General features: G+C 34.5%; 2 protein-coding genes across 3 annotated transcripts; both read left to right on the forward strand.

Annotated features, from left to right (window-relative positions):
- The first annotated feature begins 40,262 nt into the window (after window positions 1-40,262).
- VWDE (von Willebrand factor D and EGF domains) lies at window positions 40,263-108,188 on the forward strand. Of its 2 annotated transcripts, XM_069462075.1 has the most exons (29): window positions 40,263-40,471; window positions 43,213-43,397; window positions 47,977-48,208; window positions 59,282-59,347; window positions 64,089-64,336; window positions 64,902-64,991; window positions 67,048-67,192; window positions 70,215-70,432; window positions 70,678-70,751; window positions 72,305-72,575; window positions 76,233-76,441; window positions 76,585-77,555; window positions 79,632-79,768; window positions 81,064-81,219; window positions 81,358-81,462; window positions 83,021-83,135; window positions 84,971-85,221; window positions 86,148-86,367; window positions 90,567-90,707; window positions 95,336-95,431; window positions 95,514-95,609; window positions 96,636-96,731; window positions 97,297-97,392; window positions 98,650-98,745; window positions 101,848-101,943; window positions 102,038-102,133; window positions 102,897-102,992; window positions 105,183-105,286; window positions 107,874-108,188. In XM_069462075.1, the coding sequence occupies exons 1-29, from the start codon at window positions 40,414-40,416 to the stop codon at window positions 107,886-107,888; spliced, it is 4,779 nt and encodes a 1,592-aa protein (XP_069318176.1). In that variant the 5' UTR covers window positions 40,263-40,413; the 3' UTR covers window positions 107,889-108,188. The 2 variants fall into 2 exon arrangements, with proteins under 2 accessions (XP_069318176.1, XP_069318177.1); XM_069462076.1 differs by lacking the exons at window positions 70,678-70,751; window positions 72,305-72,575.
- A 13,164-nt stretch (window positions 108,189-121,352) lies between these two features.
- LOC138377247 (large ribosomal subunit protein eL34-like) lies at window positions 121,353-121,781 on the forward strand. Its single transcript, XM_069462058.1, has one exon. It carries the CDS (start codon window positions 121,386-121,388, stop codon window positions 121,737-121,739), a length of 354 nt encoding a protein of 117 aa, XP_069318159.1. The 5' UTR covers window positions 121,353-121,385; the 3' UTR covers window positions 121,740-121,781.
- The last annotated feature ends 22,398 nt before the right edge of the window (window positions 121,782-144,179 follow it).

The raw sequence follows: 144,179 nt of genomic DNA on the forward strand, positions 1-144,179 counted from the left end.
GGAAGAAAGAGAAAAAAACTACATTGGTCCACCAAATGAAGTCTTAGTATTTTTTTCTTATTTCTAAAATACAGCTGGTACTACAGTACTAGATGCTTAAATGTACCGCTTAAATGGATTACCATCACAATATTTTTAAGTTCTAGAAAAAGAAATATACTATCCATCCAACATCAAAATTATTGCCTCACATGTCATGGAGGTGAGACATGGGTAGAAATTACCAGAGAGAGAGGGAGAGTCAGCACACAAAACACAAGTAAGTCCATTGAATCCGGAGCAAGGGAAAATATATTTTGCATTGGTCCTCCTCTTCATCGTTTCTTTTTGCAGTAGAGAATTCTCCTGAATGATTGTTGGAACTTAGAATTACTCAAGATTATTATAACTGAATGGCCAGAGGGATACGCTGCCATTATGTCCTTTACCACGAAGAACTGCTGACTTCCATAAGGAATAGTAAATGTCATATTTGTCATGAAGGCAGCAAAATAAGAAATAAAGAAGCAAAAGAATGTTATCACCATTCTTAATGCATTTATATGCGCTTCCGTGCTGGCACTTCTAAAACCACGAGATCCATTTCGCATCCGATGAGTGTGCTTGTAAAGAGAGATGAATAACATAAAAGTGCACATCACAAATATGGCTAGAGGAAATATTAATGCCAAGTTCACAAGAAGCACTTCGCTAATTTTCTTTACCTTGGTTTTCGTCTTCTTTAGCGTGGTGTTTCTGAGGGCATCCTCGTTCCCATTTCTAGGGTAATCTACCTCGATACATACGGCTGCAATGCACACAGAGGCCAGCAGGCTTCCCAGAAGCAGCCAAGTTATTACCTTTGCGATCCTGAATTTCAGCCAAAGAAAATAGGATTGAGTGAAGCACGAAATCTTGAGGCAGTAAAATACTGAAAGGCAGGTGGCAAAGCAGACACTGATAGAACTAAAAAACATCCAAAGGAACATCATTGCTGCACCATAAATTTTTACTGTATAAAAAATTGGAAAGAACACAGAAAAAAAGCTCTGTACTATTAATACCATCTGCAGACCAAATCTAGACATTCCTATACACATTAAGAGGATTTGCATTGGCATTAGCTTTCTGCTTTTCATCAGTTCATTACAGTTTATAATTACAAGAAATCCATTTACTGTAATCCCTGTGAAGAACTCTGCAGACATGATGATAGCATGAAGCATAGCTGAGAAAAAGGAGATCATGTTTCCTCTGAAAAATCTTAGCTTTCCCTTGTGGATGGTCTTAAATACCTTCTCCGGAAGATCTTGCAAATAGGGACACGCAGCCCTGAGAAATCTGATCTGCCAATTCCTGGATCATAGGTAATGTCTTATACTAGCTTTCTCCCTAAGGAAAAAAATCAGAGAGACTACTTTTTGAATCTGGTGCTCTTCAAATGAAACTGTGGGAATGCAAATCCAAAGATTTGAATGATGGTTAGGTCTTCCAATTACATCCCAGGAAAAATTGCTCTGTTGACACTATTCCATTCTCATTCGTATTGACACTATTCCATTCTCATTCTTACTCCATTTTTTAAGAAACCCGATTATAAGTATGTTTCATTTAGATTATTGCTATTTTGTTTTTGTCATTTATTTTACCTGATGCCAAATGCATGCTCCAGACAGATACTTCCTTCCTATTATTGTCACAAATATTCAATCTCAGATATAGCTCTTTCCTTCTTATAATTCCAAGACACTTTAATAAAGTTTCCCCTCCTCATTCTCTTACCCTGCCAAAGACGATTTCTTCTCCAGACTTGAAACTCAGTTCCTGGGATATAACTTTTGTATAAGAATCCTCCTTTCTGCTAAATATATCGTGTTTTCACAGCTTTCTTGGTGGAATGTTGACCTTAGGATTATTAGCAAACCAGAGTTATAAAAGTAGTTCATAATTAATCCACATGCTGATATCTTATGCTCTTGTTGAAGAACATGATTTCAAAAGGTAGATGGTATGCAAACTTTTAACTACCAGCATTGGGCATAATTACCATGTTAAAATGAGTTTCCTCCCTTTATTACAAAGAAGTGTTCACATAACCTTGCTGAACTTCAGTTATATCAGATGTAAAATGTAAATAAACCATTGCAACGTCATAGAATGAGATACGTTGCTCAAAGTGTTCAGGTCCCTGGCTGGGTCATACTAAGCACTCAACAAATATTAGCTACTATTAATATTACTGTATGTCTGTCCTCATCCTGTGATTATCACATCAGGAAAATAATGATTCTATAAAGAATTATTTTCAACAAGAAAGCTTAAATAAGATTGTAAGAATATTGAAGATAAAAAAAATCAAAGAACTGGATTTGCCACCCACTTTCCACACCAATCATGGTTTTTAGTGCACCCCAGGGTCCTCCATGGAATGTGCATCTCCAAATGTCAATGGCTACCTGTGTAGCTTTCCCTTGCCAGCTTCATCATTTCCCTACTCGTCTCCTACACATCACAGCTATCCAAAATGGAGCAAGATTGATCCCATCTATATCTCTTGGTTTTATGACCCACGTATCAATTTTGCCTCTGTTTTTTTTGTATTGGTCTTTCCTGTCTATAAACTATGACTTTGCCAAAGCAAATGGTATTTGCCTTGCCCCCTGGCCTCCTGAAGGCATTCCCAATTCTAGGCACACGATGAAGAAACTTCATCTCAATTCCAGACTCTAGACCAGTGTCATGACCGTGGACCTGAAGGAGAGATAAATGAGATCTAGACAGTTTACAGTTTAGTGTCCCTAAGTCACCTCTCTGAGACTAGGTTATAGGTATTAAATATTTGCATTTAAAAGGATCCAATAACTGACTTCTCAAATAATGTAAACCTATACAGAATTCTGGTTCTTAGTTAAAATAAAAATTCAATCAATCTCAGTCTTCCATTTTTCAAAAATTCTGTTTTCATGAATGTGTTTTACCCAATAAACTTGCTGAGTTAAAGGTACTTGAACAAATGAGGGACAGCAATTTGGCATATACATAGCCAGCCAGATGATATGTACATGCCAAATTATTAATTGTGCAATATTAGACTAAAAATCTTGGAATGTATACAGACTATTGGGGTAATTTTCTTTATCATGACAGATGTCCATTGCTTTTTTGCCTATACTGTTATAAGCCAGTTTTAAAAAGAAATATTAATATACCCCAAGTATTTCCTATTCTAGTACAGCAATGGGGACCACTTTATATTTCAAATATCTTCATCATAGTAAGCAGTATTTGGTAGACAACAATCAATATATTATCTTCTTCATTCTCCATTATTTCTTTTCTATGGTGTTTTCTCTCAATTTTCCATGGTAAACTAGGGTAATAAAAGGCAAACAGATCAACATATAGAAACTCTTCTTAGCAAAAAAAAAAAAAAAAAGAAAGAAAGAAAGAAACTTAACACATTGATTGTAATCAACATGAATCTTTTCTGAAAATTATACTTTTTTAAAAAAGCTATTGTTAAAATTGCATTTTTATAACAGCTACTCCAGAATGTATACATGCTATGAATATAATTTTTAAGCAGTTCCTTTTGAATTTTATTTCTTAGATAAATATATAATTTATAACCTAGAATTTATCCCCTTTGAGTGCCCAAATGCTTCAAACCACCCTGCATTTGTCATATTCATGCAGGTGAAGCTGGCTATATGGACTGTGGGCTAAATGATTCTGCTATGAGATTTGAATTTCAGAATGAAATCCTGCATTCCAGCTCTCATTTGCTTTTCTAAATATACCATTTAATTGAAGAAAAAGTTTGACTTTTCCAAGAACTATTCAAAAAAATATAATGAACATTAAGCTACAATTTAATCAGTTTGTATTTGCATTTGTGATTTTCCTGTTGTACGTGCACTGTTTTGCATTTGCCCTTATTGAATCTCATTTTGGAAGGAGAGTTTTAGTGAAGAGCTCTTTCTCGGGTGTAGGAAAAGTCAATCGTGAGTAAAACAGTCTTGAAGTTACTAATTCCTCGGCTTGTTTGAGGTTTGGGAAAGGCAGTGGCCAAATGGAAAGAGATGATTTTCAAATTAAGCAATGTTTGAAAGTTCTGAAAATTAATAGATTTCTTTTTGAAGGAAAATAATATCTACCGGAGGCACTTAATAATTATAGTTCATTAAACTAATTTCAATTTAGTCACCTTCCAATCAATACATATCTTTCATTTAAATGCTCACATGAACTGGCATACCCCCAGTGGAGAGAGAGAGTGTGTGTGCATGTGTGTGTGTTTGCTTTGAACAATGTGGTAACAGAGTCTTCTGATTCTAAGGTGATATTCATAAATTAGTTGGAAAATTAGGATATACTCTAAATACTGATATTATGACCAGGTGTTTCCCATGCACAACGAGTTGCCCATTTGGTTCTTACTAGTTATAACTGCACCAAGATTTGAATTTTTTAAACAATTTCTACTGCACACCATTGGTTAGTCTAAGTATTTTAGGACTAAAAAAAAAAATTGAAGCTGTTTCCATGCTTTCAGTTAAAAATATTTTTGTTTGCAATTTTTTCACTTACCCTGGCTTTGCTATTGAAGTTTTGCAGAGGGAATGGGCTTTACAGACTGAATTCTTTATTGGTCCAAATTAATCCACTGGATTAGTTTAATTCCTTAAAAAACACTCAAAATACTTTAGTCTTCTGTAAGGAACTGACTCAAAATTTCACTTACATTCTGTCTTGTTATTATGTGATCATAGGAAATGAAAAGAGGAATCTGTATGGTTTTAAAAGATACCTTGTTCACACATTGGCAGCATTTGGTTCACTGTCTCTTTTCTGAGTTCACACTCCAGTCACTGAAGAAACAGTGTTTTGAAGTCCATACATATATCTTCAGGTCTTTTTAAGTTCAGTGTAGCTTTTCTTTTATTTTGAGTTTATTTCAGTATTCTAATAGGTTGTTTCTGTAGATTTTTGAGCTTGCAGACAAAGTTTTTTTATTAGTCCCTGAGTTCTCTCCCCAAGCATCTATCTAGAATAATACAAAGTATCAGGTGGGTGAAGAAGAATCCAAATATGGTGATCGTCAGATTGATAATCCAAGCTGTCAAAATTACTTCCATACAACTTAAATTGTACTCATGGGGTCATTCTCTGAAAAAAAAAAAAGCAAGCATAAAATTTAAATCATAAAAATTAAGAGGATAACTATTTGACAATAATTTGTCAGTTCATTTGCCATAATATTAGCAAATATTTTATTCTTTTTTTTCTTAAATCTTTTTTTGGTATTTATCTTTTGTTATTTCAAAATATTAAGGGGTACAAATGTTTTGTTACATGGATACACTGTATAATGTTGAAGTCAGAGCTCTCAGTGTGCCCATCACCTGGATAGTGTTCCAATGTCCTTTATGTCTCTTTGTGCTTATGTGTACCCATAATTTAGCTCTCACTTGTTAGTGAGAACATGTGGTGTTTACTTTTCCATTCCTTAGGTACTTCACTTAGGATAATGGATGCCAGCTTCATCCAAGTTGCTGCAAAAGACATTATTTCGTTCCTTTTTATGGCTGAGTAGTACTCCATGGTATGTATATAAGTGTGTGTGTGTGTATGTGTGTGTGTTTACACATACATATAAAAAACACATTTTCTTTATACACTTATGAATTGATGGGCACTTACATTGATACCATATCTTCGCAATTATGAATTGTGCTGTGATAAACACTTGAGTGGAGGTGTCTTTTTCATAAAATGATTTATTTTTTTTCAGGTAGATCCCCAGTACTGAAATTGCTGGATTGAATGGTAGGTCTACTTTTAATTCTTTGAGGAATCTCTATACTGTTTCCCATAGGGGTTGTACTAGTTTGCAGTCCCACCAACTGTACGTAAGCATTCCTTTCTCTCTGCATCCATGCCAGCATTTGTGGGGTTTTTTTTTTTTTCCCACTTATTTATTTATTTATTTTGAGACAGAGTCTCACTCTGTTGCCTGGGCTAGAGTGCTGTGGCGTCAGCCCCGCTCACAGCAACTACAAACTCCTGGGCTCAAGCAATCCTTCTGCCTCAGCCTCCCGAGTAGCTGGGACTACAGGCATGCGCCACCATGCCCGGCTAATTTTTTTCTATATAGATTTTTAGCTGTCCAAATCATTTCTTTCTATTTTTAGTAGAGACGAGGTCTCGCTCTTGCTCAGGCTGGTCTCGAGCTCCTGACCTCGAGCAAGCCTACCTCCTCGGCCTCCCAGAGTGCTAGGCTTACAGGCGTGAGCTGCCGCGCTCGGCCTTTCACTTTTTTATAATGGTCATTTTGACAAGGATAAGGTGATATCTCATTGTGATTTTAATTTGCATTTCCCTGATGATTAGTGATGTTGAGCATTTTTTCATATTTTTTTTGGCCATTTCTCTATCTTCTTTTGAAAAAATTCTCTTCATGTCTTTTGCCCATATTTTGATGGGATTATTTGTTTTTTCCTTGCTGATTTGAGTTCTTTGTAGACTTTGGATATTAGTCCTTTGTTGGATGTAGTTTGCGAATATTTTCTCCCATTCTGTAAATTGCCTGTTTACTCTATTGATTATTTCTTTTGCTGTACAGAAGCCTTTTAATTTAATCAAATCCCAGTTAATTATTTTTGCTGTTGCTGTATTTTCCTCTGGTGTCTTAGTCATGAATTCTTTGCCTAGGCCAATGTCTAAAAGAGTTTTTCCTACACTTTCTTCTAGAATTGTTATGGTTTCATGTCTTATATTTAAGTCTTTAATCCATCTTTAATTAATTTTTATACATGGAAAAAGATATCTATTCAAGACATTGTTCTACACATTTACTATCATTTAATTCTTACTGCAAAATTATGGAATCATTTCATTTGACGAAGATAGTGAAGTGCAGATAAAGAACCTTGAGGATGGTGTAAATAAAGATTTGAATACAGGTGCCCGACTCCATCCAGAGTCCCCATTTTTGACTAAAATACTACGGTAAATGTATATAAAATACTACAGTATATGTGTGTAAAATCAATGAGAATTACAGTTTAATCATAATATTCCTTTGCTTCCCTGTATACAGAAATAGGAAAAAAATAAATTTAATGTATTTGTCTAGGAAAATATCCATAAAGTGATGAAACTGTAGAATATTGGCCTTATATCATTAGTGTATCAGACTGCACCTAGATGCCATGGGACTGAGGCAGCAAACAGCAAATAAAACCTGATAGTATTTAATAAATATTATTGATTGACTGTTCTATGGAAAATGAGACACAGCTAAGTTCATATGAAAGTTATAAACTTCTAGGACTCATACAAATCTTAATGTTAGAAGGAGTCAGGTTCTGCCATAACCATCTCCATTTTATAGGGAAAGACATTTTGGAATCTTAAAGGTTAAGTGACTTACTCAAGATTATGTAAGTAAATACTGGCTGAACTTGTGTAAGCCACTTTAATTTTCTGGGGTTAGATTTCCCTCTAGGTGAAATAAATGTATAGGAAAAAAAAACAGATGAAAATCTAGACTTTTGATTTTTAGCAACATTTTCAGACTCATCTTCTGCTAAAACCTTGAAGTAGTTGGGCTGCCTTTTCATAAGCTATGTCTCATTCAGGAGAGGTAAAATAGGATTTCATGATTCAGTATCACTATATTGGATTAATCTCCTTCTTATGTGCCAACTCTATTTTCAACTCCCTCAACTCAAGCTAATAGCATAATGTTCACTGTAATCCTACTTTGAAGCCCTTACTATTTGCAAATTATTTGGACCTCAGGCAATTAGTGACTGATGGGGTAGAGAAAAGCTCAGTTTCTCTAAGAGGCTATAAAAGTAAGGTCTTCAATACTTCTATCACTAAAAATTCACCTTTATTATTCCTTTAGACAGTTTAAACCAAGAGAAAGTTAAGAATGCCATACTTTTAAAAATAATAACAAACATGCAAAATATAAATTAGGTGCTATAAACTGGTTGATTATGACAGATACATATCTAAGATAATATAACAGAGGCAAATTTTGGGGAGGGGGCGTTGAAAGTTCTAAAAATTTTTTCACTGCAACTGAGTAAATGCTAAATAACAACTGAAGCAAGCAACAGAAGAAAGGCTTAGTCCAGAGTCAGGGAAAAACTATTCAGAATGCTGTACTAATAAAAGTACAACATGGATTCTATTGCACCTCCAACCTGAAATAGCCCACCTCCAAATGTATAACATTCCTTAGTGTAATCATGTAATCAGGAAAAGTAACTGATAACAGAAAATATGGTAATAGCATAATGGCATAAATGTATCCCCCCAAATTGAGACTTACTATAAAATAACAAGTAAATGGGTAGAATCAAATGGTACATTTGCTACTAAAATAATGAGTACAAAGAATTCATTTAAATTCTTTAAATTTTCTAGTATTTGTAGAAGAAAGAGTTATTTTCTATTACAGAGACAGGAAACTAGTCTTGAGATGTTAGGTGACTCACCTAAATTTGACCAAAGACTTCATAATGGGAGCAGAAATAAGTAAGTTTTGATCTACATATTCACACAGGTGGGTACTTTTTAATGCACTAAGTCACATTTCCTTCATAATTGAGCCTTTTCATATACTGAAATACAAAAATAATACAATTCCAAATTATGGGTCAGAACACACTTAAGAACAATCTGTTTAAAAAATCATGGAAGGCTGGTATTAGTTCAATTTGAAAACCAAATTGTTTCAATAAGTTTAAATAAACATACAATGTTGAAATATTTTGGTAACTATCTGTCCCTTCTTCAGAGGTTATTTTCAATATCTATTTTTTCAGTATCCATTCTATAGATAAGGTGACCAAATTCCAACATAAGATTCTGTTTAACCTTTGTATTTCTAGGGGCACTTCTGACTCAAAATGATAAGAGGAACATACAGCAGTTTGTTGGAGAAGGATATGTTCATTACTATTTTCCTGGTCTTTCCAAAGATAACTTCTTAGAATAAAAGATTTGTAGCAGCTAGAAACCAATCATCAATGAATAAAAACTCCACCACCACCGTTTATCTTCTTCAGCTTGTGTACTATAGTTTGGGCTGTCCTTAAGGCAAGATCAATTTCTGTTCTTTGTCTTTGAGAAATCTCAAAACTTAAACAAAGTGTGTTTTTCCTCATCTGAAAACTAGCTGATGCTATCTTGAGGAAAAAAATTATAGAAAACAGAAAGCTCCTTGTCCAATATTGGTGATACTGACATTTCAGAGCTCTTGATGAATTGAAGTGGTGATAAACGAAACTTTTGGAAGTTCATGTGATGATCCACCCACAAGTGGAGAAAAAGAAATACAGCCCTTTCTTTATTTACATACAGATGTGGTCAGGTAGGTCTTCTGTGTTAAATCAGAGGGGAAAAATTTAACAAGTTATGCTCACAGTGGTGTGTATAAATTGAACTTTTTCTCAAAAAGTATCCACATATAAAGTGCCAACACTTCTAGGAGACATTTCTTCAGACTTAAAAATATAAAGCTAGTATATTTATGATTGTGACATATAAAAACTAGTAAATAAAGTAGAAATTTTTTCCTTTTATAATGCATGCATGGTATATTTGTGTGTGTGTGTGTGTGTAGCAAATTATGTGTACTTAGTACCATTCTGCTGATTCTGCCACTTGGAAATATAATATGGATTCTAGGACATAGACTCTGATTGACTTGAAATTATGATGACTAGGTTTCTAGAACTGTTTTTTTTCATTTGGGTTAGATTCAGGTTGCATGTTTTAAATATATATATTCTGATTCTCTAACAGTTTGTGATCACTGGCAGTAGAATAAAATGAGGAAAAATCCTGAGAAGCCTTCCTCCTGTGGAACCACAAATCTGAGATCCTGGATTCCAAAAAGAGACTCTCTTCCCATGCCAGTGATGGAGTGAATTTCCTTCTAAGGACTAATTCTAACTTCCTTTTCAGAAAACTATACTTATGGCCAGTTAAAACAGTCAAATGAAAATCTTGGGAGGGGGCAGTGAAGTCATATATATGTCATATGATGTATGCATGAATAGAAACTGAGTGAGATGAATATCTTATATGCACACAAAACTCATTTTAGAAATCTGTTTTGGATTTTTTTTTAAAAATTGCAAATATAATCTTGTTTTTCTGTGAACTTTGTTCAAGGACTCTTTTCTGTCTGGAACAGGAACTCTTTTCTTTCTGGTACAGGGACTCTTTTCTATCTGGTATTTTGAAACATCCCATACTAAGAACTTACTGAATTAAGCCATCTGTGTATCTTCTACTTAATCCCGGCATGGATTTATGAATAAGTTACAAAGAGGTTATGAAATCCCTAGCCATTTCAAGTGGTTTTAATCAGTCCTCTCACATAGCAGAGTTCAGAGAATTTTACAATATTAAGATCATAAATTGTTCAACATGATAAAAGGAAATATATACTTTTTCCCCAATAAAATCACTTTTAATAGTTTCTGCTTAGTTGAAATGTATAGATATTTACATTTACAATGACCATTCAAACTTAAAAACTATCTTGAAATCACTGCTGTTAGTGTTAAACATCTAAGACTTTCTGTTATTCTCTTGTAGCTGTTTTAGTGTTTCATGAAATGAATATTTTTAGGACTTAAAATGTGGGCAATAGCTTTTTAAAAATCTCTGATTTTTAAATTTCAAGTGAATTATACCTTTTCTTGAAAATGGGCAATTGATGAGCAAAACGACCTGTTAAGAATGGTATTACTAGCACAGAAGGAACTAGAAGACCCAGTAGGCTATTCTGTTGTTCATAAACAAGAGGATTAGTTTATCCTTGTGTTTGAATTCCGAATATTAAAATTTAATTGCAAAAATTATGATAATGGAGGTATCAATAAAATGTGTATTTTTATTTTCCTAAGAAACTATATTACAATTCTGGATCCTATACCAAACTATTTAGAAGCCAAATATAATCTCATGGAAAAAAAAATTAGGAGGATGTCTTACACATTTAGTAATAGCAAACAAAGCAAAACAAAAACAACAACAAAAAATATGAAGAGTGGTACCCTCCTCATTTAGGGAAATTAAAACACAACACAGGAAATTTTCTGCATTAAAATGAATTTCTAGAAATCATATCTTGAAAGATGAAATGCTGACTATATGTATTGATGGTTTCTCAATTATCAGTTTTTAACAAGGTAAACATCAGTGGATACCAACAATTAATATGCCAAAAAGGAATGAAAAGCATATTATAAGGGCTTTTTAGGAAGTAACAGATAGTGATGGAATGTTTAGTGGAAAAAAATGAGGATGGGCTATATTTATGAAACCTCCTTTCTAGCACACAACATACACACCACAAGAAACAAAAAGCAGTGCTTATTTGTTATTTTTTAAAATAGCTTATTATATTAAACTTTTGAAAAAGCAATGAACTACTTTGGGACTCCCTTTTATTTACTTTGAACAGAAATTGCAATCCTTGTTACACAATTATTTGGAGCTAAAAAAAATATAGCTTTAGATTTTAGTAATTTTCAGAACTACTGAGTGAAAGATTTCTGTTAGATCTTCATTTAGGTGTTATCTGTGATACATGACTTGTTTCCAGTGAAGGAAGAATGACATCTATCTTAATAAAACAAATAATAGCTACACATAAAATTAACTTACCAATATGAAAATTCCTTTGGAGGCAAACCCTCACATGTGGTCTTCAACAACTTTCTTAGATCCTAGTCTTTCACTTTCTTACATTCCAGCTGACAGTGATGTCAATTAGATACTGAGGCTTTGTGGGTCACAGTCTATTTTGAGAATCTGACAGACACTATGAACTACTTTTCTTTAAAAGTGTTTTTTTCTCTGAACAAAATTATGGATATAATTTCAGAGCTTTCATAGAATATAAGGTTGATTCGTGAACCCCAGATTAAGATCCTTGTCCTAAGGAAATAATGATATATATGTGGGGAGGTCAAATAGCTAAATTTTAAAACAACTGGGATTTTGACATGTTGGGCATGGCGATAAAAAGATCCTTGGTTATTTATCTATGGGATTTACCTTTTTAAAAATTACCAATGATAAAGGTCATTGCAAATCTGAGCCAAAATCAATGATAGGTCAATGCAAAACTCCTTTGGTCAGAACTGCATTTACTTATTTTCTTGGTTTATTTTAATTTCAAATAAATTTGTGACTCTAATTAATTTAGTGTTGAATGAGATGTGATTATAACATTTTCTTTGGTGAATTAAAAAAAGCCTATGCGGTGGCTCACGCCTGTAATCCTAGCACTCTGGGAGGCTGAGGCGGGTGGATCGCTCAAGGTCAGGAGTTCGAGACCAGCCAGAGCAAGAGCGAGACCCCGTCTCTACTAAAAATAGAAAGAAAGTATCTGGCCAACTAAAATATATATAGAAAAAATTAGCCGGGCATGGTGGCGCATGCCTGTAGTCCCAGCTACTCGGGAGGCTGAGGCAGTAGGATTGTTTAAGCCCAGGAGTTTGAGGTTGCTGTGAGCTAGGCTGATGCCATGGCACTCACTCTAGCCAGGGCAACAAAGCGACACTCTGTCTCAAAAAAAAAAAAAAAAAAAAAAAGCCTATGCTTTAAAAAGAAATCAGCCGTCAATGTCAAGACTGGTTTCTATAGAATATTTTCTCAACTCAATTTTTCCATAAGAAATCATCCAGATCCAATTATGCCCACTATTTGATTAGGAAAAAAACAGCTTTTTGGTGTCATATAATATGGGTTCAGAACATCTAAACAAAAATCTGAATGCCTATTGTGCATCTTTGTAAATATTCTCATTTTCATTTTCTACATATTTTATAAAACTTTATAATTAAAATACTTTTTAGAATGGTTGAAAGTGCTTGAATAACATATTTATAAAGATAAAATAGTGCACTACGGTTTCCAATTCCATTAATCGAATCTTTATTTTGTTGTAGAGGTAGTTTGTATATACAGAATGGCACATATTTACATGGAGGAGGGGTTGTAGTTCCTGCTGTGTCTGCTTACACATTAAATCATCGTACTGTAGGTAAATGCAGGTTTTGTTCTATGTAAATAAGTGAGATGACCGGTCTTTTTACTAATCCATATTTACATGTATTATCTGGATTTTTACTGTTGACAGTGAATCTAGTTAATAGCCGTAGTGCTTTATGGAAATGTACATAGAAAAGTTAAAAACATCATATAAACATAAGGGAACATTATTATAGATGAGTTAACTATTAGTTTTTGCCTTTATAATGTAAACAAATGATTACAATTTCAAACCATTATTGAATTTATTTATTCAATTCACTGAAATAATCTTTGGTATGAAAAGAGACCTACTCAGCTGGGCAAATATTCATGGAGCTACATGGATGCTTCGGCCACACAGCTCTTTCCATGTCCATGAAGAGTTACCAATTGTGGGTGAGAGAGACATTTCAGAGGACTAGCTTTTACTCTACAGGCAGAGGTGAATATACTAGGAAGCTAATAAAGCACAAGTTCCAGGGCCTCTTACTACTAATGGACATTTTCTTCCAAGTCCTTGCAAGGGGCCTTAGAAACGCCTGTGAGTATATGCTTTTGTAACATTCATAAAAATAAAGTATTTTGTGTGAAATCAGTTAAGACTGTTCTCCTCACTTTTCCTTCTTTCTACTTTGCTCATGGTAAGTATACTATAGGGATTGGAGTGACAGCAGTCCTGGCTAAAAGGAAGCTGAGTTGGGGATACATTGAAATTGAGTGTAAAATGATATAATCGTGCGGGTCGCAGTCTCTTCCATGGGTATGACATCATTGCTAGCTGTCTCTGTGTAGGAATGGCTTTCCACCATCCACGATGCCAGTTTGACTGGTGTCAGGTCACAAGGACGTCAGCACCTGAGTCAGAGGCATTTCACTCTGCAAACATGTCCAACAGTATCAGACCCTAGAAGCGTTTGTGTAATGGCGAAAAAATTGGTCTTGAAATATACATACTCAGAAGCTAGTTTCTGGAAATTTATCCAAATCCTACAGCTTATAATTGAAGGAAAAAACAGTCTTAAAAATTTGCATGATAGCTCTAGTGATGAGCCATGAAGCTGAAAGAAATTTGGTATTTGTCAGCTTTTAAAAATATGTAATATGTTGTGATTTTTCTCTTTCCAAATAATGTTCACTTTTGTGTCTGATTTTGTATGCACAATTTTATATTATTTTTTAAAATGAGGTCCCAGATAATAGAACCTTTAGGCCTCATGAAACCTGACTCTGCCCTTACTTGAGAATTTTACAAAGAAGCATCCTAGTTGGCGAGTATTCAGCAAAGAAGAAGCTGTCCAACAACCTTTTTCTTATGGCTTTCTAACTTCATTCCTGATGCTGTCACCAAAATCAGCCTACAGGAGATTAGGTTTCTTTCTTTCTTTAAATCTTTACTCTCCCCCTGGCAAAATATGCATCAAAATTATTACAGTCAGTCATTTTTGTGTGGTAGGATTATTGGTGGGTTTAAAAATAAACATTCTTTTAACATTCCTTATATTAATTTTCTACATTTAAAAGTATTGCTTTTATTAAAAAAATAAAGTTATTATTTTAAAGAACTTGGCTCAAATATGGTCAGGGTGAAAATTATCTTTGTTTCTATTAGCACAGTTCAAATTTACATTATCGAGTATTTACTACATGCCAGAGCCTAGAATTATCTGCACAATTAATTTATTACAATTTTAGTTTTAAAAATGTATGAAAAAACAAGAGGAAAGTAAACAGAAATCATACGACATATGCTAAATATTCAAGCTTACAGAGCATCTTTTCTGAGGGATACACAATCTATTCCTGGTCAATTATCTTGCATCTCTTACCTGTCTGAGCTGTCTGTGGAGAGACATTCAATTGATGACCTCTGGAATCTTCCCCTCCCCAGTTCCTTCCTTGGCCATTCCTTGTCCACACGGGCCTCTGTGGCAATCAGTGAGGGATGACTGGGGTAAAGGCTCATCTCTGGGGGAGTGCTGCAGACCTCACATTGCTCCAAAACAGCAACAACCTTCCAGACACAAAATAACAAGCTCCTGATTCTATCTCTTTTTCTTGTTTTCTCAGTTTACACACATAATGGTATTTTCTCACAGGTAGATAATTCCCATTCACATCTAGAAAGAACACTTCACTTTCATAACTGCTGTAGAAAGATTCCTTGAAGAGAGAGCTTGCTTCGCTTTGCTCTTTGTGGGGGAGAGGATTTGGTAAGGCGGAGTTAGGATCAAACTGAATTGCAGAGGCCTCCCTTGCCTGGATTTCAAGCTTTTAGGAAGAGCAGTTTTGCTATAGGAAGAGGGAAACTCCAGAAAGAAGAAGAATGTGCAGAGCTGAGTCTTTGAGGGAAAACAGGAAGGAGTTAGGAGATGAAGGAAGGATCCAAAGTGACTAGAAAGAATCTCTGAGTTATTTATTATGAAATGTGCACTATAGGCTTCCTCTGTTTGTGCCTGTGTTAAGAAAAATCTGTGGCATAATGCAAGGGTCTTGAAGCAGAAACCAGAGGACAGCAGGGAGCTGACATCCTGCTTATGCGTAGTAACAATCTGGAGAATTAATGAGGGAAGAAAATGAACAAATACATGGAATATTTTAATAAAACTGCAAGGAATTACACAGAGACCTAAGTAGAGTGCAATGATGGCTGTTTCATTGTAGAATGGACATGAGATGTATGGCCAACAATTCAAAAGTTTGAGGCTCTTTGTGTTGTTTGCTTGTGTGTATCTTTGACAAGTAATTTTAATTTTCCAAATCCCTGTTTTCTCATCTGTAAAATGAGGTTCTTAATTTGGAATAACTTTCCTAGATAGGGTTTTTTGGTGAGAAGTTTTAATAAATGGTATGAAAGTGCATTATTAGAATACTTGAACTCGTATATACATGGCCACTCTAGTCTATAATTACAAAATAAGGTGATACTTTTTTTCTTTTGTGAGGAGGGGTGTTCAGTTGCCTTTTTTTAATTTTTTTTTTATTTTTTTGGTTGAGACAGAATCTTACTCTGTCACCCTGGGTAAAATGCAGTGGTGTCATTGTAGCTCACTGCAACCTCCAACTTCTGGGCTCTAAGCAACCCTTCTGCCTCAGCATCCTGGGTAGCTGGGACTACAGGCACATGCTGCAATGCCTGGCTAGGTTTTTTTTTTTTTTTTTCCTTTCTTTTTGGTAGAATCAGGGTCTTGCTCTTGCTCAGGCTAGTCTCTAACTCCTGAGCTCAAGCAATTCTCCTCCCAGAGTGCTAGGATTACAGGCGTGAGCCACCGAGCCCGGCCATACTTAGTTATACTACATTTACTCTAGCACTAAATCCCTCTAGTTCAAGTAATAGAAACTGGTCCAAAGCACGCTCCTAGCTTTTTCAGTGATCTGAGCTGTTACCTCATATGTAATCCAGAGCAACAACCACAGCTATTCTTCAGAGACCACAGTTGATACCCTCACAGATCTTAGTATGGGGAAGACACCGTGTGCTCCTATTTCCCCCAGCACAACTAAAAATAGCCTGTCACTTTTAACACCTAGAATTTGTTGAAGTGTTGCATTAAAACAGAAGCACAACTTAGAGGCCCGGTTCTACCTTGCCTCAGTGCTTCAGAGACAGACTCTCTGCCTAGCTCTTGACCATTCTCCACAAGGTAGAAGTCAGTTTATCCATAACTGAAGTCTCCCAGCATTCTCTCACCTCACAGTCTGGACCCAATTTCCTCCTGTTTCCAAGGAGAAGGCAAATATTTACCTCCAGAGGCCAAAGCCTTGCTTATTTCCCAATACACACTTACACTTAAATCCTTCCTGGGTTTCTTAAAAGAAACACATGCATTTCTTTCAGGTGGGTATTTCTACCACCACCACAAGGAAGAATCTGGCCCTGTGGCCCAGAGAACACTGCCAAAGTATTTGGGGATACATTTAGCTAAGTCTAGCTTATGTGCATACACACACACACACACACACACACACACACGCACACACACAATTATTAATGCAGCACACACATTCCAAGCTGAATTATATGCTGTTTCAAGTCTAGTCCTTCTCCTGCTTACTATTTTTCCTCCAGTCTGGGCTGAGGGAAGGTGGTTCCTGATATATTATGAGAAAAATGCATAGCTAAGGATATCTCCCAGGAGAAAAATGATCATTGTCAGCATATGGGCTGCTCTTGCACTTGATTTAGCACTTGTCTCTTGGTCTGAAACATCTGCTTTGGGGTATTTCACTGCAGTATGATTCCCCAGGAACAATGAGGAAGTAATAACTCCTACTAAAAGGCTCTAACATAGAAATCCTTCCTAGAATAAACATGAAACACTGCCTGAAACACACTGCCTCTCTCCCAGGGGGCTAAAATCTGCCATTGATTTCTCCAAAAGGCAGTTTTTCCAGAGACTGAAAAAAAAAAAAAAAAAGATTAAGTGCCATTGTTGTATATTACATGACCATTAGTGGCTATCATTTAAAAAGGTAAGAGATAAAATAGTATAATATGTATTTAATACATATAAGAAAGACGTTATTCAACTTAATGTGTATCTTAGAGTTTGAATAATTGTGCCTTGTGAGCATATCATCAACAGATGTTTAAAAGTCAAATCTGTTGGCATTTTGGGTGCATATGTAGTAAGCAATATACAGTATATTCAAATTTGTTTCTATTAGCTTATTAGCATGCATTGTTCTTAAACGTGCCTAGGCTAAAATCTAAGTAAAAAAACTTTAAGCCCAGAAGAATTACGATGTATAATTTTTTTCTTTGAAAATAGTCAGAAATTTTACTTCCAACTGTACTGGCCAATGGCTTAGTAGGGTTTTCTGCTTATAATAATCTTTTAAGCCATTTTAAACACAATATAATCAAGTTACAACAATATTCACACTAATAACCAAAGCACAACCATTACATTACAAAACTTTGAAGTAGCTCTTTTTTTTTTTTTTTTTTTTTGAGACAGAGTCTCCCTCTGTTGCCCCAGCTAGAGAGTGCAGTGGTATCATTTTAGCTCACTACAAACCCAAACTCCTGGGCTCAAGTGATCCTCCTGCCTCAGCCAGAAATGTCTCTAAAATCTAAAATCTTTTTCCTACTGTAACATTTAATTTTATTGGAGAAGTTTATAAATATTCTGGCGTACTAAATGTAAGAAAGAAAGACAGTATATGAGCTCTTTTAGTAAAACAGAATGAGAAACAGCTCAGATCTTTCCATTATAAAAATGTTTATAGATTCTTCTATTAAAATAATGGCAATTAAGACTTTGCTTATAGTATTTTTTATTGTATCATAGTGTTCTAAAACATAAACTGAGGTTCTTTGACTCTCCTCTCATTGAGAGGTGGATGTCTGTGTTCTAGCCTTTGAATTTAGGCAGATTTATGATTATTTCCAGCAGTAGAATACAGTAAAAGTAATACTTTGTGATTTCAGAAAAAGCCATTCTGCTTCTTCACAATTCTCTTGAGATGCTTGCTCTGAGTAAACCAGCCACCAAGTAAGAAGTCTACCTACTCTGAGTCTACCATGTTCAAAAAAGAACATAACGAAAACATTTTTTTTAATTAAAAAAGAAGCTGGGTGCAATGGTGCATGCCTGTACTCCCAGCTACCCAGGAGGCTGATGCGGGAGGATCCCTTGAGCCCAGGAGTTCAAGTTCAACCTGGGCAACATAGCAAAACTCCCATTTCTACTAAAATAAAAATACTGTATACAAAGTTGATTTATGCTGAGAGATCAAGTATGATGTAAAAAAATAAGATGTTAAATAGGAGGTGAATAAAAACAGAATATGCTAATAGTGGTTGCGTCTGGCTATTGGGACTATTGGTCACATTTTTCGGCTTTTAATATTATATTGGACTTTCCAAAACATTTTTTAAAAGTGTGTATTGACATCATTATCAAAACAAAATAAGCTATAAAGACAGGAAAAATAGATCATATAATTCTAAGTAAAATTAAATCTTAATATTATGTTGTTATTTTAAAATGTTTTCTCTTGCTTTCTCCAAGTATATAAATTTTGATGAAAAAGAGGAAAAAATTTAGAAGTCCCAGGGATAGACTAATTAAGTTTGTTGTTTCTACGTAAAGGATAGAAAGAAATTAAAATTATTTATTGAAACATTAGCTTCTTTGTGAGTCCTGTTGGCCAAATGAAATATTTTAAAGTGAATGAGGGATTGTTTGACCTATAAGTAATATAATTGTAAAAGGTATTTTATAGCATCTAAGAATTAAAAGTATGGGAACATAAGCCATATGGCATAAAATAAATCAGGGTAGGTCTTATAAGGACCAGATGTCAGATCTATAAGTTAATGTGCTTTGCCTTTTTTTTTTTTTTTTTGCAAAATAAAAAGTTGCTTGTTTTATTTCAGACTCCCCTCCCCATTGTTTGTTGTTGCTCCACATTCTGGAAACCACTGATCTAATATGGAAACTTTTTCTTTTGGAAGAATGCACTACGTGGTGGACCATGGAGTTAGAGTATCAAGTAACACTTCTGACATGGATGGTAACAGAGTGACAGATATCACTAGTATTAACAATATCTACAGTAACTAGCAATAATTAATTGTTAGCCTTTTCCAATTGCTTGCTCTCTGCAGGTGTTGCTTTGAGTACTTTACCTGATTAACCTCATTTAACAACCACTCTAGGAGGTTTTACAGTATGAAAGTGCCTCCACAGATATCTATTTTTAAAAACTTATCTGACTGTGATCCATAATAAGAAATACATTTTACGACACAACCCAAACACACACATACACACTGTAAGAAAACCATTTTCTATTCTTTTTCATTTTTTTAAAAGATACTGGTTGTGAGCTAGCAGATGTTATCCTTTCCCCTCACCACTACCATCATCTGTTGAATATAAATTCTAAATCACTTTACATAACCTAATTTGGTATCCACAACAACCTTTTGATGTACCTGCTGTTACTACCATTTTACAAATGTACCTCAGAGAACTAATTTAAATCACACGCTAGCACTTACTAGCTAATACCCAGAGTCAGGATTTAGACCCAGATCTGTCAGTTTCAAAACACTGGCTCTCCCACCCTGCATTGTAAAGCCATGGCAAACATGACATGTGTCTACAAGGTCGGGACTTCAGGTGACAGCGTAGCTTGCTGTGTATTGTTCCTGTGATTCAGCCAGATTTATTAGGTAGAATGCATGGTAGCACCAACCAGAATTGTGTATGTGTGTGTATAGTATGGCTAAAACATAATATTATAAATAGATTAATTACTTAGATATTGTATATGTTATGAATATATGGTCTTCATATATTCATATGTTGGGATCACAGGTTTTTTGGATTTAAACTTCACTTAAAATTAAAGTTATAGCCCACAATATATAGGTTTTAGAGCAAAATACAGGCTACACACAAAAGATATATACAATATATAACAAATTAATTTACAATATTACATACCCTATAATATTAGTGGATCACAATACTATTATATGCCCTCTAATATGCTTTGTCTTTTAAAAAAATATTTGCCGCTGTGAATTGACACATACAAATGTACATACATAAACACAAACCTATTTTCTTCTTATTCAGTCTAATTTTAATGTTCTCGAACTTTATTAAATTTTTTCAGGTATAATTTATTTTTATTTTATGACAATACAAATACAATAATGTCATTAAATAATGAAATAAAATTATGACTATTCAAATTGTATATGTAAACCAGTGAAAGATAATATTACTGCATTAGGTATTTCTTAGTAAAATATTTGACAATGTTAAGGCATATATTAGAAACAAGAGTCTAATGCTGATTTAATAAAATAAAATAATGTTTCTACTTTGTTCTTTCAAAAACATAAAAAGGAAAAATTCTTGCAAGAATGTTTTTGCTGTTGTTGCTATGGCTGTTGCTTTTAATGTTGGTGCTATGTTATTACAGAGCCTCAATACAGCTTCAAGTATGAAAGGAGTTGGAAGAAATATATGAAATAATTTCATAGATCATAAAATTTCCCAAATTCATAGGATCCCAGGAGCCCATAATTTCAATAAATATTTATTGACTGAATAACTGATTAAAACTGATTATTTGACAAACAGGTATCCAATATGCAGCAATTATTACTGTGGCAGATGTAAACAAGTTTTTATTTGATTTTTAATAGCATAAAATGTCTCTCTTTAGACGAAAGAAATGCTCATCACCATCTTATTACCGTTATCCTAAAACTCCATCCTTATTTGTGAACTTCACATTTATGTTTATGATTTGGTAGGAGGGCTCAGGATAAAAAAATAAGTATCAAGATTCTTTATAGACTGCACCTATAATGGAAATAAATCAAAAGTAACAATATGTCTACTTGTGACCTGATTGTCAATAAATTTACTTCCTTGAATTATTAACAAGTAGCTTTGGTGATGATCAGGGAAACCAATTTGCTGGTGAGTACATGTGGTGCTTGTTTTTCCATTCTTGGGATACTTTACTTAATAGAATGGGTTCCAACTCTCTCCAGAAGAACAAAAGGGATTCTATATCACTGTTATTTCTTATAGCTGAGTAATACTCCACCTGAACTTTTGTACCCCCATAATAAGCTGAAATAAAAAAAAATGGATCCAGTAGATGAGAGAATTTGTTATAAACTTTTTAACGCAGCGGAAGGCTTTCAGTAAATATTATTTTATGGAGAACTCCAAACATAAAAAGAATAAAAGCAATTCAAACCCCCCGCTCCCCCCCCCCAAAAAACATGTAGCTTTGGCAACACCAATTTGGCAAACTTTTAAACAACTGAGTTGTTAATCAATTAGAAACAGGACCTGATTTTTGGTATAATAATTTTGTGAAACATACCTGGATGAAGAGTAGCTTCTTCCTTTTGGTGTTGGGAAAAGACCTTAGAAATATGGGGAAAAGACTGACCTTTAGGAACTAAGTGGGACAACTGCCTTGAATATGACATTTATTTGGATTATGCATAAAAGACCCAACTCAAAACTTTGGCTTTCCAAGTAAACTATAAACTAAAGTGCAGGGTGTCCTGATGTAGTTGAAGACAGGGTGAAGGAGGGATCTATTACATTGTTTTTGTCACCAGCAAATCTGAAGGAGAGCCTGGATCACAAAAAATAAGTTGCTTCCAGTGAAAGGAGTATAAGATTATGGAAATAGGCTACTGATGCCACCTGTACCTTCTTTTCTGATTGCATCGAAATTTTATATATATATGTATGTGTGTGTGTGTGTGTGTGTGTATATATATATATATATATATGGATACATCTGGATATACATTCCTGTATGCCAATGTTCATTCATTGCAGCATTATTCACATTAGCCAAAAGGTGGGAACAATTCAAGTGTCCCTCTACAGATGAATGGATAAACAAAATGTGGTATACTATACATTAATGGAATCTTATTCAATAAAAGGATTGAATGTCTTAGACATGCTACAACATGTATGAACTTTAAAAATAGTATGCTAGAAAGTAGTTTGGAGATACTTAAAAGAACCAAAAGTAGACCTACCATTTGATCCAGCAATCCCATTACTGGGTATCTACCCAAGGGAAAAAAAAGACATTCTATAAGAAAGATCCCTGCACTCAAATGTTTATAGCAGCACAATTCGCAATTGCAAAGATGTGGAAACAACCTAAATGCCCATCATTACATGAGTGGATTAATAAAATGTGATATATGTATGCCATGGAGTACCACTCAGCCATAAAAAGTGGTAAGCTAATACCTCTTGTATTAGCCTGGATGGAACTGGAAACCATTCTTTTAAGTGAAGTATCATAAGAATGGAAAAACAAACCCTCCACGTGTTCACCATTATATTGGTACTAATCGATCAACACTTACATGCACATATGGAAATACCATTCATCAGAAATCAAGCAGGTGGGAGCGAGGAGAAGGGGAAGGTAAATTCACACCTAATGGGTACAATGCACACTATCTGGGTGGTGGACACACTTATAACTTTGACTCAAATGGTACAAAAGCAATTTATGTAACCAAAATGTTTGTACCCTCTAATATCCTGAAATTAAAAAAAAAGAAATTCACCCCCCAAGAAAGAAAAATAAAGAAAATATTATGCTAAGTGAAATAAGCCAGACCCAAAGGAATAAATATATGATACCCCTTATATGAAATATCTAGTAGAAACAAATTTATACAGATAGAAAGATGATAAATGAATAACGATATGCCTATAGTTGCTATAATAATATATATATGATTATGCTTTTAATTAGTATTTTCCTAATAACTAAAAATGCTGAGTATCTTTTCATGTGCTTATTAGCCATTTATATATCTTGTTTGGAGCAATGTTTATTCAAGTCTTGTGCTCATTTTTTTAATTAGATTGTCTTTTGTTAATTGAGTTGTAGTAGTTTTCTGTATGTTTGAATATTAAAATCATCATATATATGATTTCAAAATACATTTTCCCATTCTGTAGGTTGTCTTTTCATTTTCTTGATAATATCCATTGGGTCGCAAAGTTTTTAATTTTGATGAAATTCAACTTATCTCTTTTTATTATTGTTGGAACTTGTATTTTTGGTATCGTATATAAGAATCCATTGTCAAATAAAAGTTCATGAATATTTACTCTTACATTTTCTTCTAAGACTTTCATAAATTTTACTCTTATATTGAGATCATTAATCCATTTTGAGTTAATTTTTGCACATGGTCTGAGGTAGGGGTCCAACCTCATTCCTTTGTATGTGGAAATCCAATTGCCTAGTGCCATTTATTGATTATTCTTCCCCTTTTGAATGAACTTGTACTCTGAATTCTATTTCATTGGTCTAGATGTCAATCCTTATGCCACTGCCACCCTACTTTTATTGTATTTGTAATAAAATCAGTGTTTTAGTCAATTCAGGCTGCTATCTCAAAAATACCATAGCCGGAAACTACAGAAATTTGTTTCTCAGAGTTCCAGAGGTTGGAAAGTCCAAGATCAAGGTCCAGCATTGTTGGGTTCTGATGAGGGACCTCTTCCTGATTTACTGATGGTCATCCTGTTGCTATATCGTCATATGGTAAATGGAGAGTGAGCTATAGTCTCTTTCACTTCTTATAAGAAGACCTCATCTAAATCTAACTACCCTCCAAAGGCCCCACTTTTTAATGTCATACCATTGAAGGTTAGGGTTTGAACATAACCATTTGGGGGGGAGGGGCACAAACAATCAGGAAGTGTGAGCCTTCCAACTTTGCTTGCCTTTTTCAAGGGTGTTTTGGCTGTTCAGAGCCACTTGTGATTCATACAAATTTGAGAATCAGCTTTTCTATTTCTGCAAAAAGGCTGTTGAAATTTTGGTAGGGATTTTATTGACTCAGTAGATCACTTTGTGTAGTGTTGATGTTTTAACAATATTAAGTCTTCCTACCCATGAAAATGGAATGTCTTTCCATTTCTTTAGCTCTTCTTTAATTTGTTTCAACAATGGTTTGTAGTTTTCAGTGTACAAGGTTTGCATGCTTTGGTTAAATTTATTTCCTAGGTATGTATTCTATTTTTTAAATGCTGTTGTAAGTGAAATTGCTTTATTAATTTCCTTTTTGCATTATTCACTGCAGGTATTATAGAAAAATCAACTGATTTTTGTGTATTGATATTGTTCGACATTGCTGAATACATTTCTAAGTTCTAATAGCTTTCTTGTTAATTCTTTTGGATTTTCTGTATACAAGATCATGTAATCTGCAAAAGAGACAGTTTTATTTCATTCTTTCCAATTTGGATGGCTTTTCTTGTCTAATGGTACTGGCTAAAAAGATACTGATAAGATATTGAATAACAGTAGTGAAAGCAGACGTAACTTATCTAGTTCCTGATCTTTTTTTTTTTTTTTTTGAGACAGAGTTTCACTCTGTTTTCCGGGCTAGAGTGCCATGGCATCAGCCTAGTTCACAGCAACCTCAAACTCTGGGGCTCAAGCGATTCTACTGCCTCAGCCTCCCAAATAGCTGGGACTACTGCCATGTGCCACCATGCCCGGCTAATTTTTTCTCTATATATAGTTTTTAGCTGTCCAAATAATTTCTTTCTATTTTTAGTAAAGACAGGGTCTTGCTCAGGCTGGTCTCGAACTCCTGACCTCAAGCGATCCTCCCACCTTGGCCTCCCAGAGTGCTTAGGATTACAGGCGTGAGCCACCGCGCCTGGCCTCTAGTTCCAGATCTTAAGGAGAAAGCTTTCAGTCTTTCCCCACTAAGCATGACATTAATTTTGTTTTGTTTTTTAAATATAGCTTTTATCACATTCATGGGAATATTAATTTTTATCACTTTCCAGAAATTTACTTGGAAATATTAATACAATTAAAAATAAAAATACTTTGTCGTCCCTGATTGTATATGATTTCCACAGAGTCAAAAGGACCATTCCTCAGGATAAACTGTAAAATATCTGTGTGGCAGCACTTTTGAGGGAGGGAGCTATCAAAAACTGATATTAACTTGGTTATAAGAAAAAGAATGTTGATTAGATTGTGATATGGCCACATTATAGAATATTTTGTATCTATTAAAAATAATAATTAATATGTATACATATAGACCTGGAGGAATATACAGGGTCTGTTTTAAGGTAGAAAAATATTTTCTGCAAATTAAGACAACACAGGTTCATTTTTTTAAAAAACAAACCCAAAACACCCCAAATGCTGTGTGTGTGCACATGTCCACATGAGCATGGTCTTTCTACGAGTGTGTATAAGTATGGAGAAGGATACCTGCCATGTGGTAATACTTGGCTGCCTAGAAAATAGGAAGCCGAAAAGCCTTTGATCATTTTGTTATTTTTAAAAGATTATCCTGTATTATGATACAAATACTTTATAGGATGTATACAAATAACATATCCTGGGTAATAATATGTAATGAATAGTTAATATTTATTACAAATTCATTGATAAATATTTCAGGAAAAATGTGGAATGAGTAACAGATACTTCAGAAATAGCCAGAGAGGGAGGTTCTTTTCCAAAAACAAATTTAACCAACTTCATAGTTTTTCTCAGTGACAAGAAAAGATGTAGAGACCAACATAACAGCCTCCACATAAAACAGGCTGGAAGGAATGAGACAGTGAGGTTTTGTAGGGTACCGTGGGGATCCTGAGTAATTAAGACAGTAACACTCGTTTCAAGGAGATCTCAGTTTAATAGATTGTGTTCTCTTCTCCTTGCTTAGTATTTTTTGGAAAACGAAAGCCTGTGTAGCTGCTATTCATGTAAAAGCCAAAATATAAGTTAGAATATGTCATTTTAACCTCTGTGATCAATTATATCTAGGCACGGACCATTTCTCCCCTAATATTAGGAGTTTGCTGCCACCTTTGGATAAAAATAGAGTATTACAGTTTGCACCAAGACACTCAAATATTATTACTATTAATGATAATAAATGCTCTGATGGTTGTATCTGAGTTACAGACACATGACTCAAAAGTCTGTTGAGATTTCCCTATGGGATTTTGGAATGTGCTACCTTGATTGTGTTTATCATAAAAAGCTGATTTAAGGAGGGAAAACAGCTAGGTAAAAGATTTTTTTCTTGGATTGAACAAAGGCACAGATAGGAGTGATGTAGTCCAAGCCAAGATTCATGAGGCCACCAAAATGTGGAAGATACAATGAAAGCATTCCTGCTAGAGTCTCGGAAGGGAGTGAGGCTCTGTAGGCACCTTGAGTTTGGCTCAGTAATATTGATCTCTAATTTCTGGCCTCCAGATCTGTAACAGAGTAAATTGCTATTGGTTAAAAAAAAAAAAAGAGAGAGAGAGAAATTAAAACTTCCTAAAGTTTATGAAAAGATTAGTCTTACACATCAAAAGCTTAATGACTATGGCAATCTGGCCAAAGACCTGGAGAAAGAATTGGAAAGCACTGCTCCTTTCTGTTAAAAGCAGATTTCCTCCCATGGGAAAACCCTGAAGGAAGTTGCTTGGCTCTATCAATTGAGATAAAGCTCAATGACCTAGAAGGGTCATTGACTGAGAAAGCTCAATGAACCCTGTGAATGTTCCACTTCAATGAGCCACAGAAAGAAAATGGCAAAAACAGGCAAAAATTGGCTGAATCAGAGTTTAAAATTCAATATTTGCCAAGTAGGCCTTTTTCACCTACTATTCCACCTGCAGCCCAGGGCAGGGGCCAGAGACGGTTAGGGTATCCCCTGCATGCTCAGCACTGCAGGGAAGAGAGAAGGGAGCTGGAAGGGCTCCAGGACACAGGGTGATATGCAGGTGTGATTCAGGTTTTATAGCAGCCACTCCCACGACATCCACAGGCAGAGCAAGACATCTCATGTGTTTTCTCTTTTTAAGGTGATTTGCTAGTGGATAACAAAGTCTGTTTTTGGTAAATAATTTTGAGGCCCAGAAAAAACCACTTTTAAAATAAATAGGAAGATTTTTGCAAAAGCATATATTTTCAGTAAGCCTTAATACATTAGTAAACACAGATAAAATATGGATACTATATTGTTATTTGATAACTTAGGTGGAAAAACAACTATGGCCTTAGGTAGTGTGGTGACATGACATTTCATTCCATAAGTCGTTTGCTACCTTTAGGGAATATCTGTATAGGCAAACTTATCTGGCTTATTGTAGTAAAATGGATTCCTGAGGAAACAATTGTGTTTATATTAAAATAATTTGTTCATAATCAAAACCAGGTAAACTTTAAAAATCGTATTGTTATGTAGACTTGTTATAAATTATCCAAAGAATTGGGAAAAACAGATCTGGATTATTTAGACCGAACTTGTATTTTTCTTTACACGTTGGCCAAAAACTCTTCACATCACTTCGTTCTAGATAAAATTGGCACTGAATTTATACTAAAATGAAAAGGCTGAAAGAAGTGAGACAACAAGGCGTTATAGGTAACCCTGTGGATATTGAATAATTAAGACAGAAAAACATTCATTTCAAGGAGTTGCCAGTTTAATAGATTGTGTTGTCTTCTCCTTAACTGATATTTCTGGAAAACATAAGCTTTTGCAGTTGCTATTCACGTAAAGACCAAAATATAAATTAGGATATGTCATTTTAACTTCTGTGGTCAATCATATCTATGTACAGACCATTTTCCTTCTCATTTTAGGAGCTTTCTGCCACTTATGGGTAAGAATAGAGTATTACAATTTTGGATAGTTCAGTGTAGTTCACTACTATTTATTATCACTATAAAACATTGAATTAGGCACTGGGTAATCAAATATGAGTGGCTTATAGTATTGTGGTTAAGATAAAGAGATAAGATTTCAGCAACATTGGATAAAAAATGTACTAAGACAAGCGTAGAATTCCATTTTCATGATGCGGAATTGTGAAGCAGGAAGTATAGGAAGTGGAGGCTAAAGAGTTCGGTACAGCCCAGGTAGTGGCCAAATGTAGATTATGAGTGATATAACATGAGTTAAGTCTTGGTCCTGGTGGGGGCATTTGTGGATTATATGAATGTGAAGATCAGGTAAAAGGTCAGAACTGGTGATACACATGTATTGAGTTGGTGGGTAAGAGTAATAAACTTGAGAGTGAATGGAACATATAGTAATATAAGGACAAAGTTTGAGATCAGTGGGCCAATGAGAGGAGTTAAGAGCACCATGGAGAAACTAAGGAAGCTTATCTTCACTTCTTAATTATTATATCTATGTCACAGAACTCTTTTAAAAATCGATGAAAAACATATGGTTTCTAGTTTCGCAGCAACAAAGCAAATACTGATTAAAGAAAAAGGCAACTTAAAAATAGTACAAAAACTTTGCAGTATTTTATTTGCAATGGCCCCCCCCCCCCCCCCCCCCCCGCCATGCCACCTGGCTCAGTAGTGGTCTTAAAGATGGCAGCCTACATTCCCAGTGTGAAACCTTGTCTCCTGGTTCTGGAACAAGCAGAGCAGGCCTTATCCTAAAAAAATAAATATTATTATTGTGTCTGTCAGTTTTGTTATGCTTTGGAGCTTCCTGAAGGACAAGCATAAGGCATTCACCTTTATTTTGTGTAACTCAGAACTCTCTTAGGGGGAAAAAAATGGCTGAGCAGAGGACATTTCTCAGAAACATTGTAAATCAAATGAACAGTCTGATGCCATCTGGGGCAGGAGATTTCAACCGATGCAAATAATAGACACTCTGAAAACCTGGGAGGAAATCTGTGAAGAGCTTCTTTGGGAAATTGGGGCATTGAAAAGTGCCAGTGTATACAGAGAAATGTAGAAAGCTGCATGCATTCCCAGGGTAGAATTATGTTCAGACAAGACCTGAGAAGATCCTGTTACCAAACCCACAAGGGGGATGGCAATTGCTTGCCACACAGAAAGCCAATTACTGAGACAACGTGGATTGCCAAGGAAGGAAGGCAATTTATTACAGATGATGTCACTTGGGAGATGGAAGCAATGCCTCAAATCCATCTCCCCAACCAGCTGAGGGTAGGGGTTTTTATAAGGGCTTCAGGAAGGTGGCTACATATATTGGGGCAGGTTGTACTGAAAGCAATGCCTGCAGGAAGGCTAATTCAGAAGTCACAAGTTAGTGATGGATGGTGGATCTTGGCATTGTTATCCTGTGAAGAGTCTGCCATATGGGAGACAGCTCGAAAAGTTAGTTGAACAGAAAGATTATAATGTTCTGGTCATTGAGCCCTACTGGCCTGGGAATCCAGAGCATAGGAAAGCTACAGGGAAAACATATACCTGTCAGGGGTGTCAAATTGTGTTTGTTCATGGAGCTGATTACAACTCTAAGCTTTTACCTCTGGCTGATATTTAATCTTAGTGCAAGCAGGAAGTAAGGGATAAAGGAGAGTTGAGAAGGCCTGGGTGAGGGATAGCTCCAGCACAGAATCAGCAAAGCCTGGAAGAATTTTTCCCCTTCCCTTTTTACTTTCTCCTTTCTTGTTTTGTCCCCTGTACCTTTCTTTTCTTTTATTTCTTTTCTCTTCTCTTTTCTTTTCCTTCCTTTTTCTTTCTTTCTTTCTCTCTCTCTCTTTCTTTCTCTTTCTTTTCTTTCTTTCTCCATCTTTCTTCCTCTCTTTTTCTTCTTCTCTCTCCCTCTCTCTTTCTCCAGGCTTTCAAGGAAATCTCTTCAAAACACTAGCTAACTACAAGCAAAACCAATAGAGACTTCTGAGGTGACAATCTAGAATGTACAAAAATAGTATAAGGTGTTCATAGAACTGTAAATTAGTACAGCCTCTATGGAAAACAGAGATTCTTCAAAGAACTAAAAGTAGACCTACCATTTGAACCAGAAATTCCATTACTGGGTATATACCCAAAGGAAAAGAAGCCATTTTATCAAAAAGAATCTTACACCTGAATGTATATTGCAACACAATTCACAATTGCAAAGCTATAGAATCAACCTAAGTGCCCTTTAACTAATTAGTGGATCTATATACCATGGGGTGCTACTTAGCCATAAAAAGGAATGAAATAATGTCTTTTGCAGCAACTTGGATGGCACTAGAGACCATAATCCTAAATGAAGTATCTCAGGAATGGAAAAACGAATATCACATGTTCTCACTTATAAGTGGGAACAAAATAATGAGTATATATGGCCATGTACTAATATCAGACAAAATACATTTAGAACAAAAAAATTATAATATACAAAGGACATTATGTATTGATTAACATGTCAATCCATCCAAAAGAAATTTGATATTGGAGTGTGTTGAAATAGAATGGTGGTGATAGTTACTAAATTAAGGGAATGGAAAGATGATGAATTTAGCAATATGAGAAAAGTCATTCAAAATCTACATAAATAACCCAAGATGTTTCAGATCCAAGGACAGAGACACTGCATACCAGATGCTCAAGTCCTCAACAAACCTAACTAGGCAGGTCACTAACAAGGGGGTAAAAAAGTGTGTTTGTTTTTTATTTTTTTTAATTGACTTTATTTTACTTCAAAATTATATGCAGTATTATTGCTTCACTTGAAACATTCTACAGCTCTTTGTTTTTTATGTCTATATCTACTATTCAAGGTTTTATTTTTTTATTTATTTCAGGATATTATGGGAGTACAAACATTTTGGTTACATGTTATGACTTCGCCTCACACAAGCCAGCAAAAAAGTGTGTTTAGATTTCATGATGTCAGAGTTGGAAATCAGCTTTTTAAAAGGATCAATGGGGTAAGAGAGACTTTGAAAATTTGAGAGAATACTGGTTCCATAACTTTTCAAACTTGGTTTAGTAAATACTTTGCTTAGAAAGAACTGTAACATGGAGTGCTTTCCTTATAAGCAGTGTGGTCACAAGGAGATATGACAAGAAAGTGGAGGGAGCATTCAATAAAGAGTTTGAAATTTAATGGGCTCAGTTATAATATGGGGTTATAGAGGACATAGAAAATTGCTGACAAGGAAGAGGACAGATTAGTGAGAGGAACACAAAGCCAATTGAAATTGGGGTGGGAGTGACTGAAGCATTATTGAGTATTGCTAATATTTTGCTCATGGAATTAGCTGACTTCTTAACTTTGTCTTGAATATTGTCACTTGGCATTCAGCTTTCATTTCCATTTCCTCTTAGTCTGCTTTCCTGTATCACAGCAGCTGAAAAATTAAACACTTTGCTTCCATGATCCGCTCTAGGTAACTTTCCAGATGCAAATTTGATTGCCACCATTTGACTCCTGTGTGATTTGGGAGGCACCTGTGAAGCAGTCCCCATCTTGCTACTGCTTTTATGTCTTTTCTTCAGGCAGAAAAGAATATGAAGAAGTAGTTTTCTGTAGCAGTGCTCCAGTCCAGTCCCCAGTCTTCAGTTTCATGTGTGTCTAGGAACATCTCAGTAAGGTGATGGCCAGATTCTGGTCCTATTTTCTTTTTTTTTTTTTTTTTTTTTTTTTTTTTTTTTTTTTTTTGAGACAGAGTCTCACTCTGTTGCCCAGGCTAGAGTGAGTGCCGTGGCGTCAGCCTAGCTCACAGCAACCTCAAACTCCTGGGCTTAAGCGATCCTCCTGTCTCAGCCTCCCGAGTAGCTGGGACTACAGGCATGCACCACCATGCCCGGCTAATTTTTTCTATATATATATTTTTAGCTGTCCATATAATTTCTTTCTATTTTTAGTAGAGGTGGGGTCTCGCTCTTGCTCAGGCTGGTCTCGAACTCCTGAGCTCAAACGATCCGCCCACCTCGGCCTCCCAGAGTGCTAGGATTACAGGCGTGAGCCACCGCGCCCGGCCTGGTCCTATTTTCTATTCAGCAATGTTGCAGCCATTGAGAACAGTGTTGGTGGCTGCGGGGCCATTGAAAGCTTCCTCATGTTCCTGACAAGGACAGAGGAAGGAGCTTCCATATCAGGTCAGATATTTGTGTTCTGAGATTCCTGGGACCCAGACTAGAGTCTTTTTCTCGGCCCTCGTAATGATTTCACAAGTGTCCAATTCCTCTACTAAATACCTTTCCATTTCTACTTATAACATCACAATGTTGTCTGTTTCCTGCAAGCACCTTAACTAATGCAGCTTTCTGACTATTTTTAAGTGACTCATGTATTATCTCTGCTTCAGCTACAGTACCCAAAAAATCATGGCCTGAAAAAATATTTATTGAAACATAAAATACAATAAATGTTAATATTTCAATTTCTTTAAAAAAAAAGTAATGCAATTAAGAGAGGCAAAAACTCAACTGTCTTTCCAATTTGGTACTTATGCTAGTGTATTGTTTTTAGAGATTGCCATTATAAACAAGTCAGCTGATTTATTAAAACAAACTGTTCGCTATTTGAAATTGAGGTTTAAAGAGATCCATTTTAAAAAAAAGATTTTTTCTGTCAAGTTCTCCTGGAAATCTTGTTTACATCCTGCTTCTATGTAGCGAGCTATACCTTTGATTTTAAGAAATGAAACCTGAACATAATAATTTGTGGTGTTTTGAAACCTTTCTTCATTTAATTCAGACAACGTCCTCTATCATCTACAAAATTCTTTCATTATAGTTTGTGAGTGGTATACGACTGGCTGGAGTTGAAACTACCATTCAGTAGAAACAACTTGTGGTTTTAAGAAATGATGGACAGGAAACTCAGTTCCCTGAAGCAAGACTAGGAATTTTCTTGGTAGTAAAGGAGAAGAAAGAGGTCTTTTCGAAGGCTTCATTTTATTCAAAGCCTGTGATTAAAGCAGTTGCTCAACATGACAATTTACAAGAAGACGCATGTTTCCTCAACATGAAATTTTTTTGCAGTCTGATTTTATAGTAAATTGTATTTATCTCTTTCCTTATTTTGAGGTGTAGTTCCTTTGTCATCCAGATTAAGTGTCAGAATATTAAGGGTGAAACTGAGATATATAATGTTTCACTAGCACCTGGCAGATAGGCTCCTATATGATTTGATTGCACATGTTCAGTGTTAACATATGTGGAGAGCTACAATTTCATCCCATCCTTCCTTGGAAACTTTCACAGAAACTTATGCTGTCATTTTTTTCTTGATTGAAAATAATAAATTTCAATAAACAATTCTGACTTACATAATAATTTTTGAAGATATTTACAGATCCAGAAAGACAAAATACATAAATGTGCATAGTCACACTTAACCAATGAAGCTAATTAGACTTGTATTTGTCTCCCTACCTCATATAAAGATTTTAATTACAAGCTAAAATTTAATAATAATTATTACTACCTAAAATATAAGAACATCCACAAATTTAATTAAACACATTAAAGTTTTTGGTTTTTGTTTTACTGTTCTAAACAGTATTTGAAGTCTGAAAGGGTTGCTGTTAGGTAAATGAAGGAAAACAGCTGAAAATTTCAGCAATTTGGGGAATATTTTCAGGTGCAAGATTCATAAGACTTTGAGTACCTGAGTACCTTTTAGAGATTAACTTCAAAGTTTGTCATTTCAGTTTTACACAGAGATTTTACTTTAGTTCATCTAATATCAAATAGGATGCATTGCCATTTTTGAGGTAGTCAGTTTTTTTCAAATAAAAATAATGGCTTAAAGTATTCTAAAGTTGTTGCTAATGCAATTTCAAAATTAAATCATGGAAAAAATAAGACACCTACTTTTTTAATCAAACTGTTTCTGGAGAATTTTTATTTTGGAGAAGAATGAAAACAGGCCAAGAACACATCTATGATACTCAAATTTCCTTTTTAAAACAATTTTGTTGGAAAACACTATGGCAGTTTCTTAAAAAAAAAACAAAAAATTAAGCAGAGTCTTGTCATATGACCCAGCTACTCCACTTCTAGAACCCTACCCAAAATAATGAACATACATGTCCACATAAAGACTTGCATTGAAATGTTTATATAAGCATTATTCATAATAACCAAAAAATGGGAGCAATCCAAACTGTTCCTCAGATGATGAATAGATAAACAAAATGTGGTCTATCCATACAATGGAATATCATTTATCAATAAAAAATAATAAAGTACAAATAAATATACAACATGAACAATCTCAAAAAGTGAAAGAAGCCACTCAGAAAAGTACATGTACGGTTCCACTTATATGAATATCCAAAAAAGAGAACCATATAGAGACAGAAAGTAGATTATCTGTTGCCTATGATTAGAAGTTGGAATGGGGAGTGGTTATAAATTGGCATGAGGTTTCATTTTAGAGTGATGGAAATGTCCTAAAATTAGATTGTGGTGATATTTGTACAGCTCTGTAAATATACTAAAATTCACTAACTTGTACACTAAAAACAGGTGAATTTTATTTTATGTAAACTACATCTCAATAAAGTTGTTTTAAAAATCGAGATTATATTATCTAAAATATCTAGCTCATTTCGAATAAGGGTGGGTGTTTGACACAACAGGATAAAAACTAAATTTACTAACATCTATTAGATTGTTTTGTAGTTCTAACTACCCATTTCCAGTTAAAAACTATCCATTATATTATAAGTTATAATTACAAGGCTCAAAATGCTTTGTGATTTAGAAAGGGATGGATACATAAATCATATAAACAGAAACAGAAATGTCACATAGTTTTACCACCTGCTACAACATTTTATTTAAGGCTTCTAGAAGAGTCTATATAATATTCAAATATAGCCATGACACTTAGTAGCCAGACACTGTAATTTCAAAGGCATTTTATAATGTATATTTCAGATGCAAACAATATTCCTTGATGTATATAGATGGCTGTTGAAAGGGAAAATACACATCTTTTCCAACTCCAAAGGTATTCCAGTCTCATTTTTAAATTATATTATGGAAAACACTAAGTTGAAAGTAGTTAATGTCTTTATTAAAATAATCATTTTAAAATTTGTTTTTATTGTATAAAAATTCCAGAAATAAAACTTTTTAAAATTAATTTCTTAGTCTTCTGCAAAATATTTGGTACCATTGGATTTATTTTTCCACAATCAAATGCTCAAATTTTATGATAAAAGAGTCTCCTGCAATCATATAGTACAATTCTCTAATTTGCTGGTGAGAAAACAATGCATTAAAGACTGCTATTAATTCTTTTTTCTGATAAATGAAATTAGTTTTCTACTTTTGGGATGGCTATATACTAGTACATCACTAGTCTGTGGTAGATAGCCAAGGTTTTGAAAGCCCAGGTGTGGTAGACTGAATAATGACCCCCATCCCCTAATACGTCAAGGTCCTAATCCCAGGAATTTGTGAATATGTTATTTTATATTGTAAAGAGACCTTGTAAATGTGATTAAGTTAAGGATCTGGAGATGGGGAGCTTATCCTGGATTATCTAGATGAGCTCTGTATAAACCCAAGTGTCTTTATAAGAAGAATACAGGCGGATCAGAGTCAGAGACTTAAGAACTGAAGCGGAAGTCAGAGAGGAGAGAAGATGCTACACTGAAATATTATTCAGCCTTAAAAAAGAAGGAAATCCTGTTATTTGTGACTACATGGATGAATCTAGAGGACATTATGCTTAGTGAAATAAGCCAGAAATAGAAGGAAAATACTGCTTCATCTTACTTACATGTGGAATCTAATTTGTAGAATTCATACAAGTGAAGAGTAGAATGGTGGTTGCCAGGGGCTGGGGAGGGAGTAACGGGGAGATGTTGGTCAAGGGTAAAAAGTATCAGTTATGCAGAATGAATAAGTTCTGGGATCTAATGTACAACATAGTGACTATAGTTAATAATATTGTATTGTATGCTTGAAATTTGCTAAGAAAATAGATCTTAAGTATGCTCCCCACAAAAAAGATTAACGATGTGAGGTGATAGATTTGTTAATTAGCTTGATTGTATAATCTTTTCACAGTTTTTGTGTTTATCAAAACATCATATATATACCTTAAAAATATACAATTTTTACTTGTCAATTATATCTCAATAAAGTTGAGGAAGAAAAGAAAAATAAATAAAAGCAGAAAATAAATGAGAGATAATCAACAACTTCAAAAAAAATTAAAAAAGAAACTGATTTTATACTTCTGACTTCCAGACATGTAAGATAATAAAATTATATAAACAGGTCAAAAAATCGTGTTGTTTTAAGCCACAAAATTTATAGTAACTAGTTAAAATGGCACTTGGAATCTAACACAGTGTTTGAAAACTAAGAACCACTGTCTAGGATAGTAAATGCATTGTGAATACTTATTTTTTTACCCAAGTCAATTGGGATGTTTCTGGTGAATTGATATTTTTTCAAAGTACGATAAGCAAAATTAGAGTGGGAGCTTCACTCCTCCTTCTAATATGAACATTGTCTAGGCTTTATTCCTTAAAATACTTACTAACCTTAGATTCATTCATCCCAGGGATATAGAGGCGAACAAAAAAGCCTTGAACAGACCTTACATTCTAGTAGAAAAAAGAGACAATAGGCAAGGATATGGATTAAATATTTAGTTTGTTTTAAGTTCGACATAGGAAATAAGTGGTGTAATGCTAGAGAGTGACCTAGGGTAAGGAGCCAATTTAAACAGGGTATTCGGGAGATGAGATTCAGCTGAGACCTGTAGGATTAGCAATCAACCCTGCCTGGTTAATGCTTGCCTGTTTTTAGGAACTTTCACAAGGCTGCTGAGTTGAAGCATAGCACATGTGGAGAGCTGAGGAGGGAGAGTGGCAGTGGGAGAGAAGACATGCATTTGAGTTTGCAGAGGTCGGCAGGGGCCAGGTGTGTAGGTAATAGTACTTGTATTTTCACCCATTACTGATGGGAGGCCAGTGAGAGATTTCAGGGCAGAGACATGGTGTGATTTAAATTTGAGAGCTCACCATGGCTGTTGTATGGCAGAGATACAGATTGGATGGGGCCTGATTAAAGCACAGGGACCAAGTACATGCAGGGATCCATGTGAGCCATGGGGATGGCTTGGACTTGCAGGGTGGCAGAGATGATACAGAGCAATAGATAATTTTGAGGTCTCTTTGGACTCCTTGTTCACGCACGGATTGAATGCAGAGGTGTAGCAATGAACGAGAGAGAAGGGAGGAAGTGTCACACCTTCTTCCCAGTTTGTGATGAAGAACACTGAATAGTGCCATTTTCCAGAACAGGGAAGACTAAAAAAGGAACCATGTTTAGAGGGGCTCTCTAGGGACAACTCAATAAAAGATCTGTTGTAATTCTTTTTCTTTTAAAAATTATAACTTTTTGTAATTCTAGATGTATATGAAGTAGATATATCATGGGTAAAACATTTTTTTATAATGTAGATTTTAGGACATGTTATTTCTCATCTCACCTTTGTTTTGGGCTTCTGTCTTTTCTCTCAGCCTATCAGTTTTCACTGCTTGGCCACACCAATAACCAAATACGGTAAGTCCTCACTTAATGTAGGTTCTTGGAAAGTGACTTTAAGCAAAATGACAAAATGAAACCAATTTTACCACAGGCTAATTACTATGAACAAGAATTAAGTTCTTATGGCATGTTTCTGTCACAAAAACATCACCAACTTCTAAATAAAGACCAGAACACTTCTAATATTGAACATTGAAATAAATGTGAGCTACGCATACATTTAAGAGAGATTAATAAAAACAAGTAAGATAATTATTTACCAACTTATTCCAGTTCAGGTTGGGTGAGTGGCCGGAGCCTCTCCCAGCAGCTCAGGGCTCTAGGTAGGAACCCACCCTGGTCAGGACTCTATCCCATCGAAGAATGCACTCACACACACTCCCACACTCACCGAGACTGGGACTATGTAGACACACCAACTTGAACATGCACATCTTTGGGATGTTGGAGGAAGCTGGAGTACCTCTTTAATCTGCATGCAGACATGGGGAGAATGTGCCAACTCCACACCCAGTGGCCCCAGCCAGGAATCAATTTTTTTTCTCATCAAAATTATGAATAAAAAACATTGAACAAAATGACCTGATGTACATCTTAGCTGCTGCTTCTGAGTGTACTTGTGTTCAGCCCAAGCAAACCATAAAAGCAATCTTACCAATTTTACATTTCTGGGCAAGGGCTCACTCATTTGGTAAAACATACATGGGATAAGGAATCCACACATTACATAAATACGTTTTTCTGTAAAGGTACTCCAAATTGTGCAGCACACAGTGTTAGAGTAATGTGAGAAATGGTGCACTTTTACATAGTAAGATATAAGAAAACGCATAATTAAGTAGAATTTCACTCTTGTTTTAATGACAGAAAACTATTATATTCATTCTTAATAGCTACTCTGGACCGGACACTATTCTGAGTGCTCTCTCTCTACCCCCTACCTTCTGCTCCTCTCCCACGGGATTACACATACTTTGATTCTTAAACTGTATGGGGTAAATATTATCATATCCATTGTACAGAAAAATGAAGAGGAGTTGAATGTGATGTTCAAGGTTACATAGCCGGTAATTAGGTAGCAGATCTAGGATTAGAGTGCAGGTGTCCTTAACCCAGGGTTTGTGCACTTAATAACTGTGTCTTTCTTCCCCCTGAATTTTTTTTTCCACTCAAACAAGCCCATTATAATTTTGGAAATGAACCTGGCAAGAGCTATTTCCTTTTCCCAGAAAATCGTTTGAAATTTTGGGCTGATAGGCTTTTCTTTCCATTTAAGCTGTTGAATTTACTAGCTCTTGGCTTTATTTCTTCTTCCCTCAGACATTCTTATTATTTTTCTCTCAGTGATATTTCCTACATTTTACAAGTACCATCAAGTATCTATAATTAAGATAACATTCATCCATCATTTTTCTTCTTTTCAAAAACAAACAAAAAAAAAGGAATCTTATACCAATCTGTGGTTAACCTCATTAGATATGTGTTAAACACCATTTTTTATTGCTTTTGTTTTTCACACATTTCTGTAACTAATAATTAGTACGTTCTTGTGGATCCAAGCTACAGACACTTGAAAAAAATTCTTAAATTGCTTTTAGTTTTTTCCATTTTAACTCACTTATATGGAGAAAAATTGGGATTTGGTACAAGTCTTTTGTAAACTCAGGTAAAGGCTTCGTGAGGGCCAAGTCCCAGGTGATGGATAGGGGGACTCAAGGGCTGAGACGGCCAGAGAAAAACTAGGACAGTGAGGTTTCATTTCGATACATAAAAAGATGTAGAATCGTTGAGAAAAGGACCCTCTGCCTCTTTAGAGGCAACCACATCTCTGAAGACAACTCCATGGATTGGAAACCATCCCCAGGGCAACCTTGAGAGTCGTGCGGCCACGTGCTGAAGGATCTTGGGTCACCACTGGGTCACCAATGGGTCACCAATGGACAGCTGAGAGTGCTCTGGGCATCATCAGCGAGAGCATCTTCTGAGAAGCATGCTCGGCTTCCAGAGCAAACTAGCACCCCCAGATTATGCGGTTAGGAATCGAACTGCAATTATAGTCAGGGTATTGCCCCTTTCAACAGATCATTGAAAGGCTTCTTTAATTGAAGGTCCAGCTCAGCAGTTTCTAGGATTACCAAGTTTTTGTAAAGCATCTGTTAAGACAGTAAGACTCTGCGTGCCAAACTACATGCCAGGAGCTTGACCCCTGGCTGTGTGACTGCCGGTGACATCCAGGGTGATGTAGCCACAGCCAGGACGCGCTGAGCGCACCGCGGTCTCCCAGGACAGGTAGGGCGTGGCCTTCAGGCCGGCGGGCAGCCAAAGCTGGGAGGGAGGAGTCGCAGAGGGGCACCGCGAAGGTTCGCGTCTCCGTTTGTGGAAAAAACTGGCTGCGCCCCAGAGCAAGGACGTGTAGCTTCACTGAAGACCGAGCAGGAACAGACTCAGAAAATCCAGAGAGCGCGGGGCTGAGGGCTGCGGTGGCCCCATCCCCTCGGCACCGGCGGCCGGGGCTCTGCGACGCCTTCGGTCCCATCCGCGGCAGCAGCGATGCCCGGCGGAGCCTGGGCGCTGGCGGTGGCGCTGATGCTCCTGGCCCCGGGGCAAGGTCGGCGAGGTAGGGCGCTGGCGGGTGGGGGCGCAGGGACCCGGTCTGGGCCATAGGGTTAGAGGGCTGACTTCTCGGATGACGAGCGGAGCGTCCCTGTGCGTCTTTATGGCCACATCTGATGTTTGCCCCTCACCCACCTCTGCTGCGTCCCGCCGCTGCCTTTGAAATGGTCATTTTACATCCTGGGGCTCTTCAATTTTGCGCACAGGCCGTCGTGCCTGCTCTCCTTCTCTAAGACCCCTGGTTGGTTCTGGGTTCTGTTTTTGTTTGTTTGTTTCCTGCTGATATCCTGCTCTTTAAGGTCCTTTTAATTTACTACAAGAAACTTTCGCTGGATCTGCCAGGTATCCTAGCAAGGGGATCTAAATGATCAGAAAAGAGTTCAGTTCCAAACTGCAAGATTTCTACGTCCTCCCCCAGCCCCGGAAATAATTAATTGGTGAATATTTTAGCCCTACAATAGATCACTACGTTTTGTGTACTGCATTATATTTTTGTATATCTGTTAGAATCAGTTTTGCTACTGTAAAAGAGATTCCTATGGAGAGAACACTCCCCTTCCACTTTTTAAATCCACAACAAAGAAAACTTACTTCAAAATACAGTGAAGTTTACAAAACAACGCTCATTAGCCCTTCTGCTTGTTTTTGTGTTCATACAGATAGGAATATTAAATGAAAGTTGTCTTGCTTTTATATTGCAAGTTTTCTTATGCTTTTCAGAAATAAATCTGATCTGTGGCAGCTTGAAAAAATTATGTATCAATACAACGTTTTATGGATAATGGTTCAGAGTATAGTTTTGTCTTATTGTCTTGTTGATCTTAATCCGTTTTACTAGTGTAAGTTTGCTTTGGAAAAAAGGAAGGACAAGCAATCTCCCATGTAAAAATTTAAAAAAGTGTATTAAAACTTAATTTATTGGTTATTTCCTGAAATGATAAACGTGGACAAGGCATCATTTATCTGTGCCTTCTTTGGTTTACTTACAGTTTCAAGTAGGTCTTTATGATGAACTTTAAAAATACTATAATGACATGTTACATATTCATTCATTACTGTTAGATAAATTTTTACAGAAAAGAATTGAGGAATTGATTTTGGTTTAGAAACTCTTCTGTAATTTAAAATTATATAATAAATCTTTGAGAGGTTTTTTAGTTAGATAAGTTTTTTTCACAGTGAAACTTAATAATGATTGAATTGTTTCTTTAATATTTCTATTTCATAGATGCCACCTTTATTATAGTGTTTTCCTTCAACAAATATAACATATAGTATTTGGAGATTTTCTACCTACTGTGTCAACAAGATTCCCTGGTATCCAAATAAGGACAGTTCCTTGTGGTACTTATTATTTCAGTAACTTGGGAGCAGAGAGAGGCACCTCAAACAAGAGCTGTATTTCTGGGATAATTCTGTTTTTATTGCCTACTCTTCTCTCCTCTTTTAATACTGAAAAGAGGACATTTCTGTTCTGCCTCTGTGGATTTGAAAGAGAAAGTATCTCCCAGGCCAAAAGACTGCTCAGAAAAGTTTCCCTAAAAATCAAAACAAAACAAAATAATTTACAGAATTCGTCCTTTGTCGATGGTCTTTTCTCATTTTTCTTTCAGAACTGCTACCCTCTACCCCATTCCTTTTCCTGTGCTTAGTAGATAAAGAGGAACTTCCAATATCTTAGCTAAAAGAAGGGAGGAAAAGCAGGAGGGATCCAGGGAGGGAGGGAGGAAGGAACGAACAAAGGAAAGTTTAAAAACTTTTTATTCTTTCCTGCATCAAGAATGCAGAAAACTTCAGAATGAGGGCGCTTTAGGAAAAGTAGATTGACATTAAAAGATTAGTTCAATTCATTGCATTCCAGGATCTGGCAGAGATACACTGTTCTGGCTACTTTGTGGGAAAGTAATGTTAGGTAGGGATCAAATCTGCAGGTGGTGGGTGTAGGCCAGGAAGGTGGTTCCTAGCGGCAGAGAAACCGGGACCAATCAGGGGAAAGGACCACAGGAAAACGCAGAACACCTGATAATCATTTGGTAATCGTGTGGTATCCCACACTTCCTGTAAGCCCTCCCCCAGACCCGGCCAATAAAAAGAAACCACCTGGGAGTCCTTAAGTCTTTCTCCACTCGTGGAGACTGATCCGTTCCTCTCTCTGGAATGTATTTTCACTTTGGGTAGCTTCCTTTTTTACTTTCACTTTATATAGTTTTTTTCTTTTCTGTAATAAACTTTGTGTGGGATTGCTTTGTATTTGTGATCACTCAGTCATGGGCTCAACTTGGTACCTGTACTCACTCTTGACACTGGGAACCGAGAACCAGAGAATATGGACGTAGACCTAACAGTGGAGGGTCGGTAATGGCATTCAGATCTGGAGGCCCAGGGAAAAGGGAATCCTTGTAGGGCCTGTGACTGGAGATGGTCAGAATACACAAATCCTGACACAAGAGCAACCACTTCTATTGGTTGATCAAATTAAATGAAAATAAAGTTGTTAAAGCTTATGTACCTCAAAAACGCATTCTGAAGAGTGTTGATTTGTTTATTGTATTTATAAATGCAAGTTAAGTCACCTTTGACTTACTAAGAGACTCTGACATTTCAGATGGTCTCTATGTGCAATAGTGGGTTTATTTGCTTTATTTTTGTTTTTGGAAACAATTCTAATTGAAGACTGAACTAAGTCAACTAACAAAACACATTATATAAAATCACTTGTCTTTCTTTCCTTCCTAGCTCAGGAGTGCTCTCCCGGGGGACACCAGTTTCTTCGGAGTCCGTATAGAAATGTCCATTTTGACTCACTGCACCTCCAGCAGTCAGCTGTTCAAGAGCTGATATGTGACCATTCCCTCTCCCCCGGATGGTATCGATTTCTCATCTTTGACAGACCTGCTGAGATGCCAACCAAATGTGTTGAGGTATTTCAACTCCTTAAGAACTACATGTACTTTTCCTTATTTTTAAAATACAAATATTGAATCTTCTTACAACCAATTTATTTCTCATGCTGAAATATTATTTTAATTTTGTATCAGATTGAGTTAATCCAAAGGAGTTTTCCTATGTTACCTCATCTAATAACAGTAATAACAGTAATAAAGTTATGCTCCATGCAGTCCACGAGTGACTTTACCTACAATAACATATATAATTTTCACAAGTCTAGGGTACTATTTGTCATCATTATTTCCATCAAACAATGCAGGAAACATGCACAGTTCTCCTAGAGTCACTCAGTTTGCTGGTCAAAGAGTCAAGTTTTGAACACAGGTAGTAATTCTCCAGGGCTTAGGTGCTTAACTACACATAGCCTGCAACCAGTAAAATGCTGTTTATGTCAATTGCTGCCTGACACTGCCATTCTTAACTGATGGCTGGAAACCTATAGGCTCAGCACCTCCTATTCCAAGACTAAAGAGAACTCAGCTTGGCGGAGAAATCTCCAAGTGTTTCCTGGTCCCAACCTGGAGACTGCATCTGCAGAAAATTCAGTACCATGGAGCTATGTGGTCTCATTCCATGGAAGCTTCCTCTTCAAACCCACAATTGTGCAGACAACATACCGTGTTTTTCTTTATAGTTGTGAATACACAAGCATGTGTCTTTCAAACACATCACATTTAATTTTGTTTACTTTTGAACTTTTATACATGAAATCAAATAGGATGTATTTTTCTGCAACTTAACTTTTCACAAAGTTTACTCTCCTGACCCACAAGATATGATAACGATTCTTATCATGGCAATGCCTTGTTTAGTGAACTAGTCCAAGTGGCTTCTTTCACTCAGGGAGCTTTGATGAATACATTGGCTTTCAAAATGCTCCAAAGAATAAGCACATAAAGATGGCCAGGCGCGATGGCTCATGCCTGTAATCCTAGGTGGCCAAGGCAGGAGGATCGCTTGAGCTCAGGAATTCAAGACCAGCCTGAGTAAGAGCAAGACCCCATCTCCCCTAAAAATAGAAAGATTAGCTGAGCAGTGTGGTGTGCACCTGTAGTCCCATCCCAGCTACTTGGGAAGCTGAGGCAAGGAGTTGGGAAGCTTGAGCCCAGGAGTTTGAAGTTGCAGTGAGCAACAGCACTGTGCAGTGCTATGATGTGATGCAGTGATGACAGCACTGCACTCTAGCCCGGATGACAGAGTGAGACTCTGTTTCAAAAAAAAAGAATAAGCAAAAGAAGAGTAAATGCAAGACATGGTTTCTTGGGTATTCCTCGGCTAGCTTGCATTCCTTTTCTAGATACTCCTTGAATTTCTATTGAGAATTTACTTACCCTTAGCATGATTTTCCAATGCAAGTTCCACCAATTCATTCACAGTCTCCATTGAGCTGATGATACTGTCATTCAATAGACATTATCTCTACTTATGACACTTTTGACCAGTTAGCCTTTAAATTCAACTCCTGTTACTGCTACCACATTTTTATTGACATCAGCTTAAAATGAGACTAAGTCTCAATCTGTCCAAAGACGAAGTGCATCAACTCAGCATCCTAAGTTATAGGAACAAAATGGTAAGGGAGGGTTTTAACCTAACATTTATTTTGCAACTGATATTATACATTCCCTACACTGGTGGACATTATCACCTATGTAAACTCACTAGATCTCTCAGTGATGCTAGTGTTACCTCATTATGAAGAAGTGGATGTACACATTGAGTTTGTATCACATGACCAACGTCACGTACCTGGGGTGAGGCAGCACCATATGCACTGTCTTCTATAGCATGAAGCCTTCTCCATGTGTCTCAGCTGACTTGTTTCCCGAGTGAGTTCTGGCACAAGCAGTGTTCAGTTGTGACAGGTGGCTAATACAGGCACTAAATAGGTCCATTTTGTGCTTGCCAAATTACTAAAGGTATTTATCATCATGCACACTTTTACTCTAGATAACCATACACTGTGTTGGGTGTGATTTTGTTCTTTAAAGTGATTTCGTTTTAACCTAGAGGACAGGCAGCTACTATTGACCCCTGGAGTGAGACCATATCATGTAAAATTATATCTTGCTTTCCCTATTGTTGTCCACATTTTATGAATTTTGCAGAAACGGGAATTATTTTCCTCTTAGGCAATAATGTAAAAAGACGTCAGGAAAGACATTCAAATTTTGACAATGTTTAATTTTAATTTATGGCTCTGTGGTTAAATCTTATTTTCTCTTTTTTATTTGCTTATTTGGCACTTTTGTGACATTTCATTGGTAAGAAACTAAAAAAAAAATCAGAATTTAAAAGTGAAGTTCAAGAAAATTGGAGCAAATTCACTACATCTTTAAATATTTGTGTTCCGTTCCTTTGACTAAATTAGTTATAATTGATTCTAGAACCTCACACAAACGCAAAGGGGAAATGGTTTCCGTGGCTGTTTTCTGGGAGATCAGCTAGCATATGACCATGCTGTGCTGTGGTGTTCTCAGGCCTCACCCTCGCATTCCCTTCTTGAACCAAGACTTTAAAGCATTCAACTGGGAAGTCAATAGAATTTTTTTTCTCTATAGTATAATACATGTCTGTTTAAATAAATTTCTATTTGTGATGTTTAAAGTAATACATGTGCATTACAGAAAACTTAGAAAACAAAGAACAGAAATGGGACATTTATTCGCAATCCATCCACACAGTCATAACTACCATTAACATTTGCTATTGTTTCCTCTTACTTGTATTGTTTTGTAAGGTTCACTCTATATGTTCAGTTGCATAACATACTTTTTTTCAGTTACAGTTATAGCATTAGCATGTTCCTATGTTATTATAAATTCTTTCATAGAATTCTTGAAAATAATATTCTGTCATAAGTGTGTGCTATATTTAAATCATTGCCATACGTGTGCACATTCAGGATTTTGCTATAAGTAATTTTTCAATTATCAAATGTACATAAAATTATTGTTTTAACTTTAGTCTGTTTAGTAAGATTGATTTTTTATAAAATTAAAATTAGTGAAGTTTAATGTCTTTTTGAGGTTTTGACAATATAATTAAGTTGTTTATTTAAAACATAATGATAATTTGTAATTCCAATAGCAGCAGATAAAAATACCTTTTCAAAATTAAATATTCTTATGTATTCATTAGGCATCTGTATTTCTTTTATGAATTATGTGTTTGTATACTTTGTCCATTTGTAGTCTTAGAGGTTTTTTTTTTTTTTTTTTGAGACAGAGTGTCACTCTGTTACCCAGGCTAGAGTGCTGTGGCATCAGTCTAGCTCACAACAACCTCAAACTCCTGGGCTCAAGCAATCCTCCTGCCTCAGCCTCCCAAGTAGCTGGGACTACAGGCATGTGCCACCATGCCCGGCTAATTTTTTCTATATATATTTTTAGTTGTCCATATAATTTCTTTCTATTTTTAGTAGAGACGGTGTCGCTCTTGCTCAGGCTGGTCTCAAACTCTTGAGCTCAAACAATCCACCCGCCTCAGCCTCCCAGAGTGCTAGGATTACAGGCATGAGCCACCACGCCTGGCCAGTTTTAGAGTTTTTAAATGGATAATATTCCATGGTTAAAATAAAATAAAAAATATAATAATATGACAATAAATAACATGGGAAATATATTAGTTAGAAGTAATTTTCTCCTTATTTAACTTTTATTTATTTTATATTTTTAAAATTAATCCTATCTATCAATCTTTTCTCTATGATTTTTCCTTTGCTTTTAAGCATGAAAATAATATTGGGAATTATAATCTGGTTAACAATTATTGAACTATTGCTATGTGGAAGTTGCATTATATACATTATTTTATTTGTATCTCACTGTAGGACCTTGACATGGGTACCACTATTCACCTAACACAAAAGAAAAGAATTTTGAGTGCCTTACCCAGGGTCATGCATTTAGTATGTGCTTGGTTCTTACCAAATTATATATAGCTTCTCCTTATTTTTCCTGGATTAATTTTCTATTTAACTCTATTTTTCATCTGGAAATGACTTTGATAATTGGCTTCAAATAAGGCTTTAACTTTATTTTTTCCAAATTGCTAAACAATTATTCCATTGCCAGATTTTGAACAATCCTTTCTTTTTTCCTGATTTTTGTTGCCTCCTGAACTATGCATTAACTTCTTATATATACTATTTCTAGCAATTGTGCAAGAAATTTCTCAGATCAGTTTGTCTTTGTACTCTATGTTAAGATGAGGTCAGATCGACTTATTTTGTCTTAGAATGTATCATCTATTTTAGCAAATTATCCAAGACTGAATTTCTCTTCTTTACAGTGCGAATGTAACAAGTGGAATACAGGTATTTACATTGAATATATTATAATATATAAATAACGAGGTGTCTACCCTTAAAATTAGTATTCCTTACAATTACTTTTTCTTACATAGTTCAGGTTCAAGTTATTAGATTTTTTAGAAATGATGGATAATTTAATATTTTAAAGGCTGTTTAGAAGAAAACACAAAGTTGATATATCTACCATGTGTGAAAATACATTGGATTTTCAACTTTTGTTTTCTCTGATGCAAAAGGTGAACCACTGTGGAACTCAGGCCCCCATCTGGCTCTCTCTGAGGGATTCAGAAACACTGCCGCCTCCTGGGGAGATCAAGCAACTGACAGCTTGTGCCACTTGGCAGTTTTTGTTCAGCACTAGAAAGGACTGCTGTCTCTTTCAAATTCCGTTGTCTGTAAGAAACTGTGGGGAATTTTTTGTGTACTTCCTACAACCCACTCAAGGATGCATGGGCTATTGTGCAGAAGGTAAGAAAACATCAATAATACACATGAACTGCTAATTATGAAACTGTGTGTTCATGTGTTTGTACTATCCTCTGGACAGGTTGTATTGAGCTAATGCAAATCTCAGTAAGAGACTTGGTCTACCATTATTGCTAGATTGAAGCTAAATTTCTGTCTTAAATTGGCCAGATTTGTTTAGAATTCTTTGCCAAGATCTTAAAATCCTCAATGAACCTAATGATTGTGTGTTAAAAATTCTTTTGTTTCCTCAAGCCCTTTCACCCTTTAATTAAGGAATGAAGAATGGTGAGTAAAAATTATCATGAAAATATGTACTTTATATCATTTAATCTTTCATTAACCAACATTTATTGAATGTGTATCTTGTGTCAGGAATTATTTTAGGCCTTGGTGTTACAGTGATGAGCAAGACAAAAAGAGAGAAATCAAGGACAATATCTAGGGTTTTTGCTTGAGCAACTCAGATGGGAAAGACTAGGGTACAAACACATCACTGTGGGGAGACGGGGGATTCAAGGGCTTTGTTTTGGTATCTAAGAGGGGACATGACATATGCAGACAGAGAATACACATCAGCTTCATGAGCATGACGCTGACCATGGTGTTGACTGGGGATGTTGTGGAATAAAGATCTTTGCTGGGAGCTCCTGTAACACTCCATCATAGAGCTTCCCACAGATAATTAATAAAAAGTTTTTGTTTTCTTTTCCTCTGTACTCAACTATGACTATGAACTCTTTGAAAACAATGTGCCCTTTATATCAGGGTCTCATGACCTGGTGTCCTGAACAAAATAGGGATTCACCAAATGCATATCTGGCCACTCGTTTAGTGGAAGGAGTAGCCCAACTCCTCCGATGCAAGAAGCTCAAAACTACATAATGACAATTTTTGCTTCGACTGTTAAGATAATAGTGAAGCTAATAAATGGGGAATTTATCTTATAGGTTTGGGAGAAGGGTGAGTGTGCTCATGTGTGACCAGTTATGGAAGGAAAACAACCCCCAATGTATTAATATTATCTGGGCTCAACCATATATGTATAGGAGACTGAAAAATGCTGGGAGATAGTGCTGTAGACCAGTGTTATCAAAGTAGCAAACACTTGATCCATCAAACAATAATTATTTGGGTAACACTTATGATGAACATTTTTGTCCTGAGGTTGTTAGGTTTTCCAAACTGGCAAACCCTGAATAACACAGATACAGCAAAACAAGTAATATAATTTACTTGGGTATTATGGTAATTAAAATGAAACATTGTCTTGGATTTTAATAACCAAATATATATAAAATAAATATCCAATCTTAAAAAACATTTTGCTCATCATAGCTATGGAATTTGAACCAGTAATGTTACAACAGTTAATTCCTTTAAGTTTCTAGCTTTCTTACCTCTTGAAAATTTGTCCTGATGCCAGCAAAAAAACTTAAGTTTTCTCTTATGGTTAATTATTTCTTTGAAAATGTAAAAGAACTTTAATATTTGGGGGAGTTTGTGACACATTCTTTTTCCTTAACAACAATGACAAGCACCCCATAATATTTCCAAATGACTTCTAAAGTTGATGTAAATATAGCATCATTGGCTAAAATCTCTAAGCAAATAAGACATTATTGTCTACATGACAACAGAGACTGAAAGATAATGTTCTCAACATATCATTTTATTATTTCATTGTTTTTGGAATATATACTACATTTATGAAAAATAAAATTGTTTAGATTTGCTTTATCATTCATTGCAAGGCAGTAATTGTATCTTTAAAAAAATGATTTAAAGTTATTGTTTACTAAGATGGAAGTAAACTTATACAATTTATTAATTTGAACAAATATTTATCGGCATTATTTCAGAAGTATAATAATCCACTGATTATTTCACACATGTGTGCTGCTGGAGGCATTCCTTTTTTCCAGCCAACAGGGCAAGTCCTTCTAGAGGAATGAACAAAACAAATGTGATCCCTGCCCTCATGGCACAGAATTTTCATGCAATTACAAATTGCAATTAATGGTATTAATAAAAAGATTAAAAATTGCTGTAGAAGAGAACACCGGAGGTGAGGAAAGGATGTCATTAGTAATGAGGTGCCACCATAAGGAGCCTCTTCTGACAAAAGGGCATTGATGCTGAGAGCTGGAGGGTAAACAGCCCTTGGTCAAAGAGTGAGGGGAAATGGCAGCAGCAGCAGGTGACAGGCCCTAAGGCAATACGTGTACGTTGTGCCTACAGGAGTGAAAGCAGGACAGAAATATTGGATCTCAATGTGTGAGAGAGAGCATTATGGGACATGAGTATGGAAGGGCAATGAGCCTGATCATTTAGAGAGTTCTGCATTTTATCCTCTGTGCATTGAGAAGACTATGGAGAATTATCCTGAGGGAATGAGCTGGTAAATCTTCACAGTCCTCACAGCCTGTTTATTAAGAAAGGGCAGCATCTGCTCAGTTTGGTAGAGCTAGTGCCATTCATTGGGAAGGAGAAAGTCTGAAGAGGTTCATCAGCCTCATTAGGTAGCCAAGATGAGATATTTTGAAAAAATTAAAAAATATTTTTCAGTACTCTTATCATAAAAAATAGTTAATTTTTGTAAAACTTCCTGTAATACTACCAAAATGTTTGTGGAAAATTCTGTTTCATGGAAACACCAATGATTTACCTACGTTAGTTTAAGAAACACTGACAACTATTAAAAATGAAAACAAAACTTTCACACCAGAGAATACCGTAAAATACAAATAGTCACTTCAACAGAGATGTTATTGTTTACATTGAATTTTAAAAGTAATATCTAAAATTTGCATTTTATGACGCTCCTTCAAAATTTAAAATATATTTCTTGCTTTGTTAATGTCACTACTACCCACTCATTTTCTCAACCTTGAATGTTCAAAATTACCTCTTTTATTCTCCACATTCAAATCCTCCACATATTTAGGGATAGGGAATTTCTGGGAGACAGTTGTTATTTTTTATTCTTAATGTATAAGTTATTAAGCAGACTTATTGTCTTCTCTGATTTACCAATAAAAGCTTGCCTGGAAATACCATTTAGAACTTGAATTAGACTGTATAGATAGCAAACAAAAATGACTGTCACTTAACCTACTTCAGAGTTTCTTTTTCTTACTTACCAAGTATCTGGAGCAGGTATTCACTGCTGATGGTGATTTGGCCACTTTACAATGTCAGGCTGAAGTCTCTGTGATTTGCTAATCTTTTCCTTCATGTTGACAGGATGAAGATCCAATTTTAGCCTTTTTATCTGCATTTTAGACAGGATAAAAAAGAAAGCTCAAAAGGTGAAGGAAGGCTTGTGCTAACTGAAACTTACTCCCTTTTAAAGGGCTTATTTGGAAACAGCCTTATCACAACTACTTTAGAAGCATTTTCAGGCTCGTCTCTATCTTCAAAGGCAGTCTGTCAAATGTCGCTTTTTACTTGGACATATTGCTGCCTCCAGCCAATATATCTTATCTTAGAAGCTGTATATTTACTTTAAAAATCACCAACAGTAAAAATTAGAGAATAGGATTTCACTTTAACAGTATATTCTCATGAAGATTTTTTATTATAATTCATATATGTACATTTACATAATTTATTTATCTGTAGAGATTTTGAAAAGCCAAATAAGAAAAGAAACATTAATTCATGATCATACTTAAAATCAAAGCCATTCTAACAAAAATATGTATATATTGGGAATGTTGTATCTTAAGGAGAATCCATGGAAATATATATATTTTTTACATTTTCTGTATTTCTAGTTCACAGTTTAGTTAGGTCCTTATAGTACATATGAGGTGGCATTGTGTTCATTAAAAGTAGGCTATTAAAGGTTAAAAATGTATATGATAACCTCTAAAGCACTCACTAAAATAAAACAAAACATTATAGCTTATCAACCAAAAAGGGTCATAAAATGGAATCTTAAAATATGATCATTTTTTTAAATGCAGGAAAAGATGAAAAATGGGACAAAGCGCTGATAGGATAAATAGAAAACAGCAACATGGTAGATTTAAACCTAACAATATGAACAATCACATGAAATATATATGATTTAAACACCCCAATTGAAAGGGAGAAATTGTCAAATTGGATCAAAAAGCAAGACTCATAGGCTGCTCATAGAAAAAACTTACTTCAAATATAAAGAAAAATTAGTTCAAAAATATAAAGCTAGAATAAGATTTACCTAGATAACATTAATGGCAGGAAATGTAAATTGGCTGTATTAATATTAGACTAAGTAGACTAGAGGGCAAAGATTATTGCCAGGAAAAACAAGGATCATTTCCTAATAATAAAATGTTTAATTTAACAAGAGAACATAATTCTAAATGATTATGCACCTAATAACAGATTCAAAATACATGAAGTATCTACATTTATTATTAGAGATTAACACCCATCTGTCAATAATTGATTGAACATGTAGAAACAAAAACAGCAAAAATGGATACTAGAACACTTTACCAACCAACTTGATCTAAATGACATGTAGAGAACACATCACAAAACAATAGTAGCATAGACATTCTTTACAAGTGCATCTGAAACATTTACCGTGATAAACCACATTCTGGGCTGTAAATTAAGAAAATTAGAATATTTGATAAAAATTGAAGTTGATTAAAATTAAAACTCACTAAACATCTATACTGGAAAATAAGAGAGGTCACAGATTAAAGACCTCAGTTTGTACATTTGGAGACTAGAAAAAGAAGCACACATGAGCCTCAGAGTAAGAAGATGAAAGGAAATAATTATCAGAATAGAAATAAATGAAATAGAACATACTAAAATAACAGAGAAAATTCAATAAAATCAAAAACTTGTTCTTTGAGAAATTCAATGATATTGATAATTCTCTACCCAGTCTGATCAGTAAAAAAGAGACAAGACAGAAATTACCAATATCAAGAATAAAAGTGGTGATACAACTACAGATTCTATAGATATTATAAGAACGAAAAAGAATTGTTATCAACAATTCTATGCCAATACACTTGCCAACTTAGATGAATTAGACAAACTTCTTAAGACACACAGACAACAAAAGCTCACTGAAAAATAAACAGATAACCTCACTGGCCCTATAGCTATTAAAGGAATTATATTTCTAGTTAAAATCCATCTCACAAAGAAAACCCCAGGCCAGATGGCTTCAGTTGGGAATTCTTTCAAATATTTAAGGAGGATATATTACTAATTTTACATGAATTATTCTGGAAAAATGAAGAGGAAGGATTACTTCTAAACTTCTGTTCGTTCAGCGCTACTCTAAAACTAAAAGCAGAGATAGACATTAAAAGAAAAGGAAACTATGAGATAATATCTCATGAATATGAATGCAGATGACATGATCATCTTTAAAATATCCTATGGAATCTACAAAATAGCTACTGGAGCTATTGAGTTTAGCAATGTTGAAGGAAAAAAAGACAAACATAAAAATCATTTATATTTCTTTGTACTAGCAATGAACAATCAGAAATTTTATCTAAAAATATCTAGTACCAATTGGTGTCGTTCCCAGATTTGTATTTAGGTGATGATCAGGGAAACCAATTTTCTGGTGAGTACATGTGATGCTTGTTTTTCCATTCTTGGGATACTTCACTTAATATAATGGGTTCCAACTCTCTCCAGGAGAACCATAGAGATGTCGTATCTTCATCATTCCTTATAGCTGAGTAATATTCCATGGTATACATATACCACAGTTTACTAATCCAATCATGTATTGATGGGCATTTGGGTTGTTTCCACATCTTTGCTATTGTGAATTGTGCTGCTATAAACATTCGGGTACATGTGTCTTTGTTACAGAATGACCTTTTTTCCTTTGGGTATATGCCCAGTAATGGGATTGCTGGGTCAAATGGCAGGTCTACTTGAATCTGTTTAAGATACCTCCATAATGCTTTCCACAGGGGTTGCACTAGTTTGCAGTCCCACCAGCAGTGTATGAGTGTTCCTATCTCTCCACATCGACGCCAACATGTGTTGTTTTGGGTTTTTTTGATAAAGGCCATTCTCACTGGGGTTAAGTGATATCTCATTGTGGTTTTGATTTGCATTTCCCTGATGATTAGAGATGTTGAACACTTTTTCATATGTTTGTTAGCCATTTTTATATCTTCTTTTGAAAAATTTCTATTCATGTCCTTTGCCCACTTTTTGATAGGGTTGCTTGATTTTTTCTTGCTGATTTTCCTGAGTTCTAAATAGATTCTTGTTATCAGTCCTTTATCTGATGTGTAGTATGCAAAAATTTTTTCCCATTCTGTAGGTGGTCTGTTTATTCTCTGGACTGTTTCTTTGGCTGTGCAGAAGCTTTTTAATTTAATCATGTCCCATTCATTTATTTTTGTTGCTGCTGTGATTGCCTTGGGGGTCTTCTTCATAAATTCTTTGCCTAGGCCAATGTCTGTAAGAGTCTTTCCTACATTTTCTTCTAGAATTCTGATTGTATCACGCCTAAGGTTTAAGTCTGTTATCCACCGTGATTTGATTTTTGTGAGAGGTGAAAGCTGTGGGTCCTGTTTCAGTCTTCTACAAGTGGCTAACCAATTCTCCCAGCACCATTTATTGAATAGAGATTCTTGTCCCCAGAGTATATTCTTTCCCGCTTTGTCAAAAATTAGGTGACTATATGAGGATGGTTCTATATTTGGATTTTCTGTTGTGTTCCACTGGTCTGTGTCCCTGCACTTGTGCCAATACCAGGCTGTTTTAAGAACCACGGCCTTGTAGTATTGTTTGAGGTCTGGCAAATTAATACCTCCCATTTTGTTTTTGTTGCTTAAAATTGCTTTTGCTATACGGGGTCTTCTTTGATTCCATACAAAGTGTATAATTATTTTCTCTATGTCTGTAAAGAATGATGTTGGTAATTTAATAGGGATTGCATTGAATCTGTAGATAAAAAGAAATTGCCAGTTCTTGGCCTCGTTTCAGCCCTGCTATTTAAGTTACTATGTGGTTTAGGGTAAATTATTTAAATTCTTTCAATGGAATAGAAATGGTGGTACAACTACAATGAGGCTATATTGCACATTTAAATTCTTAATTTAGAAAAGCAACTTAAAGGAAATATAGAGGCATGATTTTGTTTCATTTCTATTTGACTTAGTTTGTTTTCAGTGTATTTAAGATGAGTTGAGACTAAACATATATATTTCAAATATGGTAGTTTGCTCCACATTTGAGGCAAGGTAGATGAGAACCCCTTGCTTATTGGTTTCCTCTCTCAGACTTATTTTTCATGTTCTAGAAAATAAAGTGCATAAAATTGTGGAAATATGAAGTTCATTAGATCGGGAGGGGTGTATTTGTAAGGAACAAAATAAAAGTTCTGGTGAATTACAAAAAAATAAAAATAAAAAAAAAAATCTAGTACCAAAAATATAAGACACTTAGTAATACCTATGGCAAAATATGTGTAAGACCTATACAGTGAAAGCTACAAAACTTTGCTGAAAAAAATTATAGAAATCTAAGATAATGGAGAGATAAACCATGTTCATGAATCAAAAGACACAATATTAATATGTCAGTTCTCGTCAAATTAATCTGTAGTTCCAAAATAGTCCTATGAATATCCCAAGACTATCTCATGGAAATTGACAGATTCATTATAAAATTCATCTAGAAATACAAACTACTTATACCCAAAACAACTATTACAAGGAAAAAGAGTTTGACCACTTATTCTACCTGTCTTCAAACTTATTCTAAAGTTACAAGAATGTGGACAATGAGGTATTTGCACCAGGATACACAAAAAGATCAATGGAAAAGAATAGAGTCCAGAGGTAGACCAAGACACATATACTTAGCTGATTTTCAACTCAAGAACAGATCTTATTCTATGGAAAAAGGATTATGTTTTCAGCAAATTGGATATCTTTTTTTTTTTTTTTTGTTTGAGACAGAGTCTCGCTGTGTTGCCCGGGCTAGAGTGAGTGCCGTGGCGTCAGCCTAGCTCACAGCAACCTCAAACTCCTGGGCTTAAGCGACCCTACTGCCTCAGCCTCCCGAGTAGCTGGGACCACAGGCATGTGCTACCACGCCTGGCTAATTTTTTCTATATATATATTTTTAGTTGGCCAGATAATTTCTTTCTATTTTTAGTAGAGACGGGGTTTCGCTCTTGCTCAGGCTGGCCTTGAACTCCTGACCTTGAACAATCCACCCGCCTCGGCCTCCCAGAGTGCTAGAATTACAGGCGTGAGCCACCACGCCCTGCCCAAATTGGATATCTATGTGCAAAAAAAAAAAAAGAACTTTGATTCATATCTCTCATCAAAATATACACAAAAAATCAAAACAACCTCACAGTAATCAAAGACTCACATCTCAAATACAAAACCTAAAAATTTAAAGCTTCCAGAGAATATTTTCGCTTTTAGGTGAAAATATTTGTGTCTTAGGTTAGACAAATATTTTAAACATATAACACCAAAATTATGATATATTAAAAAATACAACTTGAACTTCTTCAAAATTATGAACTTTTATGCTTCTGATCTTTGAAACACACTAAAGAAAATGAAAAGAAAAGCCATAGATAGCTTAGGATTAGTTCATACATCTAATGAAGAATTGGATTCAAAATATATAAGTAACTCTCAGAACTCAATAAGAAAACAACTTCATAATAAGATTTGAACAGACACTTCTCCAAAGACATAATGGTACATCACGTTAGAATATAATTTGGCAATCTCTTAGAAAGTAAACATATACTTCTCATATGACTCAACCATTTTATTCTTTGATATTTACAAAGAGAAATGAATGCATATGTCAATAAAAAGTTTTCTACGTGTATGTTCAAAGGAACTATATTCAAAATAGCCAAAACTAAAAACAACCTACATGTCTATCAACAAGTTAACAAGTTATGATAAGCCCATACAATGAAATACTACTTCCCAATAAAAAAAAAAAACATTGATAGACCCAAAACATGGATGAATCTCAAACATTTATGTGGAATGAAATTAGACAAAAAATACATACCGTACAATTACATTTCCATAAATTTCTGTAAAATGTAATCTAAACCTAGTAACAGGGCAGATGAGTTGCTGCCTGTGAATGTGGAGGAGTGGCAGGTGGATGGACTACAAAATGACACAGGGAAACTTGTAGAGGTGATGGAAATGTTATTTTGACTGTGGTTATAGTTTAGTGGGTGTATTCATATATCAAAACATCATAAATTGTACTTCAAATATGTCCAGTCAATTATACCTCAATAAAGCTATTAAGAAAGTGAGAATACATTGATGTCTCTCCAATTACAGGTTTTTGCTCCATCCTCTTCCTCTTCTCCATATCCTTCACTTGTTTTCTCTGCTTAGACATCTTATGAATCTTTACTGCTTTGTAATGCAGATCAAGCATCTCTTCTTTACAGCTTTCCTTGTGTTAACTCAAGCTTAGCTGTGCAACCCAGCAGTGCTCCACTACTGAAGTGTTGTGCATCTCGCATGCTTTGAAATTAGTTTTCTACTTGTTTGCTTCCTTTCTTGTCAAGTGCTACTTTATGATAGTTTAATGATTGCCATATGTTTGAATCAGGAAGAAACAAAACAGTTTGGAGCCAAAATGGCTTGTTCTTTCTTTGCTAACAGTTTCTAGGGATTCTTAATTGTTTAATCCTGGGATTAAATCTTTTAGACAGGGTGCTGACTGCATTTCTATAAAAGCAACCTGGAAAAAGAAATAGTAGAAAGAACAAAAGACTAGAAGAATCTTCAAGTAAAGATGAGACACAATTTTATGGAGTGCTTGGGCAGGAGAGTAGTGTATTTTCGCCCCATGTTTTGTAGACATACTACATTCTAATATATCAATGAATTACCAAGGAACTGGCACCAAAACCAACTATTATATAAATTTCTGGAGATTATAATGTGTTTCATTTTTATTTTTTAAATAGACTTTATTTTTAGAACAGTTTTAGTTTCACAGCAAAATTGAGCAGAAGGTACAGAGATTTCCCATATGTCCCCTAACCCCACACATGCATACTCCGCCTATTATCAACATTCCCCACCATAATGGTACATTTGTTACAACTGCTGAATCTGCACTGACACATCATTATCACTCATAGTCCATAGTTTACATCAGGGTATGCTCTTGGTGTTGTACATTCTATGGATTTGGAAAAATTTCTAATAGCATGTGTTCACCATTACAGTAGCATACAGAGTAGTTTCACTGCCCTACAAATCCTCTGCATTCAGCCTATTCATCACTCCACTCCTCCCAAGCCCTGGAAACCAAGGATCTTTTCGCTGTCTCCATAGTTTTGCCTTTTCCTGAATTTCATATAGCTGGAATCATTTAGTATGTAGCCTCTTCAGATTGGCTTCTTTCACTTAATAATATTCATTGAAGTTTCCTCCTTCTCTTTTCATGGCTTGATAGCTCATTTCTTTTTAGCACTGAATGATATTTCACGTTGTCTGGATGTACCATGGTTTATTTATCCATTCACCTACAGAAGGACACCTTGATTGCTTCCAAATTTTGGCAATTGTGATAAAGCTGTTATAAACAACATTCAGGTTTTTTTTTGTGGAAATAAGTTTTCAACTCCTTTGGGTAAATACTAAGGAGCATGATTTCTGTATTATATCATAAGAGTATGTTTAGTTTTATGAAGAACTACCAAAATGTCTTCCAAAATGGCTATACCATTTTGCATTCCCACCAGCAATGAATGAAAGCTCCTGTTGCTCCATATTCTTGCCAGTGTTTGATAATATCAGTGTGTTTTATTATTTAGTATTGTAGATTCAAATCTAGAAAACAAGATATGAAAGCTAAGAGTATTTTGAAATATAATCCCTTATCATCTCTATCTGATCTCATTATTAAAAGGAAAAAAGTGTATTATGAAAAGAAATAAAGAGGACAGCTAAGAAAAGTCTTATTTTGTATTAAAACATACTTCTCCAAGTAATTGTCATCTTTGATATATGTAGATTTATAACTTGATGTCCAGTTGAATAAATATACAATCCTTACCTTTTGCAGCTATTCCTGATGTAAAATTACACCCATGTGGCCCAGATGAAATTGAAATGGGAGGGGACTGTGTCCGTAAGTATATTTTGTTTTTTAATCATGTATTTATAAACTAGCAATTTCAACAGGTATTTATGTTCTGTGGCTTTAGATGTTGAATTATGCTAATATTTGACATGGCCACAGTCTGGTAGTTATCAAAAATAAAAATAAATTTATTGTGCCTTTAGGAAATAGTCCTAGAGTTGGCAGAGGTATGGAGAGTTGGGAAAATATGTGTGTATATTGATTGAATCTTTCATGGGAAAATTTGGCAGTTCATCTCGGCATTCTTAGAAATCCACATATATTTGCACCTAGCAATTCTGCTTTCAAAAATCTATCTTGGAGAACTATTTTGGGAAGTATGCAAGAACAATATTTATAACATGATTTTTCTAATAATGTGAAAAAAGAAAAAAACTTCAAATATCCAATAACTTCTAATTGATTCAATACTTATGTAAATAATGGCAAAATATTTTGCAAATAGCTTTATAATGTAGAAGTACATTCATTGACATTAGTAGATATTCATGATATATAGAAGCTAAGAAATCAGATTGTACAATATAATCTCATTTTTATAGGAATCATTGCATTTGGGCCAAATAAATCTTGATAGATAAACATCAATAATGTTAAGGTGGTCAAAATTTTTCTCTTCCTTTCAATTTATATTTTTTTTGTTTAATGTCTTAAGTTTATTTCACATATTAAGAAATCCCCCTACTGTAATATTCCTTAAAATAGATCAATTGAAATAGATAGTCTAACTGATAAAATGTATGTCATCTACCTACAGGACTGACAGAAATTAAAATTATTTATTGAAATGTCGGCCTTTTCATGGGGTCTGTTAGCCAAATCTGATATTCTAAAATGAAAGAGAGACTGTTGACATATAATTAATATAATTGATTAGAGTGTTTCATATGGTGAAATAGCTATAATGACATAAAATAAATCAGGATAGGTCATATTATGTTCAGATACCAGGTCTAAAAGTTAATATACTTTGTCTTTTAAAAAGACTTTTATAATGATCCTTAAAATAAATTACTCTGGGTTGATTTCCTACATGCATAAACCAGAGAACGTAGAGGAAATGGACAAGTTCCTGAAAACACACTACCTCCCAAGACTCAATCAGCAAGAAATAGAACTCCTGAACAGACCAGTAATTAACAGTCAGATTGAATTAGTAATAAAAAACTTGCCAACAACAACAACAAAAGCCCTGGACCAAATAGATTCATAGCCAAATTCTATCAGACCTGCCAAGAAGACTTTGCTTCCGTATTACAGAAATTACTCCATAATATTAAGAAGGAGGGAATTTTCCCCAACTCATTCTATGAAGCCAGTATCACCTTGATACCAAAGCCAGGAAAGGATACAACAACAAGAAAAAAAAAAAATTACAGACCAATATCCCTTATAAACAGAGATGTAAAATCCTCAATAAAATACTAACAAACCTAATTCAACAGCACATCAAAAAAAAAAAATAACCCACAAGGACCAAGTGGGCATCATCCCACGGATGCAAGCAGGGTCCAACATACATAAATCAATAAATGTAATTCACCACATAAACAAAAGCAAAAACAAAGACCATATGTTCCTCTTAATAGATGCAGAAAAAGCATTTGACAAAATTCAGCACGCTTTCATTTTAAAAAGCTCAACAAACAAGGCATAGAATGAATATATCTTAGAATTATAAAAGCCATGTATGACAAACCCACAGCCAGCATCATACTGAATGGGGAAAAGTTGAAAGCATTCCCCCTAAGAACTGGAACAAAAGAAAGATGCCCATTGTCACCATTTCTATTCAAAATAGTGCTAAAAGTCCTAGCCAGAGCAGTCCCTCAAGAGAAGCATATTAAGGGTATCCAAATCAGAAAAGAGGAGATTGAACTCTCACTCTTTGCTGATGATATAATCTTGTGTCGAGAAAACACCAAATATTCCATCAAGAGTCTCCCGGACTTGACAAATAAATTTAGCAAAGCCTGAGAATATAAAATCAATGTACATAAATCAGTAGCATTTCTATATACTAATAACAGTCAAGCTGATGGTCAAATCAAAGACTCAATACCATTCACAATAGCTACAAAGAAAATAAAATACCTAGGAATATACTTAACAGAGGAGGTAAAAGATCTCTACAAAGAGGTCTATGAAACTCTGAGGAAAGAAATCACAGAGGTTGCAAACAAATTGAAAAACATATCATGCTTATGGATAAACAGAATCCACATTGTTAAAATGTCCATACTACCCAAAGTGATTTACAAATTCAATGCAATCTCCATCATTACCAAAGTCATACTTCACAGATCTAGAAAAAATAATTTTATGCTTCGTTTGGAACCAGAAAAGAGCCCAAATAGCCAAAGCAATCTTAAGCAAAAAGAAAAAATCTGGAGGCATCACATTACCAGACCTCAAACCATACTACTACAAGGCTATAGTAACCAAAAGAGCATGGTATTGGTGCAAAAATAGAGGCATAGAGCAATGGAACATAACAGAGAACCAAGATATAAAATCATCTACCTACAACCAACTGATCTTTGACAAAGTAGACAACAACATACACTGGGGAAAAGAAGCCTTATTCAATAAATGGTGCTAGGAAAATTAGATAGCCACATGCAGAATAGTGAAACAGGAACTCTACCTCTCATCACTCACAAAAATTAATTCAAGATGGATAACAAACGTAGAGCTAAGACATAAAACCATAAGAATTCTAGAGGAAAATGTAGGAAAAACTCTCCTAGATATCAGCCTTGGCAAAGAATTTATGACTAAGACCCCAATGGCAATCATGCCAACAACAGAAATAAATAGATGGGATATGATTAAACTAAAAAGCTCTGCGCGCAGCTAAGGAAACAATCAACAGAGAAAATAGACAACTTACAGAATGGGAGAAAATATTCACAAGCTACACATCCAATAAAGGGCTAATAATCAGAATTTATAAAGAACTCAAGCAAATCAGCAAGAAAAAAACAACTCTGTTAAAAAGTGGGCAAAAGACATGAACAGAAACTTCTCAAAAGAAGAAAGACAAATGACCAGTAAACATATGAAAAAAAATGCTCAATGTCACTAATCATCAGGGAAATGAGAAAACCACAATGAGATATCACCTTACCCCAGTCAAAATGGCTTTTATTAAAAAATCCAAATCAATAGTTGCTGGCGTGGATGCAGAGAGAAAGGAATGCTTATACACAATTGGTGGAACTACAAATTAGTACAACCTCTATGGAAAACAGTGTGGAGATTCCTTAAAGAACTAAAAGTAGACCCACCATTTGATTCAGTAATTCCACTATTGAGTATTTACCCAAAAGAAAGGAAGACTTCTTATCAAAAAATCACCTGCACTCAAATGGTTATTGCAGCACAATTTACAATTGCAAAGATGTAGAATCAACCCAAGTGCTCATCCATTCATGAGTGATTAATAACATGTGGCATATGTCTACCATGGAATACTACTCAGCCATAAAAAAGATGAATTAATACCTTTCACAACAATCCGGATGGAACTGTAGGCCATTCTCCTAAGTGAAGTATCTCAAGAATGGAAAAACAAACACCATATGTACTCACTATTAAATTGGAACTAACTGATGAACACACATTTGCACAGAGGGAAGTAAAACTCAGTGTAAATCAGACAGGAGGGAAGGGGAAGAGAGGAGGGGAAACAAACCTACTAATGGGTACTATGAACACTATTTGGGTGACGGGCATCCATATAGCCATGACTCAAGCATTACAAAAGTGATACATGTAACCTAATCCATTTGTACCTCCTTAATATTTTGAAATAAAAAATTAAAAAAAAATAAATAAAACATGACATCTGAAAGTACATTTTCCCCACAGAAGAGATCCTAAGTTAAGGTCTCAGAATTTTTCAAAATCTATTAATACATGACAGGGCTGAAAGATTAGTTTTGTGATTGTCAAAAAATTATCATGTATATAATAGAAAAAATGTTTCTAAATTTTAGAAAATTTAAAAACTTATTTTTAAAAATTTTCACTCAAATATTTTTCTCTTTTCTAAAACAGAACAAAACAATGCAAAAACTTATTTAGAAACCTTTCAGATCCCCAGATTTAATTTTGCAAATTACCAGAGTCAAAAACTTTAAAATCTTCCTATGAGTTCCTAGAGGCAACTTCAAATTTATTTAATCTCAGAAAATGAAAAGTATAAGACTGCTGTTTAACACTTGATATATTTCACTAAGACAGTATAGTGACCTCTGCAATGAATACTTCCTTCAACCGAGAATAATGATTAGCTGAGTTATAAGATAAAATTATAAGAGTAAATTAGAAAGTCATTTCCTTTTACAATTCTATTTTGCTTAATAACAAGAAATTATAATGTACTAAATCTTAATTTTATTTGTTCCATCTTTTAGAAAAGATAATTGCTTAAAAATGTAAATTACTTTTATTTTCAAGAGCTGGACTTTTCAAAGGCAGATATTCAACATGCCTTGATATAAGCTTGATGAGCTGATAAGTTGCTTGGCTATCAATTATGTGATTATGTGTCTCAGTGTGAATGTGCAACTTTTTTTTTGCTTGAAATAATCATTTTTCTAAATTTATTTTAATTTTTCTTAGGATAAATGCTGGTGTTGTATAGTCTTTGAATGCTTTTTCCATAAGCCAGTCTCCATTCTTTAAGAGTCCCAGTAACAAATTGTGCATTTTTTCCCACCAGGTCAGCTTTCTGCCTCCTTGCCACCTCCACCTCCAGGAAGGCCAGAGGTTAAGGTGGAATTGATTGAGTCCAGACTGTTCTGTAGGTGTGCTTTCGATGTATCCCCTACAAACAACTCAGTGGGATTTCTCATAGCTTGGTCTAGGCTTTCTTCTCAAGAAACCAAAGAGGAGCTGAAACAAGAGACCACAGTTCAGCCATTCTCTCTTTTAGAACTTGATGGCATAAATCTCAGACTTGGAGATAGGGTATGTTCAAAAACATTTGGATTTTCTTTTGTTTTCATGAATGTATTGATTTTCAAACATAATTTTTTTATTATATCCTAAAAGTAGATTTTGTCCCCAGGATATAAAATACTAATGTTTTTCTTATCTTTTCCTTGGCACTTGTGCTAATTCTAATGATACCTGGATGAGTTAGTAATCTTAGTGGCTATCTATGCATGCCTCATTTTAGCAATTTGCTGATTATTATTGATGAATTTTTATAAATACATGTTTCTTTCAGGTTTTAAAGTGATATATTTTATCCTATAAAAAAATAGTTTAATTTTTTTAATGATGATAATTTTATCCTCCTTTAGATCCATCTTGAATACAAAGTCTGCTACACTTTATGTTGAGGTTTGAATAACTTATATTTTATAATGATGGAATTTTTCTCAAATTTCAAGCAAACTTTAAGTTATTTAGTTCTTTTATTATCTCATGCATTATTCAAATTTAAAATTAAGAATTTAAAGATAATAATTTACACATATTTTCTCCAAAATTTTATTGCTGAATAATTATTTGATAACTGTATTCATAGATATTCTGTAGTGCTTCCGTCTTTTTCTTGGAGAAACGGCATATACAAAGTTTAGCCATCGAAAGCCAAGAATTTTTTGCAGGCATTAAGGTAAGTGACAGTGGGGTTGGTTCAGAAAGATAATTCTTCTGAAATTGTGTTTCTCATCACAGGCCTCATCACAGACTAACTCAGAATGTTGAGACCCAGGGGTTTCTATTTTTGAAGAATAATCCCAATAATTCTAATGCATTACAAAGTTTGAGGATCCCTGTTAATGAACTGAGGCTGGGATATACTTGCATTTCTTTTTTAAAATAAAGCAAAAGCTCTATTTCCATAATTTATTCTATCATGTTACTAACAGTTAACATGTCAATATTTAGTTAGCCTGCATTTTGAAAGGCAGGTACCAGGCAAAGTAGTAGAGCCTCTGACTGGAGTAGAAGTGATCTAGAACTCTGAGGGATTTTTTAAAATTATTTTTTAATTTCAAAATATTAAGGAGGAACAAATAAAAAATATTAAGGGGGAACAAATGTTTTTGTTACATGGATAGCTTTTACAATGCTTTAAGTCAGGGCTATAGTTGTACCCATCACCTGAATATTGTTCCTTGTACTCGTTAGCTAGGCTTTTCCCCCCGCCTTCCCCTCTTTTCCCTTCTTGATTTTCAATGATTTTTACTTCTTTCTGTGCCCATCAATTAGTCCCAAATTATTAGAGAGTACATGTGGTGTTTGTTTTTCCATTCTTGAGATATTTCACTTAGGATAATGGTCTCCAATTCCATCCAAATTGCTGCAAAGACATTAAGTCGTTCCTTTTTATAGCTAAGTAGTACTCCGTGGTATACACATACCAGAGCTCTGAGTTTTACGGACTGCAAAGACTGAGCTAACTAAACAAGGCAATATTTAATAAGGTTGTTTCTGGTAGCACCTGGATGCAAAAATCGATGAGCTATTCCAGAAGATGAGCAAAGGTGACAGGAAACTCAGAAGTGGTAGAAGGGGAGGGGGAAATATCAATAGGTACAGGCAGGCCAGCACTGTGCACTGGAGAAGTCTCACCCATAGGACTGGAGTTTGACCTGGACTCATTCCTAGTTCAAGGACAAGATGGGATCATTGATAGATTGTGAGAATAGGACACAGGACCAGGATAAACCCTGTTCCTTAATAAAGTCCATGTATATACCATAGTGAACAAGGATGGAAGTAAGAAGAGTGGACCATGTGGTAAGAATAGCACGACCGCAGTGTCAGGAGAAGCAGAGGTCAAGGCATGGGAACACAGGAATGTTTAACTTTGCATTGGTGAGCACTCAGCAGACAACGTCAAGGGCCAATGTTTAGCCCCCAGGTACTGTTTCTGAGTAGGCTAAAAGGTAGAATATTTAGTGCTTAGAAACATCTGTTTTGAGAGGTAACCAAGTCTTGAAGCTGCGTAAAAATATCTCTGCCTCAAAAAAGGATTGGCCTTGCAATAGGGCCAGTCCCAGGTTGCAGCAGTGCTCAGAAGCTGAGATTTCATATAACAACAATAATTTGATTAATGTATTAAAAATACTTACATTTCTAATTGGAATGGTGAATATTAATCCCTAAGAATAACCTGACTCTTAGAAGAAAATAGGAATCATTCTTTCTTCTCCATTCTCCAGTGCCTACTGCAGAACCAGAATCACTAAGGCAGCATGTGTTGGGGAACCAGATTAATTCTAAACTCAGCAGTGCAGCAGCTCCATGTACTCCTCTTTGTGTGCTGCTTATATTTTTATGGGTTTGTTTTTAATTAGTCTCATTTAGTTAAAAAAAATTCCAGTGCTTATAGCTGTGCATTGTGGTGCGTGCCTGTAGTCCTAGCTACTCGGGAGGCTGAGGTGGGAGGATCCCTTGAGCCGAGGAGTTTGAGGCTTCAGTGAACTATAATCAGGCCACTGCATTCCAGCTTGGGCAACAGAGCGAGAACCCATCTCTATAATAAAATTAAAAAAATAGATAAAATAAAATAAGGTAAAATAAAATATAAAAAATTCCAGTGCTTAAGTTATTACTAGCTCATTTAGAAAAAGATGAGCTGTTGAGAAAATGCTTATTCAAAATTATACCTTAGAAATAAATTCTATTTTAACATAACTTCTCTACGTATTTTTTTATACCAGCTACAACCTGAATTGAGCACTATATCAGAAGATGGGAAAGAATACCAGTTAAGGATAGAGAGCACAGTTCCTATTGTTTGTTCTGAATTTAGTGAGCTTGATCAAGAATGCAAAATTTCATTAAAGCTGAAAACTATTGATCAAGGTAATATACTAAATTCATTTCATTTTATTGTTAGATTTCAAACAATAATTAATGCTTTTTTTCCCCCTCTAGAAAAAGTCACTGGAGTGTACTCATATAATAAATTATGCTGCATGTTTACATCAAATTATAGATCAATCGTATTAATAATACTGGGCCAAATTCATGATTGCCAAAGCAATTCACATTTATTCTTCCTGGGCTGAAAGCATAAATAAAAAATAATAATAGTGAACAATCTCCTCTTCATTATTATCTTTCTCTTACCCCTCTTTCTCCTCCTATTTTTCTCAATCTCCCACTTGTTTTTTCCTTTGCTTTGCTTTCAGAGATTAAGGGACAAACTGCTCTTTAAGAGACTGAGATTGAGATTGGGTTGATTGAGTTCTTTTTTACCCCTAAGCCCCTGATATAGAGATCAAAGCAAATAAGAGATACAGAAATGAAAATATAACCTTTAAGAGAGTTTACAATTCTGTGCATATACCATATATCTTTTCACTATAAAACATGACATTTTGTTTAGTAAACATAACAAGCACAGTATATCTACATCTTCACGTTTTTATTATACCTAATTAAATCAGAGAAACAAGAGGAAAAAAAGCAAGGAGAGACAGAGGCTCATAGGAATCATGCACCCAAGAAAAGAGTTGGGTAAGGAGCTAGAAAGAGGAATTAAGAGAAGTCATCAGAAGATACTCGACAGTAAATAGGTTTAGATAATACTCAGCTACTCAGATTCAGGAGCACTATGAGCAACATTATATTTTGAATTAAAGCCAAGAAATGTGAAATATGAAGTGACACTCTCTCAGTCTATTTCACACAATTGTATTTCAAGCTACCTCTGAAAATCTTATTATGCAAATATTCATATACTATAGGTTATAGGGAAAATAGGAAGAGGATGATGTCATTGATACTTTTCAAAATGGTGTTAGGTAAAAATTTCCTTCAGTTACAAGTATAGTTTAAAATGTGTTTGCATGTTTTCAGATCTTTCAACAAGGCAAGCATTGATACAATAATACAAAAATAGTCTAAATATATGCCTACATTTTAGAAGTTTGCATGTTCTTATTCTCTGTCAATTAAAAATTATTTGTTTTTTTCTGGAGGAAAATTGGGATTTCATAGTGTATATTCCTCATCTTGTCTTCTTTAAGTATATTTCCATTAAGTCTCTACTTTCGTGGGGAACAAGTTGGTGTCTCTTAGTGTATTTTTACACATACTATGTTTCTTATTCACAGACTTAAAGAGAACAACTTTTGTACCTCATACCATAGACTCAGGAAAATGATGTCATGGGCTATAACTAAGCCAAACATCTAAGCCAGAAATATTCCATACTCACCTTAGGAAGCTGGTTAAGAGTTTGGATGTTACTTTTGATTTGTATAGGAAAAGTATATGTTTCTAGAAAAAATGCATAAAAAACTTTTTTCAATAATTTTAAATCTAGTGCAGTATAACTACATCTGACCGATAGAATTTTATACCTAAAAAATGTGTGTAAGAGAAAAGAACATAGAAAATTTTTAATGACATCTTTCTTTCTCCTTGATTCTGGGAAGGACTTTGAAATCACTAATTGGATATGACGGCATACTTCCTTTGTGGCTAGTGTTGAGGGAACCTGTTCTTTTTGTTTAGTTATACAAATTCCTAGACTTCCTTTCTCCTCCTCTGTTACCATTCCATTTCCAAATTATTTTTCTTAGTCTTTATTCTATAGGTGAGGACCATCTCAAGTTTCTGAATGTATTGGGACATTTGGGTGGTGAAAGGAAATAGTTTATTACTGGTGTGAGATCATCTTCATCTGTTTTTATTTTTCTATTTTTTAAAGCCATTGCTATTATTCAGCAATGGATAGAACATGAATACATGCCATAAGAAATATTACAGAATTATCTGGGCCCAAGGCACAATTCTTAGGCAGAAAGAAAGGAAATTATGTTTCTTAGTGCTAGAATTAGATATTTACACACACATATATAACAAAAACAAGGATAAATTTTATTCGTTGCTTTTGAATGTTATCCAGATGTATATGGATTTATAACTTTACTGAAAATAGTAATATGTATGTATATATGTATATATTGAAGTTAATTATTTGTAAAAACCAGATAGATTTAATAGTTCTGGCCGGGCGCAGTGGCTCACGCCTGTAATCCTAGCACTCTGGGAGGCCGAGGCGGGCGGATTGTTTGAGCTCAGGAGTTCGAGACCAGCCTGAGCAAGAACGAGACTCCGTCTCTACTAAAAATATAAAGGAATTATATGGACAGCTAAAATATATATAGAAAAATTAGCCGGGTATGGTGGCGCATGCCTGTAGTCCCAGCTACTCAGGAGGCTGAGGCAGGAGAATCGCTTGAGCCCAGGAGTTTGAGGTTGCTGTGAGCTAGGCTAACGCCATGGCACTCTAGCCTGGGCAAAAGAGCGAGACTCTGTCTCAAAAAAAAAAATAAAATAAAATAAAAAAATATAATCTGGTCTAATTCAGTCAAAAATTGCAACCATATAAATATGTATGTATATGTACATATATATATACATATATATTTTTTTTTTTGAGACAGAGTCTTCCTCTGTTGCCCAGGCTAGAGTGCAGTGTTATGATCATAGTTCACTGCAACTTCATATTCCTGTACTCAAGTGATCCTCCTACCTCAACCTCCCGAGTAGCTGGGACTGTAGACATATGCCACTGTGCCTGGCTAACTTTTTTACTTTTTGTAGACATGAAGTCTCTCTATATTGCCCATGCTGGTCTCGAACTCCTGGCCTCAAGCGATCCTCCCACCTCGTCTTCCCAAAGTGCTGGGATTACAGGCATAAGCCACCATGCCCTGCCACAACCATATATTTTAAGAAAGAAAATAATTTAAGAATAATTTTTCAATTCAGTGTTCTACATTAATCAAGTCATTAATACTTTGATTAGTGTATTCCTTTAGGAAAATTTTCAACCTTTTCTTTCTTTTTTTTTTTTTTTTAATAAAAACAGGTAAAGTACACCAAGGCTTAAATTTGGCACTGTCTTCCTGTCATGTGGACCTTCATCAGACATCATCCTGTGTGAATGGAACCTGCAGCCACGCTTTGGTGCACTACACAGCTGTAGCAGATTTTTCTCGAGATGGAGACAGAGTTACAAACATTGTAGTGCAACCTATAGTCAATGAGGATTTCCTGTGGAACAGCTACATTCCAGACAGCATCCAGGTTGACGAGTTACAAAAAACATCTTTATAATTTAAGCTTTAAAAAATGTGTATATTTTATCACTATATCCTGTAAACTTTTCATTTAAAAATTATTTGATAAATTATTTTAGCTTTTAAAAGATTCAATTTTCAATAACTATGATAACAATAATTTAAAAATTATTGAGATTGCTAACCAATTTATTATCTATCACTAAATAACAATTAATGGTCATATTTACCAAAAATATCTTTGCTTTTAAGATCAGAGTAAAGGATGTCCCAACTGCTTACTGCTATTCATTTACTGACCCACATATAATTACATTTGATGGCAGGTAATTTCCTGAAAGTTTTTTCTTTTAGTAGTTTTTGGTTTTTCTTGGTTTTGTTGCTTTATTTTAAATAGTGTATTGTTTTATAATTTCTTTGTCCTAGTCACTGAAAAATTAGAAAGTAAGGCATGTATAGTCATTAATGGCTTGGTTCAAGATACTAGTTTGTTTCTGTAGAATTTTTTTGACTCAAAATCTAGTCCCTAGTAAAAAAATATGGACTAGTTGTAAGGCTGAACTTGTAAAAATGAAGATTATTACAAAGGCAGACAATCATTTTTGCTGGACCATTTATTTATTTTTAATAATGATTAAATTATTTGCTCTAGAGATATTTACTGAGTTGCATTTCTATAAGATAATAAAAAAAAACTTTAAGGTTTAAGCAAAATGATTAAACTAACACATTAGAATTAATTTTAAAGTGAATGACTCCTAATATTTGACAAGAATACTCAGGGGAAAAACTATTATAACCATCATGAATATCTGGATGTTTGCCTCTGGAATTTAAAGTATAATGGGAAAAATGACCAAAAAGTAATCTAAGCTATCTTATTAGTATCTGCCTAGAAAGATTTAAACTCAGTTATACTGTTTTGGGGGATTAATGATTCTAAGACGTCTTTAAGGAAAATGATGAGAATACCTCATTTTTTACTCAAAATTTTCCTCATGGTTCAAAGTAGTTGATTTTTTTAAATAAAAAATTGTAATGTGATTAGTGTCAGTAAAATCATTCAATATAAATGAATAGATATAGAACCTATTCAAAAAAAGTTATGCTCCATCTGTTTGAGCAGATATTCAAAATTTGGAGGAACTGATCCCACATGCAAGAATCCTTTATGGTCATAGCTAAAGGCTTGGAAGTTTTGGTAGAAAAACCTCAAGAAAGCATAGTAATGAATTAATACAACAATTCAAAGATTAATTGTGCAACAACTAGGTGACAAGCCAAGTTCTAAGTACTGGGGATATGGCAGTGAACAAAATAGGTGACTTTTGAATAGGTGGAAAGAGATATAAACACACATAATAAGTAACATATATGTTGTGTCTGAAGAAGATACACATTGTGAAGAAAACTAAATCAGAGGTGGAAAGAGAGGGCTGAAAGTAGCGGTTGCAATTTATATTAAAATAGCATGGTTATGGAAAGCCTTTAAGTGAGGATGACGTTTGGACAAGTACTTGAAGAAGGTGAGGGAGATAGCCATGTGCATACACATATGGGGAGAAGACCACTCAGCAAGCCTGCCCTGCTCAAGGAGAGCCACTTGACTGACTAGAGGGGTGAAAGGGGAGAAAGAAGTAGTGGGAGAGTTGAGGTGTTTATCACTACTTTGTTTCATTTAATGCATACAAATGAATGTTCACGATACATAAAGGTATTGGAAATCTAGATTTCTCATTCTAATATCTATATCTATATATGCAGATATACATATAGAGAGAATGCCTATAAATAACTTCAATACGTATTTTTGATTTAAAACATACTAGTGTGATATTTTACACTAATTCTTAATGCAATTGGCTTTTGTGATCGATAGGGAATATGATAATTTCAAGACTGGAACGTTTGTGCTTTATAAGAGTATGTCACGTGATTTTGAAGTCCATGTACGTCAGTGGGACTGTGGAAGCCTTCAACATCCTATGTCATGTAACTGCGGGTTTGTTGCCCAAGAAGAAGGTGACGTAGTTACTTTTGATATGTGCAGTGGTCGGCTTCACGAATCACAACCATATTTATTTGTAAAGAGCCAACATGTAACCAGCAATATCAAGATAAGTGAATCTTACTTAGGAAGAAAAGTCACAGTATGTATAATTCTTTAACATTGAAAGTATTTTTCCTTTTTCTCATTTTGGATAAACTTCTATTCATCTCTATTAAATTGGGAGCTATCATTTTTCAAAGTTTGTTGAAGAAAATATCATTTAGATTAAACTATGATCTTACAATGAATACAATTTTGTTTTCCTACCACATACAAATAGACACAACATAGTTTCAACTGTCCAATCTAAACTGCCTTATTCAAAATTTCTCAATGACAACTTTGTGGATTATTTATTAAAAATATTTTTGACAGTGTCTAATAAATGGTGTATTAGACAAAGATGATGACAGACATAATTAAGAATAAATATTCAGGAATAGCTAACCAACTTTTGAAATGAATACAGTATGGTACTACCTCAGGAATGGGCTTGTAGACAAGTTGAAAAAAATATAAAACAGACCTAAAATTATATATCCATTAATATTTTGTAATAGTATTTACTATCTATGAGATAACTATATCTATCAAAAATTGGGAAAATATTTGCTAAATCTAAAACATGCAGTCAATATAGAAATCACTCATATATCACTAATGCATAATCAGCACATCAATTAAAATAAGCAAATAATATAAAAAGGCATTTCACAAAAGAAATCAAACTGATAAATATGTCCAAAAGTACAAATAACCAACAAAAATACAAAAACTTTAACTTCATTGGTAATCAAATAAGTAAGTCAATACAGATCAAACATCTCTCATACAATATTAGCAAGAGTGTAGATAGAAGTAGTTACAGTCTTTCCAGAGGTCATGTATGTTATATATAACCTGCACCTATGTATGTTATATTAGCAAGAAATTTAACTTCTGGAAATTTATTGTAATAAATTATTAAAGATGTGTATAGCCCCAATCATGTTTATTATATCTCTCCTTAAAAGAAGGAAAGTTACAACTGGTGATCAATAAAAGGGTTTAACCAAAACTTTAAATATAATGATGTCACATAAGAGAACACTTTGTAGTCATGGAAATGATGAAGTAGATGTGTATTTAGTGACAGGCAGAGATATGCATGAAATACAAAAGAGGTTTTCAAAGCATTTGCACCAAGATCTTAATATCAGCTACTTCTAGTTGATTTGAATGTAAGATATATTTGCTTTTAAAATAATTTTCTACACTAGGCAGAAACTTAGTGAAAATATGAGGAAAGATTTGAAAGAGAAGTAGAAAAATGATTAAGTAGTTCCATGAGTTTTTACAGTGATCATTTTTAAAAATTGGGGTATTTAGAGGAAATCCATGATTTCCACTTAAGGAAATATAGTTCCACATATTTAATTGCAAAATATATTTCTGCCTTCCACCTTTTTGACAATTGACTATGAAAAACAGTTCTTGATCATCTCATATAATACATTGAGAAATCATTCCTCTTGTAATAAATAATACTTTTTCAAAATGTTACTTATAAACGTTAAGGGAGAAAACTCTTAAGTAAACAAAGAGCCACATATACAAAATACGCCTTTCAGTAAGATGGTAAATTTTATGTTATATGGTTTTTACAGTAAAGCACATACACGCTCACCCCCCTTTTGGGTTTTTTAGGATTTTTTTCCTAGACTGTTAGAAATGAGAAGCCTCACTGAAACTCTATTTTGAAGAATTTCAACTTGTCACTCAATCTTTTGTGTGATTAGTGTATGTGGTTTCCCATTTTTTGTTTTAAGTATTCTTTGGTTCTTCTCGGTCTATTTTATTGTGCTAAAAAGTAACAAAGCATTCGTTTTTGCCAGATAAGCCTCGAGTATTATTATGTTTGTCTAAGAAACATTCTCTGTGTATGTTTAAATTAACATAATTATTTCTCAAAAGCTGGAGAAAAGTGTTTCAGCACCGTGAGGATTATTTGATTTCTATGCACTGAGAGCAGCTGAGTTGATTTGTGCCATGTACAAATTCTTAACTGTAAATAAAACTTGGGGAGGGGGTTGTAAAAAATACGTCAATAGGAATGCAGTAAGATGGCTGCAACAAGACAGGGTAGGGGCACATGTATAATAATGAATAAAATATGTACTGCTAGAATTAGAGTCTGATAAACTTTTTTTGCCCTGAAGACAATCATCTCATTGAAAAGAAAATTCCAGGGGGGACAATATGCCGGATGACCAGGACCAAGCACAGAGACAAACCAGATGCAGTGCTTTCGCAGAAAACATGCTGTCCTTTGGTTATCAGTGTAACTGGCCTTGCTTTTTATCCTATGTTAAATGACGGAACTTCAGTTTTTACCTGTTAAAAATAAAGACAACCTCTTTTTAAAAAAAAAAAAAAATAATAATTTTCTGTAATGAACACATACCATTTTTGTAAAAATAAAAAAAGCTATTTTTAAATTTTAAAAAAATAAAAGGGGAAAAAGAACTAGAAGAACAAACACAGTGGTGTATCTTCAGTGATTTTTAGAAAAGATAGCTTCTCCACATATATAGTACATCCAAGTGGCTGATCTGAGAGAGGTGATATTCCTGTGATGGAGACAGATGGTGCATCACCTCTATTCTACTTTTAGTTATTTGAGAAATCTCCATACTGTTTTCCATAGAGGTTGTACTAATTTACATTCCCACCAACAGTGTGTAGTATTCCCTTTTCTCCACATCCTCACCAACATCTGATATTTTTTGTCTTTTTAGTAATAGCCATTCTGACTGGGGCAAGATATCTCATTGTGGTTTTGATTTTCAATTTTCTGATGATTAGTGATTTTGAGCAATTTTTGATATGCCTGCTGGCCATTGGTATGTCCTCTTGTGAAAAATGTCTGTGCTCACTTTTTAATGGGATTATTTGTGGGTTTTTTTTTGTTGTTGTTGAGTTGTTTGAATTCCTTATAAATTCTGGATATCAGTTTCCTTCAAATGCATAGTTTGCAAATATTTTCTCCCATTCTGCAAGTTCTCTGTTCACTCTTGATTTAGTTTGCTGGGCAGATGCTTTTTAGTTTAATTAAGTCTCATTTGTCTATTTGTGTTTTTGTTACCTATGCTTTTGAGGTCTTAGTCATGAATTCTTCGCCTAGATCAATGTCCAGAAGAGTTTTCCCTAGGTTTTCTTCTAGTATTTTTATAGTTTCAGGTCTTACATTTAAGTCTTTAATCCATCTTGAGTTGATTTTTGTATATGGTAAGTAAGAGATAGGAGTCCAGTTTCATTCCTCTGCATATGGCTATTCAATTTTCCCAGCACCATTTAATGAAAAGGATGTCTTTTGCCCCATGTATGTTCTTGTTGACTTTGTCAAAGATCAGTTGTCTGTAAATATGTGACTTTATTTCTCAGTTCTCTATTCTAGTCCATTGTTCTATGTGTCTATTTTTATAACAGTACCGGGCTATTCAGTTTATTTTAAATTATTTAAATAAAGAGATTTCAAACAACATACCTCAATAAAAAATCAGTATGGTAATCAAATTTCAAGTCAGCAAAATATAAAGCCCCATTTTTTTTGGATAGAACATTAAAAGGAAATTTGTAGTTTAAAAAAATCAGTATTTTATTCTCTTTTTATGTTGAAGGAATATTTCCTATTTTTTAAATTATAGTTTTTTCTTTATCTAAATTGAATATTACTTCAATATCTTTTATTCCTGTATTGGTTATTTCTGTATTTCAGATTTGGTTTTCTTCTGGAGCATTCATTCGTGCTGATCTTAGTGAATGGGGCATGAGTTTAACAATCAGAGCCCCTAGTTCAGATTACAGAAACACTCTGGGACTTTGTGGTACCTTTGATGAAAATCCAGAAAATGATTTCCATGATAAAAATGGGATCAAAATTGATCAAAATTTTAATAATTGTGTGGCTTTTATTAATGAATGGAGGTAAGAAACGATTTTTCACTTGTAATTGTATTAATATTAGACTTAAAATGGATGGTGACTCAACACTCTGCTTTTTTGCAACACATGACTAAGAAAAATGTTCATGCACAAATTACTATTCTTTTCTGTTTCCCATTGGGGAGGATTCTACCGGGAAAGAGCATGTTTGACACACTGCCAATTTCTCTGACATCGCCTGGAAAACTATCCTATTGTGGCTGCTCATCAGACACTGCTTTATGGTATCCACCTTCGAATCATCTGGATAGTGTTTTTCAATCAGAAAGTGCTTCAGGTTGCAAAGACCTCGGACATGTCAGATTCTCTTCTTTGATACCAGAACTAGATGTCACCTCTGAATATGTTAATTCAGATACTCTCATCAGAGGGATAAACAAACACACATCTGGCGAAGAAAATAATTTGAATTTACTTTCACAAGAACAGAAGAAGCATGTAAACCTAACCAAACCAGACTTCAATTTACAAAAACATGCTGGGAATAAAAAACAAGATGCACCTAAATACTTGGACAGTGAGAAACATATGCAGGATCAAGGTAGCCACAGCCGAGAAATGAGGTGGAATCAGCAAAACAGAGGGAAACGGCAAAACTTTAATGACTTTGTTTCTTTGTTTGCTTTCCAAAGTCTCAGCCAAACTGACTTAGAAGAGGTTACTTATTTTTTCCCCGAGGACCATGCTGAAGATGTCAACCAAGAGTTTGTCCCTTCGTGGCCAACACCCTCCGGCCTCACTGAACGTAGCACCTTGGCACTCTGTCAGCAGACTCTAGCCAACTCCAGCATAGGAAGGCTCTGTCTTGCTTTTCTTGGCAAGAGACTAGACAGTGTTATAGATATGTGTGTGAAGGATGTTCTGTTAAAAGATGATCTTAGCTGGGCAGAAGCAGGTGTGGCCCTTTTAGAAAATGAGTGTGAAAAAAGAATTTTGGAAGAGGGGAAACATAACACAGAAGAATACGGCAAGTCAATTGAAGACATTCTGTTAGTATTAAAATGCCCCAGTCTGTGCAGTGGCAACGGGCAGTGTATGGAATGGGGCTGTGCATGTTTCCCAGGCTTTAGTTCCTACGATTGCAGTGATGTATATGGTAAGTGACCACCCTCAAACTTTAATATTGCATATGGTATTTGATTATGAAAATGTCTTTGTTCTTTTTTTACCTTCAGTATCTTAAGAGGACTCATTCAGATTATATAGAGGAAAACCCCAAGTTATATTAATTAACACATTAATAATTTTCTAACTGCATCTCATGTCACATTCTTAGGAGTAAAAGCTGAAGTATGTATAACAACCTATAAGGCACAGTGTGATGTGGTGCACAGTATCTCTCTAAACTCATCCCCCGCTGCTGTCACCCCGTCTATCCACTCCAGGCTCTTTGGTCTCTGTGCTGTTCCTCGAAAATGCCAGGTGTACCTTGACCTCAGGGCCTTTGCACACAACTGGTTTCTCTACCTGTAGAGAATAATTATTTACTTAGAACTCAAATTTAACATTTTTAAAACACTATGTTTATATTATTTTGCTAATTACACTAATTTGCTTACAACTCTTTCCCTCTAACCCATCTATGTGATACAAACTATTTTGTCTCAATATGTTAGAGAAAGAAATTCTAAAAAGTTGGTTTGGTTCCTTTAACCTGTAAACCAGTAACTCCTGGTTTCTCTCCCACCATTACCATCCTGCCCTTTTCCATATACAGCATTTTCCATTTTAGTCAATGAAAATTTCATTCCTCTAATTGCTCATTTAAAAACTTCTAGTCAATTTTGACTGTCCTTTCCTCTCATGCCTCAAATTTAATCCATTAGCAGCAAATCCAGCTCCAGCTTCAAAGCATTTCATCTCTTTCTCTGCTACAACCTTAGTCCAAGCCACCGTTCTCTCTCACCTGGATTATCATAGATTCCCTCAAAGCTTATTTTCTGTGCAGCAGCTAAAGTGACCCCACTGCAATGTAAGTCAGATCATGTTCCTCTACTTAAAACCCTTGAATGGCCTCCATCTCTTCCAGAGTAAAATTCCACAATCCCTCCCATGGCTGGGAGGTAATCTAAGGCTCCTCTCTCACTTAATTCACCGACCATCTTCCCTGCCCCCAGCTCACTGCGCTTCAGACACACTGGCTACTTTGCTGTTCCACAAAGGACCCAGGCTTGTTCCTACCTCAGGACCTTTGCACTTACCATTCCTTCTCAATGGAGCAATCTTACACCATTTATCTTTATGACTGACTTTCTTCACTTCTGTCTTCAAATGTCATATTATCAGAAAATCCTCCCATGATTATTCAAAATAGTTTTTCTCACACAATCACATAGTCATTATTTCCTTTAATATAGTTAATATACTTTTCCTCCACATTCCTGAAAACACTTACGTAATACATAATATTTATTTTTTCATTTGTGTATTTTTTATCCTCCCATGCTAGAGTGTAAGTTACATGAAGGCAAGGACTTTGTTCATTACTTCATATTCAGTACCTAGAATAACACCAGATACATAGAAACTGCTAAATAAACATTTGCTGAATGCATGAAAGTATGAACTGAACTAACATGTTTTTTAAAATTTTTCATAAAGATATTTAGGATTCTGAGTACACATGACATGATTTTGTACCCTATTGCTAGTAAAGTTATTAATATATTTACTTAGATTTTGCCATTATTTAGGCAAAGAACTTAATTCCTTTTATACACTGCATATATCCAAATTGACAACCAGATCTTGCTGATATAGATAATGAAATTTTGAAATGATAATACATTGCATTACAAACTACACTATTTTATTACAGAAGTATTTTTCTTATAACCCATCTATATGGCACAAACCAAATGTCAAAACCAAAATGTATTGTAGTAGTAATTTCTTAATACTTGTCCTTAGTTGATATCAAATGTTAAAACATTAATGAAACCTATGCATTTAGGCATCTGTAATGATATTTGTATTGGTTTGATGATAGATACTTCTTAAAATACCAGATTACTTTTAAAATTTAATGGTTTAATGTAGTAAATAATATTTGGGGTATACTTTGAAATATTACTAATATTTTACATATGCTTTTAGTTTGGGCCTTGAAAGCAATTAGTTTTTTTTCTGAAATTAAAGAAAGTATGTCCTATTTGTTATACTTTTTCCAAAGGCAAAGCTCCTGAAATCACAGAGCTTGAGAATGCTGGATTCTGTGATGTTCAAAAATATAATTGTATGATGGTGAGAGTGTTTGGTAAAGGCTTCAAAGAATCACCTTCAATTAAATGTGAAGTTACTCAACTGAAGGTATGTTAATTATAGCATTGGGAAGCAATAGAGTTTATGAGATATTCAGGTTAATATTATCTTGGATTCGTTCTATCAATTAGCAACATAATCCCAGAGGATGTTATATCCACAGAGAACTGAACAGGAGAATGATTCAGTTGCATAACCTTAAACCTTCCCTATCTGTTAACTTTGTTAAAGTATTTTATATAATTTTTATTGAGGATTACTATTTTCGGTCATTAATAAAAAACTAAGAAAATACAAGCTTGATACGTGTGTAAGCTTTTGTATTTCTTGAAATAAAAAAACTTGAACTCCGTCGGAACTTGAACACCGTGAAGACTCAGTATGTGCACATTTGTATGTGTGTGTAGCTGTTTGTATCAGTTAGGCTTTACTTTCTTCATGGGCTTCATTTTTGCATTTCATTATATACAGTTGACCCTTGAACAATACAGGTTTTACCTGCATGAATCTGCTTATATGTGGATTTTTTATCCACATATAAGTGAAAAATACAGTATTCATGGGATGAGAAACCACATATATGGAGGGCTGACTTTTTGTATACCGGGTTGACTGCAAGACTTCAGTAGGCACAGATTTTGGTATAGACAGGGGTCCTGGAACCAATTCCCATGTAAACCAAGACGATTTCACTGACTTTCTTCAAGTGGTGAAAAAATAGCCATCAGCAGCTCCATGTTTTATGTCTTACAACTTGAGCCACTAGAGGCAGACTGGCCCCAAATCCTCTTTGGTATAAAGAGGAAGTATATGAGTAATTGAAGCATTGGCCCGGCTTAGGTCTACCTCTAGACCAGTCAAGTATAGACAGGGAGGCTGGTCATATAAGAACATGAGAGGCGCTGCAGGAACCATGTAGATAAAGGGCAGAATGGATGGTTTCAAGTAGATGTAGAAGGTGGGAGCTTTTGCAGGAGAAATGAGGGAGTTTCCTGGCAACAATCCGCTGTCTGTCAACTATAATACATGGACAAGTATATTTCCTTTTGCTACAAAGGTAATTAAATTGTGATCTGTTATATATGGCCAATACTGGTAAATTCTTTGATTTGAACCTCCAAGAAATGCATGATTCATTGGAAGCAGTTTACATCAAATTAAGATGTATACATCTTTTATTATTCTGAATAAAACTCACTCTTAATGTGGCTTTTGTTTTCTCATTATAGATTCCATTATACTAGGTGTGTATTGTAAAATTTATATTTTTATTATATGTAATTCACTAGCAAAATATTTCCATAATTTAACAGAGGTTAATTGCTTTCTCATTATGCCTTCAGTATAACAGCAGTAAATGGGTGCTTGGAGAACCCCTCTACACACAGACTGTTTTTCAAAATAGAAGAACTGTTGATTGTCAGCTGCCCACTGATGTTCAGCAGTTTGATACTGTGGATCTGATGGGTGAGGAACCAATTGGGAAGTGGCAATTAAAGGTAAAGAACTAAAATGATATCTCCATATTTATATAAAAAAGTACATGCTTATATCTGAAATTTCATAATGAATTTATGAGGCTACATTTAGAGCAAATTATCTTATGATAATAGAACTACATCTTACAATCTCTACAGGTATCTAATGATGGTTATAAGTTCAGTAATCCAAAAATAATGATCATATATAATGGTGCTTGTCAAGTTTGTGGTCTCAATGAAAATGACTCATGTACTATAAAGGTATGCATCATTTCACTTATTGTCTTATTTACATCATAGTTATTTTCATTTTCAATGTTGTTGACATATTAATTATAGTTTTTCACCTTAATATCAGAAAGACTAGTAAAGAAAGGCTTCCTCAAGTTTATATAAGGTAATTGACATTGTTACTCTATGATTCTTGTTGAAATGGCAAGAAAGAGCTTTCCACCTTTAACTTTTCATAGTGTCAGATTGTTTATTCCTAAAATAGCAAAAGAAGGGGTTCAGACTGAATTGCACACTCCTTCACTCCTACACACATTATTTTTTCAGTAGTAATGATTTTCCAATAAGAGATCTCTTTGTAATTGCTTAGTCCTTTTTGTGGCAAATGACATGCATTTGGGTAGAATTTGTACAATGTGTAAGGCTAGCACTTTTACAGGGAGTTTTTTTCTGGCAGCTAAATTCATTGGACCATGCAATTACCTGCCACTTGGATTACAGAACAACAGCAGAGCCTGAGCTGAGTCCTCAGAGCCACACCCTTTTCTTAATCTATGTCCAGTCTACTGGGTTTATTGACTGGGATTTCTCAAGTATGAATTGCAAATTTAACAGACACCGTGGATCTAATATCACTTGACTTTTCAAAACTGAAGAGCATACAAATAATATTACATATGAAAATTGAAAAGTATTTTTTCTAAATTTTAAGTCTTTTTTCTTGAGATTATCCATAAGATCATGGTAACAATAAGTTTTTGAAGGAGGTAGGGAAAAATAATAAGTCTTTGTTTTTGAGAAGTTGTTTGATTTTTATTTTTTCCAAAATATTTCATTTCCACGTATCCATATGTACTTTTAAAATGTTGCTTTCAAGGTTGTTTTATCCTTTAAGGGCTATTTTGTTCTAATTTTTGTGCAATGTTCTAAGTGTTATCAAAAGAGATTTTGTAAAATAAGTAAAGTTTTTATATCCTGAATGAAGTTTGGTCTTCTTCCCAAGTTAAAAGTGACTGCTATATGTAATGTTCTTTCTGTGGGTTTCAGCATCTCTTTAAACTCTTTTGTGTAATAATATACATTATCAAGTGTGGGTAATATGCCATGGTTCTGGTCTAGTTTTCCTGTGTTTTCAGGGCATAGTGGACTGCTAAGGAAAGGAAGGATAAGTATAAACTAATATTATTTTATAAAATGTGCAAGGAAAAAGTCAATTTCATTTCTTTATAAATAAAGTACTACTAGCATAAGTTCAACAGTGAAAAAGTAAAAAAGAAATGTTTTCTTCCATGTATTTATAAGCTATAAGGTATAATTTTGTGCAGAGATACAACTTATATGTATTTACCTAGTCCTTCCAAATTAATCAGTTCCATAAGCATTTACACATGCAGGTAATAATTTGTTTTCTAATATGGATTTATGATTATGAGGTATAAAATATTTAATCAAAATAGATTCATAATATGGTTTCATTGGAATCATCAATACATATGCTGCTATCCTTCTATGTACAATTTGTTCTTTCTATACACTAACTATAGCTGTACCTTTCTTGATATTTTTATTTTTAAAAAACTTCTATTAGGAAGATGTTTGCATTATTGATGGACTCTGCTACAGTGAAGGGGATAAAAATTCAACCAGCCCCTGTTTGATTTGTAGACCCAAAATTTCAAAATTTACTTGGTCATTTTTAGAAAGTAAGTTATTCTTTATTAATCCAAATATTTCCTGTATTAGATATTTTTAAAGCTGTTTTAAGCCACAAGTTACATAAACATGTTTAAGACGAATGAACTCTGTGTTTAATTTAGCATCTCTTCTAACCGTTTAATTCACTTTGCTAGAAGAAAATATAAGGTAGAAAGATTTTATGTATACATATATATATAATTTCTGTGATTATACTGCAATAAGATGTGGGATATTTATTTCAATATTTGATAAGAAAAGAAAATGTGAATTATTAATGGAAGAAATGGGAATTGTGAATTCAGTTACACATAATTTCCTATGTTTAGCCTTACCTCTGTTCAGTTTTGCAACAAGGCATTTAACCATTTAAGCTCCAAAGGCTGTGGGTTCATTATCTGTTAAATAAGGTATCTGGACTTGATAATCTATAAAATGCCTTTCAGAACTACCATTCTGTGATGTGATGAGTATAATATTGGGTACAGATAACTTGGGATAGTTTGTTCCTCAAAAAAAATCCCAAATTATAATCATGTACCATATAACTTCTTCACTTTCCTAAACACATCTGTGTACAATTCCTTATGAGTGTCTAAGTTCTCTTTCCTCATGGGGAGATCAGGCATTATTAGATACAATAGGGCACAATTATTCCCTGACCTTATGTAATTTTATCTAAGGGAGTCATAAAACTTTGTATTTGTTCAGTGCTTTGGAATATCCAATACATGTTATTGGAAGTGCAAATTTCATTACTGTGTTAGACCATTTGCCAGATGATTCATTGCTTTGGTACAAGACTATTGTGTGGACAATATTGTGTGAAGACAATGGAAATTTGAGGAAAAATTTAGTGCAAGAGATAGGACAAACAAATATAATTTCCGAATTGGTGCCTGTTTTATAATTACTATGGTAACAACTAATTCGTTATAGATTTATAGTGTTTAAAGACATAAGTAATCTTAAAAATATCATCTGTTTCAAATTCCTTGTATGAGGATGAGGAAATTAAGATCAATAAATTAGGCTGTTTGTGTAAGGATATACAGGGACGGAACGGGAACCAGAACTACGGTCTCTTGGCGTCAGTGTTTTGTTAATGCAAGAAGAGAGTTTGTGCCCAGTACAGTGTAATGAGCCTACTCATTCCATCTGTGAAGCCAGTAGGCTAGGGCGGTGGACATTTTAAAATATAAGACAATATAAAAAAAAGTCTTAAATTGTTTCATGGGCATAAAGAGAATTCTACCTGTCTTCTGAAATAGCCACTTTTCTAGTGTGTCAGCTCGGCCACTAGAAGGACCTCCGAGGAGTAGAGGATGGGGATGATTAGTGGCTCCCACTTATTACAACTGGGGAGGTAAGTACAGCAAGGAACGTTCAGGGGACCCATGCAGTCATGGGTAGTAAGGGTGCAATAGAGAACCAGAGGTTTAGAGGGAGAAGGTGAGGCTGAATGGAACAGAGTGCAAAGGAAGGACAGTGAGAGAGAGCAAGCAGCGAGGTGGTCAACACCAAGATGTAATCTAAGACGGGAGGAGCTGTATCCAGTCTGGGCAGTGCACATGTAGTTATAGATTCTATGCTGTATTCAAAGTGCTTTCACAGTCTCAGAGCAAAGCCTGAGGTCTTACACCTATCAGTTCCTTTACATTTTCTAAGAATGGAATTGAATTTATTCAGAATGTTAGAAGAAAAAAAAAAAAAGGAAAGCAGCTAATAGAACTTTTAGCAGAACTCAGTCTTTATCAAAACGCCTGCCTCTGTGGGAGCTCTTAGGATCATACTTCTTTTCTTTTCTGCGCAGGTACAAAGTTAAGTGTTTTCTCTGTTACAGACAACCAACCCCCAGTGATTCAAACACCGCAAGACAAATTACAGACATTTTATGGGGAAAACTTTGAATACCAGTTCATGGCCTTTGATCCAGAAGGTTCTGACATCCGTTTTATGTTGGACTGTGGTCCTGAAGGAGCAAGTGTTTCCTCTGCAGGACTTTTGATGTGGAAATCAGAGTCAGAAACTCCCCAGCAATTCACTCTACACCTTCAGGATGACTGCGGTGCTGAAACTAGAGTCACGATTGAGGTAATGTTGGAGGATATAAGTTTTACTCAATAGTTTAGCAACTTTATAAACTTTATTTTAACTTTAAAATGAAAATCTTATTCTTAATTTTAAGAGCAATGATGTTATTAAACATTGCATGGGAAGGAAATTAAATTGCGAAACCTTTGACTATTCTTTGTAAGAATTTAAAACCTCAGAGAGAGTCTTAAGCCCAGAAGTATGAATCTAAATTAATAATTGCTACACTGTTTTATTCTGCACTTAGCTATAACAAGGATGAAGAAATTTAATTCCACCTCTGTGAAAGATCTGTGATTAATCTAAGCTTGATAATTTTACCCTTTTCCTTCAGGTGAAAGAATCTCAGATGTGGAATTAAAAATCAAGATTATAAATATGATTTAAAATAACTAATTGGCAACTATAATTCTTTACTGACTTTTCTTTTGGTTATGTCAGTCATGAGCATTTAATATTTATAAACTGTTTTTGTGCCCTTTATTCACTTCAAACTTGGGACACACTTCCACCCAGAAGCAATATTATAAAGAGCAACTGTATTCTATGACCTGTTAACATAGTAATTCAAGGGATTATATGCTCTCTAAATTTGGGGATAACCCAGGTAACTAACTGCTTTCCAATTTAATGATTTTTTTTTCAGATATTCTGCTTGCATTATAGAAATTGATCACCTTGTAATATCTTTAGAAATGTTATCCCTAGCATTCATATTGTGGCTATGCTCTTGATAGTGGACATAATTGTCTTATTAAACTATTTTTTGAATATTATTCTATATTAAATAAAAATATATATAGTAAATATATATAATTTGGTTATACTTATAAGTAAACATACATGCCTAGCATGATTTGGGGGGTATAAACTGAAGATGATTTTATTGAAAAATAAAGCATTTGCATTTTTTTTTTTCTTGGTAGGTGACTGTGAAGCCTTGTGATTGCTTGAATGGTGGATCCTGTGTGTCTGATATGAAATTTCCTCCAGGGAGTGGAATGTACCTGTGTATCTGCTTGCCTGGGTTCCAGGGCAGTCTTTGCGAAGTGGATGTCAGTGGGTGCCAGTCAAACCCCTGTGGCCTTGGAAAATGTATTAGTGGTTTTCACAGTTATTCCTGTGATTGTCCACCTGAGCTCAAAGGTAAGTTTTCATTCATAATGAACTAAATTAGAACATGAACAAATTAGAAAGGAAAGCTCCTTTAAACACTCATCTACAGATTACTCAAGCAAATGTATGGTCCTAAAGATTTGAATACACATTTAAAAAATTTTAGTAGAAGTTTTCACAAATATAGTTGCTATCCATATCCCTTGTTTTGTTGATTGTAAATTACTTACATATATTATTGAAATTTTGCCAATTTTTATAAGTATAATAGCAATACAGGAACCTGCAAAGCAGGTAGGCTACCTACATTTGGTAGGTAGAAATATGTTTAATTGTATTATTATTGAAATGTGATATGTTATAATAAAGAAATTATGCCACGGAAAATACAAAAATCATCACTCAAGAGAAATGTTGTTGATAATTCATTAACTTAGAAATATCATTTTATAAATTAGAGTGAAATCAAATGAGATGTTAGCATATTCACTAACTCATTAATTGTCCTAAAATGTCTGATTCCAGAAATAAGTATGACTAACCTTTAATTTCCTAAGGCTTTTTAAAAAACTAATACCAATATTTTTAAAGTTAAATAGATATAAATATTAAGCAAGTAAATATGCAGTTATTGAGATGATATTTTCTTGAAGATGCCTATTTTAACATTACAGAAGAACTAAGCAAAATATTTATGTGTCTTCTGATTTTCTTCAGTATTTTAAAACAAAAATTTATCATTTGGAACTGTGAATATAGATATCTCTTTTCTACTGTGCTATAGACTATATTTGAAAAAATTCAAATGTTGATTGCTTCATGAATTTTAGTATAATAAGGGCTACCATCTATATATGAATTTACTCTTTCAAATAAGTTGTTAAGCATTTCAGAGGGCACCAATTTATCTCAAAAAATTGAGGAAAGACTGACTTTCCTAACATGTTATAGAATTTTCTCAAATTTTCAGAGCCAATGCAATAACTGGACTAAACAATTTGTCCTTAATCTAAGCAGGAAACCATTCTAATAATTTTTATAAATCATTGAGTTTTTAAACAAAGTACAAATTACTGCTATAATGTAACTTTTTGCCTTAAATGATAAAAGAGTTCTTAAATAATCTTATCTATAAGAAAATTCTTATATACTTAAAGGGTCTGGTTTAATATTAAATGAAATCTGATTAATGACTTTCTATTTGATTATGCAGTAAATTTTAAAAACAGCACACTTCTTTCCCCATAATTCATGAAAACTCTTTGGGGGTAAGGAGGATATACATAAAGAGTAGATGTCACATAATGAGAAGTCAAACAATGTTTTTCAAATTAAATAATTTGAACTTGATCTATATTTTGTCTAGGCAAAAATTGCCAGGAAGATGTTGATGAGTGTGAATCCAAGCCTTGCTTTGCAGGAGTAGAGTGCCTGAATACCTTTGGCTCCTATCATTGTGGTTCATGTCCAACGGGATTTTATGGTGATGGAAAAATATGTCATGGTAAAAGTCCCTACTTTCTGCTATGAGACTTTTTTTTTGCTATATTTAATTAATTTAAATCACACAGTTCCATTCTGTCTGTTACTCATTCATTTATTCATTATATATGTATTAAGGGTAATACACTGAACTAGGTGCAGAGGATGCAAAAATATATAAGGCATGTCCTCTGACTTAAGTTATTTAGAGTATAATATAGGGAATATGATTACTAATTGCATAGTACAATAAGGTGTTCTCTGTCTTTTGATAGAAGTTCCTAGAGGAATACTACACAGGGAATCATGTCTACCTGGAAGAATAATAAAAATAATAAAAAACTTTAAAAGGGAAATGTCTAGACTATACTAGATACATGAGAAGAGAGAGAAAGGCATTCCAGGCAGAAGGAACATCATGAGCAAAGAAAGGTACAGAGGCAAGTAACATCACAGCACCCCTTGGGCACTATGAAGAGTTCGGTGTGCCTGTAGTATAGGAGGTCAGGGGAGCTGCTACAAGAGTTGAAGCTAGAGAGATAGCCAGCAGGAAGACCACTGAAAAGCCGTTGGGGAGTCCCTTAAAGTTTTGAAGTAAGAAAGCAACATGATAAAGTTTACATTTGAGAAAAAGTTTATTTAAGGAGTAGTGTCTGGAGAACGGACCACTGTGGGTAAGAAACTGTATAAATATGAAGGTAGAAAGAAGAGTTAAGACAATATTCCAGATATACAGGAAAAAAAAGATAAAAAATAGACTGGTCAAAGATGAGGTGGTAATGATGAAAGAGATACTAAAGAAGGAAGTTGATAGTACTTGGTCAGTGATTGGGATTAGTATAGTGAGGCAGAGAGATTCATTAAGTTTTAGGTGTTTGATTTTAGGTAATCAATGTGTAGAACGATCATTTATATTACTATGGACTGACTGAACTGTTCTCCCCAACCCCAATTCATATATTGAAGCCTTAACTCCCAGTGTGGTTGTATTTGGAGTAAGGAAGTAATTAAGGTTAAATGAGATTATAAGGGTAGAGCTCAGATGCAATAGGATTAATGTCCTTATATGAGAAGACACCAGATCAATCTCCCCCCCGCCCCCGCCTCTCTCTCTCTCTGCCATATGAGAACATATCAAGAAAGTAGTGGCTACCTGTAAGCTAGGAAGCGAGCCCTCACCAAAAACTGAATTGGCTGGCACCTTGATGTTGGAATTTCCAGTCTCCAGAATGGTAAAAAATAAATTTCTGTTGTTTAAGCCTCCCAGTTTGTGGTATTTTGGTGTGGCAGCCCAAGCTGACTAAGACATACATGCAACAAAAAGGAAGAAGTTGTTTTGGAGGGGAATGATAATGAATTCAGTTTGCATACATAAAAACTGAGGGGACTGTGGAATAACCGTGTGGAGTTCAGGAAGGAGGATTAAGTTGAAGATATAATTCTTAGGGTCATCAGTGAGGGGATGGAATTGTGCAGGGAGAACACTTAGATTTAGAGGAAAGTGGCCAAAAAGAATTGGCAGACTTCAACATTTTAAAAGATTAAAAGAGAAAAGTCAGTCATAGAAGGCAGTGTCAAAGATCCATATCTTTGGTATAATTAAGTGAATGGGACCCTATTTTGATGAAAAATATGTATTAATGATAGAATATCATCTTATGCTTCAAACTGGGGTGGGCTTGTCTAGCACTGGAGGTCACAGACACCAGCAACACTGTGCAGGATGGTAGGGGCAATTCCCTACTGTTGCAGTGACTGACATTTTCCCCTCAATATATCATTCCTCAAAGTCACACCTTCCACTCTTTGCACTGAAGTGATCTATTGATAAAATATTTCTATTCAAAACAAAGAGGCCCATTCCATCAATAAAACGTTTATCAAGTGGAATTTAACAGGGAAGCAAGTTGAATCAAATCCTGTTACACATGAGTGACTAATATATTCAACATTGTTGGTCATTTGTGTATTGTGGGACGATGCCTATTAATACGAAAGAATTGGTTGTTGGTGGCATTTACTTAGTTTTACTGGAGGCACCAGCATTGATGAATATAAAAATAAATAAAGCACAGTTCTTATTGCTGAGGTTATTGCTAACTAGTGGGGGAAAGAGACATATAAGAATCAAAAGCATGAAGGGCAAAGTTCTGTGGGAGAAACCCAGATGGATGAAATGGATTGGGTGGGTGAATGGGACTGAAGAGAGGTGTACTAGCTTGAGCTGCCATAACAGAATACCACAGCACGGGTGGCTTAAACAACATAAATTTATTTTCTTACAGTTCTGAAGGCTGGAAGTTCAAGATCAATGTGCTGATAGGATTGGTTTCTGGTGAGACCTCTCTTCCTAGCTTGCAGATGGCTGCCTTCTCATTGGGTTTTGCCTCTGTATGTGTGCTCTCCTGGTGTCTCTTCCTCTTCTTATAAAGACACAAATCCTATCGGATTAGGGTGCCACTCTTATGACTTCACATAATCTTAATTACCTCCTTAAGGACTCTATCTCTGAATACAATCACATTTAGGGCTAGGCCTTTAATGTGTGAATTTGGGAGGTGGGTTGGGGGTTGGGGGGGCAGGGGCAAAACTCATTCCATACCAGAAAGGTTTGCTGAAGAGATAACATTAAAGCTAGTTCTTTAATTTGCAGAGTCTAATCCAAGTGGCATTTTTATCATATATTCTTATTCACAGTGCTTTGGTTTTATAATAGTTTGATCTGTTTTTCATGTACTTATTTACAGTTGAAACAGAGGTTTTAAATGAATTTACTACACAAGCAGTGGTTCTCACAAGGTCTGACAGAAGTGTAATTAAGGAGGAGGATGATAAAAATGCCAGACAGAGAGAGAGGCACGTTAAGCTAACAAACAGAAACGCCTTCAGTGAGTAATAATCATAGTTAAAATCTAATGACAAATAATACCTCCCATTTGTTTTCCAGGAGATCAACATATTTATTCCTCAGATATTTTTTTAGAAAGATCACCTGAAGATCATATAATGAAATTTAAATTTATTCTTTTTCTTGCTAATTTATTGAATTTTCTGGCTTATATTCTAGAAAAATGTGTTCATATTATATAATGAACAAAGCATCATTTAAGTTGAGTTCAAAAAAACTTATGCTTGGAGGTGACCATTTCAAACTTACATTCTATAAATCCCTGAAAATTGGTCATCCAGTATCTGTTCAAATCCTAAAATGATAAGAAATTCATTATTTAACAGCCCTTTCTCTTTTCATAGTGCTTTCTTATAATGCTCATTTTATTCAATAACATTCAATGATTGCCTTCATAAAGTTCTTGCACATTTCACATTAGCTTTCTTTATGCCTTTGTATTCTGTAATATCAGCGGTTATTGTGAATGAGTTATCTTCCAAGATATCAGCATTGATTCCTGGAATAGAGGAAAGCTGTCTTGATTTTAATATTCTTTATGTCACCTTACTGAATATTCTGATTTATACTATTTTTTATAGCGTATTCTCTTTCTTGATTTTATCAGCAGACAATAATATGTTTTACAGATAGTGAGTTTTATCTCCTATTCTTATTTTCTTTATTATCTTAATATTAAGTGAGATTTAGTCTATACTTATAATATGCCAGCACTAGGCAAACATTTTTTTTTGCATATCATCTCATTTAATCCTCATAATAGCTATTTACAGTAACGGTTATTATTTCCATTTTACAAATATTTAAACAGAAGCATAGATGAGTTAGGTAATCTGTTCAGATTTATGAAGTTTTAAATTACAGAAGAGAGATTTGAGCCTGAGTAATGTAACCACAGAGCCCAGGCTCTCAAATTTATCCTTTCACTGTAATGGTTCGGACCTCCAGTACAAAGCCAATAGTGATGGGAGAGCTTTTTTTCTTAATGGGTTTAAAGGAAATTCTTCTCATGTTTCACCATTGACTACGACGTCACTGTAGTTTCTGCTAGATACTCTTCATCCAGTTAAGGGATTTTCCTTTTATTTGCTGCTTTTTCAGAATTCTCTTTAGTTTTAAATCAGGAGAGGATTTTAAATGATATAATTATTTGTAATATAATAATATAATGCTTTTTTAGCATCATTTATTACTTGCCATAATTTCAGTTAACAAAATTTCCTTAGACTAAATTTTTCAGAATATTTTTAATCAAGAATTGATGCATGAAATTATATTTTGGAATTATTTTATATTTTTTCTTCATTAATTATTCTATGTATAATATCATACAGTTATTTTAATAGAGATACAAGTTTAATCCTCTTGTATTATTCCATAATTACAATGCTGCATTTGGTTTGTTAGTGTTTCATTTAAATTTTTTATATAACTTCATAAATAATATTGACTACAGGATTTTGCCACTCTGATCAAATGTTTGTAAAACTTATCATCTCTTTTTGTGCGTTGGAACATTTTTTAAAATACTTTTTCCTTAATTATTTAGTAAAATTTTTCTATTAGAGTATCTGTCCTAGCGTCATTTTGGGGAGTAATTTTAGATTGTTTTTCTATTTCTATTGACTTTTCTATCTCTTCCTGAGTCTATTTAATTAATTACACAGAAGTATTAAAATTTTATGTAATCAAATAAATGTATCTTAAATCTTTATTTATAACTTCTGCTTACAAGGATCTTTCAACTTCTAAGTTATGCGTATGAACTCTTAGATTTTCTTTCAGAATATTTATTTTATTTCTTACATTTAGATTTTAATCCATCTGAAATTTGTTACTTTATGATGTGAGGCAGACACCCAACACATTTTTTCTTCCCAGATAAATAGCAGTTATGTTGTATCATTTATAAAATAAATCACATTGAATTTAAATATCATTTTTTATTTATTAAATTCCTATATATAGTGAGATGTATTTCTGAGCTTTCTGTTATATTTTTATTGTTTAATAGTCCTTTTCTATGGAAATAATACATTTTTGTCTTGATCAGCAAGGCTTTATAGTACATTTTAATATCTGTAAGGCAAATGTCCTTTCATAATTCTTATATTTTTTAATTTTTAGATATCTCTTATATTAATAGCTCCTGTCTTCTCCTTTCCAGGCAAAATTACTTACTCACTCTTCTGTGTTCATGTAGACTTCATTTCATAGTTGTCATAGTTGTCACTTCCTAGTGTCAGAGATTGTCATAATGAGTTGATCAGATGTCTGTATCTTTGACAAATACTCTTGAATTGTTCAAGGACAGGGACTCTGCTTTCCTTTGCTTTTAGGCTAATGTGTATTAAGTGATTAAAAAATGTTTGTTGGCTATTTCTAAATCTTAATAAAATTATTAATTATTGTTCCTTAACTTTAATGCTATTTAATGTTATCTGTTAACTTGTGTATCCAAATAGATCGAAAGCATGAGTAGTGTCATGACTTACTACTGCGTGGCTCCTAGTATAGTCTTAGACATATTGCAGACACTGAGTGAAGGAATAAATTACTTAATGCCAAATATTATGTGTAGAACAGAATATTAATAAATGTTATTGATTAATATTTCTATTTCTTTTTTGGCTGCTTAGATATAAACCTTCAGCCACCATCAACGGAGCATTCACTAATTGGTACAAGCTTTACCTACAGTACTGCTGCTACTATCAAACAGTTCTTGAACACAACCAACATCTCCAGCTTGTCACTGAAATCAGTTACAACTAAAATGGATAATTCAAAGAAGGCTATTTCCCATCAGATACCAGGTTTTGAACATGTGGATCAAACTCTCAGTACCAATCTCAGCCTGGATGAGATGGAATTTCCTATGAAGAACAGTAGTTCTTTAAGCACTAACTCAAACAGCTCCCATGGTGAAGTGAAGAATGTTGTCCAGAACACCATCCAAACAGAGATAGGAGAATATAATTATCAAAATAACAGTTCTTCCCAAGGTTACATACTGCATAAAGATGAGTTTGCATCATTGGTTACTAAAGCGGTCACTATTTTGCCAGAAGAGTTTGCATCAACCAAAATATCACCTTGTACTGAATCATCTTGTTTCTTTGGTGTCTCCTGCATGCCAACCTCAGATGGTCATTTCAAATGTGGACGCTGCCCCTTTGGGTATTATGGAGATGGTATCAACTGCAGAGGTAGTATGACAGTCTTCAGAAGATACACACAAAACTATCTAGTTCAAGTTTAAGAATTTCGAAGATATGGTTTTCTATTTACTAATTTCTATTTATCTCACTTAGTTCACTCACTTCCATTTATTTAATTTATTATTTATGTATACTATAGTCTCATCCCATTTTGAAAAAAACAAAAGTGGCTTTTCTGAGTTATTCTTTAAAATAATGTAATATATATAGTATTGTAACTATAAAATATATATTATAAATACATTTCAGTACCTACTGTACTCCAGGGTCTGTAGAAACATTCTGTATTAATTATGTCATATAATCCACATGAACTCCACATATTGAGTGTTATTTTTCCTACTTTACAGATAAGAAAGCAGAGCTTTAGAGGACTAACTGACATTCCTGGCATTAAGCAGCTAAGGAGATAAAGATGTGACTATAAATCTGATTAACATTGTTGTCTGGGTTCTTTTCAGCTCACAGTGGGCATTTAGCAATTCAAATTACTAATTCTGGCATATACACTTATTTGCATTAACTTGGTTCTCTGTAGTTCGTCTAGCTTTTTTGAGATTAAAACAAGTTGTATATTACTTTAAGTTTTAAAAGTATTGTTTCTATCTTTTCACAATTATTAGCATTGTTTTCTCTGATGCAAATCCTATTTTTGGCTATGACAGCATAGAAGTTGTTTTTGTATTATTGTTTTGTTATTGTTGTTTTGTTTGTGTTTTGGTTTATTTGAGACCAAACTTAAACAAGAGGGCTACAGGCGTGTTCCAGTATTCTCAGTATAACTTAGATGAAAAAAGAAAAAAAAAATTCTTTTTTTCTGTAGAAATAATAATAACAACCCTCAACACCTACATGTTTATATTATAAAACTCCTTATATTAGCAAATAAAACAAAACAATTTCACGCATTTTCATTACCTCAGGAAGTGTCAAATGCCAAATAGAATATATCAGGTAGAGAAGCTTAAAGAAAACAAACTTCTTAGTTTGTGATGTATTCTTAGCATCTTGCTCATCGAAATTCTGATTATCCCTGTCATTCACCAACATTGATCTGATTGGTATCTAAAATTTCATTGCCTTCTGAAAAAAGACTATAAATCCATGTATAGGTAGCAGCTATCTCCAACATCAAGTTCTGCTATGGAAGTAATTATTACATACAGTACTTCTTTCTTACCCTATTAATCATTTTCCTCAGTCATTTTAGCCATAAAACAAATGTAAAGGAAAACAATATAATTTTTTGTGTATACATAGTGGTGGTTGTTTAATAGCAGTATCAAAATGTTCAAATTTCAGAGAATTTTACTTTTATTATAACAGTCTATGGGCAATATGTATATACTGTATCAACAATTCAGACCTTTTTCCTTGATTTTTGCAGCCATTTGTAGACACCCATGTGGAAAAAACAGCCAGTGTGTTGCCCCAAACATATGCAAATGTAAACCTGGTTACATTGGTTCTAACTGCCAGACGGGTAGGTACATCACTCATTAGTTTACATAATGAATTTTATTTGGCAATTGATATTTCTAAAACCTAGGCTTTATTTTATACAGCTACATGTCACCCTGATTGCAAAAACCTTGGAAGATGTATTAAGCCTAACATTTGTGAATGTCCTCCAGGACATCGTGGAGCAATCTGTGAAGAAGGTGATAATGCAAATAAAAAATCAACTACTGGGGCTAAAATTCATTATTTTCTTTAAAATTATTTTAAAGTATAATTCAGTTTTACTCTGTATATACTAATATATATTTATTAATGCTGATGCAGGAGTCTATTTTTAATACTTATTATTACTAAAAATAATTTGAGGATTTTAAAAACTTAAATTTCTCAAATCAGAGATCTGAAGAGCACTAGCTTATTTGTTGTTAGTAAAATTGTCTTCCAAAATCACTTTTTTGAGATTTAGTTACAAGGTACCATATCTCTACAAGTATTCAAGCAAAAGACATTTAATTATTGAATGACTTATCAAACATGGTTCCAAAGAAGTGTTAAATGCCAAATATTTAGAAGATATAAGGTAGTAATAAGAAACCTAAAAAGTGATTTTTAAAAATACATCAATAACCATATAATTGCATTGTTTTTGTTGAAATTATTTTTAAGTGATGAATTTATGAAATTGCATTTCCTAAAGTGCATGATATTTTAAAGAAATAAATTTGTTGTTTATCTTTAAAATAGTATTTTAAAAGAATGTATTTTTGTAGATGGTACATATTAATATAATTATGAATAAACTGAAAGCCATATTAAATGCTTTTATGACTAAGCAAGCTACAAATTAACACATTAAATTTATGTTGAACTAACAAGTATTCAATATCAATTGCATATAAAAATAACTATGCAAATATAGAAATATTCTATTTATAGGGCAGGAGTATATATGTTCAAGTCTCACTTTCCAGTAGAAGCCTAAGGTCATATATTTTGGTCCAGTTAACCAAAAGTCTTACAAATCAAAACATGATAATGATTTATGAGTGTTTTCAGAATGTGAATTCATATAATCTATCCCACAGAACTAAATTTCATAGTAAAAGAGAACTGAGTTCATTATAAATTGCTCTTAGAACAAGGTTTTGTTGTGTCTGTGCTTCATAAATATAAACTGACGTTTTTTAAATTAAGAGCTGATTTAATAACATAATCTGTGTCTGCAGAACATTGTAACCCACCTTGTCGACATGGTGGCACGTGCTTGGCTGGCAATCTCTGCACTTGTCCTTATGGTTTTGTAGGACCAAGATGTGAGACAAGTAAGCAAACCTCTCCTGCAGTCTGAAACAATGAAATTGCTCCTTTGAATAGTCAATGGCTTTGATGCTATATGCAAAGAACCCAAACCCTAAGTAAAGAACACACATGCATGATATATGATAATGGTACCATCTTGCATAACACTGGGAACAGCCATGGTGGCCAATACTAACATAAAGAAGTTTGTTCCCTGAAGTAACTATTCCCTTGACACTATCCATGAACTTTCTTTGAGATAATAGGAATTCAAATTTGTTAAATTGCATATAAATTGCTCATTTATGTCTATGATTGCTTTTATCAGTAACTAATAATTTTCCCAAATAGCCAAATCTTTTTTACCACTCAGCTCAATGGTTTTCTACTTTCCCCATTTCTGTTAGCCAAAAAATAATTGCAATGATCAAGGAGCATTTAAAGCCAAAGTATAAATTATGTTTTATTTTTCTCTGTGATCTTAATTATTAGCAGATGTGATTGGCAGTTATGAGCTAGCTAAGTAACAGCGAACAATATGACCATTCCAGCCTAATTTACTTTTCTTTTATGTTTATCCTATGGTAGTGGTTTGTAACAGGCACTGTGAAAATGGAGGTGCATGTCTTACACCTAATGTTTGCCAGTGCAAGCCTGGCTGGTACGGACCCACCTGTGGTACAGGTAAAATCAGAAATATTTTCAATGAACATGTGAAAGGAAATTTAAAAATGTGCCAATGTCTTGAATAGTTGCACCTAAGAAACATAAAACTGATGAACCAAGACAGATAAGAAGTTATTATTTCAGACAGACTTAAAACTCATCTTCATTCTTTTTCTTTTTATATTGGGCCATACAGTATCTTAGAGCTTTACCGTTATCCTATCTGATACTTTTTTTGTGTGTGTTTATGTTTTCCTCATCCACCTATCTTATGGTGGAGAGAAATATATCTGTGTTGTGTCTTTTAGGTTTAGTTTTAAGTTTTTGATCACAACACAGACAGACATTCTATTTCGTTAAACATCTAAGCAATCGTGAGTTAAGTGGACACCCATCATGTTATTCCAGTAATTTATCACAGTATTAGGCTTGCTTCTTTGGCAGCAGTGTTTGCAATTATCTGTTTAATCTAATCCATTATGATATAATGACTTTTCTCAATGAAAGTTTAATTCAGTGTTTATAGCTTGTTAACTATGTGTAGAGCATGATGCAAAGGGAAACAAAGATCAATTTGATTTTTGCCCTGATTTTAAATAGCATATTGTTAGTAATGGGGACATGGGATATAATTATTAAAAAAAAAGAGAATGATACAAATTGGGCTATGATAAGTAATGTAACTGAAGCACAGTTTCTCAGAAGCAGAGAGCATAGAAATTAATTCTGGCAAGTGGAGTTGGGAACACAAGATTGGTAGCAGACCTGGGTGAATGGGTAAAATCTAAGGTAAAAAATGGAATTGGGAGTAGCTTTCAAAGCAAAACAAAGGTAAAGGAACAAGAACAAAGAATTTTTTTGAGTGTGCTAGGACTAGAGGGCACTGTTCCTATTTTAACTGGGAAGGAGATAAAGAGGTGTGCATGAACACGTATAGTTGAGCAGATTACAAACCATCCTGTTACCACTGTTGAATTGTTTTCTCTTAACTTGTAATCATTTCTTTGGGCTTACTGAAGGCATCCTGAATTCTAATCATAGCCTCCACAGTCTCAGCTTAGTATTATTTGTAAACTTAATGAACACACTTTCAAAGCAATTATCCAGTTATTTCATTTCTCTTATGTTTGGCAAAGTCTAATTAATTATGCGTTATGGGTTTTACTTGCAGTAAAAATAAAATATTTCATTATGTGCCATTTTGTATGTCTGTGCAGCTTTCATTTTTTAAATAATAAAACTTTTATGGTCTCTTCCCCTCCTGCTGTTCATTAGCTTTGTGTGACCCTGTTTGCCTCAATGGTGGTTCCTGTAATAAGCCAAACATTTGCCTCTGTCCAAATGGATTCTTTGGTGCACAGTGTCAGAATGGTAATTATTCTTCCTTTGTGAGTAAAAAGGGCAAATGCAAAGTTAAACATCAACTGAGCTCTGAGTAAACATGAGACAAGTTTCAAAGGGGAAGATGCTATTTATTTTTTCCTCAATTCTTGTGATGTTGCATATATGCCCATCAAATGACCAGTTCATACAAATATATCAGAATTATTATATAAATGGTTATGTTTATTCAGTATACATTAGGCTCACAACCTTGGTGCTTATCTATGCAGTTTTGTAGGATTGAGTTATGAAAAAAAATAAACAAAATTCTCTTGCAGTCTATTTTAATGAAGCGGTGTCATTTTTTTTTTTTTTTTTTTTTTTTTTGCTTCATAGCAAAAATGTTACATTTATGGTGAATCTACTGTCCACTACTATCCCATGATCTCTCTTCACTTTAGTGCCATTTAATATTTATAAAGAGTCACCTATGCACAGTACTATGAGAGAGGATATGGGGACATAAAGATGCATCATTTTCCCCCTTCATGGCCCATTATTTTAACATCTTTCTTCATATAGTTAATGTTACAGGTTTTTTTTTTTTCAGAATAATGGGAATGTCTTGAGGGTGGGATTGTAGGTATAAATTAATGTCAATACATAAAATTCAAAGTGCATTTTCTGCATCTTCATTTTTTTTAGTTTACACAAAATGTAGGATAGATTTTTAGTGTAGAACATGTCAGAATATCTCCATAATTTAATTCCTAAAATTCATATTTTCCTTGGCATGATACACTAATTTTCAATTCTATTTTTTTATTTGGATGTTGGCTAGAATTCTTAGGATGAACCTAAAGCAGAGAAGAAATCATCATCCTAACACAGGCTGTATCGGCATAGAGAATGAGTTCCTCTAATTCAGACTTCCTTTGAGGGAACAGTTTTCAAAATGGAAAGAAGTAAAGACTAAGTTAAGACAAATCTTGAAACTAGCAGATTATGGCTAAACCGAAGCTGAAGAGGTATAGGTGTAGTTATGAGTGGAGAACGTAGGGAGGGAAATGAAAAGGTTACCTTTGATATGCTAGTTACGGTAGATGTGAGACATAGTAAGAAAAATTCTTCCCTGAAAAAAAAAAAAAATATATATATATATGCCAACTGGGTAACTGGATAAACAAGGGAATCTCTAAACTATTGACTTGAACTAAAAATTATTTATTGAATATATGTCATGTTATAAGAGCTCAGGAAACATGTTAAACATGTTATTGTGATAGAAAGAGAGCAGGGTTTGGAATTAGCTAGGCTCTACAACTTCCCAGCTGGCATGGGCTTTGAAAATTTATTTAAAGTCTCCAGGTGTCAGACTTTCTGGCTTTCAAGTATGATCTAGATAGTTGCTGTGAGGTGTAATTCTTATTAGATCATATCCCCTTGGTAGCTCAAATGGTAGGAAGGGAAGATGGCACACATATAGAAAGTGATTGAATAAAATTAGGCAGAATATGGTTTAAAGTAAATATTAGGAACATGTACTGTGTGTGCTGTAGAATTTCAAATGAGGAAGACAGAAATTGAGCTAGTAACATCACAAAAGAGTTAAACTATTCTATTAATTAGCAAAGCTTAAAATGTGTGGCTGAAGAGATGTTCAAATATACCTTCCAGTTTCCTTAACCCCTTGAATTCCACACAGAAGTTGAGCACCAATTGCTTGGCTAACTTTGGGGTTTGGTAGGAGAGCCATCAGAGGGCTATAGAATTTCATAAATATATGTGGATTATGGATTTTTTCATAAACCTCCTCTTCCTAATGTGGAAGGAATTATAGGTGGACAGAGCCAAGCCTGTATATATCATTTTAATTATATGTGCTTGTTTGTAAAAATGCAGTATTTATCTCTATACTCAAGTCTTCGTGATTATTACTTAACAATTTCATAAACAATTTATAGGCATTTCCTATGGTGTTTTGTAGTGGAAAGAATACATTTTTCTTAATAAATAGAAATAATCTTATAAAGGATAAGGAACAGAAAATGTAAGAGCATTTCTTCACTCATAAAAAGTACCAATACAATGCCAGAGAAAGAATGGTAGACTCAAGCATGAAACAGAAAAGGCTTAGCCTAAAATAGAGGAAACTATGCATTTGCTAAGAGCATTCAGTTATATTGTTTTTACACTTAAAGTGCTACATTATTTCCATTTAGAATTCCATTTGAAATCAGTGGAATTTTTCTTACAGTGTTAGGAACTACAAAAAGCACCCAGTAAAGATGAATCTAATTCAAACTGGGAGTCAATCTACAGCAGTCCTGTTACCAAAACCAGTTAATGTGAAATGATTTTTAAAATATAGACTAAAATCCATTTCATTATCACTTAGGGAGAAATTAAATTTAAAAATTTCCAGACACGTTTGCCTGTGTATCATTGGTTAAAAACTGCATTTAATTTCCATATCTGGAAGAAGCATGATATAAGAATAATCCTCTCATAAAAAATAATACTAACCTCTGAATTTCATGGAAAAGAATCATATGTATAGAAGATACTATTAAAATATGTTTGAAATTATCTAACAAGTATTCCTAACAAAGCCAAAGATTTATTGTTAAAAAGATTTTTGCCAGGCATTCACAGGAATAAGGCACATATAAAGCTCTGCCTTCATGACCTCAGTAGGTACGCAAAAGTTAATTTAAAAATATTTTTTAAATATCTTATGACACATTGATGAAATTTTTCTAATTTCCACAAGAACTGGTCCATTCTTCTTTTGAGCTAAGGTTTGATTTATTTTCTTGGTTTTGTCCAGATCATTTCACGCTTCATTGTATGGTGAAACATAAGTTAAGGTTCCTAATCTATCCACTATGGTACCAAAGACTCAATTTGTTATGAACACTTCACCAATACATTTCAAATTGTGCTAACCCACTAGCAGATTTTAGCTATAAGCATTGTATTTTATGATTTGGAAAGGACAGTTTTAAATTACTTGCAGTAGTGATCTTTTATTTAAATAGCACATTCCTCTGCTTTAAGTCCCCATAAATAATAAGCACATGATGCAATGTATAATATGTAATAACTGAATATGTGATATTCACAGATTGCTGCCATGTGTTCTTTTAGCTTTCTGTCACCCTCCCTGTAAGAATGGTGGCCACTGCATGAGAAATAATGTGTGCATCTGTCGTGAAGGATACACTGGCAGGAGATGCCAAAAAAGTAAGATACCACTAAATGTATTTGCTAACTACAGGTAAAGCAGACACAAAACCATTGCTGTTTAAGGGCTGATCTTTCATGTTTTTACCTTAAGGCATCTGTGATCCTATGTGCATAAATGGAGGAAAATGTGTGGGACCAAACATTTGCTCTTGTCCTTCTGGTTGGAGTGGGAAACGATGCAACACACGTAAGAGGAGTACTCTTATTAATAAAATGCTAAAGCTTACGTCTTTCATGGGAACATAAAGCAGAGTTTAAAAGAGCATTTTTCTTGGTTTTGCTTGCATGTTTGTTTTTTATTTTTGCTTAATTACTTCTTCTTTAGGAGATATCTTTTTGAAATTGAAAGAGTAAAAGGCAAAGTCCTCTGAACTCATTCTTTCAGGTTAGCAGAAGAGGATATATTAGATTTTTTAGTTTTTCTACTACACTTGCCAGGATAAATAACAAGTTCTTAAGTATCCTAATTTGAAGTAGGGATCAGGGGAAGATTTTAAAAAATTACTGATTCCTTGGCCCCACCTCAAAGCAACCAGTTCAGACCTTTCCAAGATGGTATGCCCGTGCCTTTCAATCTGGTTAGTTTTTGGATGATGGCGGCTCTCATCATTCAAATGTTTCATTTTTTTTTTCCTTTCTATAAATTATTTAAAATTAGCAGCTATTATAGTGTTTTTATCAAAGTGAAAAATGAGAAGCAATGTAAATGTCCAACAACTGGGGAAAAGTTAAATCAAACAATGGGACATTATATAACCTTTAAAAGCACATTTGCCAAGAATGTGTAGAGACGTTAGAAAATTTTCTTCATAAAATGTTAAGGGAAAATATCCTTTAATCACTAACTTTTAGCTGTTTCACTTTTTTTTCCTTAATGAAAATTTTTGTGATTTATGATAGTTTTTGACTGGTAACTAAAAGTTTTAACTTGTTTCTATTTCTGTTGGCAGCTATCTGCTTTCAGAAATGTAAGAATGGTGGTGAATGCATTGCTCCCAACATATGCCTTTGTCCTTCTGGCTGGGAAGGAGTGCAGTGTCAAATACGTAAGCCTGCAGGATTTCTTTCCTATTATATGTTCTGAATCTGAGCCTCTTACAATAAGAAAAGTATAGCTTTAGGAGAAATCCATAAGGAAAAAAAATTCTAGCAACATAATCATTTAAAAACTGGTTTTAGAAATAAAAAGAAAACTTAGTCAATTTTATATCCATCTAAAAGAAGAAAGTATGGTATAATGTATTAATATTTTGTGGGGCATAGATACTTTCAAATTATACTCTGTGGGTTACCAGTAAAGTTCCCTCAGGTGGGCCAAAGAAAGTTTTAACATACAGAAGTTTAAATAGTATTTCATATTATAAGATAAATACATATTTATCATGGAAAGTCTTAGGAAATATGAAAAAATTGTAAAAAATGTAAAAAAATTAATTATTTCAAATTTCACCATCCAGAATTAAATTCTGTTGCTTTTTTAGTATTTTAGTATATTTCCATCCAGTTTTAGACATAAATCTCTATATAGATGAACTTTTGGGGTATAGAGGAAGAGCAAATTTTATGCAATTTTGAAATTTTTATGAAAAATTGAAGTGACATGTTAATTAACAAAAATCAACCTAACAGGAAAAAATTAGAAATCCCCTCAAAATATTTTCAATGATAATTAATTATATAATTGCAAATCTAGTGACCCAGTGTATTGTACACTGAAGTTACACAGTGATATTATGAGCATTCATTTTTACTAGAAATATGTGTCCTACATTTCAGTGTCTCATGAACCAAACTGTTGTTTTGATTCATCAGAAATTTTGCATATAATTTTTGTGACTCTTAGATGTTATTTTATTAGTAATTTATAATTGTAATTTATACATCTTTTATCCTAGAAAAATATATCAAAGTATTAAGTGCCGGTATTTACACAAGAAAAGTGTGCTCAGAAATTAGTAATTCTGATTGGAAGTTATATGTGATAAAATGGTAGGAAAATAGAGCTAGCAACCTCAACTTGGGCTGCTCATTCTGGAGTGAGGTCTATGTGGACCATGAGAGAGAATGATGAGAAGATGTTAAAAGCACGTTAACGTGGAAATATGCTCCAATGATTGTAGATTGAGAGTATCTGAAACTGTGTACCCTGTTTTTCACTCTACAGCACTTTTATGTGAATTGGAAAAAAAATCACCCTTTTTCAACATGCTTTATTTCCAACCATCTATTGAGAAATTGTCAATACAATGATTTTTTTTTTTTTAAACAAGATGCGTTACTGCCATCTGCTGGAAATAAATATTCAAATCTATGCTATCTTTGATGTGAATGGTGCTTCTTTAGCTGTGGAGCCCTTGTGCATCACACAACCTGCCCAACTGTATATAGCAGCACTAATGAAAACATTCCCTGTCAATGTTTTATTTATACCAAAACCATATTAATCTTGAATTGTGTAAGCTTTCAATATGAATATTGAAGCAGTACCTTGCCAATGAAAAATAACTGTATTATATTAACATATAATTTTATAGTATGCTCATTTTCACTCAGTATTACTTAAAAGCATTTACATGTCCCTTAAAAACATAATTCTAAGCAATATATTAAGTCCCATAATATGAATACTATAATTCCCTTGACCTCTCCCTGTATGTTGAGCACTTTAGTTATCTACTAATTATTAAGTATTATAAGTATTTTCTCTCTATAGGTAAATGATAGATAATAAATAGATAGATATTGAGATAGATATAGGTATTTTTTAATTGCCTTAAGAGAGATTTCAAGGAAGAAATTTCTAGTAAAGACAACGGGAATATCTTTAAAAAGTTTCCAATAGAGTTGTTTGATATTAAACTTCCAATGGAATTATAGTACAAAAAAATGTCAATTTTTCTTTATAAACACTACCTTCTGTTACAGATTTGAACTCTTCTTAAAAAAATAAGATATACTTCAAGTACTTTAAAATATAGCCAATGAAATTTTTGTTTCCTTTAATAATATTTTTATAGAATTGTAAAAAAGTGTTGTTTGGGTTTTGAGTGCTTCGTTTTTTTGATGTGTGTTGTGTTCTGAAAGATGGGAGTGCACAGATTAGATCTATCCATAGATGGTTATTCTTCTGACTACATTAATATCCAATCACCAGATAGCTTCAGACCACTGTAATAGAATATGGCACAAGCATTCTGTGTCAAAAGACAGTCATTGTAAAAATTTGTGTATTGCAGCAATCTGCAAACAAAAGTGTCTTTACGGAGGCCGATGTGTACTTCCCAATGTGTGTTCTTGCCGCACTGAATATACTGGAGCCAAATGTGAAAAGAAAATACAGGTATTTTAAATTTTAAAGAGAAAATAAATACTAGATATTAACATCTGCATATCTCTGAGACTTAGTAATTGACTTTTATTAATGTTCTATTTTCTTTTATTTCCAAAATAAAAAACATATCAGCATTCATTGTTTGCCTCTAAAACTAAAAATAGTACCATTTTAGTGCTACTTAATATTATAGAATTATTTTATTATATAAAATTTTGATGTACACTTAAGAAATTTTAGTGTACAGATACAACTGTCCAGTGTGATGCAGTATTTTATGACACAGGAGGTGAGACAGCAAATATTCCACAATGTGGATTTAAGACATCACTAATTTATATTTTGGCCAAAAGACTATCCTCATATCTCAAAAAATTCACCAGTTTTAAATAACTGAATCACTACTTTATTGACTCGAGGGGTGGCCCTCAACGTTTTCAGTGGGCCATATACCACTAAAGCCTTGTCTGTTCTCATTCATTTTCCCAAAATGAATTCTTTCTCTTCAATTGCTCTCTACTAAAATCTACTCCCTGGAAGGCAATACAAAACTCTTGACATCTTTAGAATTAGGATTTATTTGTAATTCAGAAATCAAGGAACCAAAGGAAGAATAGAAGCTTTCTTGGAGTTTCTGAAACTGTCCCATACTTGTTAAGGCCAATAAATAGATATAAGATATCTATTTAAAAAGTTTCGATGATCCTATTTCTGCATATAAGATTAAACTGCATTTTGTTTGGTCTCTCATCTGAAATTGCCAAATACCAACAGCCCAGATATTTTTTCAGTCCTAATTCCTACACATACCAGGGTAGCTCTAATGGTGACATATGCATACACAGACACAAAATGCAGCAGACTTCTTAAATATTTCTTGAAATTAATCTGTAGGAGTTTTAATACAAAAAGTAATTATATGCTATTTGACACTTCAGAAGACCTAAGGGCCATGAATATCAAAGTATGCTGGAGTACTATAATTTGAAAAATGATAAGAAATTTTCTTCTTAAAGCTTAATACTGGATCAGTCTGGCTTAGAGGCAAAGTGGATGTGTGCACATTTTTCTCCTAACACTGGTGTCATCCTGGAAGGATATGGGCCACATTATAAATATAACACCATCATAATAGGGCTATGGTTTGAAAACTGGAAAGAAGAATTTATTGAGTACTTATTTGATTAGATATTTTTGAGAAAAATAAAAAATAAAAGCTTGAGTTTCCCTGGGTTTGAAGCCACCCTAAGGGTATATTATTTTATTTAATTTTGTTTGAGATTTTTATGGCACAGAAAACCCTATGACCTCCAAAACTTTTCAACTCCACTTTCTATTAAACTAGGTTCCTTCTCTATATTCTATTTTTACATATTTATTTGCCATCTGAATCCTTCCTTACATGATCAATAGCAGATCATCTTCATTCCCATAAATGTTGCTTCTGAGACTGCATCTAGAATCACACTAAGGAAAAAAAGAACAGAAACGCAGGAAGGAAACGGGGGGAAGAGACTGGCTCGAGGACCACACGTGCTGCTATACTGTAACCTGCTCTCCCAAGTTCTTAACAGTTCTCAGTCAGACTTTATTCTGTTGATCACTGGTGCCATGGTTTTTACTTGTTTTTGATATTTCTTTGACTCCTAAACACAGAATACAAAATTTCTCTTTAGCAGGAAAAAAAGCAACCACCAGCCATGGGTATTCACAGAACCTTCTCTAAGACCTTCCCTTGTTCCCCTCTCCCCCTCCCTCCTCAAAGGAGAGTTCAGGCCGGCTAATCACCTCCTGGCTTTTCTTCATCTTCTTCTTGAGGTGGAGTGAAAAAAAGAAATGGAGGATTCTGATTGGATTGCTAGAATTTCAATGGAAAAGGCAGAGAATTACTGGCTAGAGACAAAAGACACAGAGAAAGGGGAAAATGAGCAAGGGAAGAAGGAGGTGCTAAAGAGGTCTGGTTGATAAAAGTCTTTGAGAAGCATCATAACCTGCTGCTAGCTGTTGGGTGCACTTACCATTGACCCTGCCACTTGCTGGCTGTGTGTCCTTGGGCAAATTATTTAACCCCTCTGAGCCTCAGTTTCCTCGTCTGTAATATGGTGCTAATAGTAGCAGCTAAGCATAGAGTTACTGTAAGGTTTAAATTTGTTAATACATATGAAATATCTAGAATAGTGCCTGGCACATAGCAAGCAATAGGCAAGAATTTATGATTGTTACATTGAATGGAGGAATAGAGAGAAAAGGAGAAGGAAAATGATGGGGAAAGAAAGGAGAGAAATGTTGTGATGCGTTGTGAATATCAATGGTCTTTTCCTGAAGAAAAAATTAATTGGTTTTATTGGGCTTGGATGTTTCTTAAAAATAACCCTTTGCCAAGATGGGGTCACATACCATGCAGGCTCCATTTGGGTCCCAACTGCTTTAACCTTTAAATATGATCTTGGTTAGATGTTATGAAAACAGTGCTGAGTCTTGTGGCAAACAAAACCAAAACAACTTTACGACAGAGGGAAAGAGGCAGCAAATAATGAGTAAGGGTTAAAGGACTTTCTACTATTTATTGAAACTTGATTTCCCTCTTCTACCATAGATAAAACACCGTTGAGTAACATCAAGGATATGAATCACAAGCCTATATCTTAAGAACTGAAACTTTTTATTCAGAAATGTTGAAGATATCTCTGGAAGTTTATTTGAACATCATTTAAAAAAATGTTTTAAAGACCAAATAAACTAATAAAAGATATAATGATCTTAGTGCTGTCATTGTTACAGAAGAACAAAGAAGAAATCTAGGTAATCTAAATTTGATTTTGAGATGTTTGCTATTTACCTATTGAGATGTTGTATCTGATATTCCAGCCATTCACAATATTTAATAAACTGAATATTTTCTCTATCCTAACTGTGACTATGTCTGCATCACCAAGAGTCAGTCAACACAACAGAAGCCACTTGATGTCTACCAGAAATACAGTGTTTAATGCAGAATCGGGAGCTCGCAGGATAGTTGGATGAGGGTAGGGAGGTAGAGGTCAGGAAAGCAGCCACTGAAGATTGGAGGGGTTGATGCTGAAGATGTCAGTATAAAGCACCAAGCAGGTAGTTTTTGGAAGCTTTCCTGGAGCTGCTGTAATATTTGGGAATCTTCACAAACTACCACCAACTGTCTCAGGCAAAATGAGTTATTCTCTAAAATTTGTTGGAAAGCCACTGTGAATCTTTTATCTATCCAAGCATCTAGCTACAAACACCTCTGAAAAAACAATGGCTTCCTCTTCATTTCCATCTTCCAACTCTCAGGCAAATTCTTCACATTGGCAAACTCTTACCCAGAACCGCACAGAGAAGGGGATTCTGAAAAATGTAAAATGTAGCTTCCAGCCTTAGAAAAAAGTGGCAGTGGTGTCCTGGGGCCAACAATGATCTGACATAAGACATGCTAAAAGGGCTGCATCTTATTGCTTTTGACTGTATTCCAGAGATCAAACCATTACTTTTTACTGATAAAAACATCATATTTAGTTCTGTAGGTTTTTCCCAACCAGTTTTTCTATTGCTCTGGCCTATACTATTCCTGGGCAAGAGGGGAGAAATGAATATTTTTGGTAATGTTAATAGGTAATACACATATAATTGAAAGATTTGTCTCAGAGATGCAGATAATTGCAAGTTTCCTAGGGTTACAACGCCTCCTTTTTCCTACTCTCTCATATTTCACCTCAAACATTTCATTTGGGATTTAAAAAGCACTTTATTTAATTTGAACATACCCATCTGAAATGATATAAGTTTACAAAACTCATTTTTTCTTTTTAGTAGGAAGATTGAATATTCCTAAGCTATATCTAACCTATCAGATAAAGTAAGACATGGTTATAGTAAAATTATTGCTAAAGTTGCTAAGGATCTGTTAAGTATTAACAGTCAATGTCAGAATTAAACAGTTTTTAATTTATCCTTTCATATTTTCTGAAAGGTAGTTTTAAGGGATTATTTAAGAGAGCACAATATGCTTCACTATGTTTTATTTTGTTACCAAAAATTCAGAAATACAAATGCAAAATAAACCTTTGAGACCTCGTATGTACTTAAATTTTAAGCTTTTGTGAAAATAGTATTGTAGATAAAAATTAATTATTTTTATGTTAATAATTGGAATTAAAAGCCTTACTATGAAAATAGATATAATTTTTACATCAGTCTGTTTGCCAATTTTGTTCAGTATACAATTTTATGAGTAGAAAAACAAACTCAGTTTCTTTCTAGTATACTCTCATGACACAACAATCAACTTAGAAGACTTTTGTGACCTCTGGTCACCAAGAAGTGTGTGGGGACTTCTCCCCACCAACAACCAGTCAGTCATTTCTGCAGTGGACCCCAGCTGGTTGTTTTAATTCAAATCAATTCTGACACTACTTGCAGTGGCATCAGATCCCAAAGGTTGAGTCTCCAAGATTGGCCCCCCTTAAGATGCCAATCACAAACCCCAGGTTTTTTTTTACCTGTGCTTCTAACCAACAGGCTATAAATAGAGGTTCCCATAACCCCCTCCTCTCAGGTTTCATTAATTTGGTAGAGCTGCTCACAGAACACAGGGACATCCTTACGTTTACTGGTTTAATATAAAGAGTGTTATACAGGATACAGATAAAGAGATGCATAGGGTGAGGTACAGGGGAAGGGATGTGGAGCTTCCATGCCCTCTCTGGGTGCATGACCCTCCAGAAACTTCCACATGTTCAACTATCTGAAAGCTCATCCCAACTCTGTCTTTTAGGATTCTATGGAGGCTTCATTACATAGGCATAATTAATTAAATCATTGGCCACTGGTGATCAACATAACTCTCAGCATCTCTCCCCTCCCAGGAGGTTGGGAGGTGGGGGGCTGAAAGTCCCAACCGTCTAATCATGGTTTAATCCATACTATGAACAGCCCCCATCCTGAAGTTATCTGCGAGCCCCCAGTCGTCAGTCAACTCAATAGCATACAAAAAGACATTTATACTTTGGAGACTCTAAAAGATTTTAGGAGCTATATGTCAGGAATGGGACAAACACCAAATTATATTTCACAGTATCACAATGGCATAGAGATTTTATCAGTCTTACTAAATTGATTTTCAAATATAAACTTGTTATGGTTAAAAAGTTGTAATTGCTCAGAGATGTATTCTGAAATGCCTAAACTAATATAGTCACGTGCCACATAATGATGTTTCAGTCAACCATGAACTGCATATATGACGGTGGTCCCATAAAATCATATTAGCATATTTTTACTGTGCCTTTCTATGTTTAGATATACAAATACATGCCACTGTGTCACAATTACCCACACCATCAGTATAGTAACAAGCTCTACCATATAACCTAGATGTACTAGGCTGTACCATTTAGGTTTGTGTAAGTACACTTTATGATGCTCACACAATGACAAAATCACCTAAGGACACATTTCTCAGAACATATATCCTTTGTTAAGCAGTGCATAACTATACATTAAAGTTTCCATAAATATTTCCTAGATCTACACCAAGAATCCCAAGATACAATTAAAATATTAATCAGTACCCTATCTATTAATATTTGTAGTAGATTTAATGGACCTGTATATGCTAATGATGAAGAAATGCTATGGTTTACAGATTTTATATAAAACCACTCCTTATGAAAGCTAATGACTCATGGAAATGAAAGTAATGTTTTAGGACTATAATGTGAGTTTAGAAAAGCAAGTAATTTGATAAATTTATAGGGAAGAGATTTAATTTTTCCTTATTTGTTGGTGATATTTCACGTCAATTAACTTAAAAATGTTTCATTCACAATCTATTTGAAAAGTACTTTGAAGATAATGCATGTTTAAGAATTTTAAAAAAGGTACCATAAAATGTATAACTTTCAATGTTTATCTTTTTTATAAAAAGAATTCAGATCATAGATCATAGAGCTTGCTTAGTTAATATGCTTGGCTGTTTTGTGTGCATTCATGTTAATATTGAATTGAAACATTTGAGTTATTGAATATTCTTATCCTTTCTTTGACCCCCCTATGTAAAATACAGTACTTCTCTGAACTTTAAAATATTACTAGTAGTCCTTCTTCCAAAATATTAAAGTATCCCAATCTTTTTGATAGAATTATAAATTTATCTTATTTTTTATATTCACAAATTAAAAAACTTACCGTCATTGCAACGTACATGATAAAATTTCAGGCTAGAGCTATTTTGGGGATATTTGAAGCACATGATGAAAACATAGACATATTGTATGTATTTTGTCAATTTTATAAGACACCATTACAATTAAGTAATTGTTTTTAAAGTACTTAGGTGGTAGAGTTTAAATCAAGTATACTTAAATTAATTACATTATATAAAAATTTACTTTTTTATTCCACTTAGTAATTTGTTTATACCTTATTATATGCATGCCAGTTACTTCTAAAATGAGATGCAGTGGCCTAAGTATTAAATAACATGGTAAGTAGGGGTAAAAACACAGAAAATACAAAAAAAATCTCTAAGAAGAAACACTGTACTGTGTATCTACAATGTTACAAGCTATAAATAAGAAGTAAATAATAGGCAGTGTTATAAGATTCTATCTTTTTCAAAAAAGAGGAATAGCCATTTGTTCATAGAAAACAAAGTAGGAAATCTAAATGGAACATATTAATGAATATTGCATAGCACTGCAGCTGATATATTCTCAATCACTGTTTGCCAATGATACTGAAAATATCAACTAAATTCCTTTTTATAGGGAAAAAAAAATCTGACAGAGTTCTCAAAGATTGGTTAAGTCAGGTGAGTGTAATGGTGCTCACCTGTAGTCCCAGCTACTCGGGAGGTTGAGGCACGAGGATTACTTGAGCCCAGGAGTTCGAGGCTGTAGTGTGCTATGATCGTGTCTGTGAATACTGTGAATAGCCACTTCATTCTAGCCTGGGCAACACAGCGAGACACCATTTGAAAAAAAAAAAAAAAAAGATTTAGTAAACACATTTTCCTTATCTGATAAGGTAGATGAAATATTTTTAAACTGTGGTAAAACAGTTGTGATGAAATCACTAATATTTAATGTTGCATAAAAAATAAAACTTATTCCCAGATGATTTCCATTTTTCACGGAACTCACCCCTTAATCCCAGAAAACAGGCTGCAAAAACTGACTTTGTTGACTAGTTTTTGTCAGGCTTTTTCCTCCAGTTTTCAATTTGCCTCACAAGGACCTCATCACATAACACTTACAGTCTTTCCTGTTGTTGAAGACTATGGGCAGGATCCTTGACACTCTTTTTTCCTTTAGTCAGTCAGTCATGTTCATGATGGCCTGGGTAAATTTGCTCCAGGCAAATATGTTGGATTGCTACCTATCCGTGGCATTGAAGAGTGGGAAATTTCCCTCAGTTTTCCTCATTTTCTATCTGTATCCTACCAGTCCCATTTTAATAGAAACTGCCTGCCTTCTTCTAGGTGGGAGCCATCAAGTTGAGGGTTTTGTTTGATTCAACTCAATGGAAATAGTGATTTTAAGACAAGTGAAGCTGGATTTAATGGGAACCCGCAAGGAGTCAAGACAAGAGTCCCCATTCTTTTCTCTTTCTGGAGCTGCACAGATCATCTCTTCTTGGCTTCTCTGCAAATCTTTAGTTCCCTTTGCCCATTGCTGTACTGTATCTATTTTCCTCAGGTTTTAATGTGGCCACCAAATCAATGCTATGATCTTTCAGTTCCAGTAACCGCCACCCATTGACTGAAAACATGTCAGTTAATTCAAAAGTCTTGAGCAAGAAAAATTTCAGAAAGTAGTGGGTGCATTAGATGGGCTTGAGCCAGTGACCACCCTAGTCAATCAGCCCAGCATCATATGATGGATGGGGTTGCCTGTATGTCAGGCTATGAAAAAGTTCATGTTCTGAGTGGGGCAGCCAATAGCTCTAAATGCAGAAAATTCTCAGCATGCCATGGTTTCCACAGATTGACTTTGTGATACTGAAATTAGTTGAGGTATATAATTAGGCCATGATGGGCCCAATTTTTGAGAAACCATGGTAATTCTAGACAAACTTTGGTTGTCAAGGGAGGGAGGTTTTTGATTTGTGGGGTTTTTTTTAATGTATTTAAGAAGGTGGGTAAACTATTAATAACACTAATATGAGCAAATATTTCTGCCACAGGGCTAGTTGTGATGACCTCTCCACTCAGCATCCATTTTATTTTCACAAATCATTCAATAGCACACTGTAAGAATCAGAAGTGTTTCTTGATTGGAAGTAGATCAATTATAATATTATCAATTAAAGAAATTAAATTAGGCTGATTAGAGGAATGAAAACTAAAATGTATTGAACATGATGCTAGGGATTTTAACTAATACTAAGCATTTAGACATCCCCAAATTGTTGAGAGAAAGGAAGATTTCATTTTACAGATTAAGTCACCAAAGGCTAGAGAAGTCCAATTGTTTATCAGATATCCTACTGCTTACATACTGGAGTGATTGTATTTGAATGCATGTCTGTCTGACACCAAGACCTATGGTTTTTCAGCTACATGGTATCACCTATTTTTAGAAAAAACCAGGAACTTTTGATGGCTCATGATCACTTGATAATTTATTAAAGATCTTACTTGAATATTTCTTTCCACTTATCTTTTCAATCCATATTATTGGTTGATGGAAGAAAATTATGTTAAGAGATTTTAATTTATTTATTGAGCAAAAATATCATGAAAAAAACATGTTCCAAGAAGAATTTCTGAATTAATAGCTTTTTTTTGTTTTAGCTGTATAATATGCATTCTTACCTGGAGAGGTGTCTGCTGAGAGCACCATGCAGAAATAGAACTGGAAGGAGGGGAGCAGCAGGCTACAATGGGCTGAGGCTTTAAAAGTCAGGTGCACGTGGATTTAATTCAATCCCAAATCTTGGTTATGTGGGCTTGCATTGAGAGCTTCACCTCTTCTACACTTGAATTCCTTCGTTTGTTAAATAGAGATAAATACTACTTATTTCATAGGATTATAGGGTAATTTTAAATTTAAAATGAGATTATTATAAATCATTTCTCACAACTGTCATATAATAAATGCCCAACACATGGGTTTTATTATTTTTTGTTGCTAAAAATGAATCAGTCCGACCAGCTGGGGAAATGATGGCAGGTAGACTCTCCTAATTGGGTTTTAGATTTTTCCAATGATTACTATATATTGGTATTTTTTTTATTCTCTGATACACTTTGAAAAGCATTGATTAAACAATAAGTGCATTAAAAACAAGATAATATAAGTGAGCATAAATTTGAAATCAACTCTGGCATATAATTAGTAAGGACCAGAGTAAAATGGCTGAAAGCAGCTGGCATTCAAGGACTAAAGTTTGAGAGCTGAATGTGAGCCAAGCTGTGTTGTAGGTAGTGTGGAAGGGTTAAGTTGATTACCCCTCAGGGCACACCTGTGTAGTTTTCAGCCTTTAGCAATCAACCTGTGAGTAAGACCAGGATGACCTTAGTGGGCCGAGGCACTTTTGTCTTCACAGAGCCCTTCCTCCACTTAAAAATATTTAAAATTATATTTTATAACTAGATATAAAAATGAAAATATTATATATAAAAATATTTTATTTGACCTAAAATTTTATTTTTTTATTTTAAAAGAAATTAAAATATTCCTGTGGATCTTTAAAAGTACTGTGGTCATAGTCTCTGTGCCTCCCTCACTGACCAAGAAATGATCCACCTGCAAGGTGTGGTAGACTTACATGTACCCATTCAAAGACTATAGCACTCTTTAAATGGCCACTGCAGATTCTTTGAGAGAATACAAGAATGGAAGGACAAACTATATGGCATTCACATTTTTTTATTGTAAGGACAGCCTTCTCCATCATTGTTGAAACAATCTTAACGTCAGTTTTAACCTTCTGTTAAATTGTTTCCACTGCAGATGAACTTAGCTTATTTTGTCTGCAGATGGTGCTAGATCCTCAGTTCCCAGGTAACACACCACAAAAGCAAACCAGCCACTTTGATAACAGAGCATATTAAATATTTGATGCAAACATGACAATTTTCAAAAATAAAATCTCTTCATTAACATGGTATCAGTTTTTCCTGTGAGCCTAGAGGTCTTGATGATACCTGGCAATTCCCCAACAATTATAACCACTTGCCTGAGTGCAGTTAAAAATTCCCATTGTGCTTGTAAGGGATATTACCTTCATTCAAAGGTTTGGTGACTTAACTGAATTTGTTTGAGATGAAAATTTTTCTGAGTAGTGTGAAGTTAGGCAGAGCACATTTTTTTTTTTTCCTGTATACATCGAACTTGGAAAAATCAAGCAATTAAAATAGGCAGTACTTTCAAGTATTTCAAGATTATACTTCCCCCACATTGAGAAATAATCATAAGTCAATATGCACACACACTGACAGAAAATAAAGTCTTTGTAAGGGATAATGCTTTCCTGAATATGCTGTTTCTCAGCACCATAATTTTATCTGAAGTGAGTAGAGTTCTCCCATCTATGGATCTGTACGTGACAATATCTAGAGAATCTTTGATCTGAGACACTGTGAGCTTGAGAAAAGTTAAGAAAAGTTACTGGACATAGACATTATGGTAAGAATTATCCAAATTTATTTTCCAATTTGATAGATGATATATAGATAGATAATATATGGATGATGATAAATTAGATAGAGATAAAGTGCATACAGAGTGGATTCTGATATTAAACTTCAATCTTCCTCACCAAGGAATGGGTGATGATCTTCGCTAATGTGGTAAAGAGATAGTGTTATGGTCTAGAGTGGGTTCTTCTAGGATCTCAAGGTACTCATCTGCATTTCCTTAACGGTTTGGTTCAGTGCTACCTCTGCTGAGATATTCCTTTCTTAGTAAAGTGCTCTGATTACTAATCAAAAAAAAAAAAAATCTTAGGGTTTGCTTATTCCAGAGCCCAAAGTCATGTCTTTAGGCATCAGGACCTGTTGATTAATTTCTATGGAAGACTTTGATGCTTCTGCCATGTTAGTTAATGAAGATGGCGACTACATGATGCTTCGTCCCCCTAATCTGCCTGCTTGCCACGTCAGCATTCTCTGCCAATGCATTCTCACTGCTGGTTGACATTTTCTGAGGACTGTAGGAATGGAGAGAATGTTTTTCCAAACCTCTTCTTGTGGTAATAGTCCTTTCTTTGGATTTGACTTGAAACCTATCTCCACATATCAAAAAGTCAGGCCATTTCCAGTGTAATGCCATAAACATACCCCTACTGTAGCATTACAGATGAATTTATAGTCTGACCACTCATTTTCAGTAGTGAGTAGCCTACACGGAAGACTAGAAGGAGGTTGACTGATTCAATCCATGAAAAAAATCACAAGGCAGCAACAGAGCTTGGTGGGAAACGTGGTCACTTTCACAGAGAAAATTACTAACATGAATCACAGGCAAATATTCTGGAAAAAAATACTTTTTTTTTTTCTCTGTAAAAGAAAAAATAACTGCAGGAAATGGAATTTTGCAATATCAAAATGTAAAACCTAAATGGCTCATTTTGAGGTTTGTCGTCTGGCTGTGTGCTCTCTATGTAGGTAGTGGGATTTTTCTAGAGCCATATAGTTGAATTAAGAAAGGCAAGAGACTAGAGAGGACAGAAGCCGGTTTATAGTTAATGATAAAGTCCTGATGTGTGATATCTTCTGAAAAATTTCCAGTCTTAGGTTTGCAGTAGGAAGGTAGAGGATGCCAGAGAATACATCAAAGTTTTTTCTCCTTAAATGAGAGAACAGAGATCCTAGAGAGAGCAATACCTGTCAGCACTGCTTAGATGACTCATCTTCCAATCACTGTGAAACCAAATGATTAAGAGAAAATTCCTATTTCTAATTGTCTTTGAACACCATTATTGTTTTCCAAGTGAGTGAATATTGGGTTTCCAATAAAATGCAAAAACCCTTTTCCAACCAATGTGGGCAGGGAGATTATAGGCTCTGCCAGTCCCTATTACTAAGCACTCGTGAGACAACTTGCTAGAAAAAGTTATTAGGTTCCACATCCTAAGGAAATACTAAAATGACAAACATAGTTAAAACAAAAATGACGAGTTTGTAACTTCAGATAGAATGCTCATGCTGAAAATATACATGTGAGATTTTAACTAATTAGGCATCAGACTTTTTCTAAAAGCCACATTGCAATTAATTAAAATGTTTGCTACTCATTTTTTAAAACCAAAGTAAATTCTTTATTATACACACAAAACTGTCAGAGAAGTATAAACATGTTTGAACTACCATATTAGAGTTTTTGTACTGAAACAGATAAAATATCTATAAGATCAACTTTTTATTTTTATTTTTTATTTCAGAATATTAAGGGGTTACAAGTATTTTTCTTATATGGATACTTTTTATAATATTTAAGTCAGGGCTATAAGTGTGCCCCAAACCTGAATAGTGTTTATTGTACCTGTTAGGTAGGTTTTTACTTCTCCCCTCCTTCCCTCTACCTCCTCACCCCTTCTTGATTTCCAGTGATTTTTACTTCTTTCTGTGCCAATGTGTACCCATCAATTAATTACAAATTATTAGAGAGTACACGTGGTGTTTGTTTTTCCATTCTTGAGATACTTCACTTAGGACAATGGTCTCAAGTTCCATCCAAATTACTGCAAAATACATTAATTCATTTCTTTTTATGGCTGAATAGTATATATATATATATATATATATATACCACATTTTGTTAATACACTCATGAATTGATGGGCATTTAGGTTGCTTCCACATCTTTGCAATTGTGAATTGTGTAGCAATAAACATTTGAGTGCAGTTGTCTTTTGATGAAAAGTCGTCTTTTCCTTTCAGTAAATACCGAATGGTGGGATTGGTGAATCAAATAGTAAGTCGACTCTTAGTTCTTTGAGGAATCTCCATACTGTTTTCCATATAGGTTGTACTAATTTGCAGTCCCACCAACAGTGTATAAGCATTCCTTTCTCTCTGCATCCATACCACTATCTATTGTTTTTTGACTTTTTAATAATGGCCATTCTGATGGAGGTAAGGTGATATTTCATTATAGTTTTAATTTGCATTTCCCTGATGTTGATCATTTCTTCATATGTTTGTTAGCCATTTAACCAAAACAGCATGGCACTGGTATAAAAGTAGAGACAGACCAATGGAACAGAATAGAGAACCCAGACATAAAACCATCTACCTACAACTAATGGATCTTTGACAAAGCAGACAACACATACACTGGGGAAACGAAGTCCTATTCAATAAATGTTGTTGGGAAAACTGGATAGCCACATGCAGAAATATGAAACAGAACCCCTATCTCTTGCCATATACAAAAATTCATTCAATATGGATAAGAAACTTAAATTTAGGTCATGAAACCATAAAAATTCTAGAAGAAAATGTAGGAAAAGCTCTTCTAGACATAGCCCTAGGCAAAGAATTTATGACTAAAACCCCAAAGGCAAATACAGGAACAACAAAAATAAATAAATGGGACTTGATTAAATTAAAATGTTTCTGCACTGCGAAGGAAATAATCAACAGAATAAAAAGACAATGTACAGAATGAGAGAAAATATTCACAAACTATGTATCCAAGAAAGGGCTAATATCCAGACTCTACAAAGAACTCAAACCAATTAGCAAGAAAAAAACAAACTCCCATTAATCAGTAGGCAAACGACATGAACAGAAGTTTTTCCAAAGAACATTTTTGTTTTTTTAAACTATTAATTGACATATAATATTCTAAGTATTTATTGTCTAACAGCATGTTTTGAAGTATATATATGTTGTGAAATCATTATATCTAGCTAATTAACAAATACATCACTTCATATAGTTACATTTTTGTGGTGAGGACACTTAACATCCATCCACTCTTAGCATTTTTCTTATTTGTAAGCTGTTCATTTCAGTTGAAATTGTCATACTATTATGAATATTTCAGCTAATATTTACCAATGATTGAATAAGATTACCAAAAATAGTGTAACCTTTGATTGGGGACCAGATTTAATAAGAGTTATCTACTCTAAGAGCATTGCTATGAGATGGAAGCTGTCAGTGGAAATTTTGAGATGTCCCTTGAAGGGAGTAAATAAGAATTTTATGCAATACCTTCTGATATTAGTTACCCTTCTAATAATTTATTTAATTAGACTAATAATTCCAGTGCCAACAATGTTTATTCTATCATGGTTCTCAATACCAAAGAATAAAAGTTAAAAATATTTTAAATGACCATCAGTAGAAAAATAATTAAATTATTATTTACCTAACCATGGATTTTCTATATAGAAAATAAAACAATCATCAATGCAGCACTATATCTTATATCATGTAAAGATGGCTACATTCTATTAGGTGAAAAGAAAAATTCCCAGACAATAATTATAATACATTCTCATTTTAAAATGTACATGTTTGCATATGTGTAAACACATATAAGTTTTTATTTTCATAGAAAATTTCTAAAAAGGCAGACTCTATCAAACTCTTAAAATTGGTTACCTCAGGGGAGTGGGATTAGGAGATGAAAAGTGATTTAGGTAGTTTTTATTTTTTACTTTATATATATTTGTACTGTTTAAAATGTTTGTAGTAATCTTAAATTATTTTTGTAATTCTTTTTTGCAGAATCACCAATTAGCCTCACACAATGCAGCTTTCTGGAAGTATCAGTTCACAGACAGAATAATATGAGTTGAAAATTAAAGAACCACTACATTCTTTTTCTTAACTCAGAAGGGGCACTAAAAGTTCATAAAGAAGTTAATGTTGTTTGTATAAAATTTTAGTTATGGTATTCATAATTAAGCACTTTTCAGAATAAAATATTTTACCATTTCATTATTGCATATGCATTAAAGTCGGAAACTGTTGTATTTAAATTAAGGGGAATGGCTTATAGTCCCATGAGTGTTATTATAAGATTAAAATTAATTACTCAGAGTTTTCATATGAGGCCAAACTGGACAGGTAATCAGTCATAGACTAATCTTATTAGCTTGATTCATGTTATCAGACAATATTTCTGATAACACCAAACAAGTGAGTGGGAAAGAGATCTACTACATATCAAAAATGATAAAACCAAGTTGTTTTGTTTGTATTAGTTTTAATATTTAAAGATTACATTTATGGCAAAAAGTTGAGTTTATAGTTGAATAATTCAAGTAAAAATCTCACATTTGCCTAAATTTATGGAAGCAAATATACTACAAAATAATGTTTTCTACTTATAATTTTGTAGAGTGCCTTTTATGTGAAAATTTTGAAACCTTTAAAGGACTAGGTTAATGATACTTGAAAATGAATTAATAAATATTTTATATAAAAGATAAAATTAAAATGCACTATAAAATCAATTTAGAGAATCTGAGGTGTGCTATTCTTATATCACATAAAAGAGACTTTAAATCAACAACGGTAAAAAAAAAAAAAAAAACAAAGATGGTCATTATGTAATGATAAAAGCATCCATTCAGTAAGAAGATATAATGTAATAATCCTAAATATATATGTACCTAACACAGGAGCTCCCAGATTCACAAAACAAAGTCTACTAGATCTAAGGAAACAAATAAACAGCAATATCATAATAGCTAGGGACTTCAACACTCCACTAAAAAAACTAGGCAGATCATTGAGGGAGAAAAATCAACAAAGCAAAACTGGACTTAAGCAGGACTCTAGAACAAATGGACCAAATAGACATTTATAGAACATTCTACCACATAACTGCAGAATACACATTCTTCTCATTAGCATATGGAACATTTTTCAAAATAGATCATATCTTAGGCCACAAACAAGTCTCAGAAAATTTTACAATTGAAATTACACTTGTAACTTAGACTGCACTAGAATAAAACTAGAAATAAATTCCAAGAGGAACTCTCAAAATTATACAAATACATGGAAATTAAACAACCTACTGTTGATGGGATTGTAAATTAGTACAACCTCTATGGAAGACAGTATGGAGATCCCTCAAAGAACTAAAAGTAGCTCTTCCGGGTTCGGTGTCTGCAGGCACTCAGAATGGTCCAGCGTCTGACGTACCGGCGTAGGCTTTCCTACAACACAGCCTCGAACAAAACTAGGCTGTCCCGAACCCCTGGTAATAGAATTGTTTACCTTTATACCAAGAAGGTTGGGAAAGCACCAAAGTCTGCATGTGGCGTGTGCCCAGGCAGACTTCGAGGGGTTCGAGCTGTGAGACCCAAAGTTCTTACGAGGTTGTCTAAAACAAAAAAACACGTCAGCAGGGCCTATGGTGGTTCCATGTGTGCTAAATGTGTTCGTGACAGGATCAAGCGTGCTTTCCTTATCGAGGAGCAGAAAATTGTCGTGAAGGTGTTGAAGGCACAAGCACAGAGCCAGAAAGCTAAATAAGAAAATGAAGCTTTTTTGAGTAATAAAAATTAAAAGGCTTAAAAAAAAAAAAAAAAAAAAAAAAAAAAGAACTAAAAGTAGACCTACCATTAGATCCATTAATCCCACTACTGGGTATCTACTCAAAGGAAAAGAAGTCATTATATCGAAAAGACTCTTGAACCTGAATATTTATCATAGCACAATTCATAATTTCAAAGATAGGAACCTAAGTTCCTATCAATTGATGAGTGAGTAAAGAAAATGTGGTATACATAAAAAGGAATTTGCTGCAACTTGGATGGAACTAGGGACCATTATCCTAAGTGAATGGATCTATCTCAGGAATGGAAAAACAAATACCACATGTTCTCATTTATAAGTGGGAGCTAAATGAGTGGTATATATGGTCACACAAAGTGAAATAATGAATATCAGAAACTAAGAAGGGTAGAGAGCATGGGAGGGATCAAAAACTACCTATCAGGTGTGATGTACACTATTCAAGCAATGAGTACACTAAACTCTTTGATTTTGCCAGTATACAATTCATCCACGTAACAAAAAACACTTGTACCCCCTAAATCTTTCTAAATAAAAAATAAATAAATAAATCTGTTGGCTTGTTAATTCCAACTTATCTAGCACATGTTTTCAAGTGTTGAGTTAAAATTGTACACAAATTCAGTTCAAAAGTTAACTTGTTGAACTTACTGTCTTTAATACTTTAGTGAAAAAATAAATACCCCTATAATTATGTTTTTAAAAAATAGTCTGACCTCTTCATTTTTAACAATGTTTTTTGCTTAAAGTTTATTTTGATTGATAATAGTTACCCCATCTTTTTAAAAATATTTTTTGATTAATCTTTTTCTGCTGTATTTCCAACCTTTCTATCTTAGGTTTTATGTATACTCCTTGAATCCAATGTCTACCTGACTTTCCTTGTCAAATATTGTAGGGGTGGAAAGGAGTGATACCTTTCCTCACCCATCACAAGGGTCATGGCTGACACTCCTATAACAAAGACAGGTTGACAAGAGAAAAGTGCAACAAAGTTATTTAATCAAAGTTTTACATGACATAGGAGCCTTTAGAAATGAAGATCCAAAGACTCAGGGAAAACTGTCTACTTTTATGCTGAAGTTCAGTGAAGACTGGACATCTGTGATTGGACAAAAGGGTATGATCTCATGGCAATAGACTGATGAGGGAAACTCAGCAAGGCCTGATCTGTTCAGATTCACTTAGGCTCTCTGCGCAGCGTTCCCTCCTCCTGGGTATGGTGCAGGACCCCTTTGGAGTGAGGGTCTTTGAGGGAGAAGGGAGGAAGGAGAGAGTGACCCTTCTAGGTTTTATGCCTTCTTTGGGGGAGAGGAGTTTCTGTTTCTATGACGCACTTTGGGGAAGAGAAATTTTGGTGGGGTTTCTATGAATTTGTTGGGTAGAGAAAGAGAGGTAGGAGAGAGGAGAATGGGAGAAGGTCAGAGAGATCTTGCTTCTGAGTTCCTTCCTACATCCTTCAATTCAAAGTACTCAGTACCCTAAGGTGCCACATTTTGGGGTATTTTGTTCCTAGCATTCTATCATTCAACTGAAAATAAATAAAATTATTGTGATTATAAATATATTTTGACTTATTTCTACCATTTTGTTTTGTGTTATTTTTCTCACTTACAATTTTTTTCCTCTCCTTTTGCTTTCTTTTGGATTCCTAGGTATGTTATATTTGTTTGATTCTCAGTTCATCTTTTCCCTTGGCTTGAGAGAAATATTATTTTTATTCTTTGATTATGGCCTTTGAAATTGTTGCACCTGATAAAAAAACATAAGTAACTCTTTTCCTTCATTCCAAAAAATATGAGGTTCTTTCAATAGTTTAACTCCTGTCAACTCTCTTGTAAATTATATGCTATTGTTGTAAAGTATTTTAATTTTATCTTCTTTTATGCCCTAAATTAGAAATTATTACTATTACTTTATAAAGATAATTTTTGCTTAAAGTTAGTGAAAGTTTACCAATTTTCTCATCATTCTTTCTTGCCCTTTGACTTTATTTTTGAAATCATTTTTCTTCCTCCTTAGGTACATCCATTTGGAAGCTCCTTTAGTGAAAGTCTGTTGATGGTAATCATTAAAATATTATTATAATTCCCTCATGCTTGAAAATGGTTTTGCTGGATACTTAATTCTAGGTTTATAATTATTTTCTTCCTATAAATCAAAGTGATTATTCCATTGCCTATTGTTGAAAATTTCTATAATCTGTCTCATTATTGTTATTGTCTTTTATTCTAGCTATTTTTCTCTTTTACTTGGGGCTCTGTAGTTTGGTACAACATGTCTGGATGTCAATTTATTCCTTATTTATACTGCCTGATAATTATTGTGTTTTCTGTATCTACGGATTCTTTAATAACTACTCATAGGGTTATTATAAAGATTAAATTAGTTAAGGAACACCCAGTGCCATGAACAGTACCTGGTGCATAGTAAATGCTATGTGTTTACTATTATAATCAAATAATTATTACTTATATTATCATCTCCTTTACTATCACACTGCACCTCCATTATTTGTATTCTTTCCTCTAGGATGCTCATTAGAAATATAAGATACTTGTTCATTCCAATCTTCATGCTAATTCATTAATCTTTCCTATTTTCCAAATCCATGTCTCTCGATGCTACTGGGCAATTTCTTCAGACTTATCTCCTAAATCACTAATTATCTTTTAATTTGTGTCTAATCTGCTGTTTAACCCATCTGTGCTGGTGGTTAGCCATTTGAACACACATGCCACTCTGCCTGGTTCTGTGCCCTGCATAGTGATCCTTACACTGTGAGTGCCTCATCTTGGCTTCCTGATGGGGCCAGCACAAAAACAGCAGCAGCAAATCTAAGGTCAGGAGGAGGGAGATGTCAGGCTACTTAGTCCCTTCTCTCTCCCTGTGTTAGCAGAACACTTGCATTTTAATAGAGTTAACATCTTACTTCTCTGTGGAGCCGAGATTTATTCTTTGATATATGAAAGACACAAAGGGTATTTCACCTCAACAAAGACTGAACTGAATTCTGCAGAATAATGACCAATTTCCAAATAAAGGAGAAAAAATCATTTTTGCTTCACCCGAACATTGCCATGTCCATCATCAGTGAGTATTTTATGTGAAATTGCTTCAAAAGTGTTAAAGATAAATAAACAAATCCTTTTCCACTGTAAATAAGAGAGGCAAAGCAATTCTCTTTAGATGTAGCACATCTGGTAACAGAATGGGCATTGTTGAATGAAGATAGAGAATCTGATTACTAAAAGGAAAAAAATGTTTAGAGACTGGCATAATGTGATCAAAAGCTTTCAGAAAAGGAAAAATACAGACAGATAAAAGTGAATTTTTTGAGCTAGCATGTTTTTTTCCTTGCTTACATAAAAAATGGATAACCATAAGAAAGCATTGCTACTTTTCTTCATAGTTATATTATTTATTTATATGCAATTAAGGACATAAGTAAAGTTGAAAGATTGTGAGTTAACTTCTAAACTTAAGAAGGAAGAGTAGAATCAAAAGAAGAAAAATTGAAGAAAATAATTACATACTGGGAAGGAAAACTGCTGCATTATCACAAAACTTCTTCACTGTGACTACATTTTACAAACATTCCCTGACCATCTAAATTGAACACGCATGAGAGAATGGGCATTGCGATAGTCCTGGCTTATTTTTAGTTTTCCTGCCAAGTTCATGAAACTAAAGCAAGTGTACATCATTTCCAGAGAGGCTTTTCTCATTTTCAACACCCCTACTTTCAGTTAGCAGCAGGAAAACCTAACCAACTGCCTAAGTGTGTCGAATGATCATGCACATCTTATTAATCCTAACCAGTCATTGTCTTCCCAGGGTCCTGTTGAAAGATAGTATTACAATAAATTTAAAGATCTTATTTTAAAGATTGTAATTGACTATATTTGTGATTCTAGAATTGTTCAATACTCCATTCTATAAAATTGAATGAGTGTTCCAATGAGCTGAGCAGAGGAAGTTGGCTTTGTAGACAGAAATAGGCTGAGAAAAGCAGAAACAGAACAAAAAGCAGATTGGTCATTTCAAAGTTACTTTCCTTGTAAAGGCTAAAGCAGAGACTTCCTTATAACGCTGGCTATTACTAGCCTCTTTGGGGATTTGGCTATTATATCTCACTCTCCTGTTTTTTTTTTTTGTTTGTTTTTTTTTTCCAATTTAGCTTCTGTTTTTTAGCTAGATTACTAAGTTTAGGCCAGAGCTCATTAATGAAAAGGGCAAAGAAAGCATTTTTTTGGACTCAGCTTAGATAACTCCGAAAAAGAAGCAAACTCGATCGACATGAGGGCCAAAAAATGTTTTATCTAACTTTCTTTTCACCTTCAGGGTAGGATAGTATTAATAACTAAGCTAAGCATTGGTAGATTCAATTTTCTTATCAATTAGTCCCTTAAGCTTTACATTTGCCTTTTGTAAAGAGTCTTTTAAAAGAGGCAATACAAAAAATTTTGAAAAATTTTAGAAACCTCTATATACTGATAGGTGTCCCTGGGTCAGCTTAATTTGGTAACTTCCATTTTTAAATGAACTTAAAGTACAGTGCTGTCCATCTGGAAGTTTCCATATATGGCCATTATAATTCTATATTACCTTTAGTAAGATTTTGCCGTTTTTTAAAAAGTATTTGCAGCTTCTGGGGCCTAATACTTACACATGTAAAAGGCAGTTGTAACCAGAAAGTGGAGTACTCAGTTCCTTGGAAATTAAGGATCCCACTTTCCCATTGGATCTTGCGTCTCTCAGAGTGGAGCTAGCTAAAAGCTTAAGATGGAATCACCCCTGGGGTTGGGTTGTTTAATACTTTTACAGTGTAACTCATTGCACAATGTTTCCTTGAAGCTGGCAAGAGACCTATGTCAACTAATCTGTTTTTATGACCAGTTTATTCTAACAAAGGAACCTTAGTTTTTGGCGGTGACCGCTCTACTACCTCTTAAGTGCCTGATTATACCAGCCAAGTTGTGGCTTTGGCTCTGAGATCCCCTTGACCAACTTAGCCAATGATTTTCCCTTATCTAAGCATGCAAGAAAAAGGAACAAAGAAGAGAGAACACAAAATCCCTGCAAATTTCCAAAAGCTGAAGTTCACAGCCCCTGCAATAATTGCCATTTGTTGCCAGTTTCTATCCGGCAACACCCAAAGCCTTTCAATAGGACCCGGTCCTGCTTCTGTTGTGACTTCCATTCTCGCCACTCAACACAAACCGCAAAGGACCATATGCTCTCTCATAGTACAGACTAACCCTGGATCCAAAAGCCAAAACGATCAGGAGGTCCAATGCAAAAAGGGCATGGTCTGACCCAAGACGGACTGACAACACTCAGCGTTCCGTGAGAAAGACGGGGCAGCTGTAAGGGGTCAGCAGCACCTCTCCTGCACTCCGTAAGGGGTCTTGGGTACTGTCAGCAGTGCTGTTTGTGTCTGTCCCCTTGTGGTCACCAAATACTGTCAAAAGATAAAATTATAGCAACTTTAAAGATCTCAACTGGCTTTTATTGTCAATTTTAGAATCAGGCAACACATAAAATAGAATGAATGTTCTGATGAGCTGAGCAGAGTTTGGCTTTATAGACAGAAAAGGGCTGAGGAAAGCAGAAACAGAGAACAAAGAGCAGACTGCTTGTTTCAAAGTTACTTTCCTTATAAAGGATAAAGGGGAAGGGACTTCCTTACCATGCTGGCTAAAACTGGCCTGTTTGGGGATTTGGCTATTTTCTCTCTCTCTCTCTCCTGATTTCTTGAAAGATCAAATAAACAACTTAGTTTTGGCATGGTGGCCTGGAACTTCAGCGTGAGTAACTCCATTTTGGTTTGATCTGTTGGACCTAGCTCAGTCCAAACAAAGGGTCTCCTATGAATTTTATTTAACAGTCATTTCAATGAGAAATACCTAGGCCAATTTGTCCATCCCAAAAGCCCTCTAACCAGGCTCCCCATCCTTGAGTTTTCCTTCTGACCTAACTGTACTTTGAAACAAAAAAAATGACTGGAAATAAAATAGTAATAAATGCTAATGTGACAACTGTTTATCTTGATATTCTTGCTTCTAGTTATTAGGTTAAAGGTATCTTATTAATTATAAAAAAGAAATTACCTGTAATATTTAGGCACATACAAAACAGCTCAACTATTAAATTATAAAACATTTAAATAAGGAAAGAGAAAAATCTAGTGAGATCTGGTCTATAACAATCCAAGAGTCTAAAAAGTGTTGGTACTTGGAATTGGTTAAAGCTTGTCTTAGAAGTCTTAGATTTATCTAAGGAGAAACCCTAAATTCAGGGCATTATTGGTTAAAGCAACCGTGTATTTCTTCTGAAAAGATGACGTTTAAATGAAGGTTTGCTTCAAATCAACAGTCATACGTTGTTTTCAAAGTACAGAGGACATGGCAAGTATGAATATTTCTAAAACCAAGCCAAATTTATTCTAATTTTAAATAAATAGACTAGAGTATAATAAAAAGGACATATGAAACAGCACTCTCTGTGTTGCTTAAAGATAGACAGGGAAAACAATGAACAAATGTATCGGTCTTGAAAAATATATAACTGGACTCAGCAAACCAGATACCATTTATCAATTATTAAGGATGCATGTAAAGGGAATTTTTCAGCATACTTTTCTTCCCCCCTTGCCTTATAGTCTTAAACGTTCTTTGTTCCTTCTGATTTATTGTCCTGTTTGTGCATTTGAGCCCCAGAGTCATAGTAAACGGGACAGCTAAAATTAAGGAACTAAGGAATAGTCTGTCAATCTTTGCCCCCAGGGTAGAATGCTGCTATAAAGCAAATGAAAAATGAAGCGTCATTAAGAATAAATTGTAGGTTTTGAGTATGTTCCTTTATTCTCAAAATGGGTTATCTTTTTTGAGAATAGCCTCTTTCCATTTGAATTGGCTTGTATTATAAGCTGATTGTGGCATTCTGCTTTCATCTCAGTCTGCCCAGATGTTCCCTCGATCTACAGGATAAATTTCTACTTCACATACAAAGTTCTGTAATTTGAAGCCCCATTTGATGAATTAGGTTTGGAAGTCCTAGAAAAGTTTTCAGAAACTTATGATGGCTTTTTTTTCTTTAAATCTATACTTTGCTTTTGAATATGAACAGAACTTTTGTTAACTTTTTTGTTTTATTAAGCTTTGAAAGTTTTCTTGCATAAATTCATTAAATTTTATATTTAAAAGCAACATCTTTATATTAAAAATTGTAACTTGAATATTCAGCTTTGAAATGTGTTTTTAATAACTCTATTTTTACCTCTTCTTTCTACTGGTGATTATTATGGAAGTTTTAATATTTAGTGTCTGTGTAAATATAATTGGTGAATATAGAAAACCACACATAAGTATGAATTAAATATCACATTGACTGAGAAAATGATGAATACACATTGATAAGTAAACATAGAAGGCAAGAGAAAAAATAAAACCTAATCTTTCAGCATCATTATTACAATTTTAATAAAAATTTTCATTAAATAATAATTACAAATTAAAATAAATCAATGGACTTACTTTATATCTTTATTAAAGCACTGAAAAGAAAATAAAACCAAAAGGAACAGTTTGTCTACCACACGTGATATATTTCTGACTTATATTCCTGTTGGTCATAAGCAAAAGCCAATTGTGTGAACATTATTCAGTCCTCTATATTCTGAATGTTCCTTGAAAGGCATTATATAAGAACTTTTCAAATAAATGAAAAGTCATTAGTCAAGAAACACTCAGATTTATACCAAAAATGTTAAAAACTTTGAGTATAGACCTAAGTTCATAGATTAGGAAATGTTAGTGAATTAAATTTGGAAAAGGCATTTCTGGTTTTCTGTTTATGATACCTTAAAGTGCGCTTTCAAAAATTAAATAAACTTCTTAAGTCTTAAATTGATATATAAATAAACTGACTTTGATAATTTAAATTGTAGCTATATGAAGAAAAACAAAGAGAAGAATTCCTTGAATGAACTAAAAGATTGACAAAGGTAAATATAATCTATATTTTATGTTCTTTAAAATGTAATGCATAATAAATGTAATGTTATCACATACCCACCATATATGGAATAAATGTAATGAAGGTAAATAGGAGAAAGGAAAAAAGATAAATTCAGAGTAATTTATTTTAATATAATATTTAATACAATAGGAGCTCAGTTTGTATAAATGCACTTAGATTCAAAATTATTTAAAATTTGCCTCAATTTGGGTACTTAGTAGGATTCAGTAGCATTTCTTTTTTAAAAAATGTTTTATTTTTAATTATTATGGATACATATAGTTGTACATATTTATGGGATACATGTGATGTTTTGATATAGGCATACAATGTGTAATGATCAAGTCAGGATAACTGGGGTATATATCAGCTCAAGCATTTACCATTTCTTTGTGTTAGGAACACTCCAATTTTGCTCTTACTTACTTAAAAATATACAATAAATTATTGTTAACTATAGTCACCTATTGTGCTATAAAATACTAGATCTTATTTATTGTATATAACTATATTTTTGTACCCATTAACTATTAATATCTAGTCACAAATAAAGGATGAGATATTTTATCCATCAAATTTATGGCATGGAATAAATACTAGCACACGAGTGATTATGGAATCTTTAGTCCTATTCTATTATAATATTATTTTTATTATAATATTATTTTGCTGTAGAAACTCACAGAAAGATCATCAAAGTAACATGAAATTTTATAAGAAAAAGAAAAGTACAATGCTTGGGGGTAGGTAACAAATGTTGTTAAATCTTGCATTGGAACTAGTCAGTGCCTAGATACCTAAATATGCACTAAATTGAGATTACAACCAAAATTCTGTGTTAACAACAACATAAGGGACACAAGACAAACTTAAAATTTATTTGTCTTTTATTTAAAACAAAAGTGAACTTAATTCATAACATAGATGATCCCCTATTTACAATGGTTCTACTTAAGATTTTTTGACTTTATAATAATGTGAAAGCAATATGCATTCAATAAAAACCATATTTCAAATACCCATATGATCATTCATTTTTTCATTTTCAGTGTAGTATTCAATAAATTACATGAGATAGTCAACACTTTATTATAAAATAGGCTATGTGTTAGACGGTTTTGCCCAACTATAGGCTAATGTAAGTCTTCTGAGCATGTTACAAGTAGGCTAGGCTAAGCTATGATGTTGGGTAGGTTAGATGTATTAAATGTATTTTTTAAAATATATACATATTTTTATTTCAGAATATTATGGGGGGGCCGGGCGCGGTGGCTCACGCCTGTAATCCTAGCACTCTGGGAGGCCGAGGCGGGTGGATCGCTCAAGGTCAGGAGTTCAAGACCAGACTGAGCAAGAGCGAGACCCTGTCTCTACTAAAAATAGAAAGAAATTATCTGGCCAACTAAAATATATATAGAAAAAATTAGCCGGGCATGGTGGCGCATGCCTGTAGTCCTAGCTACTCGGGAGGCTGAGACAGGAGGATCGCTTAAGCCCAGGAGTTTGAGGTTGCTGTGAGCTAGGCTGACGCCACGGCACTCACTCTAGCCCAGGCAACAAAGCGACACTCTGTCTCAAAAAAAAAAAAAAAAAGAATATTATGGGGGTACAAATGTTTAGTTTACATATATTGCCCTTGCCCTGCCTGAGTCAGAGCCACAAGTGTGTCCATCCCCCAGATGGTGCAAACTGCGCCCATTAGGTGTGAATATACCCATCCCTTCCTCCCCGCTCCCTCCTTCCCAACACTGGATGAATGTTAATACCATATGTGCACTTAAGTGTTGATCAGTTAATACCAATTTAATGGTGAGTACATGTGATGCTTATTTTTCCATTCTTGTGATACTTCACTTAGTAGAATGGACTCTAGCTCCATCCAGGATAATACAAGAGGTGCTAGATCACCATTGTTTTTTGTGGCTGAATAGTACTCCATTTTTTGACTTATAATATTTTCAGCTTATGATGGGTTTATCAGGATGTAACCCATTGTAAGTCAAGAAGCATCTGTATTAAAGAACATATTAAATTAAATTTTAGTATTCTATGAGAATTAGTGTGAAATATTTTTTACCTTAGGGAACACATAATAAACTTAATTTCAAACTGTTCATTGTAAATTTGTATAAACTTTATGCCAGTTAGTGTCTCTCAGTCCCTTGGTGTGTATATATATATATATATATATACACATATGGTCAATTCAAACCAATATTATATACCCTCTGCAAATTCTAGGTGAAGAGTGGAGTAGTTGATGCTGTGGTTTTGTGTTTTCTGGTCATTCCTTCACAAATATATAACATTATCTCAAGTACTATACTACTTTGTCTCTCTCTCTCTCCAATTAAACCAATAATACAAGATTTGCAAGAAGCAGAAATTTTGCTGAACGATTATATTGTACATAGTAAAAATAATGAACTTCAATTAGACATATATGTTCTTGAACATTTCTAGAGCCACCCACACCACTAAGTTTTATACTTCACCATTTTACCCCACATTGAATTCAGCCTTCAGCTTTCTCATTGCCTCCTCTCTTTTTGTTTCCTTCTCTGGCCTTTCCTTCTTTTCTTTTCCTTGCAACAGCAGGAGGAAAAAGGTGCTCTCTTTTTTGTCCTTTTTCTCCTGCAGCGTAACTAAGCTTTCTCTTTTATTGTCTTGGCATCTGCAAAATACTAGTTTCTACCCCAAATAGCTTAGCAGGGTCTTTTCCTTAATAGTAGCAGTTCCTTTTTAGTAAGAATTTGATCGGTGTGACACACAGAAAAAAGTAACTCTGTGAGATGATAGCTAAGTTAATCTGTTCACTGTAGGAACCATTTTCCTATCTATATGTATCTCATGACATTTTGTAAATTTCAAGTATTCACAATAAAATTTATTTAAAACATAAAAAGGAAAAAAAGAATTTGATTGGTAATTGTTGAGATTAAATGTTCTCCCTACTATGCATATGTTGGTAATTATGTGACACAGAGGTACTCATAAATACATTGTTTCATTTGAGGAAATAATATTTGCCAATATTTATTGGCAAATTCATGGCATGGGTGGAAGAGAAGCTAGGTCTTGCTCACAAGTGACCTACAAACAGAAGACTCAGGGCATTAGAAAAGCATTTCTCTCCTGTACAGAGGACCTCAGCAAGAACAAGAGAAGAATGAAGACGATCCAATATCCCAGCCACTCTATCATAGTATGTCATCTTCCAGATTGTGTCCTGGTAGCCAGAGTGTCTTCTTTCATCTCCAGGCTTATTTCTCATTTAAACATCCTGTTGCAATTTGTTTTCATTGTGACCACTCATCACCTTGAAGAATTGGCAACAGAGTGAATTTTACATGAGATACAAGTGGACTGTAGCAAATGCTATCAGTATCCTACCTATAATCCCTTGGCATGTATTATTTTCACTCAAAAGACCTGACTGCCCGCATCTATATCTCTTTACCTGTGTTGAAGATATATAATTAAAAACAAAATCTTCTCCCACCCCTGATATCTCCACAACCCAGATATCTCTACTACAAAGATAGTAGAGAAAGAAAACAGTTTTATTACTGAATAAGCATTAAACCAGAATGTGATGCTCATCAAATGCAATCTGTTAAGAGACTGCAAAGACAGAAAGGGATCTCATCCTTTCGCATAGCCATGCAGGTACAACCCATTACAGACATATTTTTAGATTAAAAAAACCTTAGTGCTCAAGTAAGAGGACTTGACAGCACCATTTGTCAAATGTAATTCATCCTAAATTTACCTAGTAATTAATGTCACTATGTTAGCTAATTGGCTTTCTCCAAAGGAAAAACAAACTTCTCATATCTTTGTGACAGGAGGTAGTTTTATAAATTGGAGCAAGGCACCCACTAAAATTAGGCTCCTACTGTCCCCCAGAAACCGGGAGTTTGGAGTACTATTGCCTTGATGTTTACATTTCAAAGAGATGGCTCCCAAGTCCTTGAGAAAGAAATCACTGGGTCATAAATTCCACAAAAGCCTGATTTAGTGTCTAAAAAGATTCTTATACATATCAAAAAGATAAAGAAACTACTTGAAAATTTTCTAAGGTAAATGATCTGACAACAAGGGAGAGAAGGAAAATCTCTCCATATTTTCAACAGGTGAATTAAGCCTCTCATTTAAAATTTTTAATTCATATTTGTCCTTACATTTGATGTTTTCCCCTGGCAGTTGGGGTCCATATTTCTTGTGTATATGGCAAGCCAGAAATGCCAGGAAATTAACAGTCCTTTGATGTGGCCCTTAACCAAAGGTAGGATAACTCTGAGGTGTGTGAACTACACTGTCTCCCAGAATTCCTCAGCAAGATCGAGCTCCGATGTTCTACAGCAGCAACTTGCTTGATATTCAATAATTCACACTTTATTATTTTGTCCTTCCCTATTTCATGCCTCTACATCCCTATCAGTGTTTCCTAGCATCACATCCCAAATAATCTCCTTATGCTTGTAGCTTTGTCTCAGAATCTACTGTCAAGGGAAACAACTAGGACAAAAAAAGTTTATTTAGTAAGTTCTTAATTAAAATTTATTTACAGAAAGACTTTTCACAGCCTTAAAAGTCTGCATGGAACATTTCACCATTGCATAAGATTATAGGTCCTCCTGTTTTATTTTTATAGAGAACATTCTATGTTGGAAAAATATTGTCTCAGTGGTTGTTATAATGATATGTTCTTTACGTAAACATAGAAAGGCTACCACATTTTTTAAAAGGTATATAATTTTAGTTTTTGCTTCACTTCAACATCACTTTCATTTCTAAATATATTTTATTCTCAATAATCTCTCACTGCTACCAAAAATGTTCAAAGAAGGATGACAACCCCGATTATTGTACTAATCTTTCCTGAAGACTGCAGCTCTTAACCAACGTAATAATCATCTCTAGAGTCTTCCTACTCAAAGTGTGAGAGCTTTGAACCAGCAGCCTCAACATTACTGGGAGCTTGTTAGAAATGCAGAATCCTAGGTCCTGCCAAAGCCATACTAAACCATAATCTGCATTTTTAGTAAGATCTTTAGGCATTTCATACGCACAGTGGAGTTTGGAAAGCATGGAAGGCCTGGAGATTTTATATATATATATATATATATATATATATATATATATGATATATATAAACATATTATATATAATGTTAAAGTGGTAATGTTAAAATTGCATTCAGCTGATGATAGCAGAAAACCTAACCATTGCAATTTAACGAATAGGGATGGATTTTTCTGACATAGCAACAATTCCAGGGGCTGAAAGTGTGCGTAGGACACTGTGGTTCCATGATATAACCAGTGGCCTGGGCTCCTTCTCTTTCCACTCTGCCATCTAAGCATTTGGTTGCTGTTCTCATGCTTGCTGACTCCTGATCTCAATATAGTTGCTCACATCCAGGTTTCAAACAAGAAGAAAAATAAAGGAGGATGAGGTGGTTCCTCTATTAGGAAAGCAAAAGTGTTCCAAGAAAACTTCAGCTTTTGTCTTATGGGAAAGAAATTTGTAAGCTTCAAACAAGTCCAGACTAGTGTAGTTGGACACACTGCCACCACAAACGAAATGAGGTTTTGTTAGTAAATGACAAGAATAAACATTGAGTAGGCAACTAACAGTATTTACTACAAGAAATAAATTTTCATGGATAGACATTATTTTTACTTAGCACAAAGTGACCATCATTTGATTACCTGAAACCCCATCTTGCAAGAGTAATTAATTATAATAAATAATAATTAAAAACTAATAATAGAATTATATCTCTATAACTATATAGTATAATGATATAATTGCACATATAGTTAATATAATAATTAGATAATCTAAAAATCACCACTTTATACTGTGTAGATACAAATTTAAAACATGCATAATCAGTTATCACATTGGTAAGGAAAAAACTCAGCATTATAATGCTGGATTGTTGTAAACGATTTTAAGATACTGAAAATAAAAGAAGTTTCTAAATGCAAGGGAAATTTAAAGAATCTTAATTATCCTCATTATTTTTCAGTATCCATTATCATAATGGAATATGATTTTTAAATTAAAAAATTGGTTATGGCCGGGCGCGGTGGCTCACGCCTGTAATCCTAGCACTCTGGGAGGCCGAGGTGGGCGGATCGTTTGAGCTCAGGAGTTCGAGACCAGCCTGAGCAAGAGCGAGACCCCATCTCTACTAAAAATAGAAAGAAATTATATGGACAGCTAAAAATATATATAGAAAAAATTAGCCGGGCATGGTGGTGCATGTCTGTAGTCCCAGCTACTCGGGAGGCTGAGACAGGAGGATCCCTTGAGCTCAGGACTTTGAGGTTGCTGTGAGCTAGGCTGACGCCACGGCACTCACTCTAGCCTGGGCAACAGAGTGAGACTCTGTCTCAAAAAAAAAAAAAAAAAAAAAAAAAAAATTGGTTATGTATAATGTATAATTAATAGGAGATAAAGCTGTATATACAAAATCCACATTTCTTTAATGCCATAACTTGTTTGAAAAGCTACAGTGCAGTAAAACTTCAACTGAAAATTGAGGTTAAGCTATTTGTCAGAGAACATCTATTTCTAATTTCAAAGGTTATTAAAATCAATTGAGAAACTCCGTTTTGCCATATCCTTTCATTCCACTTCATAGCACTCATGTTGAACCTCACAGGGCTTGGACAATCACACCAAGCCAGTTTACTGCACAGTCATTAAGAAGATTGATTTTTTTCTAAAGTAATTTTCATATTTCTGATTAAACTTTTCCATTATATTATTTAAAAAGTTGTGGGACACATTATAGATATGTGATAAAGTAAATGAAATCCCAAGTTGAAACCTCATTTAAACCACTATTTTATATTTTAAGATTTTTAATGAATTTGCTCTTGTGAGAGAGCAATTTTTTTTGAGATATTAACTTGTGTTTTGTTTCCACTGCTATGCTTAACACCTTTTGCAGTCCCTATAGATACCCTATCTTTCTCTACCCTGTCCTGTGTCCCAGGAGGATGAACCCAGGAAGAATCAATGATTCTTTGCCCACAGACTTTGGCTTCATCCAGTTGGACCAAGCCAGGAAAATGAAGAGAAGGAAGAGAGTAATGTCAAGATATTTATTCATTCATATTCCTCCATGCTTCCTCACATCTTATTGTTTGGTCTGCTGTTGGGCAACCTGGTTGATGTGGCTTTCTTCTCCTGGATCTCATAATTGCTACCTCTCTTGTCCTCTTTAAATCTAGGGCTGGTAATGGCACTCTGTTGTTATTTACACAGGAGTAGTGCATCACCCCTTGATGCTTTTTCTAATCCATGTTCTCACCATTGTAAAGAGTCATTTTTCTAAACTCCTCTTTATGATCAAACTTGAGTGCACAGATGTTACTTACCAGGACCCCGACTTATATAATTGCTATAAGTACATTTCTCTTCCCTACTCTAAAAACCTAGAAAAGTTATAAAAGTCAATAAATTACTTTAGAATTTATAGCTGTATAACTGCCACACTTAATTGCCTTAGACACACAATCCTTCACTTGTGAATCTGAGATGGATGACTGACATTCCTCCTTTACAGACAGAACACCTTTTTTCCTACTTCTTCAAATCACTTTTGAGACTTTCTTTAACTACACTTCCATCCTTAGGAATAGGTATGTTTTATAATACAGCTTATATTTTGTCATTTTTTTCCTTTAAAAAGTTTTTTAAATAATTTACCAAATATGTGTAAAGCCCTGAAAATTCATTTCTCTTTAATGACTTATAAAGGCATTTCTCTCTCTACTTTAAATATGTGTTGATGCCTAATTAAAAATAAAATAAGAATCTTTTGTGTGATAAATTTTTATACCATTTTATGAGTATAAGAAATAAAATTAAATTTTGTAGTCAACAAGCTGTTAATTTTTGTGGTTTAGTAATAAAAGCTTAGATGTAATAAAAAAAAAAAATCTAGTGATTTACCCTGGAAAAGAATTAAGTCCACTAAAATAATTTAAGGCTATGATATTTTTAACATAAAGTAATTCATATTTTGTTACTCTGAACAAATAGAAAGTCAATTTAAGACTTTACCAGCTCAACTTTAAAAAGTATTTAAAAATAGATCAAAGAATCCTTAGCAGTAGCTCAAATATCAACATCACTATATGGGAGGGAGGAGCTTCAAGATGGCTGGATAAAGGCATCTGGCATTTGCATCCTACACAAACAAGATCCAAAAGCAAGCAGATAATCACACCTCAAATAGAGCACCTAAGAGAGAACACTGGAATTCAACAGAAAAGTGACAGGAAACACTCTAGGCACTGAAGGAGAGAGAAGCAAGGCAGCCAGCTCAGCCAGAATTGGCTGGGAGCCTGGAGTGCAAGAATGGGGTAAGTGAGAGACCCCAGCAGTCCACATTCCTACCATGGACTCCTTCAACTCTAGCCATGGCAGAGTCCATCCACCCTTGCAGGCCCTGAGACTAGCACAGGAAGCTGCCTGGAGACCATGTGATGGCATTGCTCCAGGGAGGAGGCTCATGCTGGGGCCCTCAAGCCCTAGGCAGCTGAAGCATGGCACCATTTTGAGAGCCTAGCCCCGCAAGACTATACCCTGCCCTGGGGCCCAACAGCCCCTACATCTTCTCATCCCTGGACCCCCACTGATATCCTCCCTGCATCCACCTGGAGGGCTGCCACAGAGTGATGATGGTTGGATCCAGTGACATGGCAAGGAGAGCTCACACACAGTGTTCTGCACCCCAGGAAACAGGTGGTACAGCACAGCAGGGAGACTACAGGTGAGACAAAGGAAGCCAAAGTTCATACTCCTCAGAGCCTGAAACCTGCCTGCCTAGGGCCACTGTCACTGATAGCAACCCTGCCCCTGCCAGCAATAGTGCTGCAGCCCACTTGCACACACCCTGAAGATAGACTTTCCCCACCTGCAGCTGCTGTCAGGGCCTATAGCATGCACCACTGTCCAGTGCATCAGCAGCAGGGCTGCCACACATTTGTATACACCCTGAGAACAGGCTCACCCCACTACTGCTGCTGCCATAGCTGGGGGCCAAAGCACACCTGCCCCCCTAGAGCCTGAGAGCTACCTGCCTGTAGCTGTTGTCACTGATAGCAACCCTGTCACCCACCCCAGCAGCAGGACACTTGGATACATCCTGAGGATGGGATCTCCCTGCTTACCACCACCACTGCTGTAGCCACCTGAGTACTACATCGGGGGCCTGAGAATCACTCCACCTTGTCCACCACAGCCTGAACCCATGTGCACCACTAGGGGGCCTAAGGACAGGCCCATCTGGTTTGGCACCACCTAACCCAGTGCCCACACATGCCACCCAGGGGCCTGGAGATCACCCTGTCCCATCCACCACTGCTGGCATCTATGTACTCCTGTCAAGAGGCCTGAGGACAGGCATACCAGCTTGCTGTTACCATCATAGCTGGCACCCACTCACTTGTACCACCAGGGGGTCTGGGGACTGGCCCTCCCAGTCTGCTGCAGCCACTGCTAACACAAGCACATGCTGCCTGGTAGCCTAAGGGTTGTCCCACCACTGGTATGGCCATTGCCTATCCCACACATGCTTCTAACTTGACATATGAAATTCTTCAAAGTCACCTCATCATGACTGAACACAGTCCATGCCAAAAGTTGTGCCAGGCATGCATAACTGTGTCTTTGGTCACTGTGCTCCAAGTATTGGCAACAGCACCTACGGCATCCTTCATGCTAAACTCCTTTCAAAAACCTGCACACACATGCCTCTGTTCACTGTTGTTGACATGCTATTCAATAAAGTGTTTTTATATTTACTTTTCATTGCTCTAAGGCTACCTTGGTCACATGGTTGAATTAATAGTCACATTTTGAGGAAAGTTCCTTGTAGAAACATTATTTTTTATGAGAATTTCATCTGGAGCATGAGCAGAATCACTGTCAAGAAATAACAAAATCTTGGAGTCGTCATCCAGTCCAGCTTCTCTGCAAGTGAGCAATGAGCTGTTGGTATAGAATGTTTGTGAAACCAGTCAGATCCATCTCTTCTTGTTAGCATAATAATGGATTGGTAAGAAAGTCACTCCTTGAGTTTGCATCCTTCAGTGAGGGTGCAAGATTTTGCCTATCACAGCAAGTTTACACTTATGCATGCCTGTTGCATTAGCACATCCTGCCACAGTTATTCTATCCTTAGCATCCTTAATGTCTGCAGGAGCTATATCAGGTGTAGTCATTATTTTTCTAGGGCAATAACACCAAAATGGTGATGTTTCATTAGCATTATAAACTTCTTCTGGCATCAGATTTTCATCAGTGATGACCTTGGCAAACTTGTCAATGAATTTCTCCACTCCATTGTGATCAGCAGATGCTTTATCACCATAAATCTTCAAAGATTTAATGTCATGTCTTTTCTCAAATTTCTGCAACCAGACTATTGAATATTCACAGTTACCTTTAATTTTCAGTTTATTGTGACAGATCTTTGCTTGTTTCATGATCAGCATACCATTAAGTGGCATGTGTTCACTGTGACACTGATGGATCTACTCTTTCAATTCACGATCAATATTTTCAGTCTCAGTTTTATGCAGTGCTTTTCTATTTTTCAGTAATGTCTGTTTATCACTTTTTGCCTAGTATTTCAGTCATTTATCCTTCTGTTTCTTCAAGTCATATATAGTGGTCATTTCAACACCATACTCTTCTGTAAGATGTTTTACACTTATGCCACTGTCCAGTTGCTCCAACAGCTCGACTTTTGGTGCTATAGATAAACATAAATTCTTCCTCTTTTTCATTGTTACCCATTGGAATATCTGCAGGCCTTTTGGACATTTTCAATAATATTTTTACACCACAGAGCAGGGAATAAGTGAAAAATCCCACAGTGAGTAATTCACATAGGTCTTGGCCCCATGTGGGGCATCATGGGGAACTTGTCATTGGTATGTCTGGCCTGCACATGTGCCATTTTATTACCCTTTATGGGCACGCTTGCATGGAGGAATCTGGGCATGAACAGAAAAAAATCTATTGCCGCTGAAGGGAGCTGGAAGGATCTTTTTTCTTTAGGGGATGCTGAATAAACTGTGTTGTGCACCTGCATTTTGACTGTGATACATCACGTGAGATCAGGTGGTGCAACTTTTCCCTTGTAGTGTCATATCACTACTCAAAAAGTTTCAGTTTTGGAGCATTTTGGATTTTGGATTTTTGGATTAGAGGTACTCAACCTGTATAATGAGACTGTGCTGCTATAACAAAATACCTAAATAATTTACAAAAAAATAGAAATTTATTTCTCACAGTTTTGAAGCCTGGAAAGTCTAATATCAAAGCAATAGTAGGTTCAGTATCTGGTGAGAGCTACTTTATATGCTTCCAAGATGGCACCTTGAATGCTGTGTCCTCACATGGTGGAAGAAGCAGAGAGCCATAAAGGGCCTAGTCAGTTCCTTCAACTCCTTTTCTAAGGGTACTAATTCATTGACAAAGGTAGAACCCTCATGACTTAATCATGTCTCAAAAGGGCCCACCTTTTAATAATGTTATATTGAGGTTTAAGTTTCAGCATGAATTTTAGAAGGGACACAAACATTCAAACCATAGCAGAGAGAGAATTTGAAATACAAGTAACACATTCTGTAACAGTAGGGTCAGCCTCTTGGGTAGGCAAAATAAGGATTGACCTGTATGAGATAGCTTTAGGGTGTCTCTCCAAAGACACTTGTATTTTCCACCCTTGTCTTAAATTCCAATTAAAAATTTAGTCATATGACAAATATTTATTGGTGATATACTATGTGCCACACATTGTTCAAAGACTTGAGAATGCAACAGAGAATAAAAACAAAGACTGTCTATGTTCCTGAAACCTTAGGCATTCAGTCTCATCCAGATAAGGTTTGCCTTATGTATGTACTGCCTATACTATTATTAACTTAATATTTTTCTTTAATGTGATTCATTTTACTTAAATTTATATAAGAAAGAAATCACTTCAATATATGTTAAACAGGTAGCACTTGCTCTTAATAGAGAGTAACTGTAAACAAATTAATGCAAGAAGAACAAAACAACTTTATTAGTTAATAGATTCCAGTTGTTAATGTCTGGGACCTTGATAATTCTAATCTTATAGAATGTTCTCTCTTTATTTAAATGGGGGAATTAGACAATGTGTGAGAGACATTAAAGCCCACTACAAATTGGGACCTTTCCCTTCAAGTAAACAAAAGCATATTATGGGATTTGTTTTTTTAATTCCATGTCTCTACAATAAAATTATAATCACTATGACTTTAAGGATTTTCTGTCCTATTAAATCCTCTTCCTAAATAGAAAATATCCTATGTATATTATGTACGTATATTGTGAAAGTCACTATACTTTAAGTGATGTCATTGTAGGATAGGAAGTCTTTCCCTGAGAGATTAAGAATCTGGGTAGACTAGCACATGGAGGAGTTCCTCTTCACTAATACCTCAAACTTCTGGTAATCTAACAAAACAGAAAAGGTGGAAATAATTCAAAAGTAAGGAGAAAAAGGAATTAACTTACTTCACAATTTTGCCTTTGAACCAACTGAAAAAGTCAAGGTAAAGTAAACAGGAATTTCCATTTTCAAATTTATAAAATTGTTTAGTTCAGCAAGTAATTAACATATTGCCAAATTACACCTCATTTTAGGAAATCACTTAACTGAGATGTAGCAAGTATGTCAGATAGATAGATGCACACATATACACATATACATGTGTGTGCATTATGAATTTATTATCTTTTCTGAGAAAATAATAAGTCCAACTTGAAACGATTATTAAGGGAGAAACAAGCCCTGTCATTAATGTGCTAGACAGTTCCTGTTTGCCCAACAAGAAACATTCTTTATTTATCTCCACCCTACTCTGTGTTCTGGAAGACTGAACCTACACGAATTACATCAACAATCTCCCTTTCCTCTGGCATCCTGTTCAATTGGACCAAAGAGTAAGTCCCACTAGGAGATTAGAGAAAGCGAGGAAAAGGAGTTCTGGATGTTTTTTCTTCTCCCTGGCTTTCTCCCTGTGGGGTGATTATCTTGACTAAAGATCTCAGCTCTTGTCAAGAACTCTCAACACAGCCCTGTTTATTTTTTTGCCACTTCTTCCATAAGAATGGTATTAATGCCACAATTTGTGAGCCCTAAGGTATAGCACTACCTCTTGTGGTTTCTCTATACCATGTCCACATATTTGTAAGCAGTCCTTATATTTAACACTCCTCTAATTACTCAATTTTAATGTATCACTTTTTTCTTTTTTCCTGCTTGGTCTCTGACTAAAAACAATCATCTTCTTAAGAACTTCAGTGGTTTGGGATCAAGTATTTACCATGAAGAATTAATCTTTCATAATAAAACCTAATTTTTAAAATACCATTTTACATTAAGTGTTTCCTATATCAGACAAAACATACTCTGCACTGTCATTAAAACTGTGGGTCCTTATTCTTGATTTAACTATATGTTACAGTCTATACTGGGGGGAAAAATTTGGAGAATGAAGCACAAAATTGCAAATATAGATAAAATATCATATCTGATTGAAAATACATATTAAAATAAAATAATTGTTTTGTTATAAAAATTAGTTTTAGAATTTTAATGATTGAGTCTGGCTATTAAGTAGCTAGGTACAAATTTAAATTCCCAATGACTATTCAAGCTAGAAAAAAATTCTAAATTTAAAAAGCAACAATTTGTAGGCATTGAAAAGCTACCACACAGAGCTATAATTCTTGAAAGAAGGGAAGATGATGAGGTGAGAACTCACAATCACTGGCTTTCTTGTTGAGGCATTTTCTATACAACAACAAAGGAAAATAGAGCCCAACAGAGAGTACAGTTTCACTGGGTGTGAAAAGAAAAATCAGAGTTCAGAATTACATGGTAGGTTGTGATTTGAGGGTCAGAGTACTAAAGAAAAGGGGGTCAACATAACAAGCCACAGAAATCTGCATAAAAAATTTCCTCTAACCTTTGAGAAGATATTTGTAATACAAATATGCCCAACAATAGGTTCATAAGCAAAACGTATAAAGAAGTTTTTCTATTAAATAAGAAAGAATATTCAATGATAAATGGGTAAGAGATTTAAACATTTCCTAAGAGAAAATAGCAAAATATCCAATAAATATACAAAAAGATTCTCAAAATATTAGTTATTGGAAAAATGCAAATTAAAGCCACTTTGTATCCACCAGAATGGGTGAAATGGAAAAGACCAAAAGCATCAGTGATACGTGAGGATGTGGAACAACTGGAATGTTTACTGTTATCAATTCGGAAGAATATTTAGTATTCCCTACTAATGT

The sequence above is a fragment of the Eulemur rufifrons genome, chromosome 29 (assembly GCF_041146395.1).
Source record: "Eulemur rufifrons isolate Redbay chromosome 29, OSU_ERuf_1, whole genome shotgun sequence".
Taxonomy (NCBI): Eukaryota; Metazoa; Chordata; class Mammalia; order Primates; family Lemuridae; genus Eulemur; species Eulemur rufifrons.

Coding starts and splice junctions, on each gene's coding strand:
- VWDE (XM_069462075.1), top strand. CDS start 40,414: ATGCCCGGCGGAGCCTGGGCGCTGGCGGTGGCGCTGATGCTCCTGGCC. Junction 97,393..98,649: donor CGGACCCACCTGTGGTACAG/GTAAAATCAGAA, acceptor GCTGTTCATTAG/CTTTGTGTGACCCTGTTTGC. Junction 102,993..105,182: donor AGGAGTGCAGTGTCAAATAC/GTAAGCCTGCAG, acceptor TGTGTATTGCAG/CAATCTGCAAACAAAAGTGT.
- LOC138377247 (XM_069462058.1), top strand. CDS start 121,386: ATGGTCCAGCGTCTGACGTACCGGCGTAGGCTTTCCTACAACACAGCC.